Genomic DNA, 102,684 nt, shown 5'->3' with positions numbered 1-102,684 from the left:
CATCTCTGATACAAATGTTTGGATCGTTGATGATCGTATCGAATGGTTAAACTTAGTTCATCTCGCAGTGTTTCGAGTCAGAAGAATATTTCAGCTACGGAGGGTTATCATAGACTTCACAGAAAATAAAGATCAAATTCAGGAAACCAATGCTGGCAATGACGATGATATGGTAAGAAAAAAATTAGTTATAAACAGTATGACAAGGAAAATAAGCGCGACTTTGATCTCGATGCTGAATTTATCATGACATTGAAACAACGACAGAATAATAATTGTGCGAGGTGTAACACAGTAATGTTGTGGCAGTATTCAAATAATAATCCAAGACAATTTACCGTAGACAGAAATAATAGTAGTCTTGGTCATACACGCGAAAATGTGATGCTGACCTGTCTTGAATGTAATCGACTTCGAGGAGCTAGTTTACAAAAGTGAATGCGGTGGTAATTGTGTGTCTTTAGGAATTACTTGTAATATTTCACGTACAAATGCACGTTGAGGAGCAGCTGAATATCATCTGTAGATTGCAGGTCGACCCGTGGATCTTACCACGCTAGAAATTGTATGTGTCGTAGTACTCTAAATAGAATCAGTCGCTTTTTTTTACTGCCTTCAAGTTCACCAGGTTCATATAAATATCTTACAGTCATATTATCTAATACTGGTTGTTTTGAAAATATGCTTTTTTGTAATCAATTAATAGATTTCAGGGCAGTTGTTCGAGTAATTTCATTATTTAACGCAGCCATCACACTTGGTAATTTTGCAACCCATTCGCGAGATCTCATATCTTTCTGAATTATTTCCTTCGCATATTGATATCAAACTAACCGCTCAGCAAGTGTTCGATTAAGTCGTTCCACAATTGTCAGAGCACGATGAATTGCAGTTTTCCCTCGTCTGTTGACATAATGTTTTTTTTTTTGTTTTAATCAGAGATGATACTGCAAAAAAATTCCTTGCCAGGATCAACATGTAGCAACTGTAGCCATCGCAAGGGTCCTCATTGATAAATTCGTTCAAAAGCAGAATAAACTTCAGTTGCTGTTTTTGTTGATAACGGTTCTGCTTCCTTACATCTACTTGCAATATCAACGACTGTCAACGCGTATTTGTGGGTGCGTAATGTACGTCTACCAATTTTAATAGTATCGTGTGGTAAAAATAAAATATCTGCTCGATGAAATTCATCAGGAGTGCTGACATCAAAATGTGCATGATGAATACTTTTAGTCCGTGGTAGAAAAAATTGCCACACTGCCTCTCGTGCTAACCAATTTGCAGCAACAGAAAGTGTAACATTTACTGTATCAGTTAGTTTACTAATCGCTGCTCTACTCTCCAATATCCTCTTGGGCTATAATAAATCGATTCCATTATTTTATAATAATCAGTTGATTAATTAACCACCCTTAATGCTAGTTTACTTTTCATCGAGGATCTTACCAACCAATTAGCTTATAATTCTCTGAAAGATTTTTTAAAAATTGAATTTAAAGAGTGAATCAACTTCACATATGCAATATGTCGTTGTTGCAGATCTGGATTTGTATAACCTACATCATGAACGTGACGTGCTTGATCAATAGCATTTACTGGATATTCTCTAGGTCTTAGTTCATCTCGCTCGTCAAGTCGAATATTGTGTCTGGTTCCAGGACCAAAATAATTATATCCTGGAAGATGTTTTTCTCCTGGGTATTTAGCTCATGGAGTTCTGTTAATGTTTCTAATGAAGTAGCAATGTCTCCACCAATTTTATTATTAGAAATAGATTAATATTTATTTGTACCACATTTAACTCATTTAACTGTACCTGGACGCTTTTTATTTTTTGTTATTATTGTTGTTAATCCACTTGTGGGGGTGGATACTCTACACCGAACACAATATAAATCCATATTATCTGTTATATTTATATAACATGAATGTCATTTATTTCTCAGCGACACGAAAACAAGAACCAGTCAAACATATTTCAGCATTACCGTATTTGATCAGAATGATAATAATAGGTCCATCTGGATCTGGTAAAACACAAATACTGCTTAATTTGATAATAAGATGGCTCAAGTGGGATAAGTTATATTTAGTACCTCCGACAGTTGATGATCAGAGATGGTACGATGTACTAAAAGATTTTAATGAAAATGCAAAATTGTTGGACGAAGATGGTAATGATATTATTGATTTTGTCACCGATATTGATGAAGCCTCATCTGTAGATGACCTCGATGGACATATTAACAATTAAGTAGTATATGACGACGTAATGCTGGACAAACAATCAAATCCAGCTAGAATATTTCCTCGAGGCAGACATAAAAATACAGATGTTATTTATGTTACTCAACTATATACACAAACACCTAAAGTTATCAGTGATAACTGTAATATTTTAGTCGTGTTCAATGGAGTCGATACACATATTCTGCGAAATATTCATCAAATTTGGTGTAGTGGGGATATGGATATGATTAAGTTCAAAAACTTCTTTTGAAAAGCACAATCTACTCCACGCGGATTTATAATAATAAATTTACATGATCATCGATCACGATATCGTATAGGTCTTGATAAAATATTTGGTTGAGAGATTGATATAATAATGATTTAATTACTCATACACTTATAGGAGCAGAGGAGGTGCGACCTCAATGAAATGTCCGGCGGGTAAACAAAACGTGCATACAAATTTAGAAAAGCACGAGCAACAGCGGTAAAATAACCACAAAAACTAACTCAACTAGATAAACTGTCGGTAAGTTAGAGTTTAATTTTCGTTATTGACCTTATTTTGTTCATTTTTGTAGGAAGCTTCATTTTTCGAAAATGACGTTCTAGCAAAAGGTCTGTTCACCTTTTCTGCTGCTATGATATTAACCTGAAAATTATTCCTTTAGCTGACACAATTATTGGTCAGTGTTTTGATGAGGTTACTTTTGCTTCGGGTATTTTTCAATCAAGAGGTATTGATCACAGTGATGCTCATTTCACTACTCATTCTCTTTATTCTAATCAGGGTAGCAAACGAGTGATTGCACTCGTTGTCGAACAGGAACAAAACCCTGAGATCTCCTGTTTGTTTTAGGGGACTATTAGCGAAACGGAAGCCACACAAGTACATGTTTGCTGTTTTATTACAAATGAGATGCTAATGACAAAATGGCGAACACCTGAGGTACCCGCTGGTGACAAGTGGTCACTGAGGTATCATACTGTTGTTCCTAAGTTGCATGGGCAGGAAATTTGCAGTCTAACCCAATAAACTCTATTTCACAAACCTTTCACAAGATCTTCAATAATTTGTATTGGCGAAGAGTAAGAAGTGATCTTTGTAAATACGGTAGATCTTGTCACAGGTGTAAAATGGCAGGAAAACCCAACCAGAAGAGACCTAACGCTCATCTCCAGTCTATTTCTGCATTTCACGTACCACCGTTTCGTTCATTGCCTAAGACCAAGTCAAAAATAAAATAAGTATAAGACAGGAATGCAAAATATAGGACTTTGCTGCCTGGAGAAAAAGTTCTGGTCTCTCGCCCATAGCTTATCTTCTTCAGGCTACGTGCTATAGTCTCTTTTCTCAGCGATTAAGTATTATACATATCTGTATTTTGCAATCGACCTTTGTCGAAATCAAGATAATGGTCTACCGCACTTATGACATTTATGTTGTAAACAAATAATACATGGCTATTTATTCTCTATGAACATACATGAAATCTTCAGATCATTATTAATTGAAACATATTTACTTCAATTGATGTATAAATAAAGTCTTGATTCTTATTTCAGAATATTTCCATTGAGATGACAAATTATTTCCAGAAAATGGTAATTGCGAACTAGGTCGAGTGGATGGATATATGAAGTTGCTTACTATAGGATTTTATATTCGTACCTTGACATCATTGTTTTTTCAGTTTTTAAATATGGAAGAATTATTTATTGAAAATATCTACTTGAATTACAAAGTGCTCATTAAAACTTCTTGGACTAAATCATGAATGTGAACTCAGTGAAGGGATTTTTTGATTATATTTTTCTCATGAATCTTGTTAAAATTTTAACTTGTAGAGAAACAAATTATTTGTTGAATGTTTCAAAACTTGATAGTTTTTGCTGTTTTTTTTGTTGTTGCTTTTTATAAGATCATAGAGTCGTCACACATCACATTCCCAAAACAAATGTAGTTTTGTTTCTATTGTTACTAAAGTATATTTATCACTATCATACAAATTTATTTCATACATAAATGAAATCTTTGGTAAAATTCTATGAGTTACACAAGACTGAGATAAGTGTAAGTTTGATTTTCTTGTTAGTACAAAACCTTTGGCATATATGTCAGGCCACATAATTAATTTTGTAATTATTTTATTCACATAGTTTATGTTTTATAGATGGCAATAATATGATGTTGGCGTCTAGCCTTCTTCTATCCATTTTACTCTTGATCAAATGATACTTCCTCGAAGTTTTTCTTTTCTCATACTTTCAAATTCTTTCGACTCCAGTATTTCTAAATCGTACGATCGTATGAAACCATTATCTGAGGACTGCATTTGTTGCAGAAGCGCATTTTCCTGTTTTCATTTACATTTCATTTTATATGAAGCATACAAAATGGTTTTTGATCGGATTTACACCAACAATGTAACTAGAAATAATGAATCAGTTGCAGCATAATACGGTTGTATTTTCTTTACGCAGGTTTTGATACTATCAATGTTTTTAATCAAGCAGTAAACTGTTGTTATATGTCCACAAACCTTTACCTCTTATGAAATTATTTGAACTCAGATGCAATATTATCATGGAGTGGTGAGACACATAATTTGGTTCAATTGTAACCTTTTCCTACATTCGGCACAAAATATTCTGACATAATTGCGAATTTTTATTTTACGGCCAAATTTGTCTTTAACGAGAAACACACGATTATTACATGAGTGTTGTCCGTCTGAAATCTGGAGCGACTGGGCACTATGTATACTCTCCGCCCCTCTGGGAAACTCGGATGATTGCACAAGCATGCTCAATGGAGACAACCAATGTTCCCCGATCCGAGTGCTAGAATCGGGAACGTTATTATGTCGCACTCAGCAGCAGTGAATGCTGGGAACAATGTTGCCATTACGAACATAGAGGACCGCATTCCGGGAGGCAGGAAGAGACGAAAATGCACATAAAAGAAACAAGACAGCATACATTATCGTCATTCTGTAAGAGTTACAAAAATTAGCACAATGTATGAATGGAATGCCAGTCGACCTCGTACAAAGCAGCGATGTACCTACAATGAAAGATCGTCTAAAGCCAGCGTAATCAATGGAAAAGATGTACATATACAAATATTGTAAACATTCATAATAAAAGATGTAAATATAATAATAGTGTGAGGCTAGCTCAGTAATATGAAACAACTTATGTCAAAGATTTATGAGCCATAAGTTTAAGAGGAGTCTAAGATTGTACATACTATTTAATTACATATGCATTTTTAGTTTGTAATATTAGTAATAATTTTATGATAAAAGGTTGGGAAAGATTTTTATGGCAATACCAACATTTTGGTCTTTAGGCAGGGGTTAATACTTTTGCACAAAATTACTGTTGTATTTACTGAATGTTTTGCAGTAAATCCATACAGCCTTGAATTGCTCTACTTCACGATGAGGCAATATTTCATCCCATTATAAATGTCATGGATTATTTTCCATCTTGTTGCCAGTTACGACTTTCTAATCAGTAACTGGCCGTTGATTACCTCTTGTAAATCATTCGACGAACAAAGTTAACGTGCGTACTATTCCAAACCAGTTCCATTAAGTTCGAGTTCCTGGCAACAAAAACGAGCAAAACGTACACCTTGATACTGTTTATATGTCAATATTCTCGTGTAAAATTAAACTTCTCCACTCAAAGATAATGTGTAATTTGTCTTACAGTTTGTCTCAGCTATTCTTCATGTAGAACTCGCTCTACATTTCACAGGTTATAACCTACGATACGTAACACTCATTGTTGCGATCCATGTGGTGGCAGTTTTTTTCTTGAATTCTTTTATCAGTTTATCTATACTGATAAAATGAATTCTTCTGACGCAAAAAGATGTTAATTAATTTGGGATTTAATCTAAGTGCGTTCGATTAGTAATTCGGATAAGCTGAATAAACGCACTTAGTGGGCAGTAGAGTGAGGCACTTTTGGGCACGGTGGGAGAGGGTACATGCTAAATAGGGTCCTGAATTTTCCAGGCATATGGGGAAATTAACATGAGGCCACTATATTGAAAGATATATTTTGTAAACAGTGTAGCATGGTATGACTCTGCAATCGATGGAGAATGCAATATTACAGCTTACGTTGGTTCTGTTTATGTGGGAACTCTAACTAGCTCCACTCGGTCTGTTTGTAGCATGGTTGGTTTTATTTCGGAATATAATTTAATTAGTTAGGGTTTGTCGACCGGAAAAATCGGAGTTTGTCACAGTGACAGTTTCTGAAGTTCTGTTTTCGCTCACTTCATTCTGTTAAATGAACATCGTTTTCACCTCTTCTTCCTTTCTCTTTTTGTCTTCCTTGTTATGTACAAAGGTTTGATCTTCTATTTGGTGTTGCAAAAAGGTCTCTTTTCGTTTCTTTTTAAAATTATAATATTCTGGCAATGACGGAAGTGCAGGAGAAGAAGGAGGTGGTGGTACTGTACGGAATTCCTGCAATGATTAAGAGTGGGATGATTAAAAGCGAAATCCAGGTCATTCTTTTGAGTAGAAAATACTAACGGCAGAATAATAATTGATACAGCTGCAGTGTTCGTGCTGTCACTCCCGGTATCATTATACAATGCAGGCGAACCCCAACATACTTAAAGTGACTTCACAGTCCTCCTGCGTTTTAATCGGTGGATAAAAACAAACACGTCACCGATGAACTATGTGATATACGTTGTGATTGGTGGAGACTCAAGTTCAGTTTAGATCCTGACCTAGTCGTTAAATGGTGGTGCGTTAACCTATGGAGCTACCCATTCTCAAGACGACCAACAACGTTTGTGCAGAATAGTTTAACATTATTTCCTGGATGTTGTTGTTTTTCTTCAGCATCACCTTGTATATGTCAAGTCAATGTCAGCCATCAAACGCACAACAGTCAATGTCCTATGGAATACAATAATTAGTTCATTTTCCTTAAAATAGGAAATAAATGTCCACAGTATTGATTAAGAAACGAAAATGTTTTTGTTGTGACGATGTTTCAACACTCGCCATCACATGTGTTATTTTTATTCATATCTCTTACAAGTGACTTGTAGGCCAATTAATCACACGTAGTCACAATGCCTTTGACCTTTGACCACAAAATTTATAGGTTTCTTATTTAGCCCAGGTGCAAGCTATCTGCACATATTGGGGAGAACTCTAATTACTGTGCGTAAATGAAAGACAGATGGGCAGCCGTATAAACATCTCAATACCCTGCTTATAAATGGCTCATATAAAATGTCATGTCTCTGTACTTGTCGTGGGAATAGCAAAATAACAATATCACCATTTACAACTTGACCTTTGGTCTAGCAACCTATAAATCAGTATGATTTTGCCTTTACTCAGGATGCAATGCACCTTTTGAAGTTTCATTAAAGGGAAATGATGGATGGGTGTTACGTTACCACTACAATATCATCTCCTGCCAGAGGAATAAAATGTATTTATGAACAATCTTCACTGGTCAGAAAGTCTCACAATATTGCACACAGAACAAGGGGACCAAGTGGTCTTGACATCGATTACATTGCTTATCGTACATGATTTAACGGGGCCCCGAGTGGCCGAGTGGTCTAAAGCGCTCACCGTTCCGGATCACTGCCATCTCACCTCTGTCTGCGTGGGTTCGAGTCCAATGCTCGGCTAGCGTGGGTACGTGAGAAAGCCTGCCAGTAGCTTCTCGTGGGTAGGTGGTTCTTCCCTGGGTTTTCCAGGGTTCTTCCTCCACCAGTTATACTGGCCGCCATGTATAGCCTATCTTGTGCTGAAAAATGGCGTTAAACCATAGAATAACATCAACAACAACAACAACATGATTTAACAATTAACCATTTCTCTAAGCACGTTTATTTAGTATTCTAATAATACAACTTTGGTAAACTATTTTGCAAACTTTATATCATGCTGATTCTACCTGTTTTAGTATGTCCTGATAAAAGTTTGTCCTAAAGGTAAAGGCATGATTAACATGTACAGATCTTGCTCATTATCGAAGTCGTTCAAAATTTTGGATGACGTAGATCCATTTATCGATTTTTAAAGAAATTATATGAGAAATATAGTCTTTAGAACAAGAGAGATAACAAGATTAATATAATCTATGTTGGGGTTTGCACCGAGACAAGGAAATCTCAGTCTAGGGGTTACATTATTTGTCTCCCCTCGAGGCATGCCGAGGGGCAAGACATATAATGTAACCCTGGGATTTCCTTGTTTCGGTGCAAGCCCCAGCATAGATCCTTTTTTTCTCACCCAATAATTTTTTTTAAAGTAAAAAAGAACTTCTCACTATTGCAATATATTTCACGCGCAAAGGTTTACATGCAGTGCATTAATACAAATATGTTAACGAGGACTGTGGCGTGACCGTGTCATCCGAAGAAAACAATTTTTATGCGTGAGCCAAAATATAACAACATAAAACGTTGCATAGTATTGAGGTATTATTACATTTAATATATGGATGTTATATGAAATTAAGAATAAATAGTTAATATTTATTACAAGAAAATGTTTCATTTTCATCAGTTCCAATTTAGAAAATTATATTGTAAAGAATGAAACGATACTGGGCCCACACCTCTATTGTAGTGTATAGGCTGTTATTATAACGAAAAGTTACATATAGCGTGAGTGTCCGTGCTTGGGTTATTCACGGGTAATTAGAGATCTGTGTCTCTATCGTATATAACTCTCCTTCTCTTTGGAGGTGGCGAAACTGTTTGCGACATACTTGTGTTGTAATTAATATGGATTGTAAAATTACCACCCTGTATTAAAGACCCTCCAAATACACACCCTGGCGGATAACCATGTCATAAAGTTTCAAGTTCACGATCTTTTGGAAAATTTATATTTTCTGCCTTGGAAATATGGCAAGTGTTGCTATTAGTAGTGGAAGGATCTGCTCAGGTTAATTTGTTTGTGGAATAACGTGTGGACGAATAACGGATTCCCTCTGGCTGGTAAGTGTATTATTTATCATCAAAGAATGCATGCACATCTTTGATTCAACTGGGGCACAATGGGGATGTTTAACAAAATTATAAGAAAGGATGCTTGACGTAACACAGTTCTGGCTGTTACTAAGTTTTCTGTAGTTGTTGAGAGAGTTGGAATTTTTGTGGCCAGTGATATGTATAGCCTGAATGTCTGGAACATTGTTTTGTATTAGTTTCTGACATAGATATTTTCTCACGCTAGATTTTGTAATGCGTTTAGAAGCCAAATCGGGCAAGTTTACTTTAATAGTCTATCTTTATAGTTTTCTTTCTAAATCTTCTTTTTGTAAGTTATTTTTTCTCTCCTCCAAAACATTATTTTGTTAAATGTGGGCGTTTGTTTGATCGGAAAATAACTTCATCAGGCCAAGCATAATACAACAATGGTTGCGTCCCTTGATAAAGTAGTCCATAGCGCGTGGACACCTTGACTGAGACGACTGGTCTGGGATGACTAGACTGACACAAGAAAAGTAAGGTCAGCAAAACAGCTAGATTTCTGTCACATGGGTGAGAACATCCAATCAGATGTAAAGTATCTCATTAGTATGCACTCACCTTTTATATAGAAACTGTTTACGACAACGATAATAAAGGTTTAAGGTGGAGCAACTTTAAGATTAAAAATCATCGATGTATGTGGATCTCACTCATTCTTGAACCCATGATGAGGATGATGGGAGAATTTATGGGTCATGTGACATCGATGGTTCAGAACAAGAAATTTCACCCTCGTCCTCTTCCTCGTCTGACGTAAGTGAGAATGATTCCGGTGCATCAGGAACCGGTAGTTCTTATCCGTGAGGTACTGGGCGTATAGCTGATGGAATGTTTGGCTAATGCACAGACAACGTTTTCTTCTTTGAGACACCTTTTCCAACTGGAGGCACCATGCAGAAGTAACAATTGCTGATATGATCTGTTGGCTCTCTCCAAATCATTGGCACTGCAAAAGGAATATATTTCCTTTTCCTTTGCAACCACTGGCGAAAATTTTGTTGCAGCATATTGTGTAGCGCCTACCTCTTGTCCTGAGCTCCAAATCTGCAACTAAAATAAAGGTGATAGGTTGTCTTAACCACAGTGGGTATAGTGCGCTTTTTTGATGCAAAAGTCACTCACCACAAACATAGCAGAATTTATCTGCATTGTTCACACAAGTACGAGGCATCTCTGCTCACCCTGGCTAAACAGAAATTTGTCCCTTTGCAAAATCAAACATTCACAAATAAGAGAGCACGACACTATGATTTCTAGTGCTGATATAGGGTAAATTTGTTCAGCAGAGTGATGTAAGCTTAGTTATGATTGCATCCAGGGCTTGCGCCAGACCCGGCCAGACTATCTGGCGCCCTAGGCAAGGTTAGATTCTGGCGCCCCCCCGCCCGAAAAAATTAATTTTCAAATTTATAAACAATAAAATTTTTTACAAATGCGCCCCCTGAAATCAGCGCCCTAGGCGGCTGCCTAGTTTGCCTATATGGTAGCGCCGGCCCTGATTGCATCATATATGACTTCTAGGAATAACTTGATGCAATTCGTCTCATTTATGACGCAATACCAGCTTCAGATTGCATCATTCTTTGTTTTACCTAAAAAGCACGTACTGTCCAAACTCAGTCATATATTTATTCATAGATCAAGTCAAAGATATGTTTTTGTCATTTCTGGTTCAAATTGAGATCCCTTCCCTTTATAACTCATTTATTCTTCGCCATTCCCAATTTAAGGGTCGTATATACTGACCCAGTATCATATCTTTAAAACTAGAGCCAATCAGTAATTTTAAGCATCCTTTTCGTTCTCAGTGACCCAGAATCAGTAAGGTTTGGCTACATTTATTTCGAAAGCATTTTGGCTCTAGATCAGTGCAATCAATTATTCGTCTTTTCAACTCTCTATCACTCTTTCTCATATATGTATGTGTGTTGCTCTAGTCTATTCTTCCCTTTGTCCTTCTGTCATTTGATACTCCTTTTCTTTCTTTATTATTCATTCCTTATTGCTATGGCATTCTCCTGTAGACAGTTCTATCTTTCATCAATTATTTTACAAATAGTAAATATTAATTGTTTGTACCATCCGAAATGTATTATCTTCAAGATGTCTGCCTGAATCCAGTTTTTGCAGAACGATTTCTTTGTTTTAATCTCTTATATGTCTCTTCATGGTTAAGCGAGTGGTGAGTGGATTTCAGCTATCAAGATTATAAATTCACTCAAGTTGTGCCCAAACTGACGTCAATTATTTTTTAGTCCTAACCACCAGTTGTAAATGGATATTCTGCACGTTGCTATCTGCTTGATTTAAGAATAGCATCTGGATAAAAAATGTTTTACGTCGGTATGAAAAGTTGTTATGAATGCGTAACACACGCAAGGCACGAGGTGTATAGGTTCCCTCCTAGTGATTCAGAATTGTTGACGGGTTTTATGAATCTTTATGAATCTCTAGCGTGAATTTCAGGTGCGATTTCAAGATGTATCTGTGAAAATCTCTTAGCAAGGTAGGTGCCCGGTTTCACATTATAGCGAAGATTGCGTGATTATTGATAAGTATATTTTTCATATCATTCAAATTTATAGCTTAAAATTTGTCAATTTATAATCAGTATATATATATATATATATATATATATATATATATATATATATATATATATTCATTCATTCTAACTGAAAATTTTGGCGGACATGAATACACTAAAAATAGCGTTCAATATATGTAATTTGTGTATATTCAATAAGAAAACAGCTCTACTAACTGGCGATATAATTTCTAGTTGGTTTAATTCGTGTGCCCATATTTACTAATGTGGAAACTTGTGAATACAGTCAAACACAATTAGCGTGCAATTTTTGCTAATCAGAAAAGGTTCTTTTAACCTAAAAATGATAATACATACTCTCCATGATAATGTTTGATATCAAATCTCTGTAAAAAGGCAATTGTTTGTGATTAATAGAAATGAATAATTCATTCATAAAAAAATTAAGATGAAGAGAAAAACACAAGTGATCAAATTAAATATGAAATTGCCGCATTGAATCCAGACCGACGAAGTAAATTTCTTCGGATAATTAGCATCTATGAAAACGCGCGTGTGTGTGTACACGTGTGAGAGAGAGATGATTTTTCTCTCTAAACGTTTGGATCAATAAAGACTGTTTTGTACGTTTTAAAAGGGAAAGCAACTTAAATGGCTAAAATTTAACCTTTGTTTTTTTTTTTAAATTGCAGTTTTGAACTGAACTGAATGTGTATTTAAAAAAAACGATTTATGTAGGACACAATACCATACAAAACACGAAAATGTGACTTGCATAAACGCGAGGTGAGGTCCACCTATTTCGTATCGCTTTAATAATCTACTCACCATTTCCTCGCCAGGTTTATGCACTTTTTTAATTTTAAAATCTTTTATCTACTTCTAAAAAATGTTACTTGTAGGATAGTACTGGTAAGTTGGGACTGCTATCTCTCTTTCTGTCAGTTTACTGAGTAAAGTTCTTGTTGCCATTCCCAATGTATTGATGGGGCACTCTCGGATAGAACGAAAGAGAGAAGTATATCATACTGTCCTCCTTTAAGCGGCGGTGTCACTCTAGCAATGTACGTGTTACGTAGTTCGAACTGGAAAAATGATGTCAGAATCAAAAGTCTGCACGCAGCAATTCTTTTTTCTAATTAAACATCAATCGACATGGAAAAAATAAAGACAAATGATTTAAGATATATAATAAAATTTTATATTTCATTAAGGTTAACCAATTTTACACAATTCTATAAATTTTGTGTTATGGTATAAAATGCCGAATAAGTTACCAATAATCCAAACATTATTAAGACTATAATGTTACAACTAATACCAAGTTATTTTCGATCAAAGTATGTTAGCGAATATTTGTTCTAAAAGACTAAAATATTACTTTCTGTAATTACTTTCTGTAATGTAAAGAGTATTTTGTTTCTAAATAAATTCTTGTTTTTAGCATGAAGTTGGTAGCAAACCATTTTTACGAAATCCAATCTTAATATTTAAATTAAGATAAATTATACATAAATTTAAGCAATGCAAGACACACTATCTTTAAAAATTCGTATTGTATAATAATAACATATTACAGGATCCTTAGAAGTAGATGAAATAATTTCTAAATATGTTTCTTCTCAATGTATTAGACAACTAGTAGAAATCTCCAACTAAGACTAATTGCATATTTCTTACCTGGAAAAAGGAAGTCAGAATGTAAAGTGTGCACACAGGAAATCTGGTCGGGCTGTCGAAAGCGGAGTGTATATATAGTGGTTCCTGTTTTGTCAGACACTTACTTGGTCCTTAATAGGCCATGGCATATAACTATCAGCCTCAGCTTACGTGTTCATGGAGCCCTCCATTTTGCATTCCGCTTCCAAGAATAATTTTGCTGTAAGAAATTGCTTACAGTACACAACGCAAATTCTGACTAAACTAGTTTTAGACAATATTCGTTCTTACGCTAGTAGTGAATGGCGATACTCTACGGATAATGGAAATCCCAGTCAAAAAGGTCAGACCCCTAAACGTTTACGGACAATGGGAATTAAATTGGGGAATATTGGGACTTAACCACACCACAACATTCAGTTTCGACCACACATTGTTTGAACTAGTCCAAACCACACTACACTGGAGCAAAAGTCAGTCCATTTTTTCTGCCTATACCACCCTCCTCCTAGTAGAAAAAACAAGCTGACGGAATTTCTCTTTTTGGAGCAGTTTCCGAATCTCCTGGAGTATGGAAATTCGATAGGTGGCAACCTGATCATTCTTGGAGATTTCATCTTTTTCTTAGACTCTCCCGGAAACCCAAACACATCAAAACTCCTAGATTCCATTAATATTTTCAACCTCAAACAGTCAGTTAACCAACCCACCCATAAACATGGCCACATTTTAGACTGGATTCTTCATAGACCTGATGATAACATTATACGGTCCTCCCATGACCTTGCATCAGATCACCTCTGCATTATATGCCATCTTGATGTATCAGTCCCTAACTCTCCACTGTTATCTGCTACTAAGAGAATTCTCCATATGATAAATAGAACCAATTTAATGCATGACATCCAAGCAAACCTAACAACGTGCTTACCTCCTACAGCAGAACAACTCGATAACTGCCTGCGTTCATTGCTCGACAAACATGCCCCAGCTACCAAGCGCAGAATATCAATTCAAAAGTGTTCTCAATATTATAGCAGTGTTAGGGACCAGCTTCGCACTGCTAAAAGAAACCGCCGTAAAGCTGAGAGGCTTTGGCTTTCCACCAGACTCACTATTCATAAGCAAATCTATGAAGCCGCTAAGGTGAATGTCACAGATATAGTCCATGCAGCGAAGTCAGCCCACTACACTATTAAGATCATGGAATGTTCCAGCTGCAAAGAGCTTTTCGAGATTACTAACAAGCTAATGTCGAGGAACAAATGTACACCACTTCCAACTAACTCCTCTCCAGTCGACCTTCCGGACATGTTTGCAAATTTCTTCCGTGACAAAGTGCAAACCATTAGAGACACCACAATTTCAATTGACTCTTCGTCACCATACATTTGGGATACGGAATTTGAGCGGCAACCATTAGCAGCATTTGAACCTGTCTCTATAGATTTGTACGTACAATCGTGATGAAGAGTGCAACAAAGTCATGTGAACTTGATCCAATTCCAACTTCACTGCTGCTTGAGTGCTTAGATCCAGTATTGCCGTCACTAACTGATGTTATTAATACCTCTCTCTCATCTGGAGAATTCCATCATTTTTCAAAACTGCCATTGTAAAGCCTCTGCTGAAGAAACCAACACTAGACCATAACGATTTAAAGAACTACCGCCCAGTTTCTAATCTCCCATTCATATCAAAAATCTTAGAAAAGGTTGTACTATCCAAGCTCGTATCTCATCTGAATTCAAACAGTCTTTTTAGCAATGTACAATCTGCATATCGCCCTTGCCACAGTACTGAAACTGCTCTTCTAAAAGTAGTTAATAACATTCTCTCTGCTTTGGATAGCGGAAAGATTACAGTCCTCACCCTCCTTGATTTGTCTGCAGCATTTGACACAATAGACCATGATATATTACTTCACCGTCTCCAGCATGTATTTGGCATTCATGATACAGCCTTCCTGTGGTTCAAGTCCTACTTGGTCAAAACGACACAAATTGTATCTGCAAATGGAATACACTCCAGCCCAGTTGATCTATGGTGTGGTGTTCCACAGGGGTCTGTTGTTGGACCTGTTTTCTTCATTCTATACACTCATTCGCTCTCAAGTGTCATAGATCATCATCCAGTGTCTCACCAATTGTACGCTGATGACACCCAAATATACAAATCTAGCCACCCAACTGAAGTTGATGCTACCATCCAAGGTGTAGAGAGGCGCATTTCTGATGTGAAATCATGGATGACATGTAACAAGCTGAAGATGAATGATGATAAAACTGAGGCCATTCTGATCACAACACAAAGACTTTCTCATTCACATCCTTTACCTCAAACAATAAATATCAGCAACACCAACATTAAATTCACACAATCAGTACGAAACCTAGGTGTTACGCTGGACAGTACTCTCACATTGCACCAACATGTCATGAACATATGCAAGGCTGCATATCTTGAGCTGAGACACATCAGCTCAATTCGCAAATATCTTTAAGTTGATGCCACTAAAACACTTGTGTGTTCATTAGTACTTTCAAGACCTGACTAGTGTAACTCAATTCTGTCTAGTTCATCTCAATATCTGCTCCAGAAACTTCAAACAGTTCAAAACACAGCTGCTCGGATCATACTTAGAGTACCACGATCAAAGCACACATCCCCGCTGCTCTGTACCCTACACTGGCTATCCATTCGATCCAGAATCAAACACAAAATTTGTTCTCTGTGCTACGTTTCACTGTCGGACTCTAGTCCAACATACCTATCCGATCTCACCCATGTGTACACACCAGCAAGATACTTACGCTCCTCTTCGGACAATCGTATACTCATTATTCCCACTATGAAAACAAAGTCATATGGACAGCGTTCTTTTGTATACCAGGTCCCAGCAACGTGGAATGAATTGCACACTGAACTTAAACACAAAGACACAGTGATCACATTCAAGAGTGCTCTCAAAACTCACTTATTTCGACTGCAAGAACAAACTTAAAGACCTAATAATGTTTCCTACCTTAAATATTCTCAGCATGTTTTTTATGTTTTCTAATTTCATGGCTTTTGTTTTTATAATCATATCATTATATATGTTTTTTGTCTTATAGGTGTTGTCTAATGTTGTAAAGCGCTTAGAGCTTGTATAGATTAGGCGCTATACAAAGTACTCATTATTATTATTATCATTATTATTATTATTATACGTACAACAGGTTAGGTGACGTCACGATACTGAAGATTGGTAACTATGTTGCAACAATGTTGCAAGGGGCTGACTTCAATCGGGACCAAAGAGCGAGAAAAAAACCTAGAACGTTTGGCGGGACATAGACATATAAAATACATTCAACATACAACATAAGAAATATATTGATGAAAATCAATCTATCACACACAAACAACTATACAACCGACTAAAACATTATTTAGGCAAGAAAGAAAATCTTTTCGAGGCATTTGAGTGGCCCTATAAAGGGCCTTTGGGTTCTTCTAATATTTTCTCCAGTTCTTCCACCATCTCCTCACTTTCTCAATAACATTAATTAGTTTGTTAAAGTAACGTCGATTTCGCCCGTTAGGGCATGTTCGACAGTTTATTCAAGCAAAGCTGGATATTTAATTACTCCTGGGGGAAGGAAGTGGTGCCTCATCCCCCAGGCATTTATGTGTTCAAACAACACTGATTAATTTGGCAATCAGATCGTGGAACTAATTAGTCCATAAAGACCTAAATGTAGGGCCGTCATGAGTGGGAATGAACCCAACACGCACTCATGATTAAAAAGTGGGAATTCAGTTGCGATTGAACGCACCAGGTGTCAACCCAAGCAGTATGTAACGTCTGCTGCGATTGGTCGGCAGCGATGACATCACATTAGGACGCCTGGTTTTTGACGGGTGGAAATGGTTCTAAATCTACGTCAATGTACTATGTCCGAGAGAGGCAATTAAGCAAGGAACTCGGCAAACAAGCCATGGATGTCGTGTACTCCCAGAAACGCCAGCCCGTACCTATTTCAAAATAAGTCCAGTTGTTACTAATGGACGATAAAGAATCCCAATAATGTGCAAGCCACCTATGCAATTAGCCGAATCAGTTGAATTAAAATAATTTTTCTATAAACAATAAGAGTTGAAATTTTATGTACAAAGGGTACTTTTTTTCTCTAAATTTAAATAATACCAATCGGTGTAAGTCAAAATGACTCAATACATTTGATATCCCATATAAGGATTAAACAAAATGTACAGTATGTAAAATTTTGATTTTGATGGCGGTATCGAAGTAATCAAATTAGGATTAAGATAGAGTTGTTATCTAAAGAGTTTTTCTTAATTCCAAAATGAAAACCTCATGATAACAGGCAATATGGTAGCCCTTAAAAGGACTATTTAGTTGAATTCCACCTACTGCCTTATACTCTGATGGAGGTGAGTAGTGTCTCCGGGGGACGATCTTTTGGCGGGCCAAGTTCTATCAGATCCATCAGTATCCAGTCTTGCATTAGATGTGGCAAGCTAATTGACGGCACGTCCAGTCCATGATGTATTCTCAATAAAGTTGCAATCATGACAGACAGGTTGACTGGACATTCCTGTAGTATTTCCCCTCTCTTTTTGAATTTAGCCACTGCTTGTTTTAATTTGGAGTTACTGGGTCTGGTTATGTTCTTCGTGGATTCTTCCCATTTGCTGAGCATGAGGGTATTCAATTCTTCCATAAACGTTTGGGCCTCTGCTACATTGTGCCACAGGTTTTTCAAACCATAGTCTTCCGAATATCCCAAGGCGAAATGTCTGTTTGCCTGATACTTGTCATGTTTATGCGCACTCGGTCCTGCCGGCTTTGGTGGTGAAGTTAATGCAGGTTCCAGTAGGGGCCCCGAGTGGCCGAGTGGTCTAAAGCATTCTCTGTTACAGATCACTGTCATCTCATCTCTGCCTGCGTGGGTACGAGTCTCGGATTCAGCCAATGTGGGTATGTGAGAAAGCTTGCCAATAGCTTCTCGTGGGTCGGTGGTTCTTTCCGGGGATTTTCTCGGGTTCTTCCTCCACCATTAATACTGGCCGCCATGTATAATCTATCGTGTGCTGAAAAATGGCGTTAAACCCAACAACAACAACAACAACAACAACAACAGCAGGTTCCAGTTGATATGACGGGGATAAAGTTGGCAGTGGTGGTGAAGGTGGTGGTGGTGGTGGTGTTGGCGGTGATGGAGTAAAAGTCATCTTTCTTCTAGTCACCGCTTCTAGTTGTTTTGGTGTTGCAGTCCGTCGATCCGTGGTCCCTTTGTGTAGTTGAGTGGATTGTATCATTTGTTTTGGTGGTGGTGGTGGTAGTGGTGGTTTAACGGACATTTCCAAGTGCTGTTCGGCTCTTGTGTTTGCTTTGGCTACAATAGACGGTTTGCTCGCAAGTTGTTTTGCTGTCTGATCTCTAGGTTGCGGTACAGTCGTTCTACTATTTCGTACGTTGTTTACGCCATTATATCTTCTTGGTTTTTCCCATATCAGGAGTAAGGTTGTTCTTTTACCTGAGCTCTCAAGTATGTACCACTGTTTTATGCCTACACGGTAGACTGTTTAATTACTCCTAGGGGAAGGAATTCGAGCCACGTCCCCCAGGCATTTATGTGCTCACGGAGCACTGTTTGATTGAAGCCGTCAGGCAGTGGGACTAAGATTAGTCCCTATCTGTCTGAATGGAGGGCTTGACGGCGAGTGGGAATAGACCCAACACACACTCGAGCTATTCAGTCACTACTACTTAGCTGCATTTAGGCGTGTATCAGTGGGAATGGACCCATCACACACTCATATGTTGGTACTGAATTTCCAGTATTATTAAGGGCGTGCACTGCACGATATTTATTTTGGTGTCTGGCAGTGGCAAAGAGGGATACGGTGGAAAAGCGGCTCCAAGATCACAGGTCGGTGCTCCTAGACTTCAGGGTATCGGGTGTAAATTGTCGTCCTACACAATTTTGAAAAAACTATGTGCTGTTTTGAGTTTAGAATTTAGCTTAGGAGGGGTATCTTAGGTGACCGTTTTTAGTAAATTTTGCCACCTTGTGTGGCTGGTCCTCATGGTCATGGACTTTTGAGACCACCTTATATGAAGGTTTCTGTTTTTATTGTCTTACTTATCTAAATTGTCGATGTTTTATTTTGCAGCCTTGTGCTGCTGGGCCTGATGGTCGTTGGTGTTTAGACCACCTTATAGATTCTAATTTGGGGTCCTTCTTTACTAAGGTCTGTATAGCTTTGCTACTTTGTGCAGGGGGCCCTGATGGTCTTAGGTGTTAGACCACCTTATACGCTGTAATGTTGGGGGCCTAATTTTTTTCTCTCGTGGTATAGATATTACTGTCACCTTCGGCTAGAGTATTCTCAGAGGTATTAGTGGTGCTGCGTGCATACTAGGTTAGTCAAGTATTGTTTAGAGAAAGAGGGAAAGGAGTGGTTAGATTGAATATGTAAAAGAGAAATAAATACGAGAATTTTTAATAAAAAAAAATTTTAAAGAAAAAACGAAAATCTATATTTTTCTCCCTTTCTCTGAAGTAAAAGGGTGGAAACCAAAAATTCCCCTCTTTTTTCATCCCTTCATATTTCCGTTCCTAGTTGCCTTATTGTCAGGTGTTTTTTTTATGTGGTTAGATTTATTTGGTGTTATTTTTATTTTCAGGCTAAGTCTATTTGATTAATACATATATCTTTGCCGATTACTCGGGTAGCTAAAACGTGTCAAAGACATCTGATCTTACTTTTCGCCTAAATTTGTGTTTCTTAGCCTGAATACTATTTATGTGATGTTTATTTCCAGGCTAAGTCCATTTGGATAAGACAGATATCTTTGCCGATTAATCGGGTCGCTAAGACGTGTTAAAGACACCTGATCTTATTTGTTCCCTATGTTTAAGTTTGTTAGCCTGTACTAGTTGTGTGATGTTATTTTCTGGCTAAAACTATTAGCCTAAGATAGATTTCTTTGCCAAATACTCTGGTCGCTAAGACGTGTCAAATGCATCTATTCTTATTGGTCCTTAAGTTTGGTTTGTTAGCCAGTCTCCTAGTTGATAACAATTGAATTATGTAATTTTGGTTTTATATTTTGATTTGTAACCCAGATTCATGTATAAGTTAATTATATTTATATAGGTGAGATTGAGGTTAGGGTTTTTATTCATTAAAAATTCTGGGTATGTTCCTGGGATCCAATCTTATTTTGCACTATGTTTTATTTTGGTTCTTTCTTTTTCAGTTTGTGGCAGGTGTTGAATATATGTGTTAGGTCTTCTGGAACCTGACAGTAGTAGCAGTTTGGGTTGTAGGGTTGGGGTCCTATGTATTGCCCAAAGCTGCTGACCAATTTGGTTTTTCCTGTGTAAATTCTGTTTAAGATCCCTTGATCGTTATTGTTCACTTTTAGTGGTTTCTTAGATCTGGTGACGTTTTTCATGATGGAGTGTAGTTTACTGCCTGTAGTATTTCGGTTCCAGTATTCTTGCCATATCCTATTGATATAATGTTTGGTTATACTTATTAATTCACTGACTCTGCAATGGAGGTTAATATAAGTTGGGTCATGTAGTTTTTGCTTAGCTACTTGGTCAGCTAATTCATTTCCTTTGATGCCAATGTGGGATGGTATCCACATGAAGTCAACTATTTGGTGGTTATTATTAAGCTCTTTAATAGACAGATAAGTTTGTTTAAGAAAATTTTCTCTTGAGTCGGTGTTACTGTTGAGGATAGATGAGATGACGCTTAGCGAGTCACTTAATATTATTGCTTTTTTGATATTATTTTCTTTAATCCATCTTAGGGCTTCCATGATGACCCAGAATTTAGATGTGTATATGGAGCAATGATCCGGGAATCTATTTCTCATTTTAATGTTCAATTCAGGGATTACTACTGCTGCTGCTGTTCTGGGGGCTTCTGCTATTTTGGATCCATCAGGGTAAATTTTGACTGAATTAGGGTATTTAGTCATTATTTATATTGTGGAAATTGATTTTATATTAAGCTCCTGTTCATTGTTGTTGCCAAGCTTCGTTAATTGTGTGTTGATTGATGGTTTGATATTAGTCAATGGCATTCTGTCATAGTTTTTAGCGATTTCAGCCCCGAAGTTGGCTATTGGTAATCGTCCAATTAGTTGATGTGCGTGTTTCCTTGGAGTTACGTTGGGTACTAATTTATTGCTGAATGGTTTATTACATTTATTGATGGCTACCCGGGTGGGGGTGAATTCCGGTGGGTTGATAATCTTGCTGCGTATCTTAAGGTTAACTCCTGCCTTCTGAAGTGCAGTGGTAATTCTCCAGTTAAAATTTGGAGCTCAGCTAGGGATACAGACGGCAGAGTGCCGGTGGATATTATTAGTGCTTTTCTTTGAATCGAGTCTAGTTTCTTAAGTTATTTATGTGGTGGCCAGTTATATATTTGACACCCGTTGTCTAATTTAGATCTTATTAAGGCCTTGTATAGTGTTAATAAAATTTCCTGGTTGGATCCCCATTGGTCCCTTTTAAGTTTTTAAGTAACTTTAGATCCTTATTACAACTATTAACTAGTTGGTGTAAGTGATGTCCCCAGTTTAGATGTTCTTCATAGTACATACCCAGAAATCTAGCAACTTTAAGAAATGTAATGGTTTTATTTTGTATAGTAAGTTTAGGGTATTTTGTTTTGATTTGACGTGTGGAGGAAAATAGGACTGCAGTGGTTTTTTCGTGAGATAGTTTGAACCCCCATTTATGTGCCCATTTCCCTATTTTGTTTAGACTCCATTTTCGTCCGCAACTTGTGACATTTCAATTCGGTTAGGAGTTAGATTTAGATCGAGGTCATTTATCACGATGTTAAAGAGTGTAGGGCTGAGTACGCTCCCTTGCGGAGTACCGTTTTCTAGTGAGCATAGTTCAGAACAAGTGTCCCCCACTGTAGTTATTTTTTGCGGTTGATTAGAAAGTTTTCGATAAAGTTGAACACTCGTCCCGTGATTCCAAAACGATTTAGTTTGGCTATCAGTCCTTTAGTCCAACCGAGTTCTAAAGCTTTTTTCAAGATCTAGGAATATTGCTATTAAATTTCTGTCTGCTTTGCGGTGGGAGGTTAGTGCTTCTTTGATTGCCGCTTCTAATAGTATGAGTTGATCCGTAGTGGACCTTCTATTTATAAATCCACATTGATTTTCAGAGAGTAGATTGTTACTTTCCAAATCGTATTTAAGGCTATTTGTTATGATTGTCTCCAAAATTTTACAGATCTCGTTAATTGGGGAAATGGGTCTATAAGAATTAATATCATTTGGGTCTTTTCCTTGTTTATGGATTGGGTTTACTATGGCGTGTTTCCATTTATCCGTTAGTTTACCTACAGCCTTTGCTGTTGTTAAATAGCATTTAGTATAGAGTTGGTAATATTTTAAGGCAGGTGTTTGTATATAATATAACCTGTTTGATCTTCCCTGGCGATGTTTCCTTTTTAGATCCTAAGGCTATTTCCTACTCATATAAGGATATTTCACAATTTAGGTTGTATTCTTTTTAGGGTTTCTGAAAAACAGTCATTTTTAAAAACAGCTGTTTACTGTTCAAAAAACAGCTGTTAACTGTTTTTTTGTTACTGTTTTTTTCCCCATATTTTCACTAATTTTACAGTCAATAGATTATTTTTGTGATGAACACCGTTTTATTATATATCTTTCGTGATAAGTTCTAAATCAATACATTTTTACTTTTTATAATAATATTTCAAGAATACAAGTGCATTAAGCGACTTTTCTGAGAGACGCGATCTTAATTTTGTACAGAAATTCGTACAGACCGAAAAAACTCTTTCAACGTCCGTTGATGTCGGTTTAATGGATAAAATTGCGTTGTACAATTTCTGGAGATTTTCAGTGCGCTGGCCAGAGTTCCTGAAGAGCGTGAATTCGGACTTGAGCCATTTGAAACTGTCTTGCCCTCCGACTGCAATTGATGATCCATCTTTTTGAAGCAACAAATTGAATTCATCTTGAAGAGACAAGTTCACACTTTCATTTTCATTTGACGACTGTTCGACGACATATTCTACATCGTTGACTTCAAATAGACGAGACGCTAGATTTCCTGCGAAAGTAGATCTGCACACCTGCATTCTGCAGTATGCGCCAAGCCAATGACAGGTCCTGCACTCCACGTGCAGAATGCAGACCGCGATGACTAGCAAGCCGAGCAACCCGATGGCCAAGCCCGGCCACGACCACAGAACGTTGGAGCTTCAGTTGTAGTATATTTTTGTTTAAAAATTTCCGTTAGAAACAGTAATACAGTTAGAAAAAAAAAACAGCTGTTTACTGTTTTTTGATTTTGGACGAAAAACAGCTGTTTTACTGTTACTGTTAAACAGTTGCCAGAAACCCTAATTCCTTTGTCCCTAGGTCTTTAAAGAGGTGTGAGTGTTTTTTATATACTTTATCCATATGTTGTTGAAAGGCTGGGGTGTGGTTAAGGTTACTACTCATTGCAGTAAAGCGGTTGGCGAGTTTGACTGCCTTTTCCTTTTTTGTGGTGGTACCTGCTATTTTGGGGGTGGTTTTTACTCTGTTTCCTTTAATCGATCTTATTTTGTCCCATACTTGCTTGGAGCTAGTTTTGATATTAATTTTAGAGCAGAAAATTTGCCAAGATCTTTCCGTTTCCTTCTTAATTATTTGTTTTAGGTTTTTTCCCTATCTTTATATATTGAGAAATCTAAAGAGTTTCCTGATCGTTTGAATTTTTTAAGGGCCTTTCGTTTTTCCTTATGCGCCTGCTTGCATGGGTTATTCCACCATGGTACAGTTTGTTGGGTTTGTGTACCACTGGTGTTAGGGATGTTGAAGGTGCCTTGTGCTTGGATTGTGTAATTAAATTTTCATAGAATATATTTACGTCCTCATTTTCTAGACTTTTTTGTGTTAATTTTGGTTAATTGTATTCTAAAAGATTCCCAATCAGCTTAGTAATATTTCCATATAGGGTGTTTGTTGGTGGGGTTATTTTAAACCGCCATCTGCAGAGTGATGATGATTGGAAAGTGGTCATTTCCTAGCGAGTCAGTTTGTTCCACTCTCCAGTCTGTCATTTGTGCTAGTTTAGGTGAGCATATGGTTAGATCGATAGCAGACAGGGATCCATCCTCGGGGTTTAAGTGAGTCTTTGTCCCGTCATTAAGGATGGTCAGGTTGGATTCGGCAGCCCAACCTGCCTCTCTTGTCCGTCCTATCGCTCCCCCCACCCCCGAGCTCGTTATGTGCATTGAAATCTCTGCAGGTGACGATGTTATTTTCTACTTTATTGTTTGTTATGTGCCTAACGGTTGTCAAATTAGAGGCGTTGGTGTTTCCGCCCGGGTCGTGTATGTTAAAAATTTGAAGGCTTCCCCTCCCCGTATGGATTGTTAGGATTGTATTTGAAAGTTTTCATTACTACCTAGGGTGTGAGTTATATTAAGTGGTGTGATATTAGGTAGGTTTTCTAGGATAAAAATGACTAGATCCCCTCCCTGTCCCCTGTTACGATTTTTAAAGTGGCCTGGGGAGTAACCAGGGAGTTTGGGTAGATGCTTAGTCGAACGCTTTGACTTTATATTTATCAAGCATGGACGTGAAGGAAAACATTCCTTACACTCACGTCACATATTATCTACTATCCATACAGAAGGAAAGATAAAAACTATTATCAAAAAACCAAAATCTACTATCTACACACGGGAAGGAGAGAAAAAACTAATCACAAATTTACTATCCATACACGGGAGGTAGGAAAAACTAACCACAAATGTACTATCAGCACATATGTGAGGAGCAAAAACAGACCACAAATAAACTATCAACACAGAGGTGAGGAGCAAAGACAAATCACACATATACTATCCACACACGGGAAGAAGAAAAAACCACACAAATATATTATCAACACAGAGGTGAGGAGCAAAAAACAAACCTCATATATACTATTAACACAGAGGTGAGGAGCAAAAACAAACCATAAATATACTATCAACACAGAGGTGAGGAGCAAAAACAAACCACAAGTATACCATCTACACACGTGAATGACCAAAACAAACCACAATATCTACTATCCACACAAACGTACGCGAACGCATAAAACCACACACTCTACTATCCACACAGAAGGAATGGAAAACCACACTCTACTATCCACACAAAGGTACTCGAGGTCATACAAATACACACACATACACACACACTATCACATCAGTAACAGAATGAGTGATTATAATCACACTACTCCACATTTACACCAACTTAAATAGTCTCCTTTCTAGAGATTTGGTTAGCCCTTTGAAGGGCTGTTATTTTTTAAAATTCCAGATGCACCTGGCTAATGGTGATATCTCACAGGCCTGGCAGCACAGATACAACGGCGATCCAATCGTTATTCCAATTCACCGTTGTGGTAGGGAGCGCAGGGGGGCGGGGTTGACTGGCTTCACTCTCTCAATCTTCACTTTCAGGGATAGTGAAGACTTCCCTCTGTCTTCTCCTATTCTACACTCTTGGATGTTGTGGCATCCGTATATCCTGCGCACGCAGCTGTACTGGTACTGGGTGTGCTGCTTTTAGAGACTGCGGTACTGGTACTGGCTGTGGTACTGGTAGAGGCTGCGGTACTCGTAGTGGCTGTGGTGCTGCTATTGCCTTTGAGGTGTACTGACCATTGGCTTCACCTCACACACAGGTCTTAGCATCAGGTGAGGTAGGATAGGTTTTTTCCTTTCCTCCTCTTCTTTATTTTTTCTCTCCTCCTCCTCCTTCTCTATCCTAGCCTCTTCTTTTCTTAGCCTTTCTAGCTTTATGAGTGTGAGGTCTTTGGAAGGGTGTCCTCGTCGTCTTTGTCTGCTTGTCCTTGCTGTGGTGTCAGGGTGGAAGGAGTGCCTAATTCGGCAGCGTCTATGGCATTTGAAGGAGTTTCCGTCGGCCTAAAATGTCTTTACCCATTTGAGGCAAGACAGTTGTGCCTGCTCTCAAGAAAACTTTTTTAGGGTTTTGTTTGTCAATGTTAACATTTTCGAGAAATTCTTTGCCGTGCGTCAACGCGGCAGCTTTCAAGGCGTGCAATCCTCGTGTAATCATCGGGTTCAAAAAGGGGGCCACCTAACGAAAGGCTGATTTTAAAATATTTCCTAAACCATGTCCTCGCTGCCGAGCGAATCCTCGGTACACTAGATACATGACTTACAACTCGTTAGAGAATAGTTTTCGAAAATGGAGTTTCACCGTGACATTTCCTTTGGAGAATGGAATATTTTGTCCCAGATCTCCTTTTATAGTAATGTTGACAGTGTCGAAATACAATTTACTGACGGGAAAATAGTGAGGATGTACAAATTCGCGGTGAACGTGATAGGTATTTCCATCTTCGTGGGCATTAGCCGTGGTAGAATCCACTTTAAAAGGAACGACACGTAGTAACGGTACAGACGTGTGTCCCTCCACGTTGTGCTCCACCACATCGGAATACACAAAGATCAAATTGAATCCTTCGTTCAGTTCTACAGGGTATCCAAAAGCCGTGTAAAAATCCCTATTACTGTTGATCTTTTGGTTTCAGATTGTGTGCTACTATTTGTAGATGTCCACCCAAAATTTCAAACAAACTACCATTTAACCCAATGGACAACGTATCGATATCCTAAAAGTGTATCAGTAGGAGACGCGCCAATCTTAACACTTTTTTGGCTCTGTTCAGGGATTTGCCAAATGCTACCTCGAACCAGTCAGCAATTTTGTCCACCAAATATTCACCGCTAAAATAATAGCCTCATGGAATTTTCAACGTGTAGATGCTGAATGATGGATTGCTTGCTGACTTTGTGTCACCTGAAAACTCGATTTTATTCATCTGTTCTTGCAATTGGACGTTCAGGATTTAGACCTGAAAAGTGTTTTGCCTTTCAGTGAAGTTTTTAATTTGTGTAGAGTAAATCATTTCCACCAAAGCCACTTACCAATGAGCTTCGTGATCTATTTGGATGGCCTGAGGTAATTTGGAAGTGTAATAATACGAAGTGTTGTGGGGAAACACCTCCATGGAACTGTCACTGGGTAAGGTTAAGTAAAATTGGTTGTTGTTCATAATTTCAGAGTTCTACTGTCCGAGGGGTCGATGGAAGTCAGAGGAGTGTCTAAAAGTGGAATATATTGGTCAGTATTGCTGCAGTGGTTACTGACGTTAGAAGCAAGACTCCCGTTGTTTCCGTTCGAGGAGTATTTCAGGAAAGGATTGGGAAGAAGGTAACCGATGCAACTGCACAGTAAAATAGTCCACAATCGTTTGTCTCCTTGTTGCAAACTCAAAGTGGCAATGGCTGCACCGATGACACAATACCCTACAAAGATTTGGCAGAAAAGACGATTTGCGTTTTAAGAACACGTTCTCCACACTACAACCACTAGGGTTGGTTTTGTAGATCTTGCAGAGAAGAACCAGGCGAAGGAGTGGTCACTGCCGTAGCTGAGGCTGTGTTGAAGGGCATGATGGTCACTTCTTTTTATAGTCGATGACTTGCGACACGTCGATCCTAGAAGCAAAACTGGGAGGATATCCTTTCCAACGCACTTTGACTTCTTTGACACGACGTTTTCCCACTTTTCGGGTTCTTCTTTCCAGAATGCTTTCGATGTCGTACACTTCGTCTTTTGTTTTGGTTTCACGTTGTTACTCTGTCAAATAAAACGTTCCTTTTAAGACTTCCCCGTTCATGTCTTCCAATTTATAGACAACAGGGTGACAGCCACGCACTCGTCCAGTGACACGAAACAATTCGTTGGTCCAGTTGGATAAATACATTTGTCGAAATGCGTTTGGTTTTTTCAGAACGCACCCAATCTCCAGCTGCCATCACTCCATTTTTCTTGGGGACAGTCACTGTCAGGGATGTACCAAACAGACGCTCAAAAACGGTCACTTCGTTGTCGGGAGTCACATCTTGGCGGGTACGCCCGATGCTTCGATGGTAAGATTAGTTGTACGCGTAAAGCAAGTGCGGTGCGACGTCGATGTACTTGAGAGTGTGGGGATGCATACAATATTTACACACGCGTTCTTTCAAGGTGCGTTGAAAACGTTCCACTATTCTAGCTTTGGTTTCGGGATTCTCGGTGGTGAAAAAATGAATGTCACGTTTCATCAACTCATTTTGGAATGCTTGGTTCAGATATTCGGTGCCTTTGTCAGTTTGCCATCGAAATCGAAGAGGGTGACGACCGCTTTGTTTCAACACCAGTTGGAGGGCTCGCACTAACTCACTGCTCAATTTGGAAGTCAATGGCACGACCCAGGCAAATTTAGAAAAGACGTCGATGACACAAAAGAAATATTTGTAGCAACGATTGTAGGTGTCCAAATGAGAGACATCGGCTAAATCGGCTTGCCATTGATAATCGATGTCCTCCTCTCGGGTGTGACTTGTGGAAAATGTTCGTCGAATGGGTTTGTGTAAAGTGTACGTGGCTTGTTCTTGTAACCATCGTTGTACTTTAGATAAACGGAGACTTTTCAGAAGGGTTTTGGCAGCACCATATAATTTCTGAACTCCTCTGTAACCCAAAGGATGGGATGGATCGTAATAAATGCTGGCTATTACCTTCTCTATTTTTAATAAGTCACCCGCTCTTTGCTGATGATACTTTGGATGGGTCGAGATGGTGGTTTGGAAACGGATTTACGTGTCCGACGCGGCACGGGAGTAGAAGTCGAGGCAAGTGGTGGCGGTGGGGGTGGTAATGGGATGACTTTGGTCCTCTTTTCTTTTTTCACTTCTGATTTCTCCTTTTTATTTTTCACTTCTGTCGAAGGAGGAGTGGACAGCATCTTTTTACCCAAGCTTTCAGTTATTCTAGTTGGGGAGTTAGGGAAAGGGTCAGTGAGGACGCTGAAATTTTACTAGGAATGGGAGGTGTTGACGATGTTTGAAAGACTGCTCGTACCTCTTCTTCCTCAGGCATTCGTGGGGCTGCGTCTCTCTTGCCCGTTGGGGGCAGTGGTGGTGATGGTGATGGACTTTTCATCCAGACCCTAAAATCTTGCAGAGTGGGCACAGCTGTGTCGTATAAAGGTTTCTGGTGAAAGAGTTGCATTAGTTGCAAGAGTTGACCGTATTTTTGCGATTGTTCTGTCAGACAAATCGTTGCGATGCATCAACGATTGAAATTCGTGTTGTAGCTGGGACATCTCGGTCAAATGAAGATTGGGAGGCAAATGCGGGGTCCGTTGTTCTTGTCAATGATGGTATTCCATCCATCGTTTGTAAGGCACTGAAGACAGTTTTCGTCCTTCCATCTTATTTCAATGGTCATGTCTGAGATTTTTAGACTCCAGAGGCCCCTTTTAACTTCCTGGATTCCTTTTTATCTTGCTCCAGTGAGACCTCCCAGCATTGTTCCTAATACTCCTTTCATCAAGGGGCCTAGCAACAGGGACAAAATTCTTCCGCTTTGTACCAACATATTCTTCTTTTGACGGATGGGGATTTTCTTTTGAACCGTTTGGCGAAGAACGTGATGATGTTTGGATAAGCATTTTTGTCTGGTGTTTAGACAAAGGTATCGTACCTCTCGACGTTCAAACAACGTTCGCACACGGTATCGATAACGTCTTTGAAGGCTTTCGAATGAGTTTGTTCCGCATGGCTGGAGATGCTTTGGACAGGACGTACAACATGTCCCCATGTTTGATTAAAAAAGGAGGCAGTCCTTTCGTTTGGGGTTAGAAGAGGGATGACTCCTGAGGGATGGGTGACAACTTTGGGTGTTCAGGAGCACAAAAACACTGATTCCCATTCTTTGCCTCAGGTCTTTGTTATACTGGAATGCGTCGCCACTGATTGTCTTTGCATCGTATCAACTTGATGACAGGCATCACGCGTCGTGGAGGGGTTCGTAACGGACTAAATCGGGACAGTTCTGGCTTGGACAAATCCAATAAACTCTGTAACATGTCCGATCTCTCTTGGACGTTGATTTTGTGAGCAGCTGCCACTGGATCTAAAGAGGAGGAGCGTGTCACCGCTGGAGTAGAACTTCTTTTAGACGTGGGTTTCCGTTGCTTCATCAAATGAGGAATTACAGGTGTCAATTTGGGTTTGGCAGGCATTTCCAACAACGGTGAAGTGGAAGAACCTGAGGATACTGGAGACGCGGTCATCGCCGCTGCAGGTCGTGGTTTGCGAATGTAAGGTTGCGTCCTGGTCGATGTACCCCTCTTGTGGGTAGTAGCTGTTTTCTATAGTTTTTTTAGGGTCTTTTCTTTTTCTTTTTGTGTGGGTTTTCTTTTTCTGGGGCTGTTACCTGGTCTTGACACCGTTGCTTTTCTCTCGTCTTTGGGGCTCGTTTGTTTCTTTTGGGACTGGCTTCTTTCTTGGGGAGGACTTTGGGGGCATTACGATCCCATTTTAATAGGAAACGAATGATGACACCTCCTGGTGAGTCGCAACCTCTAGGTTTCAAAATTATTTGCTTTTTGGCTTGAGTGTCGATGGGAGGAACATCCAGTTGGGTCAAGGCTACTTTGTTTCTCTCAAAAAAGTGTTTGGTTTGATGAGGAATGTGAATGATGCCTTGCAGTAATTGACGTGCTGTCACCGTGAACTATCGTAAAGACTTCTTTGAGACTGACTTTTAAGACATGAGAACGCATTTGTGGATTTTTTTTCGCGACTGATGCCGTACAAGGCAAGAATCATTTGGACTGGAAGATGAGACTGAAGGGACGTCATACTGATGCTGTGTGAGACGGACCCAAAGTGTCTGAGGTTTTTATAGATTATTTGGTCAAGTCGACGACGAGAACGTATACACGACGTATGCTCAATCTTGGTACCAGTTGTGAAACAGATGGGTACGAAATCACAACTAATCTGGGATGGTGGGTTTTAAATCCTCGAGTAAATAGGCATGTGGGGTTTGAATGGCATCGTCGCATGCATGAGTCAGCCAAGGCGTTCCTAAATGTTTGGCTAAGACATGCACTTGCGATTTATCTCAGTGAGCGTTGAGACTAATGGTGCGATGGGATTTACTTTGTTCAAACAAATTTTGGGTAATGTGAATGACACTGGCATCACGGTGATGCCCTTTGCGCGTAAACCACAGTTTAATTTCTTCTTCGTCTTCTCCTAACATGTCGTCGAAAATGAACTGATGGGTTTGACTGGGGTCAGACACAAACACGATTGAAACACCGTGACTTTCTCGCAAGAGGCTTTACACCGATTGCCACTCTTTGTAACACGAGTTGGACGATCGATCAAATGATGTTTATGTTCGATCAAACGTTTGACAAATTCGGTTTTGCCTTAAGCGCTACGTCCGGTAATTAACATGTTAAAGGGATGGCGAAGATACAAGGCCTTTTAACTGACACGATGTAAGTGTTAGTCGATGACTTTGAAAATGGAAGAAGAAGAAACAGAAGCAGTAGAGGCAGCCATAGTGCAGGGAATGTCACTTTGGACACGAAGACAAACAAGAATTTTTATACGTTTTTCAGTACACGTTTATTGATTATTTAAAATGGAACAACACGAAAGACAAAAATACATGAAAGCCAAATGGATATGTACATCGATAAAATACACATAAAAACGATCAAAGTGGAATATAAACAAATCACTGTATAACATGATTTTTTAACCAATGTGTCCTAGGGATAGTGTGTAATGTTCTTACTGTCTCTACATTGGGTACAGTCACACAGAGGTCCTCCCGAATGTTTTTTCGGGAATGTCCATGACAGTCCTGTCCTGAAGGAAGTGGTTGTCCTCGGTGACGAGTTCTTCCATCACTGAATCTAACACAAGTTTAAAAGTTACTTTTTTCCCTGGACGGTTGAATTGAGGATCACAACTTTTTGGAATAATTGGCCACTTCTCTGGCCCAAGCCTCGAAACCCAATTTTCCAGTCAGATACATCTGTCCAGTGAGGTTATAAGTCACAAGCTACACACACATCGTCATACACATCTTCAGTACCTAAACATTGACGAATCTTTTTTCCCGTAGAGGTCGAGAAGTATCCAGATGAAAACGCAAACTCGTGAACATGTAAAGAGACTGGTTTCACGTTTTATTTGGTGGCAAGTACTGTTCGTAAAGAGTCCACAAGTATCGGCTGGTAATCGAAATCCCAGAAAGGAAGTCACTAAGACACACACCACAAGTCGACCCCAATTCAATGGAGACAGTTCTTGTAATAAGTGTTGGTAATCCTCCACTGTCTGTGTCATTGATTTCCTTCCACGGACTCTGTTGCATCACGAGTGATAGAGGTCGTGGCATCGTAGCAAGGTTTTATACCCTCTTTGGCGTAAGGTAATAAGTGTACTTTTTGAACAGCATCGATTTTATTTTAGTTCCGTACCAAAATATTTTTAGTCACTAACTCACACACCACACGTCGTTCAGAAGTTTCCTCTTGAACCAAGATTTCTTGGTGTAAAAGATTTGGGTTATCCTCTAACTCGTTCGTTGGAATTCGGTGTATTAAGATCACCTTGTAAGTATAATGAGTAGCATCCGAAACTTTATGAATCTCACGCGATTCATCAAAGTCTGGCCAATGGAACACTTTGAAATGAGTCAGTGCTCCTATACCCTTCATGTATCAGTGGTTCCAAAATCGGTGACGTGACGGATGCAATTGTTCTTTGCTCTCGGCAAATGTGTTCTGTCAACTCCACAGGCAAATCACAAATATACTCTTGTAAAGTATCCATCCAGAGCTTACTGTGGTCATCCCACTAAAGATAAGTAGTGACAATCCGGAGACTATCGGACATGTTTCAGATAAGCCGAATATTTCTGGTCCCACTGGTGTAGTGACACACCGCGACTGTAGCAATTGTCTTTATCCATTGCCCTGAAGTAAAAAAATCCGGCTCTGGCTAATTCTTTTAGGGTAGGTCCTCCTAGATATTTAGGCCATTTTTAATGGAAGTTTTCGATTCGACTTTCAATGTCGCAGTATTCAGGCAAACGCACATGGAACGAATATTCGTCTTTCGCGGGCCCATTTCCATGAGGGTACGGTGAAATCCGCAGGAGTTTGCCCATTTTTGGATGACATCCGTAGAGTGGTAGCTGCATGGTCTCGCGTGGAGGATAACATTGACCATGAAAGCCAGTAAAGATTTCACGATAACGATTGACATCGCTTTCGCATCCGTCAGGTTTTACACGCACCGCATCACTTTCTTCGGTAGATGTAGTGGATGTATTAGTAGTAGTCATAAAAATGTTTCCATGTTGTGGTATTGCATCGCTGTAGTCACAGCGTACGGCATCGCTCTCATCGCAAGGCACAGCATCACATTCCACTTAAGAATCTCCGAACTTGAATGATGTCTGTTTAAAAGCATTCACCTTTCTGGTTTGGTCTTGGTAGTTGCAATGAACTATCGGTCTTGGACGTTGTATCTTGTTATATGCTGACCAATAATCGACGTGTCCATTTGGTAAAGTGAAGTGGTTGGGAAGGGTCGACTGACAGCAAAACAGGTGGAATTCGTCCGTCCTCCGTACAAACTATCCCGTGGGTTCAAAGGGTCCACCAACTTGTAAATTTCCACGATTCGTTTAAATTCTGGATCGATTTTTAAACGGTGATCGTACTCGTATTCCCACTTTCCCACCACTTGATATCCTTGATGTTCTAACTTCATGCGCCGCTGACAAGTGGTCTCGTAGAAATGTTCCATGGTCTGTTGTAAAAACTGATTTTTAATGCCACGTTGAGGGTAGCAAAGGGGATATTCGCGAAATAAGCATCCGTTAAACTCGTACACGATCTTGGGGTTTTCTAAATGTCAGCCATCCACTGAATACGTTTCGATAGTCTTTTCGCCTCCTCCGTTGCGAGCGTGTTGGATCCATCTGTCTTCCTTGTCGCACAAGTAATGTAGCCAGCGTAGGGCTTTGACCGAGTGTTGACGTTTGACAAAATTGGTGGTTTGAGGGCTGATGACAGCCAGGGCTTTTCTGAGCATGAATTTTTTTCGGTACACTAAGGAACAGGCTTCGGTACTTTGTTCCGTATAGTATTTGAGAAGAAATTGCCCATCGTATCCCGAGAAATTGTGAGCCATCACTGTTGCATGGCGATGACAATCTCCGTAATATTCGATGTCCTCTTGGCTCCACGTCTCGTCGAGGGGTCTAAGATCGATTGGTCGAAATCGGTTAGCGTGTTCGGTCCTTGAAAGATTTTTTCCCATCCTCGAGGAATCTTGCTGCAGTGAGGGCAAAGACTAAAGATAGGCTCTTGGATGCACTTCTCGCAAACTCGATGAGCCACGCAGAAATTAGGAATGTCTCTTGCATGCATTCGAAATCGAAGAAGATGAAATTGCCTTTCTTTTTCTAATGGTCATCGTCTTCCTCTTGATGATTGGAATGGTATTTTTGAATGTAGCAGTTGTATTCCAAGTCTACGATTTGGTGACAAAGGTTTCTTTCCTGAACATACGTGTGCCTTGGCACTGTTGGTACGTATGCCTTGTCCACACGAAGGCACAATTTCAGGAGTTGACAAACACTTTTCTTCTGTGAACCTTGCGTCTTTAGATGTTGTTGGCAACAAGCAGGTCTGACAGAAGTGCGCTGACAAGCAGGGAATGCACTGGTTCTTGTCCTTCGTCAAGACAGGATTTTGTGTTGCGCTCGATTATTATAGCCATAATCACATTTCTCACCATAATAACCTTATCAGAGGAATGAAGTGATAGTGGTGATGGTATCGAAGTTCATCGTGATGATAGACGTGAATGTATTTTCCGTCTTTGAAATCTTTGCCTCGAAACAACACAGGTCCACGCACTTAACGAGGGTGTACTTTCAAGGTGTAGCGTGGCGCTAAGACGTCTTGCAATTTTTGCATTTCAGGAGTGCCACACGGTATGTCTTTGGATAACCCGCATGCTGTAACAGGAGTTCTACTTCTCTTCGTTGTTTGGCTCGGTTCGATTTTTGAACTGTTTGCCAAGCTCGTTTCCATTCTACCATGTCGTTCCTGTCAGTATACGTTCGTCCCACCACGATGGCACGGGTGAAACACATCTGGTCTTGAGGGTTGTTAATTCGGACGATACTCGTTTTGGTGTTGCGAAGTTCGTCCACCAATAACACATTTTTGCGTCCGGTCCCTTGGGGAAGACACACGTGGGTCATGAACAGTGTCGTTTTCCATCGGTGATATGAAACATGTCGTTGGATTGTAGCATGTGTTGAATCTCGTCAATGAATTTGGAAGGTGTCAGTTCTGTTGGGCTGCTAAACTCGATCCAAACGGGTGACTTCAAAATGTCGTGATGAATGAAAAGTCTCAAGCGAACGTCTTATTTGGCTTAACATTACCATTTCAGTGTGGTTAACAAAGAATCCCACACCTCGGTGATGAACCCCTCTGATTTCTCCAACGGTACTTCGGACTTGAAATCATTAAACTTAAGCCGTAGTTCTAATTTGTCTCGATGAGCGATTTGCCGTCTCTCGAATGTGGTATTAATTTTGAGGAGTTAATGGTGGAGTTTGGTTGAGTGTAGAGTCTCTGGGCTTGGATTCTGGCTCACTCATGTCATCTTTAAAATCACTGGCATGAATTGGAGCCAAGACTTCATCTACTGGCTATAAATCACGATTCTGCCTCTTACTTTCTTCTCCTTTATCCACGAAATGATGCGATCGTTTCATCTCGACTGCAAAAGTCAAATGACTACATTTTAATCGCCATGGGTCCCTTTATCAATGTCAGACTAGTGTCTTCCCTATACAAAGGGTCAGTATTTATTTCACTCTCAGACCGACCAGAACGATTTAAGAACCCAAACAGATCGATCTTCTGGTCAGAGCTTTGCGAGGTGTCGTAAGAAAGTTTTCTTCAGACATGCCGGCGGACTACTCACCTTCCATTTGAGATAAAAGTCAAGATACTTATTATATCTGTAAGAAGAAAGGACATTAGACTACAGAGTGTCCAGGACGTCAAAAAAGCAAAATGGTGACAGAAGAGACAAAAGTCAAGATACCTGTATTCATTCTAAAGAAAAAGGACATTGGGCTTCAGAATGATCTAAAAACAACAGGAGCAAGAGGAAGAGAGGGGTTCCAAACAGGACGAAGAAGAGATATCCTTCCCAAAAAAAGAACTCAGACACATCCAGAAAGAGAAAAAGAGAAGAAAAGAAGACAAGGAGAAAGTGAGGACCAAGAAGAGAAAAAACCTGTGAAAGTGAAGAAATTAAAAAAAACCCAGAGAGAGTGAGCAAAAGACACAGAAAAAGTCATTGAACTTTTTAAAGTGTTGTGTTGTGAATTGAAATTTTAAAATTTGTACCAGAATAGACCAGACAAAACATGTAAATGTCTTTTGGTTTTGATTTTTTATAATAAGAACCTACACTCACGTACTTACTCACACACGTACATTATGGGGAAAAAAGGGATTTTGAGTTTTATATAGTTTTGCAAGAGAAATACTCTTTTCGAGAAAATTGGGTGGCCCTGAAAAGGACCGTTTGGTGATTTTTTTTTTGTTTTAAAGAAACAAACTCACGAACAGGATGTGATCCACTTTAACTGCCTTAAGCCTTTGCCACGGCCAATGCCTACTTCTGGACTGGCTGCTGTCGATGATGATATGGAAGAAATCACTAGGCGTAGTAACAGGGTTGGGCTGTTTGGCTCGAGAAGGTTTTTTCTATTGGGTCGTATTAAAGAAATCTGATACATTTGTTTCAGACTCCTTAACTATGCTAAAATATCTAAGACTACCGTCATCGTTTGGCTTTCACTATCCTCCTGCTCTCCTAGATCTTGTTTCTTCTCTGCTTCTTGTTTCCTGTCGTTACCTTCTTCTTGCCTCTTCTTCTCGCTGTTGCTGTTGAAGGAGATTAGCTTGTTCTGCTTCTTCTGCTGTTGTAAAAATTTCTCCAATTCTTCGTTGTGTCTCTGTTTAAAATTCTCGACGTGTGGTAAACAAGGAACAGGTGGCGAAGGTGACGGTACCGGAACAAATTCTTGCAAAGAGAGAAAATCCACTAAATCCCAATTAAAATCAGTCTCTTCTGGAAGTAGGACTGTGTTGACTTTGGTAGTCGCTGTCATGCCATCGGTTCTCGTCTCCACAGCCGGAGCACCCCAATTCATTGTCTTCTTAGTTTCCGTCTTGTTTGATAACTTTGTCGCATTGATTCACTGCGCTCAGACGCTAGCGCATGTATATAGGGAATGTGACGTCACAGGTAACTCTCTTCGGATTGGAAGACAGACTCTGTACTGTGACTGAATTTTGTAACTCATATTCGGTTTGGTGAAAAAACTCAATCCGTTTCGATCCGCTCTTCCGCTATATATAACGCCGTTCATTTCATTCCCTTCACCTGTTCTCGTCACAAGATGTGTTCAGACGTAGAATCATCTACCCATGTATGTGAAATCATCATGGACAATTATCCCGGTCACCGATACGAGCATTTGGAATAGAAAAATTTATGTGGAAATACAAGGCTGTTTGAAGAGACTCTTTATCTACGGACCAGAAGTAAGAAGAAGTTTGAGGAAGAGAAGAAGACCTATGCGATGCCCTCTATGTTAGCGAAATGGTGTTAACGAAATGGTGTTAACAAAAACCCAAAGGCCCTTTTCAGGGCCACTCATATGCCTCGAAACAAATTGTTTTCTTACCGAATTTTTTTTAGACGGTTGTATAGTTCTTTGTGACTGCCTGTTGTATGTTTTAAGTGTTATATTCGTCTCTGTCCTGCCAAACGTTCTAAGTTTTTTTCCCGCTCTTTGGTCCCGATTGAGGGAAGCCCTTTGCAACATTGTTGCAACATTGTTACCAATCTTCAGTATCGTGACGTCACCTCACCTGTTGTCGGTATATAGTCCCAATACTCCCCATGTTAATTTCCATTGTCCGTAAACGTTCCTAGGTGTCTGAAAAACCTTGTGTGTAAACGTTCTTTTTGACTGGGATTTCCATTGTCCGTATGGTATCCCCATTCACTACCTCTGCTAGTATTTGAGAATGTAGGTGTGTATCTTTGCCTCCTTCGTGTATGTAGTGTATTTGCTACCTTTCTAAGTTGCACATGTAGTTCATAAGGGCAATAGTAATCTCTACGAATTTTTTTTTTTTTACATTGATATAGCTCTAACAATGATCGACGTTATTTAAAACATTCAATTTAAAATGACACAATACAAAACTTCTAACAATCAACATCCTTATAAAAATTATACGAATTTAAATTACAATTCCAGAAATTACTCGTGTTTAATTCCTCAAAACTTACATCGTAACAATTGGTCATATTTTAGAAAGTTATACATTAAAACCCCTTCCCTCCCACACACTCTCTCTCTCTCACACGCAAGTACCATCTTAATTTAAAAAAAAGAAACATATTGTATTTAATAATAGAACTTATTGCACAGTTTCAGGTAGTTACATGATTCAATTCCAGGAAGTTGTTTAATCTTCCCTACAGAATGGCGTATTTTAGTTCTGCTTGGGTGAGGACCTCAGTAGATTATAATACAGCCTAGGTCTAAGAAACATAAATAATCGTGTCCACGGGCGGTCTAAGTGTATAAACGAGATGAACATCACCTTAGTTTTGACAGATATGGGATATCAGATTACCTTAAACATCTTTGAGATGCAACATTTTCACTCATAGTTTTACCAGTTGGAGTTATAAGCACACCAATCCGCCCTTGTTATAACATTTTATTGCCACCGGTCTCTTGAGTGAGTGCAGGCTGGAGCAAGACAGCAAAGGTACTCTAATTGTTTGGTTTTCACAGCCCACATGGGAGGGGTAGGCAAAATATTCAACATTACCCATTATATATGTACCAATGAATGTAAAGCATGTTCAACAATATTTGAAGATGTTCACATTGGTTTCGGGATGAACAGCACACAGGTATCGGACCACTAATTACAGCCAGAGAACAAATTTAATTTTGGGGAAATAAATATAAGCAGTAAATATTTTGAGATGCACCCATTAGCTAGTAAATGGAATTATTTTTCATCCATTATACATTTAAAAAAATTCAATTTATTTGTTGTAGCTATCAACATTATTCCCTTCTGATATGCAAATGAGGTTTCCAATGGATGGTGGAGCTAGAAGATCAATTGCAGCAGGGTTGAACTTGCCGACCGTCTTGAAATGTAGATGTCCTATCTAGGTGAAAGGTCATTGTTACTATAATGATGTTCGATTGGAAGACAATTTATGTTCTCTACATTTATGTTTTCTAAATTAACACTTATATTTAGCTAAAAGGAAACAACAGCTCTTCTGTATCCATTCTGATATATTTTTTAAACTAATGACAGAGTGTGACAAAGGTAACGTCCGTGAAAAGATTACTATTTCAATATTAAGGTATACAAATGGGTAAATGAACATAATTTACAGTACCAACAGCATATTAAAACAAATTTGAGTAATGTATCTTGAATGCACTAATTGTAAAGCAATTTGCAAGAAACCATGGTACGAATTTTCTAAGCAGGCTGAAAATTCCTCTTTTATTACCTGTCATTTTTCCACATATTTTGTTTAAATGTCTAAATAAATGACACCAATGCACCCACGTATTTTGACGAGATACATTAAAACATCCATCTTATGATCCAACATTTAGATAATTGTCTATGTTACAGTGCATTGTGAACCTCATTTGAATAATAATTGAGAACGGGTAATATGTGGCAAGGTAGGAAAGAAGTTTCCGAATCCCCTGCGTAAACGATAATCTTTGGGTTGGGGAACACTATAAAGGATTTTCTTGATTTAACGTAAACATTTTGCAAAGATAGCAAACCAATGTATATGACTTTATTCCAACAAAAACACAGAAAATGCCTAGAAAATTAAAGAGTAAAGAAGCGAAAGAAAACATTTAATTAAGAATTATATCAAATTCTCTATGATAGTACTAACGTTATTACTGAGCGATCACTTGAGTTGCATAGGACCTAGTGTTATAGCTGAATTGATTTACCTGAACCAGAATTTACTATTGCTAAAATAGCAACTACTACTATTACCACGCAAGTAATATGTTATTATGGTGACATGATTTACACGAATGTTCCGACATGATTTACACGAATGTTCCGACTGTATAGTCATATATAAGTAAAAGAAAGAAGCAAAACCAACAAGTAATGTAATGCTTAGCAAATAATTTCAAAACTGAAAATGTTAGAGGTACTTGCAAAGTTATGAATTATATTCAAAATAATCCGAAAAGGTTCTACACCATCCCAAAAGAATTGATTGTTCCTAATGAATTCGAAGACCTCGAATGTGCTGATGTGTCAAGCATCATAATGGCATTGTTGAGAACTCCGTCGAATAAATTCACAATAATCACAGACTAATATTTTAGTCTAATGACCACTTTGTAATTCCAATGAATATTCCAAGCAAATGTTACCTCTCAAATTATATCTGAACACAGCATTACACACATCTGCAGAGTGGTGATAAAACAAGGACATAGGAAATAAGAACGAAATCATTATCCAGCTCTACCAGCTTATACACACCCATTTAGCCCTAAAACGCAATGTATTTCATACTAGATACCTGACATATACAATACTCCATGTCGTTAAAGAACCCCTCTGACCGATCCATCACATGGGAATGCAATTAATTCTTTTAGAAACCACCTGACCTCACTAGCCAATGAAAAGTTAATCCAATCTTGTCAGCAGATGCAACATATAGGTTGAATTTGACGTGTAAACATCCGTAGCTTACGTTGATTAAAAACTGAGTAATACTGTCATTTTACCACAAGCCGTTAACTCCTCCTCCTCTTCATTATTATTACTAATACATTACTAATAATGTTTCAGAATTTTAGAACTTAGCTTAAACTTCATGGCCCCTTACAGAGTTCAACATGAGAAATGTGAGCATTAAGATGAAAATAATGTAATCTATTACTGTCTACTGTTTAGTCTACATATCAGGATCAAAATACAAAGAGCACAAATCTCCCCTTTTCATGTTATCGGACGATATATTTAGCTTTCCGAAATATGTACCTCCAAGTGTTGCACTGATCTTAAAAGAAAAGGAGGTCATCATGTCATGTGCATCGAACAGCACGATGACGAAATAGGCCGAATTCGGGTACGTCACATCCTTTCCAATTTTTCCCGTGATGTCTATCCGAAGCCGTTGAGTCTGACGTAATAGCAGCGGTTGAGATTCACCTCCTTTGGGCTCCAGAGCATATCCCTGCTTAAAACGCTCGTCGATGACTTGCTGTACCTTCTCCACTGGTGTACACTCTATAAGGAGGACTTTGCGTTGCTTTAAGCCCCGGAAAGAGAGTACCTTGTAACATCGGGCAAGGCCAAGTTTTAGAAAGATTTCACTATGAAGATGCGGCACATCGACTGTCTTCTTAACAAGGGCATACAGCTGACTGGAAAAGTATAAAAGAAATATTTCTACGATGTATAAATAGCCCTTGGAAAAATGTCAATCAATTCCTGTGTAATACTGATTAACAAACCAAGTGTGAATAATTGCGTATTTACTGTAGTATCTTTTGGTGTAAGAATCTTCGGAAACGAAGGACTCAAATAGTTTATAATACAATACATACGTTGATACTATAAGAACCTTGCACATTTAAATAAATGGCATATCTCGTAAGAATATGAAACTACTAACGCGTGATATATGTAATTTTATCGGTCCCGTATAGTACAGCAAGAAGCTCTCGCTTTGCTCGTCTTCAATTGTGTTGGAGCTCCACCTCTGGCATGTACAACCGCAAGTAGGAGCACATCTTAAGTTAGTGGCATTTGTCATTGTCTCCCGTCTCACCATGCCAAACATCATCATGTCAACGATCACCATACCAATGATCACCATGCCAAAGATCACCACACTCACCCGGGTCGATGAGAGCATATTATTCGTACGATCAATGTAAAATGAATAAAACAAAATCAAACACAAGCACATAAAAGAGGAACTTACTTCTTGGGCGAATCAACTTTGGATGATATGGTACCTCTGTCACCGATTTCTACTTTGGTTCTCACTTGTGATACAATTTCTTCCTCCAGTGTTAGGAGCACCACCTCGTAGTCCTGAATGTTTGATGGCAGGTTCAGAGGTAGAGTCACAGTGACCTGCTTTATAAGCTGCCCCGGTTCCTTGTATTCCACACACAAGCATGGAGAAATGGCCATAAGATTGCAATTGTCCATGGTTTGTTGGACTTTTCTCTCTATCGCGCCGTCGGGGAGCAAAACCTTATACGAATAACATTACCATGACAGCTTTCTCTTCCACTGTTACCGATATAGACTTATAAGATATGCATATCATTTTAGAGTCACATTTAGTGTATATATGCGGCATTAGCGATTCAGTCTATGTAATAATTTATTTTATTAAGTCATTATTAAATCACCAAGAAAGATATTGAACATTCGTCCGATCATGTTGAGAACAAGTCCGAATCAATTATCTCACACACAGACGCACAACATATTTAAATGTTGCATTATCAACTGAATAAATCTCGTACTTTATTAGTCAGTGTCGCCTTGACTATTTTAAATATATAAGATAGTCAAATTCAGCTGTTGGCGTGAAGGGATCTTCAATCTGATAACAAGATTTTATATGAAAATCCTTGGACCTGAACTCAGAATCAGACATATGAAAAACAAGTGCTTTACCAGTGGAATGTATAGGCTTCAGTATTTGGCAACTTACCAGAGAGAGAGAGAGAGAGAGAGAGAGAGAGAGAGAGAGAGAGAGAGAGAGATTCTAACCCTGATCGATATGGTAGTAGTTTGGTCCACGGCATTTTCAGGGACGCTGATACCGATTCTGTCGTCTGCATCAGACGAAAACTCGTAACCATCCTCTGTCACATTGGCCTCCGTTGTTTTAGGAATGGTGACGATATACACGCAGTCCATGCTTCGGAGTTTGAAAACAGCGTTTTCATTCTGCCAACAAGTTGTACTGTGTGAGTAAGGTGTTGCTTGATGATATTCTTGTTCTTATTCTAGCTGGTAGCGTGTTACGTTCTAAAGGTTTCGTTGTTGTCACCTGTCCTTCAATGTCGTCAGAGTCTGGTTCTGCGATGTTTTTCAAAACTCGTAATTCTTAAATGTTGCCATGATCTTTATTCAAAGTCACCGTCCTTTAGAAAATGTGCTTTCCTATTGGATGTGTACGGAAATACTTTTTTTAAAAACAGGACTGTTTTCTTTATGACGGTTTGAATTATGTTGAAATAATAAGAGTTAATTGTTCGAGATTGTACTGAGTCAGGTATGTTTCTTGAAACGTAAACGGACACAGTACAATGAAGATACACGCACTACGTCCATTCTTTCAGTTATAGACAGCGTATGTAAGACTATTACATACGACTCGTTGGGAGAAAAACATATTATTTGTTGATTTGTTGGGTATAGCAGAGTGAATAAACAGTGATTTAAACAGTCAGTACTTTGGGATTGTGTGATTATTATTTAAGGATCTGAATGTATATATTCTATCAGATTATAAGAAATCATATATACGACTGAAGCAAACCATCTGGATTAATAATTATGTTGAATTCATTAGCAATGTCAAACTAACACAGAAGCTTTATTCAAGCAATGCTCGGATTACCAGATCAGTTTCCGGATAAGTGAAAACTTGATTGAGCACTGTAAGACTATTGTATTGCTCACTAGGAATTCATGCGCTGTACGTTATTTTTAATTCTTTCACTTTGTTTCATGATTTTATTTCATTTAAATAAATTTATATTTTGGGTGCTTGTTGGGTTACCTTGTCTTGTTACTTCAGTTTAAACCCCTAGACGTAACGACCGCTTCGGTGGCCTAGTGGTTAGAGCGTCCGCCTCGGATGCGGGAGGTCGCGGGTTCGAACCCCGGCCGAGCATACCAAAGACTTACAAAAATGGTACTAACAGCTGCATCGCTTGACACTCAGCTTTAAGAGGTTAGTGTTAGGACTGGTCGGCCTGGTGTCAGGATAATGTGACTGGGTGGGACATCATGCTACATGTCTGCGGCATGATGCCCCAGTGCTAGGCATCACTATAAACTGTCACACTGCAGCGATCGCGGTATGACTGAAACATTGTTACAACTACGTAAAAAATCCAAATCACACACACACACACGCATACAGAGACACACATACACACACAACGTAACAGTATCATATTTCGAATATATAAATGACAGCAGTATTTACTTGCGATTTGGGGACATTTACGAATGGCGACAGTAAGGGCTGAGGCGATAGTTTATATTAACGACCTAATTAGCTGATTCTACCTCTATCGTACATTTAATACAATCAGATAGCTTGATTAAAGACTTAAGGTTAAGTCCAGCCTTAGGTTCTGTTGATGAAATTCAGTCCTGAACCTAAATGGATGATATATAGCAATAATATATGAAACATAAAAACACAGCTACAATTTTAGTAACGTTCGGTAAACAGATTTTAGAGACCTTTAAGGAAGGTGACAAATAAACTCCACCGACATTTAAAAATTTAACACGGTCGTTGTTTGTGTAACAACGATCAATAATAGCTGCAGATTCGAGTGAAGGTGTACACTTTTCACATGTTAATAGTCTAGCAGCTGCAACAAAAACTCGAATGGCGATCTGTAAACCAGAACAACAGTATTAATGATCGACTGGATCAACCGTTAAATATTCTTTAACATGAGAAGTTCCCGGTGCATTTGTTCATCGTGGCACTTGCAAATGGATGAGAACCGACGTTGTTTACTTAGTACCGATGGTCCGATATTAATCTAAAGTCACATATATAATCCACCTAAAGTCTGAAACAGAAGAGAGTGACCTATATTTTTTGTACTTAGTTATTTTCTTGAACTCTCTAATGACAGTTTTATGCCATCGACGCCTTTTCCCAATGTATATGCCCCTTTGATTATATACCACCAAAGACACCGACGCTAGTCATTTTGCAAAGATGTCGTATACTAATTAAACAAAATTAAAATAAACTTGTTTTAGACATCCAAGTAACTGTAACTGACCTGGCTCGGCTTTAACAACGTTGGGCGTTGAGAAGATGTTCAGCTTAAACATTTAAAAGACTCTTTGGAAACTTTCTTTGAAAAACATTAAAAATTTACACATTGAATGAAAATTAAATTTATTTAAAAGTTTACGCAGGGACACACTTTTGAATTGTGTATGTCATGCTGGTCAAACATTTTTAGGTCTAAAAGTCGAAGTAAATTACTTATACACATAAAGTGAACAGCTAGATTTTATCATGAATTGGGCCACGTAAGATATTAAATTGGCAATAACCTTTAAATAAATTATTTATAATCTTACAGCACGTGTTTTAACATGATAAACATATTTTTAGAGGACGGATATGTTTAATAACAGTTTTATTCACATGAACCAACGATGCTGGTGATTTTAAGTACACCAACATTTACTACCTTCCTGTTACCAAAATTTGGAGACATTTAAGGACCGTCGACAAATAAGCACCACTGACATTTAAGAACGTAACACATGGCAATTGTTCAACTTGTCATTTTGTTAAGGTTTTTGTGTGTAACAATAAAAAACAAATCGTTGAAGTGTAACTCTAAGTTCATCCATTACGACTGCTAATTCAGTTGAAGGCGTTCACTTCTTTCATGTTGATATTAATACTTACAACAAAATCTCTTATTGCAAATATCTAAACCGTAACGGTAGCATTGATTTTAGACAAAATCAACTGTTAAATAATCACTAACATTACAAGGTCCTAGTGTTTTCGTTTATTGCGATTCTTACGAGATAAAAGAAACTCCTATTCTAATCTAAAGTAATACATATAATCGACCTGTCTGAAACAGACACGAGTCACCTATGCTTTTATACTTAGTTATTTTCTTGAAATCAATGACAGCGGTTTTATGTCCGCGCATCGTCCATACACATCTATGTGTATTTCCTAGACATGTGTCGCCAACGTTACTACTGCTGGATATACAGCAAAGAATACGTATACTAATTCATTAAAGATTTCCAAATGACTTTAATTGACATTTCTCGGCTGTAATATCGTTTAGCACATACTCAGCTACAACATATTCAAGCATTTAAAGCAACAAAATCCCATTAGTACGCGTGATCATGGTATTGTTATATATAATAAAATAACGTAATCATGTTTATTGTGCATCGGCAATTTAGTAGTGAAATATTTTTTTTTAAATTCTCGTTCAACTTTAATTAGTTTTTTTTTTGAGAAATAATAAAATTACGAACACTGGCAAAAAAGAAGAAATAAACTAAATGATGGGCGTAGTACATGATAGCTTTTATAAAACGTCGGGAATTATGTGCATTAGCCATAATGTTGAACTCAATAGCGACGGGATTTCCTGAGTAGTCGTCTATGGTGCTTTTTATCGAGTTCGCGCATCATTCGTCAATGGTTAGCAAATCTCAATGAAAAATCAGATTAAGTTATTCAGTTAGAGAGATAATACTCTAACCCTTTGGATTATTGACGGTCAGCAAGAATTCAGTCGATTTCGGGTTATAGAGGTTATAGAGGTCCATGCCATAAAGTCGTCTCAGGATGACTTTAGTTATTAGGTTGAAGCCCTTTCATGCATAAAACTGCAGATGCCACATCATGCTTACACCCGCTCTATTTTTCCAATTAAAATGCATTTAATGATTTGAAGAGCAGAGCAACAGGGATAGATACCACTTCTTTTTCGTTAAATACTGAAGCGGAGTTAATCAAATGGAAAAGTTGAAACGTTGCAAATTTAATAGATTTAATAAGTTATTTAGTTGAAGAAAAACAACAATAAATAAAGCCTTAGCAACCACGTGGCGACATCTCACAATTAGTATATATGATCCTTGGGGCGACTTCTCCTAACACCTGAGATGAGATTTCCCAGGGCGAGTTCTCCATAATTCATTATCAACAATGCCAGTGTGTACAAAGTGTCTCAAATGACGTCACACCCGCTATTTTTACAGGGAGAGGGAAGCGCGTTGTTCTATTCAAGACGGATCGGGAGAGATGATCGGTTTTTCAAAAATTTCTTCGTAACGAGTAAGAATAAAAGGTACAAATTTTGAGAAAATGAACCTTATACATATAGCAAATTATATATGAAGTTTGCGCGAATTTCAGTTTTGCATGTTGGTCCCCTTTAAAGTTTTATTTTACAACTAGGAAATTTGAAATATTTTTTTGATTTTATTACACTAGTTGGTTTGCTTTTATTTGTTACTAAATTTAGGGGTACAATTTAGAGCTGTGAACGTTGTCGTGTTGAAAAGGTTGGAGGTTTTGAATGCAAAAGGACAGGACCCTGGCTAAGTATATTTGAAGAAAAGTAAATGAACTGTAAGATTTTCTTATTAATTTGTATACATATTATGTGTTACAGGTATGATATTAGTTTGGCCCCTGCATCAATTAAAATGAGGAAAATTAATTTTAGCACGTAATCTACAAATTACTGTTGTAGCTAACGTTAGAGACCTACACAGCGAAACATGACCTCATTTTGCGTTTACATTTGATAACATGTCTCAAAAATATGAATTTAAACACTACCTGCTGAAAGTAATTTTTAAGAATTCAGATATAAAACGTTTCTTCCTTCTCCGGGCAGAGTGCTGAAACCATATATGATATCCTTGAGCAATAACAAGTTTTCCGCCGTGGCGGCTGTATTACCTTTAAGACCGACACCATTTTCTTTTAATACCGACATTATATTATAAGAAATCTTTTGGTGAAAGCCCTATGTCGATATGACACCCATTCAGAAGCAGTAAGAATAACAACTATATTAGATCTAAGATCTCTATCGTTTCCATCTGGAACAACTAGTCTAGAGACAATACGGACGTCGTTTTGTTAAAACTCCATGCAGATATGACCACTCTATTAAAACGCGTAGTCATGACAAGACGCTGGTGATGGGCGAACTGTTGGCCACATTGGATGTCATATTGGAGTCATTTATTATTAAGGACGAAGTTGACACTATGCAATGTTTTTTGAGGATAATCCCACGTTTATATAACTTTCCGTTTAGAATTTGAGAATGACTCTCGTGACGGTCATATTGTTTTCATATTGGCATCATTCTCATTCAGAGTTAGAAGTAGCGATAAAGTTGTTTCAAAATATCCGATGCGGCGGCCATATGGGAAGTCTGAGCGACACCATTTTCATTATGGACCAATTAAACCTTAAGATGACCGTGCTTGTGTTTCCTGACAATCTCCCAAGGAGCTCAGGGGAAGCAACGATAACAAAACTGGTGCCAACGGAGACACACGGTCGACTGAGGACAAGCCAGACTTTATTACAGGGCTCTATATTTTCCACTGCCTCTACATCTGAATTTTACATAAAGGTTGTCATATGTGTTTGGAAAAACATCCGGGTTCTTATGCAGAAGAATTAACATAAAGTAAGAAATTCCTTTCGGAATGTCTGAATCGAGTTATATTGTTTTAACTCGTATGACGTTGTAATGGAATATTTCAAACGTGAGTAAGATATTGATGCCATGTAACGTCGATGAAGTCAGGTGTTCATACACCGTGTTAAGACTATTTTACAAGGTTGGTTACTTTAAAAGATTTGAGTACAGCAAATATATCGTAATCAAGACAGATGAATGATAGTTTACTAATTAGAGATGCTACCGCCACTCCATAAATTTGTCTTGCCATTTTCGGACTGACCAGTCTCATGTCCGCAGTGATTGCTGATGAGACCTAATTACGTTCATACACAAACGACGAATTATATATTAACTTTCATCATCAATATTTCAAACACGTCAAGGGCCGAACATTGTGCAATTTACAGGTTACAATCAATATCCTACACACGCTGACACTTGAAAATTTCATTAACAGTTTTTAGTAAATGTAGAAATAATATAATGAAGTAGGATGAGATACTAGTCTTGCAATGAAGAGTCAGTTGTACGAAACAATTACCTCTAGAGTGGCAGGAATTTCAGTCCATTTGCCATTGTCTCTTACCACTGCCTTCAGATCATTCGTTGTCTCATTGTATTTTGTTTTCAGCTGTATGCTCACGTAGCAGGGAACGACAAAGTTGAAACCACCTTTGATCCGGTAGATGTCGCTAATGTATTGCATTCCAGACAATGATGAGGGTGACGTGTTAAATAGTAGCTCAGTTCTATCCCCGTTTGACAACGGCTCTGCTTTGATACTGTCTAGTTTTTTGTCCACTTCGAAAATCGGAACTAGTGCTGTGATTCTGGGGTCAGCATACAAGACAATTTCACTGAAATTGTGGGAATTATATTCTGAGAAGCATTAAATACATCATAATCTTCCTAATAACTCTCCCGTTATACCAATGAATTCGATTTATTGCAGACCAAATTTTTATGTAACAGTCAACATTTTATTTTAAAAAAATAAGAAACAATTTGCACATGATCTTAGTTTACCATGTTTGTTTTACAGGCACTTGTAAAACATTATTGGCAATATTATGCCAGGGAAATGTGAGCTATTAGTCAAATAGCATATTCCATAAAATAACGTCCAGTAGGAACTGTGTGATGATGCAAGCCATTAGTAGAGACATCTCAGTGGAATAAAATGTTCTAAAATGTATTGGTCATGGTGTCGAGAAACACATAATTTATGCATTTTCGCATAGTCTTTATACCAACTTGACCTGATAAGTTCATCAGTGTTCTCTGTATGTATTTTATCCAGTTTCAGCTCGGTGACGCTCGGTTACGCTGAATATATATATATATATATATATATATATATATATATATATATATATATATATATATATATACATACATACATACATACATACATACATACATAAGCATGTTATGGAATAAACAAAAATGTTCAAGAAGACGATAAAACGCTGTTGTTGAATGGCGCTGTTCCAACAGCACGAGGGACTTCCAGCATCACTATTTACTCAACAGAGATTTAAGTCTTTCTGCAGAATTGGGCAAGGACACCAACTTTGTAACCTAAAGAGACCCGATTATGAAGCCTTTGGACCAAGTAAAGTTGCCACCAGTCGAGGATTCCTGACCATCAGTATTACTGACAATACATGTAGTTTTGTTGGAAATAGAAATATAGCTTTCTGGAAGGGTTTCCAAGATGGTTACGATGGCTGCATAACTGCATCTACTAATCTGTTCACAATCACACTGCCTACTGATAGGTTTGCTGCTTTGGAGCAGTTCATCTGTAAAGGTGTAGCTACTGTGAATCCAGATCGCAAATGTTAAGAAATTGAGGTGGTAGCTGTTAATGAAGAAACAGGCGCAATACAAAAGACTACCACCTGCACAAGAGACCTTACATGAAACACTTGTATTGGCTCACAAAATTCCATTATCTGAAACAATGACACTATGGCAGCTTTGAGATCCTCTCCTGTCACCACAAGTATATAGCTGGAAATTAGGAAAGCGTGGGTTCCAGTTATGACCACGCAACATTCAGCACAAACGTATGTACTACACTTGACTTGGCGAAGTGTGTCTGTACCATTACGAAATGTTAAACTACAAGGTGCAACTGTAGGAATGCAGGGTTCAGTTGCACTGATATATGTGGCTGTCCTGACAATCTGGAGGACTGTGATAACATGGATACAGAAAACATATTGTAGGAGGAGGAGAGAAGGAGGGAGACATGATATGATGATATATTCGTGTGAGTTCTTTGGTGTACTTTTAAATGTGGACAATGTGTATGACAACGTACACTCTTAATTATTAAGTCCGCAGTGCAGTAAATCTATGTTTTACTATGACAATTTGGCATCTTTAAACAAAGACTCAGGCGTGTCATTGGTCACCAATCAGCATCCAATACACAATATTTATGAGTGATAGCAGTACTTCGAAAATGTTCTTACGAGACCGTTCTTATCCCCAGGTCAGCTTAACATATCTGATAAAAGGTAAGAACTCGATGATTGTTTGACAATTTGGTTTTTCATAAACCTATGTTACGAATGAATAATCAGTGTCTACGACCACTCAGGTATTTCATTTTGCATACATACTAACTTAGTTAAGATATGAACTGGTCCACCTTTTACACTTACAAATGTGTTTATCTCTTTGACCGAAATGGCGTCAGACCGATATTTTAGATTTGTTTTCAATAATTCACAGCCGACACCAGAACAAATTCTCAGAATGCCAAAATGTCTTTAATTGTTATTTTGGGGTCCCCTTTAAGACATATCAACTAGTTGCTGGCTTTCAACGCATAGTGCCTACTTGACGGCACATGACCCCTGATAATAAGTACATTGCCCAAGGATACACTCGGCTAACCGATCCGAGCAGTCATAGTGGGTTATGGCAATCTCAACCTTTAGATTAAGATTTCGAATCTCTACCAACTGATCTACAGCGGCTTCACTGCATGGGCTAAACGAAAATTTACTTATGTGGTATCTCACGAACGACGTGGCCGCTTTCGTAATGTAAGGACTTCACAGATGGCGTCATTGTAATCATAATGTTTCACTTCTGTCAGCATGCATCTATAGTACAATATCGCAATTACAGACTATATATATATATATATATATATATATATATATATATATATATATATATATATATATATATATATATATATATATATATATATATATATATATATTAATTTGAGTATAAATCAGAGCTTTATTTGATGAAAACAGAAAGTGGATGTCGGTCCTGCTCTCCACAGACAAAAGTATTCCTGGTAGAAGGTTTGACATCTGGGAACCACTTGCAATATTTTCTATGTGCCCGTTCTATAATGTTTGCTTAAATATCTCCAAATTTACTACAAAAACATAAATTGGAGATACAAATGAATCAGATAAATAACATATTCACTGGTGAATGTTGATTTCATACTTTCATATCTTTTACATCTTTTCCAGCAATAGGCTTTATAGTTCATAGAACCGAGCCTGTATTGGTAAAAACAATTCGTAAATAATTGAAATTAGTCAACAATGTCTGCAATTACATCTCCGTACCTAAATGAAACGTCTAGTTTTGAAAATCTTTGTTAAAATACATAAACTTTATTTTATCAATATTTACAATTATATTTAATCTTATTCAGTAAGCATGTAACTTACCTGCCTGTAGGCCATCTGCTGTCTCTGAAAATATCACCGTATCATCAGCAATCGTCAAGAAATATAAGGACACTTATTCTAAAATGATACCCGCCATATGTTTGATTGTAATACAATTTACATATCAAATATATAAAGAGGAGAAAAGATCTAGAGAGCCTGTTTTGTATATATAAAGAAACCCGATTGGTTGTTTAATTACTTGACACATGACTGTACTGACTTTTTAATTACTTTTTCTTAATTATGTAATTCCTTCTATTGCTGTGGTGTTGTGTATATCTATAGTTTTGGTACACATATGTTGTGTGTCATTTTTGTACATGACTACATTATTGTCATCTATCAACAAAATAATAGTACTTAATTTTTGTCCATTGGTATAGATTCTATATTTTTTTCAAATATATTAAGCTACATATTGGTGTTGACAAGTGAAATTCAATACATTTGTTGAGTCTGTTCACAAAATTACGGTGATTTCCCATTGGCTGATGGGGTCACGTGGGTTCTTAGAAGAATTACGTTATTTCCCATTTCTGGGTTCCATCCATTCGGATCTTAGAAATATTATAGATATTTCCCTTTGTATGGGTGAGATCCCATGAATAGGTATTTTTGAAATGTTAGATCGATTAGTAAGATCTGTCACATGGGGTATATCACAATATTTAGTCGTAATAGACTCTGGAAGGTGGATATGAGAGGAAAACTGAACTATCAGATTCATTCCTAGTTCGGATTAATACCTATTTCGGATTCTTATTTCTTATGTTAAAATCAGTCTGCAGATGTATCTAATATTGTGTCTAATAATTTGAGAAGATACATTTGTTGGGATTATTTCTTGGAATTGCAAAATGCTCATTTGACTAGAACATTATCGTGCGACAAATGGTGAATTATTCAAATAAATACTGGACAATTTTATTGTGATGTGTACATTCGATGATCTGAAATTCATTCTTAACGTTTGATTCTTTGGAACTCGATTATAACATTTTTGTAGGATTAACTTGAATTCAATTTATAATGCTGTCATTTCCTCTTAAACTTTCATTTTATAACTGTGATAATTAAATTATATGTTAAGTTGTACAAAACAGGTCGATTTTGCTTCTTTCTGGTACATAGTTTATGACCACGAAGTTGTAACACTTTCTACACTGGATATTATGGAAACGTAATTAATCAAAGTACTTTCATACAGTTTTCTTTTTTCTCTCATTTTCCATTAAACCTAACAGCGTTAGTTTTAATACAAACCCTGAAAATGCATCGTTGTTTCAATCTCGTTTTCTAATCTCGTGTGCGTAAGATGTGAATTTGAGTAAATAGTCAGTACAGTTTAGAAATCCACGAGTTTGTCAGTGAGGACGATTCTTTATGGCCATTATTTACAGCCAGACTAATTTGGTCTCATGTGGACACTCCAACTTTAATTTTAGAGTGTACATGATGAATCTTTCATTTTTCGAAAATATTTTATGTATATAATATCATACCTGATACTGATGTCTCGGACGAATATCCTAAGTAGTATTTTCGATAAACATTTATTCTTTAACATGTTGCGTTTATAAGATTTTATATTTAAAAAACAAATATACATCGAAAAGAAATGTAGGAAATGGATCACCTACTATAGAATGTAAACATATTTTCTTTTATTTATAAACCCCAAATATGTAATGTACATACGAATCCAAGTCCTCGTTTCCTTCCTCTTCTTCTTCTTCTGATGCGACTCTAAAAGAAAATATTTGCGATTAAAAAATGATTAGCATGTAAAAAGAAACCACCAAATGTCAAATTATATAAACATTGGTTGTGATGCGCAGAAAATGTAGCAGACAAGAAGGTCCTTTCATTATGAAAAAGAAATAAAAAAGAGGAAACTAAGGCAATTATTGCTATAACAAGGAATTCACTCGGTTCTATCAGGAGCAAATTGCAATGTAAGCAAAAAGCTGCTATGGACAATTTGTTTTCCTAAAGAAAAACATACATGAAGCGAATCGACAGTGTTGTTCCAAGTTCCAAACAAAGATTCACGTGACAAGTTTCTGTAGAGTCCTTGACAATGAGGCCATGAAATTGTGTCAGACAGTTTGATTTAATAGCAGTATTGATCCGGTTGGTTGCGAACATATTCGTCGTTCATATCAATTTAATTTGTTACATTTCCTATTGCATAGTCATCAGAGTTTCATCATCTTGGAGTTGAAAATCCGAATATCTATATAAGAGAAAGATTTTTGTTTCATCTGCGGTGGATAAAGTTTTGAGACATTATAAAGAATCTTTAAGATATTATATGATCCCGGAACTATATGACTTAAAATGGCGTATGTAAACATTAATTCAAATAGAACAAATGGTGAAAATACATACGATTCCATATAATGGTATTCTTCTTCTCTTTCCGGAGGCAGGACTCTTAAGGGAAAATAATCGATAAGTTCCATTATTTAATTTCAACAAAACCTCAAAATGACACAGACACATCTTCAGTTGGTCAGAAAAATCCGTATATATCGCGATCAAAATTGATGTAATAATGATGATGATAACTAAATGCGTTGGGCTAAATGAACCTTATGTCTGGAATATCAACTTTTAATATTGACAGGATGTATTGGTGGTCAAAGATCAGAGGAGTTAAAAGTCGTATAAATCAAGCAAAATCAACAGTTCTGATGCTCAATTCTAATTATAGATTTAAAACAACGATCCACTTTATATATGTATGTGCTTGGCAATTAATGTTATTGTTTACTCGCTAATTATTTTGTTTATGTTCGAATTAATTTGAGATGACATGTCATTTTAATTAGATGGAAAATCATTGATCGCTCAACAAAAGACCAGATTTACATATTTGGAATAAAATCGATTACAGATTGACATGCTTGTATTTACCAGAAAATGTGAGCTGCATGATATCTACTGTTTCTTCTTGAAAGGTTGAATCTCAAGAAAAGTATGACTTGTTTCGAGTAGGGTAGGTTGGATTGGGTTGACCGTTTTCCCAATTTGTATGACATTTAATGGGTTTCTACCCTTGTTCTTTAAAACAAATTTCAAAATTTGAAACAATGAAGAGTTTATTATTGTTCATTCTGAGTTTATTGTGGTATATATTGCGCGACATATACATGTTCATCAATATACAACACTTGTAGACAAGAACACATAATATTAAGATTGACCAAACTATTAAACACACTTAATGTGATCGAGACCACGGAAGAAAAGAAAAAAACTTGAACAGAAATGCACCCCATATTCACTCACTTCTGACTAATAATTTGCAAGATTTATCCTAGGATAAACGAAAACTCTGCCATTCCGTGTCTACCGGTAAGAGGAATAAAATTCTCATAAATCAAGCGATCTCAACAGTATTGATGCTTATGTTTAATCTATGATTCCAAACAATATCAATTTGGTGTATTTATTTGTGTGGCAAGTACTCTTACTTGTTTATGCACTAAAACTGTTTCCATGTTTGATTTGATTTAACACGTCTGCTTAAAGTGATAGAAAAAGTCAATGAACGTTTCTTAAAAATCCAGCTTTTCATATTTTGAAGGACAATGCAGAGAATATAATGTACCATTCAAGATGTACGTGCTTTTATTTTTAAGAAAATATGTACTGTGTGAAATCTAAAATTTTTCGTTGAAACGATGAATCTCAAGAAAGAAAAGTCCAGTTCTGAGCGGGGTGGAATGGGTTGGGTTGATTCTTTCACCAGTGTGTCTGAAATATATTAATCTTTCGTCCTTTGTTCTTTAGAGCAAAGTAAAAAATTATTGAACGAGTCTATGTTTTGCTGAATAATCTGTAATGGACGAGAAGCCTGATGAGGTTATTGGCATTATAGTTTGATTTTATTTTATCTGCCTAGCTAATAACACCTGATGATACTTTGAATAAATAAAGCATAACCTATTCTACGATAAACGCTTTACGTTTACATTATGACATCGTTATCTACAGTCACACCATCTGAATATATGTATTACAATAATATAATTCAGAATATCGATGAACGAATTTCCCAAAAGATTCTTTAATTCCGAAAAGTCAATTTGTCATTCCAACGAATAATTTAAATAAACCATTCCTCGGTTTATATCTGAAAACATCTAAAACATAATGGCATTAAGACATAAATGAATAAAAAAAATTTCTTACTACAAACTTATATAAAAACTTAAGACACGATAAAATGACTGGAAGGTTTCCTCCAGAATATCATATGTTTGTAAACAAGTCTAGATCTATAACTCAGATGTCAATATATAAATTGTAATAGCCAGTGACAGACGCACACACATGCACGCACACGCACACGCATACACACATAAATATGTTATATATAAGATGTAATATAATGTATGCTCTTTAGGTAGGTTGATTATGCTTTCAAAGTATTTTTGTAAAGAAATAATTTCGTGTCATTGTTATATTGCTTTTAGGTCACAATATCAACATATTCACGTATATATACACTTTCGCGCAATAACACGCAATACTATGATTGACTACACTATTTAACACCCTTTACAATCCGAGACTAAACAGAAGAAGAAGAAGAAAAACCTGGAGAGAAATACACTCTATAATCACCCATTTCTGTCTGATTGTTTGCAGGATTCATCCTAGGATAAACAAATTCAAAACAAAACATGATCTGGCAATACAAACTTAGCCTATGCAATTCTGCTCTCTACACATGTTGATTTTAGTTTCCAGATGTTGAGTGCTGTTTTAAATATTGTCTTGTGTGGACAGTATCAACAAGTGGCAACTGTAAAGACCGCGTACCTTCAAGTGCACTCAGAGAAAAAGTCGATTTTTGCTGTTTGAGTCCACAGAGGAGATTCCCTACACATTATTTCAGGCTATATGTGCAACTTTTCAACAGAATATTACAAATCACGTGCTTCTATTATATTTTATTATGTCTAATCAATGCTTAGTGAAAATTTAAAGAGACTCACAAGTAAAGAGACACAATTAGATTTTCTTTGTTCTGTTAATTTAGTATATCTTTTAATAATAGAAACGGGATATTCTATTAAAATGATTGCGATATTCAAACTAATTTCAAACAATTGCATATAATTTGCATTAGTAACTTTCATGTCGTCATTAAATGTTTCCTATGATTAAACCTTTTGCCACTGATTTTCCCAACTGGAAGGGAAAATCGTCCCTCCCAGATATTCTAATTTCGAATAAACTTGGCACAATTTATGTTTGTTTTGCAAAGATGGACTCGTACATTTTATCAGATTATGTATATAAGAGATTCTGTAGATAAACGAATTGTGTGGGGTAATTATAGCAATACATATCAAGAAACAATTGATGGCGATTATAATCACTATTGTTAAAGTATGTGGAACTGATATGTTTCTTCCTTAACCCCTATGTGACCTTGAACTTTGATATTGGTAACAGACAGATTGCAAAACGGACGAACATCACAAGATAATGCAAATTGACTCCTGCGCGCTTATTTAAAGGGGTGGGGGACTGAATGATTCGTTTGTGTTTGAAACTGCTTCCTGGTCAGATGTAGGTGATCTTGATTTGGGCTTTCGAAGACAACGACGGATATTTGTGAGAGAAATGCACATTTACAAGCATGAGCGAGAAGATGCATGCAGTAGAATGAAATATACAGAAATAGTCTTTACAGTTGATCATAGATTGACTGTTCGTCTCTTCTTTTCCTTTTTCAAGTGTTGGAATTCGGACAGGAAACTTACTATTAAACACATTTGGTTCTCCGAATTCAAACTCTGACGGTCATTCCAGGTAAAACAGGTATTAAACAACAACTGAAAATTTCGGATTGGATTTCTTGCAATTTATGTGACTGTGAGGTCCAAAGCTGAAATGCTTGAATTTACATATGTTATGATGAGAGACCCTGGTTTTCCAGTTTTAATGCCATTTAACCTGATTTCAAAATTATTTAAATTATCTTTCTTATTTCAAAATTATTTAAATTATCTTTCTCATTTCAATGAAATTATAACGTTCACACCCTTGAACAAATAACAAATAACACACACACATACATACACACACACACACACACACACACACACACACACACATATATATATATATATATATATATATATATATATATATATATATATATATATATATATATATATATATATATATGGACTCCATAATGATTGTTTTTGTTTTTATTTTCACAAGTTCGACCAACCACAACATTTAATCAATGGACTTATTTTAGAAGAAATATGCTTAGAATAGTTATTATGCAACACGAAGTTTTATATTTTAGTAAATGTGATCTGCACACGTCAGTTGTATTCTCTTACTCAACGTCTTGATTGGCCGAGTGGTCTAAAGCGTTCCCCGTTACGGATCACTGCCATCTCACCTCTGTCTGGGTGGGTTCGAATCTCGGATTCAGCCAATGTGGGTATGTGAGAAACCTTGCCAGTAGCTTCTCGTGGGTCGGTGGTTCTTTCCGGGGGTCGTCCCTGGTTCTTACGCCAACATTAATACTGGCCGCCATGTATCGCCTATCGTATGCTGAAAAATGGCGTTAAACCCTGCAACAACAACAACAACAACTCTTACTCAACGTGCAAAACATTCACCTTCTTTCGTAAACGTGTACGATCAAGCAGTAATAATCGTTTGTATTGAAAACATCCTGTCTTTAAATGACAGTGACCTTGCCATTTCCCTGTTAGGACCGTAAATCTATAAACTTCTTCTATACCATCCCCTCAGCAAAAGGCATCCAAACATGTCTGGCCAGGTATGAGATGTAGATATAATGTTATTGTACTCTTTTATCCTTTGACCTTTTGACTGCAAAATCAGAAGCCTTTTCCCTTGCAATATGCGCAAGCTATGTTCAAAATTTAGCTTGAGAATGTGCTGTTTTATTGTACTGCAATCTTTCTTCTTTCATTCACTGTGCTTTTGATTTTTTACGTTTTGATGTCAAACTTGGTTCTACATTATCACGTTTGCAATCCATCTGTACGACGGAAATCTGAAGTTATCGTGCAGAAGAGGAAACGTTAATGGACATATTAAATTACAGAAGGAAACTAGGGTCAAAGCTCATTCGCCAAGAAGAGCCGAATAAAAGTTAGTGTGTACTTTCCCACTACTTTATATTTCTCCTACGTACTTGGTCCAGGAGTAGGGTGATGTCGAGGGTGGGTGGGTGGGTACAAAGTGGGTTTGAGTTGATAATTGTTGTCCTCGACATGATGCGCTAATTTGTTTTAATATGTTGTTCATTGGATATATTTTCATCATTCATTTTTTTCATTAAATGGCAATAATAATATTTCAGCCAAACTATTAATAAAACACATTTTTTAAAAAAATGACACAAGTGTTAAAATTTTAAATATTGATATAGTTCATATTCCAATCCGATATAAAGATTGTGACCTTCAGAAAAAATAATACATAATGTGCTTATATTTTCAAACTGTAAAAGTATTGATTAAAGTTTTTATTTCCTAATTTATTCTGTTGATATGTAAACGAGACGAATTCAGATCAAAATATATGATCACATTGTATCTATTGATAGTACAAACATTTAAAGGTATAATGAGAATAGATGCATGATTCTTTTCATACTGAATACCTAAATTAGCTGGCTAAATGACAGTCGCTGAATAAACGTTTGTCTCTTCAAGCGGTGCGTTCTAAGTGATTGCTTCCACATAACAGGTAGACATGTGTACAACGGTAGAACAATTTTTGAATAGATGGTTGCTTGCAGAACATCCGATTGAAAAATCTGAATGCTCATTAGAGAGATTTGCTTCTTTGGTTAGCATTAGTGAAACATTAAGTCCACCGATGCTTGAATTAGTTTCAGTGTCTACTGCTTAAATATGACCATTTGTCAATTTATTTTGATTTTGATTGTGACCAAACATATTCTAATACATCATAAAATCTTTCCGATTGCTCTAGCGAACGTGTGAGTTCATATGAATGGAGAAGAACGCATTAGTTTATATGAAATAGTTTTCTGGTCTAATACATCTACTCTACCACAGGCTAACATACATTTCACAAAAAAAATCACACATGTCATAATTTAAAATATTGATGTTGTTTCAGGCTTGACCTAATTTATAAACTGTGACCTCATCAATGACAATATAAAGTTCTTACACTTTCAATGTAAAGATGTATTGACCATAGTAATCATTTCCTAACTTCCTCTTTTAATGTGCTAACGAGACGAATTCAAAACAATATATTTGATCACCTTCCAGCGTTTGATCACTTATACATGAAGGTAAAATTTTACGGTAGTTGGACGTAACATGGCCGTACAATAAAGAAGCATTTATTATGTTAGGTCCATGTTTTCCACACATATAGATGGCAATATTCCTACCAAAAAGCGGTTCTGTAGTCACTATACCATATATGCTTGCGAATAATGAACATCCAATTCCGTTTAATTAAAATCACAAACATAGCATTGTGCTACGGCGGCATTGAGTTTACTTTGTTCGCTGATTGTTACGTGTTATGTATGAAGCAGCTACATACTATGTCATTGTAGGAAACACATAATCAAATGAACACATATTAAAAGAGACTTTTATCAGACTTGGATTTCTTCTGAATGATGAATAAATTAAAATTCATACATACTCTAACATAAACCCACCAGGTCTGAAATGATACAGAAAAATGAAAGTCATGAAAAAGTTAATCTGCGTTATAAGGCGTACTTTATTTTTTCTAAGACAAAAAGTCTAAGTTAACGAAGGAATATTGATGAAACTATTCGGTTTCAGTCATTTAATTATAAATGATCTAATCAATATTGGTGCATAACACATTCTAGATTTCGCGACGTGATTTGTATCCAGGACGATTTTAAAAATATAGAAATAAAGATTGAGAAATACTGATTGAACATTCATCTTTTGGCATGATATCTTTGTAAATTTCTTGGTTCTTGTACACATTCGTTGTGAGACACATTACTGAGGGTATCCATGGCTGTATATCTAATGGACCACACTCGTATCATATCATATCATATATTCGGATGACTACAGCTACTATCTGTAGTCATAATTATATTATGACAAGTGGGTCTAATTTGATATTTTATTGCTAATTATAAATTAACAGAAAATTATTTGTCGCAAAATATCTAAATAAATAAGACATGAAAGTGAGCATTTAGCGACAAGTCTTTGAGTTGAAATGGTATAACGCACACAGAGCACCAATGTACGGTAGATAACGTAAACATATTCTTTATTATAGACTCGGGGGATTAAGTGGAGAGTTTGATTTGAATGGCACTGTCGCATTAATGAAGACTTGCATACCTTTCCAGATGAGCCACAAACCTATTTACCCTTGCAGAATGCAAAAGACTTGGACCATGCCAAATAATAATAAAAACGAAACAATCAATAAGCATCAAAATCATGAACGATATATACATAGAACTCAAAGTTTATCCATACAGAACATGCATCTTACTGCACAAAACCCCAGCAAAAAGACCCCAAATCCCCGTAATACAAAAATACCCCCCACACAAGAAATTAAGATCTGTATTTAAAATTGCATAGTGCGTGGGCAGCTATAGATCAATGCTGTTCACTTGAAGTGGCAAGGAGAAATACAAGCACATACCCTGATTTGTTGTCACGTCATGAGACTGCAGTTTTGAGTTTGCGTAGCATCCAATAGATTGAACTTTATACATAAATCAACGTAATGACGGAAAGATTATTTAAATGTGTTTAAAACTGAACAAAATAGCAATGAAAAAACACAGTAACATTTAAATGAATAAAACTAATTTTTATATGGGAAGATGATCCACCCACCGCTGTCCTCGAATCGGTGTTCCAGGTGAACAATGTCTGAAAAGAGAGATTGTATGCACATAAATTTATTCACATTGAACTTATTTGTCATATATTAAGTGTAATAACGGAGAAGTGGTTTCTTGAGAAACAAAAGTAGTTAGTACTGGAAGTGGCTCGAAAGGTTATAAACTGGGATACAATTCTAAGAGTATGCTATAAATAATACTGAAAGACTACGATCTTTAAATTTGTAAGGAATTAAAGGTATTTTGTAAATCAGAATGTTAAATAAATGTGTATGAGATAATTGTTTAACCTAACGTAATATACAGCAGAAGTTAAGAAACACAAAACAGAATACAGATAAATATAATTTTTAAAAAAAATCTGATTCATTTTGCCGTAACATTTGATCATTTTTTTTATACAAGATTTCAAATATTCACGTTTCCCCCTGAGAAAGAAGAACAAAAACTAGAAACGATTATTTTCCTCAGATTGTCTTCAGGCCATCATTTTAATAAAAACATTGTTTGAAATGGAAATTCACCGGATTTATCTCCTATTTGATATTATTATCAATTTGAGTGAAAATTTGGAGAAAATTATTATCACCACGATGGCGATATATTTTTTGAACTTCATTATTTTTCCATTAGTGAATTAGATCTGCTTTCATGTATGTTATTCAAACTTGTGTTGATTATTGATGTATATACATCATTCTTCTTCTCCTTCTTCTACTATTTCTTTCGCTGTCTCTCTCCCTCTCTCTCTCTCAGTATTAACATTTCTTGAAACATGTACATGGTATAGATCCTGATGCATACATTCTTGTAATCAATAAGAAATTTTCATGAAAAATGCCTAAATCTAACTGGAAACGACAAAATCAAATATTAACTTGTTAAACAATAGTTTTCATCATGAATCGTGCAACTAGTCATTGACCTAACTCACGTGACCATTTCTGTTCGATATACAGTGTTACCCATACAATAAATATAAGTGTCTATGTTTACCTCATTACAATCATAATAATGTTTGAAAACGATGGCAGAATAGGGGATAGATGTTTATTGATTGCAAACCGAAATTTGAGTGACAATGGATATTTAGGTGACATTATTTAGGTGAAATTATTACAGGGGCAGACCCACGGTTTCTTACTTGTACAATGTACATGTAACGCAGCATCACCGTCTTTTCAAATCAGTTTTGCGTGATCATCTTCAGGGTTCATGTAATCTGACACAGTATCCTTCTCTGTGAAGGTTTATTCCACGTACTTTTTGGATGCTTGTATCATTAATAATCGGGATACGACGATTGTATGTAATTTGTCTCACTAAAGAGTTGCACGGATTTAAAAATTTAAGTGGATGTACTGACTATTCGACAGGAATGTGACTTGATTTATTCCCAGCGAAGGCAAATGGGAACGTTTGGGTCAGAGCATATTGATAAGGTAAATATCAATTGGAGTTCACTCAGAATAGTGCTTGGTTTTACTTCTTGTTCTGATATATGTTACGAGATATCAGGCTGATTACTTTGTTGCTTTTATTTTGTTGCTGTTGTTGTTGGGTTGCTGGGTTGTTGTTGCTGGGTATATTAGCGATCGTCGAAAGCCAAAAGGCGAGAATCCGCTACGCTCGTGTATCACCCGTGGCTGCCTATACGGATTCATTTCGTTGTTCGGAATAACAAAATACATCATTAGAGTCTTCCATAATATCCTTAATTTGTCACGGATATTGACTGGTTGTGGTTATTATTGACATATAAAATGAATACATGGTCGATAAGAGCAGACACACGGTTTCTTTACAAAATTTCACTTCATGTAGTCTTTGTGTTGAATATAAATCCTAAAAAGTCCATATATATATATATATATATATATATATATATATATATATATATATATATATATATATATATATATATATTTCTCTTGTATTCTATTGACGAGGAATTTATTAAGCTGTAAAAATAAGTATAGGGTTACAATGTCTATTAAACAAAAAAAAAACATGTGATTTGAACTTATTGAAACGACAAATACATGCCATAGGAATTAGGGAACTGTTCAGTCTTAACGAATATAGCGGGTGATGAAAAAGCTTTTGATAGATCACAAAATTCAACACAAGAATTTTGAGATTGTTCAAGTGATTTTCATATATTATGTTACATATCAATATGTTGATAAACAGTGCAATGACCAGGAAGGAATCCTGATTGATACTTATAGTTTATGAAAATAAAAATAAACTTGTTTACAAATCTATTTTTCAAAAATTTGTGCCAGGCAGCTAAGTTGAGAGATTGGACTATAATTGATAATCTCGTGTAGATCACCTTTTCCTAGGAAGAGGAAGAATGTGTACAAGTTTCCATTTATCGGCAAATGAAAGCTTTAATTATTCTATGACTCGCAACATCAGGCCCAGTTGCTTTCTTGACAGAAAAAGAATGATATTTTCTTTTCGGAGATAGTAATTTTGTTTAAGATATGAGAGCATGTTCTGAAGAAAAAAACACAAAGAGGGTAAGATTACTATCATCAATAATTGAAATCGAAGTAAAATACTAATTGAATAAGTTAGCTTTTCTTTTTCATTATAAATGCAACTTTAACAGGTGGAATCAAATTTGATGAATTTATCTCATTCAAAAGTGACTTTGTAATTTTCCAAAATGATTAAGATGAATATTTCTCAGAAACTTGACGATGTGCATCAATATTATCCATATATTGCCCTTTAGCATACGTGTTCATGTTGTTTACTTTATTCCTGATAAGTTGGAATGTATTCCAGTCTATTGGCTCACACCGACTGAATGCAAATTTGCGTGCCCTCTCCCAATTTGTTATTATGTTTCTTGATTGGAAATCAGACAACATTTTATTAGAAGAATTGTAACTGTTTTAGAAGGAATACACAAAATTGTGACTGCTAATAATCTGTTGTCTGCTACAGATATGCCCTATTGGTTTGTGTTACCAGAATCTTGAATTTGTTACAATCAGCTTTCCGGTAAATTGAAAGACGGCGCATGTCGGCCGGTTGGATGTAGATATTAACACCAATTGCTATATTAGGATTATCATTGTCACTAAATTCTCTACAAAGTTTTAAAATGGCAGTCAGCTGTGTAGTTGTATCACTACTTACATAGATTTGATCAAGCAATGTTTTGGTAGGAGAAATAATTCGCGTAGGGTTCATTAGGACATTTTGTGGACTATACCTTGCCATTAAATTAACTAAGTTTGCAGAAGTAGATGATACAAGTAAATCAGCGTTATTGTCCCCCGTAATACTAATGTTTATAATTGTCACTGAAGGTTCAACACTTTCCCAGAAATTAGCAGGAGAATAGTTGGATCTGTAATCTACCTATAATGCTCATTTACACACTTACTAGGGTAACCTCATTAATACAATGTCTTGACAGCCAAAGTTCAAATCATTCAGACGTTTGCAAATTTGCTTATCAGTAAAGAATGCCATAATGTCTGATAATGTCCGAATAAACATTCTATGTTACATTTTCCACAAATATATCTGCTTAATATTGGGTGCGTTGATAATAGTTTATACGTAATAAATAATATTCAAGGCAATGAAATTCAGGAACAGGCCGACCTAATATAAGCAGTTGCTTCTATAAATTACAAACAACAAATATTTCGTGTACATACGAATCCATGTCAGAGTTTCCTTCCTCTTCTTATAATGACACGACTCTGAAAGAAAACATATAGTGCTGAACAATGATCGCTAAGATTTATGAAATGAATCCACCAGCTTTATTCATCAATTAAAAAACATCGTTACTAGGGCAATCTATCTGAGGTTAGTTTAAATATGTTGTATAGTCACAATATGATACAAAAAATGGCGATATCTCTACATAATACAAGTATTCCAATATAATTGAACGTGACAGTGATGAATAATAAATGATGACTGGAGAGAGAGAGAGAGAGAGAGAGAGAGAGAGAATACATTATCACGATTTGAGCATGTTATTGAGCATGTTATTGAAATCGTCCGGTATAGGTTAGATATTTGCATAAATGGTAGAGAATTATATATTTTCGTTTTTATCGCCTTTCCCACAAAACACTAAATCTAAGATAACAGCTGGATATGGCACTGAGAGAAATTCTCTCATCAGGTCTGTTCCTTGAGGACTATCCATGGACATAACATGAATAAATGCATGGTGGTTGCGCACGAACAAGAGCAGGTGTAAGCAAGTTGAATACAGTAAAGATCATCTGTTAATGACGTCACATTATGTCGAAATATGTTAGGGTTAATAGTTAAAGTTCGATGACTGAAATAAGCATTAAACATAAACAATAAAACAGACTGCCTGTGTCAGTCACAAAATCATTCATTGCTATTGTGACATATACAAAATTTTCGTTACATCTCTGTACAATACAACCATGCTTCCTTTTTCCAGAATCCAATATCCGTTGATACAATCTACGATCTATTTTAAATTCTAATCGTTATCTGCCTGAATTCAAAACGACTCTGAACAAAACATCTTTAAAGTATTGCACATCAGTGTTGTGGAATATCGTTCCTAAAGATATTAAACAAAAACAACCATTCTCTTCGCGAAAAAATGGGTTTTACAAATATTTTTTCCCTGATTATGAGAAAGCGCAAACAAAATGAGGGCGATAACATTGATACTACAACTACTTATAAATATCCCAAACACAAATATGAAGCTCATGTTGTTTGTTTTCGTCTTTATGCATGTGTGTAGTAATGTTATAAGAATTGTATTTGTATATATACGTTGAATTTATTGTTTAATTTTTTATTATTTGATGACTGCATGCAACATTGGTTGATTCTGAACCGAAAATATTATCCCCAGAAGATAAAGGCATTATTATAAGTGTTACTCAACTGAGTAAGGGTATTCTGCACTTATGTTGACGGCCCACGTGACTGTTCCCATGGAGACAAGTTATACTATAACATTCAAAACAAGGTCATAAAATATAAACAAAATTTCGAATCAGAAAAGACGAGTTGTCCAACTCCGTAAACGATAACGTGTTACATCTGTGCTAAAATATTGTTTGTGATAAAGATTTCACGGGAAATAAAGAATCCAAATAGAAATAACATTATTTGTATTGTTCTGATGATAATGCCTTGAGGTGTCATGAATAATATGGAGAAAAAAAATGGGAATTAGATAACCTATAATATCTCGTGTGAATAATTTAACTTAAAATGAGCAACTATCGAATATACATACTGTTCCATATATCAGATATGGTTGTTCGTTCTCTATTTCTAGACGAAGGGTTCTAAAAGGAAAAGACGCGACATCTTTCTCGTGTAGGTCTGATATCAGACATTAATATGATGCTAACTGTATACCGGAAATATTTTGAGTGTCTTAAATACATGCATGGTTCACCATGTTCAGCTTGAACGAAGCCATGTGGTGTTTGTTCAGCTAAGAACAATATCAGCAGCTGAACATCTGTAGCAAACAGAAATCCACGTAACGATCAATAAAGCTTTGTTTTCAATTTTTTGTATCAATAGTATGCACAATAAGATCATATCCTGCATCATTTGTGTAAAGTCTGCATTAAGGTATGCAATATTTATAGGTTACTGCATTTGTATGGGGAAATATGAAAGTTATGCAATAGTCTTCGTTATTGGGAGCTTTGACGCGTTTCAGTTATCATTTTAGCAACTGATATTTGTTTCTTTTTGCAGATTTGTTTCAGTTTTAACAATTGTTTTTGTTAGATAAAAAAATCTTAATCTCTTGCGTAAGTTCTTTATTAATCTATGACAGTTTAATTCATTTTGAAGATCTTTAGATATGTACCCTTCTGCTGGTTTTAAGAGAATGTTACCCATTGACATTTTATTGGTACAGTTTCTGAATTTTTTTCTGTATTGTCTAGGGTAATTCGGAAGTCAATGTTAACATCCTTTATTCAAGATATCTTTTTTGCGTTAGGTCTATTGAATTTATATTTCGGCGTATACAGTATCATGGTCAGCTGAGCCTTTGTCCGTTGTAGTTAGTAAAGATGGTTTGTTAGTTGCCATGAAGAGTATTTCATTCTCGGTGGATTTTGTTACAATTTGCTGGAGGGTAATATTATTAAAGATATAGATCTAGCAGTTGGTAATGACGTAAGCTGTTTTGTTTAGGATGACACTTGGTAGGGACCATCCCATGTCATCTGGATTGAAATCTATGTCAATAATTATGGTAGAAATACTCTTTTTGTTTCTTCTCGAAAGAGATAATTCAAACGGTTCGAGAGAGGTATCTGCATCATCATCATCGTCAGGCTTGGGTCTATAGTGCGAATAAGGTGAATACAGTTCATTAAAGAAATGATACCGTCTACACGAGGTGGCAGATCACTGAGTCTTACAAACAATGGCAGAGGGATTAGAATATGGGATCGTATGATTCAATAAAGCAGCCCCTAACTTATACTAATATTAATCCTCGTTTTGAGGGATGCTCTCGGCTATTTTTCAAAATGTGAAACTGTATGCAGATACTCTTGTGTGCACATATTGGTGTAAATTTTAGAAATTAACTGTATTGTTCGCTGCTCTTGAGTTATGGTGGACGGTCATTGTAAATGCAAGTGGAATAACTAAGTTCTGTTGACTGTGGCTATTTCAAATTTCGTGACCCTAATGAACCTTTTCATATACTGCCGTTATATTGCCCTTTTTCGAGAAATAGCAAGCGCGTGTGAACGAATATAAATACCGGTTCTCCAGGGTTCATTTGTAAAAACGTTGACGAAGTAAAATGTTAAGAACGAGAATTGTTCAATTTGGTTTCACATTTTGAAGTGACAAATATATTTACAATTAAATACGTTCAATATATTGACAATTAAAGCGCAACTAACTCTATTATAATTATTCGGAAAATTATGTGAACAGTGTATTTAATAAGCTTGATGCAAGGAAAAATATTAAAGCATATGATATTTACATTAGTTTGTGTGAAATAAAACTTGATTATGATATAATTGAATCTTGGAAAAATTATTTACAGTATGTAAAATTTATAATTTTATAATCCGTAATTTTCAGTATTTTTCATGACATTGATGAAATGTTTTCTAAAAGCATGCGCAATATGCTAAATAAACAATATGACGATGACTTATGAAGTCAAAGGTTTTATACACCTATTCTATTTAAACATACTACGAATGTTGGTAGGTGAATCTAGCAAAACAATATTAAGTAACATAGTAATGATCAAAACTTTTGAAACGTTTTTAATATTTATAGTTTAAAACAAATTTGTTTCAAATTAATTTTGTTTTTCTCCAAAAAAGTGCCAGTGTTTGTAATCATTTTGAATTCTATTAGGAACATATAAACAGTCATGGTGGGAATGATATGAGATAGATTGCGCGCTGTTGCGATGTAATGTAATTAGCATTAAATATGACTCTATTGGAATCTATGGGAATTTAACATTTAATACGACACATTGCCGTATGCGATTTATGGAATAAATAACTTTAACAATCTTTAGGTAAATGGACCTTATTTGAAATTAACTTTGTGGAATCCCTGGGGTCAATATCTACCTTGGCTGACTTTGACGTATCCTAACTCGCCAACACCTACACATACACACTTCAGAACAACAAACAGCAGTGTAGGGGATGAGAGAGACAAAGTTAGAGGTACAATGATGAAGAGTATCTCTTATTGACCAATCAAGCCTATCTTCACTATCCAACATTTACCCATTGCAAACCAAAAGCAGGAGGCAAGGTATGGATAGGAAATGCTCACTCCCACACTTGAGCATTATCCAACATCTCATGGCACAACAATACATTATATATAACTAGCATATTATCTATATTTGCTGAGCCACGATGACATACCAAGAAACATACTGATTAATTTTTCGGAAATCAATGCCCTCCTCCCTCTCGAGGTGAAACAGAATAAAATAGTAGTAATCGTAAACCCAAGGATACTTCTAAATCTAGTCTAAATCCAAGACAATATGACGCAGTAACTGAACCAATACGACATATTTACAAAAGCCTTATTTTCATTTTAAAAAATTGAGACCTTCCAGGGCTTACAAATCCAATTGCTCGACGCTTGGGACAAGGACTCATTCGCCTTGGGCACGTTCTAGTTTGCAAAGCACGTTTTGGCTTGGGAAGTTATAAATTATAGACATAGGCAGTGTGAGCAAGAAAAAGAGACGTCGTGTTCAGTTTGAAAAGCTTTATGTATTGCCGGTTTTGTTATCTGATATCTTGCCACAGTACACATATCAGCATCTTTTAAGTGTTTAAATGTACAACATTCTTCTATTGCATTATTCGCTCCAGTTTCATCAACTTTTGTTTGTTTATTTCATAATATGTACGTTAAGGTCTTTCTTGTCCTTTTTGAAGTCTTGCCAAGGTCTGTTTTTCTTTATTTCTCGTAGAAAGATAGTGTTAATTGTTTGAATCATATTTATTTATTAAATAACAAGGGATTGGACACGTGTTGTGTAGTCAATATAGGTCCTTTCCCGAAACATACAAAATGATCCAAAGATGACATACATTTTGCACAGATTCAGGCACATCCGAAGAACAAAGTAAATAATTTCGTATATTGAAGGGCACGAACAATTTCAATGGCAAATATAATAAAATATATAGGTTTGTAGTTAAGTAAATAAACAAAAACAGAGAGAGAGAGAGAGAGAGAGAGAGAGAGAGAGAGGGAGGGAGGTAGAAGACATTGCACTAGTTACATTCACATTGTCGTTTGTAGTTCGACCTCACCTTTTAATACTAAATCCAGAGTTAAATAAAGTGTCTAGAGATAGAGCTAATGATTTCTGATTACTTAATTAGGGGCAATTGAAAAACAATGCTAGGCATCTCTATCGTCATAACCACATGCACACCAGTGTCATTCAATATACGCAATTGTTTACTTTGATTTAACTAAATCCACTCAGTGAAGAAGTGATTTGGTGGTATTATCTGAGTGATGAGTTTATATTGTTCGATATTAGGATGATATTTGATAATATAATACTCCGACGCTACTTAGTTGGATTAGAAAAATGATTTTCAAAGGTAGGAAGAGTTTGAGCTATCATATATCTCATGGGAGAATGTTCCAAAGACGGGGTTATTTTGGAAAAGGGACATGGGAAAATAACAATTCAGGTAGAGTTGGGTGTGATGTATTGAGAGTTACTTAGATGTTTCGCATTTGTAGAAGAAGGTCGTTCAATCAGTTAGCTACTTCAGTACTTATAATCAAATACAATATGCATAATCTCTTTTTATACCTTGTGCAAGAGTTTCCGAACCAGTTTCCTATTAAAAAGAATCTCTCGAGCAATAACTAGGTGCAGATTCGAATTGAATATGTTTGTCTCCAAATTTTCAATGGAAGAATTAATATTCTAAATTGGACGTATAAATAGTGTGTGTAGTTTAGCAAACGCTTTTCTGCGAAAAGGGTTTTCAGTCATAGATATTTACACGCGTTCTTAATAATCATACTAATATGAATAGTCAATATAGAATCAGAGAATAATGGTAGTCCTTAGTACATATTTCGTTATGTAATAAGCAAATGCTTATTATTAGAAGAAAACTTCGGATAAGAACAGTCGGTCTGCATATTTGTGATTAATATATTAATTGTTTGCGAAGTGTTAAAAGCAAAAAGCATATCTTTTGTCTAAGTACTACATGTTCAAAAGTCATTGATTATAATTCTTTGTACTCGTAAATTATCTTTGGAAGAAGTCGCAAGAGATGTATCTTCAATAAATAGCCGCTCAAGTGAGCTGAAGTTGTCTGCTATATCGCTGACATATACAGCAGTAGTGAAAGGCATAACACGGAACCTTGTGAATTCCATTTTGTTACTTGACATTTTGATGATGCAGAAGTTCGATAGAATACTCTCTAATAGTAGTTTGCTTAGTAGCGTTCTAGCCATAATTTAAGTGTATGTGACGACTAGTTATTACAGTTATAGTGTCTTCTTTTTCTATAATGATATCAGAAATAATAGTTTGATTTATTGAGCACTTCGTAATTCCAGAAAAAAATAATTTTGAATAAAAAATTATATTCGAAATCAAATACTGAATACAACAATAAGACTGCATCTGCCCAGATATATTAAAGCAAGAATGACTAATCTTTAGATAAAATTGATTGTAAAGCCCCCACCCCCTTGACCTAGATCACAATTAGCATTTTCTGAAAATATTATGACTTAATTGAATTTTTCATTCTATAACAATCTGTTACTAACATTTAAAATAGAGAATGATGCAAACATCAGGCAGGGTGTGTATTTGAATGGGGGAATTCCAAAAACTATGACAGAGACCCTAATAAATGTTTACTGCTATTGATAATAATCCTAATATTAAACCCACAATACTGTACTAATATTAGCTATGTAGTATTTGTTGAGCAGAATGAGAAAGATCATCCGTTCATCAGTGTTTAAATTCAGGAAAACAGTGAACTTGATTTTGGACAAGGTCAAGTACAAAATATAATTATAACTTATATATGCATTACTACGTATATCAATATTGTCCTTTTACTTTTGGTGCATGCCTGTTGTTTGCATAGGAGCTATAAATAGGTGTTTGAGATCCTCAATGCTAATAGGGATAGTAAGCCTGTTTATGAGTTTGGAGAACATTCTGGTTGGATGGTTGGGTCATGCGCAGAATACTGTGACGCGGAGACATCTGGGTTTTCAGGGAGAAAGTATTTGACATAAGTGACGTATTGAGTAGGAACATATTGGATATAGAGCCGCATGGGTGTATATTAGGACCAATAATCGGACAATTAATTCAGTCATATGCGATATAGAGCCGCACAGGTGTATATTAGGACCAATAATCGGACAATTAATTCATTCCTATTTCCTGTGTTCTCGTTTTTAATATGGACTAAAATATTATTCTGGGTGTATTGTGAATTTATTCAAAGGATTTCTGGACAATGCTACCTTGGTACATTAAGACTGTCGGCATATCTGCACATGCGAGGACCTTGAATTCATTCTGAACACTTGATTCATTTTGGACTTGTGTAGAACATTTTTGGATTATTTTAGATTTAATCCATAAAACTGTAAGTTCATCTTAAATTTTCTTTTTATAACTTTGAGAATTAAATTAGTTGTTAAGTTTAACAAAACTTGTTGGTTTTGCTTATTTCTGTTACTTAATTTAGGACCATAGAGTCGTAACAGTATATCATAATGTTTAGGACTAAGCATTGTGTCACAATTATTACTATTACGAAAATACATGGATAATTGTGTTATTGTCATCAATATAAAATGCTGCTTATGGCTAAAACAAGCCTTTCTCTTTTAGAAACTATTATCAAGGTTTTTCAGGTCTGACTAAAGTCCATTTTATTTGCAAACAGAATGTACAGAAAAACAGTGTATGATTTCTCTCTATTTTTTCACAAAATCCAATTCTCTTTGCCATTAAATTAACAATGAATAAATACCAGTGCTATTTAATTTTCGTTGGTCAGACTGCACCGTTGGCCTATTCATTTAAGCGTCCGCCTTGGGTGAGAGAGGTCCCGGGTTCGAAACCCGGCCGAGTCATACAAAAGGCTTATTAAAATGGCAGAAGCAGCTGTCTCGCTTGACGCTCGGCATTAAAAGGTTAGTGTTAAGTCTGGCTGGCTTGGTGTAAGGATAATGTGACTGGGTGGGACATGATGCTACATTTCTGCGGTATGATGTCCCAGTGCTGGACGTCACGATAAACTGTCATACTGCAGACATCGTAGTGCTATGAGTGGCAACTTTTTAAAGTTACGTTAAAAATCCAAAACACACACACTCATGCGGCCTACGATCAGGGTCGGAGCAACGGCACGGGTATGTGATCTCACTAGGTCAGGGGTCTCAAACACGCGCCCCCCGGGCTGCATGCGGCCCACCAAGGCGTAATATGTGACCCGCAAAATGATTGGCGTCACAAGGTGTCATGAGAGACACCAATGGTGATCCGGCCCATGGGTCTCGAAAATTCCCTTATACGGTTCTCGGGTTGGTTTGAATTTGAGACTCCAGCCTTAGGCCAGCCATCCACCGTGCTCCCTCCCCCTGTTAGTTTTATTACATGTTCGGCTTCATGATTTATCAATTTAAATATTTAGTCTACATATTTAATGACAACAAATGGATAACCTGACAGAGTACGTCTTCTTTTCTGGCGGCCCCATCCCCAACAATCTTTGCGCCCTAGGCGGCCACCTAGTTTGCCTACATTGGGTTTAACCGGCCCTGGTTGTCATATTGATATTTACCAGTCAATTCGGTCGTCTGACTTACGTTATATTAGAGGCTTACATGTAAACTGATCGCTATCAAACTGTCCATATAAAATTACAATTTTGTTGGTACTGAAACATAATAAATTTAAAGGTTTATTTATAATTACGACTCTTCGGTCTTCAACTCAATAAAATAAAAGAACAACACCAACACGTCTTGCAAAAGTTCAAAAACTGATTTTTTTCCTTGGATAAAAAGTGAAAATTTAAAAAGAACGTAAAGTAATGCGAATTAAATCAAATATAGTCCAAAACGTTTTGTCACCAGATCCGACGCTGAAGGTGTTGATGTGCCTGTAATCTCCAATATACTAATGTACCAATGGCATGAAGTGTGATGATATGCCAACAGTCCTTTGATGAATCATAACAAATATAATCCAAGATAGCCTTGTATGAATTCACTATAACTCCAAGTTACTGTCTCTGTCCGAGAATAATGTAAAGTAAAATGTATGAATCTTGAAACAACTAGGAAAGGGACTACAGACCTGTGAAATATGGCCCACGTGTTAATCACAATAGTCCATATACGTGTTTCCTAGCTTCGTATGATCATTGTTTGGCCCAGTACATACACTGTTTCTTGAAAACATTTTTGAGACCACATTCCAAGCACGCAGGCATCCGGAAAATATTTCACCACGCTGAAGATATTGTAACAGGCCACATTTTGAAAACTTTCATTCATTGTAATAAAATTAAGGTGGATAAAGACCGATAAAAATATCTTCTATAAACGATACATCTTAAGAATATTTACAGGAACTTGTTTGCTTCTGTCTTTTAATAAAACATCGGTTGCTATGTTGATACAATCTAAGCTGCATTTTTTGTATAGATCCCTGTGCATCACGTGTTGGGTTTATAGTGCTAGGTATCTGTGGGACCTTTCTATAAATGATTTCTGTTCTTTGAAATAAATAATTGATATTCATTCGAAATGACTGTCTACATGTTTCGCAATGTTTTGTGAGGTGCGCATCTGAAGCAAGACGAAAGTAAGACTATATTTGCAATAACTCAAATTTCACACGTCAATGAAAGACCAAAGTAAAGGAACTAAAAGTCGTATTAAAATACCTAAGATATACAAGGTCTCTTTAATTAACCAGGGAACTCAGTGAGGAAATCTGGTAAATTCTTATTCTTTTTAAAAATCCAACCCAATGCGTAGTGCGAAACTGTAGAGGGGAACCTAATATCTGGATCTCAATTCTATCGTTCAGTCTTGTGATGACAGTGAATAAATATTCACTGGCTTGTGTACGCATTAGGATTGTCAGTGTCTTAGACACGAGCGCACCCGGACAAACAAAATATCAGGATCAACCGTTTTAAATATTTCTGTATTTGTTGTTGTTGTTGTGGGGTTTAACGCCATTTTTCAGCACACGATAGGCTATGCATGGCGGCCAGTATTAATGGTGGAGGAAGAACCCGGGAAAACCCCGCGAAGAACCACCGACCCACGAGAAGCTACTGGCAAGCTTTCTCACATATACCCACATTAGCCGAATCCTGGACCCGAACCCACGCAGACTGAGGTGAGACGGCAGTGATCCGTAACGGAGAGCGCTTTAGACCACTCGGCCACTCTGTATTTGTTGTTCTTACAGGCAATAATATCTTCACATACCACATATCACGTCTCATTCTAAAACAATAAATAGGGGAATAGATGAATCATTCTTTTCATATCGAATACCTAAATTAGCTGGCTAATTGACAGTCGCTGATAAAACATGTCTCCACAAGCGGTACGTTCTATGTGACTGCTTCCAAATAACCTATTGATTCTTTTTTACAGACACACTTGCAAATAAACAGACAGGCAAATATACATAAGTACATAGGTAGAAATATGTTCAGAAAGCATGGTTGGTAGCATTTTTTAAATTGCATTTCTGAATCTACTTTGTTCGCAGATTGGTGCCTATTATGTATCAGCTACACACGGTGTCATTGTATGAAACTCATAATTTAAAGAAAACACATCTTAAAGGAGACATTTTTGCGAAACTTCATTTAACATTTAAATGATGTGGAAATCGAATTCATACTAACTCTAACTGAAACCCACCAGGCCTCAAACAATGTTGAACAAAGTAAGTTATCTCAAAATTACTGTGCATAACAAAGCCTCCGTTAGAACGAAAAGTGTGTCAAATTAACGAAGGAATAATAATGAAAATATTCCATTTTAGTCATTAAAAATTAGTAACATATAAGTTCAGTCAGATTGATACATAACACATTACTTACATTCAGAGATTGTTTATTCAGGAGAATTTGAAATATATTCAAGGAAACAAACAGATATTGAGAAATTTCTTGCATTACGCTTTTTAATTGGAAATCAGGCATTAGTTTGTCACAATACTCACTTCAAAGCATTATATATGTAAGAGATAAATATTTAAAAAGTCGCAGTCATAAAATGTGTGCAAAATTTTTAAAACTAGTTGCTGCTGATGTAGTAGTGTAGGAATTCATTACATAGACAAACAATGGAGAAATAAAGTCCTTGAAAGTTTTTGCCTGAAACAAGATATTATGAAAAGAAAATCAGCATTATTTATTTAAAGGTATATATAAGAAAATAGTTCACTAGTGAAGTCGAATTATTTTGTATTTGCACTCGTTGCTTCGCCAGTCATGAAAAGTAACATTTTCAATTCAATCGTGAAATATTTCTTGATGTGTACTGTAAAAACGTAGATATCCCCTGTTTATTGCCAGACGTTGTGTGAGAAAATTTGCTAACAGTTCCTGCCTCATGTTACACGTCTTATGATAGAATTCGTAATTGAAACTACGTTGGGGAATGTCAATACTTGTTACATAATATTATGACTTTCCACCGATCCTGAAAAAAAGAAACTACCTGTCCGCGACTTAGCGATTGCATCACAATCAAGTTCGCGGTTAAATCAAGGAGAACCTTGCCGCGGTGGTAAGAAAATCTGTTTGTTTTGCAATCAGTCAGTGATGTCACAGGTCCACTAAGTCGTAGAGATCGGAAAAACCCGACATTATAACATGTCAGTGCTACAACCCCAGGCAGTTTTCAAGGAGACCAAAAGAACTAAGATAACCAAACTTTGGGTGGGTTTCTCACGCAGCCAGACATTCATTATCCTGTTACTTTCATTTTTAAGAATAAATGCAGGTTTTGACGTGACTAAATAAACGTCACTGTATTCCAAGAGCAAATTGTGCACTCCATAAAAGGAGAGGGAAAAAAGAGTTCTAAGAAATTCGGACGAGATTTGGAAGAAAGTCCTCTGCGGAAGCTTTCCGGGTGGGATAGGGCGCCACCCGAAGATTTGAGAGAGGAGGCGAAATGTGTAGCACGTTAGAATAGGTAGTTGTGCGAAGGCGCAGGGCCGGGAAAACGGAAACAAGGGTACCAGAAGTTCCGAACCGGGATACAAGGTGGAAGTTGCAGATGATTAAGATGCAAGAGGAACGGGAAGGAAACACTCATTTTTTATTTCGCGTGATGAAATAACTGGCAATTTGAATTAGTCTTTTATTGATTGAATGAACTTGCATTGAAAAATTGTCATGTAATTGTTGAATACCGTGATATAGTTTATTAAATTGTTTTACCTTTCGCCTTATTATTTTTATATTTGATACACCTAGACCGTCAGAACTGCTGACTGGGGGCTAAAAAGAGCTATTTAACATTTTAATTGTCCGTCCTTCTCCGGTGTTAGTAATAACACCATAGTGGGCCCGTGACAAAGGGATACAACTTTATTGAATTTTTTTGGGAAATTTTGAAATAGTGAGATGATCTACTTGGCTGACGTGTAGAGGTTGACAAGGAGACCAGAATATGGCCGGGCGATTGAACCTTTTTATTACAGTATTAATAAGAGTCTGATCGACGCCAAAAAATTGCATTACAGTGCATGAACCTTGCATGCTCAAGACGTGGATGTGTTGTGTTATTCACATCCTGAATATATGCTGTATGAATACAATTAGTGAGATTTCTCGGATGGACTTGACTGCAATAACTATGGTAATGAAGAGTCAGTCGATCTATAAGTTGTTTGCTTTCTATCGATTCGTCTAGCTTGTGCAGCGATGATTTATGGTATCGCTAGCTGAAAAACCGGCCTTGGTCTAAAGTATGGAGACGAGTTTAAGTTATATTTAGGAATATTAACAAGCACCCTCCACCTTTACTGTTGATGGAAACAATTATACATTACAATTCCATGAGATTATTTTGTCAGTATAATCACCTTATGAATACCTGGAGGTATAAAGTGTAGAACGTAAAACGTATTTCGTTCGTTTTATATCAGTTGAAATGACATTACTATACAAAATGATAGGAAAGAAAACTGTAAGCAATAGTAAACTCAAATAATCGGAAGCCACTGTTGAAAGGTCTGAATATATTATCATATACAGACGTTGATCAATTTCTTATTTAACACGAGCAAAATGTTAATGTTGTTTTGAAATTTGTAAATGCTTCTAAATATATGCAGCATAATTTTCTCTATATGAAATATGGTATATCATTAGAGACAGGAATAATATTATCCTGTCCAAGCAAAGTCGAGAATCTAAATTAAAAATATAATTGAAATTATCATCACTCTCGGTATCAACTGACATTTGTATTTTAATCGAGAACAGGAGAAGGAATTCTTATAATTGAATGTATGTATTTAGGTAGATATAAACACTAATGCACGGAAAGACGTTTTATTATATAAATATTGGATCACTTGATTCGTTACATCTATGCTGTGTGGATTATGTAGGTGTGACAATAAAGCTTGAACTTATGTTACATCTTAAAGATCCAGTCATTTTCTTACTAATAACTAATGCAACTGTTTTGATAGCTCGTAAACCTGATCTTCATTTCTTCAAATTTGATTTGAAGTGCCATTCTATGATACATGTTTGGAAGAAAGCTAAAATACACCAACACAATTAGATTATAAAGATTCATCTGAAATAAAGTAATTTGAAGAAAGAAAACATGGATCCTGAGAGTCGGAGTACATATGTACAACTGTCAGATGTAGAAGGGAATTTGATGATCTGCGCTATTTCTTATAAAAAACAGTCATAAAGCATATATTTATGCAATGAATTATCGAGACAGTGCAGAAAATACTTACATTCTATGGCTTATTCCTATTGAAGATTATGAATACAACACTGCAGGCTGAGAAATTTAAAACCAAGCAATGCAAAACAGCTGTAGGAGGTTTTGTTAAGCGTATTTCCTTATTGTTTATCGTCCGTGATAATTCGGATCATGACCCTCTATGTGCATAATAGAAAATTTATATAATGCCTGAAATGATGAAATGAGATAATATTTATCGTCGTCAAGGTTCCGCTCTATACAAAAGGAAATACCCTTTAACAGCATTATTGAAGCTAAAACAATAGGAGACGATGTCAAAAACATTTCATGGGAAATTTGAAACAACCACTATATATGTAGAACAGAAGACATTCATCCAACAAAGAACATTCATAGATGTCTTAGATGTTTGGGATGACACTTGGGGTTAAATATAGTTGGGGATATGTGGGAAGAACCATTAAAACAGTCGTTTTGAAATATGACACTTTGAGATCAATGGGAACCCAACATTAAGCCATATATATATATATATATATATATATATATATATATATATATATATATATATATATATATATATATATATATATGTTAGACGCATATGGGATTAACATTAGCTGACACATGGGGGTCACTGGAAAATGTAACGGTAAAGGATAATTTGATTCGTACGTGAATTGTATTTGTATACATTTTGATGCGACAAATATATTCACAATTAAATGCATTCAATACATTGACAATTAAACGGCAACTAACTCTAAGCTCGGAAATGTTACGTGAATAGTGCATTTAATACACTTGATGGAAAACAAAGAAGCTTTTATGTGCGATTATGTAAGCAAATGTTATAAAGCACATGGTAATAGGAGTTATTTCAATTTGCATTAGTTTATGTGAATTAAAACAGTTGGTTGTGAAATTGGATCCTGAAAATTTATTTAGATAAGTAGAATTTATAATTTTATAATCAATATTTTTCCTGACATTGATCAAATGTTTTACTAAAAAGCATGCGCGATATATTAATTAAATAATATGGAGATTAATTATGAAGACAAAGGTTTTATACTTTTATTCTATATAAACATTCTACGAATGTTGGTATTTGAATCTTGTGAAATAATGTTAGGTACCTTAGATATGATCAATAGTTTGAAGAAATTTGGTTTCCAATTCATTCTGCTTTGTCAGATACAAAATCCAATGTTTGAAATCAGTTGGAAAGGGAATATTCATTAAATATGACTCTATGGGAATGTGTGCGATTTGAACATTTATTATTAGATGCTCCTTCCCCCCCCCCGTTAACTTTACATTGTCAGAATCGTGCAGTATTACCCGATATTGCACCCGCGCGCAACTGCACATGTAACATTCACGTGCATAAAGGAACAACTTGTTATTGTAAACAAGCACTGGACGCAGACGCCAGCACTTTGATTTGTAAACAAATCACGTACACTCGCGTGAGAGGGACCTTACGTTGTGGTTGTTTAAATTTGTTTCTGAATGAACTAAAACAGATATTTCGTGGACTGCCACATGCCAGCTGCTTTGGCACATTCTGCATTGATACAATGTTTCGGATTTAGGCTAGCTACAGTATACAACAGACGCAAGAAAATGTCCTTACAAATAACATACAAGTGACAAGTCATATACTGTCTTCTTTAGCTGATGATAAGAATATCCAATTTTTTTTATACAGTTTTTCATCCTGAATTTCATCAAAATTTACTTTCCTAGTTCTGCCACCACCATCACCAATTAACATAGTAGAAAGGAACAGGAAAACAAGAGCAAAGAAATAGTACTAATAAGAGGAAACGATTAGCAACCCGCCAAGCCGTGAACAAAGGAAGTGCACAGAACACAGGAACAAAGAAGAGACTTGGAGCGGAGGAGCAGACTGGGCGTTAAGAAAAAAAAAACAAGTAGGAAAATGCAAACTAGGTCCAAACAAATGACTCTATTCTATCCAAACACGCAAACACACAAGCCACCAAACAACCCTATCAACAAATCAGTAAAAATAATGGATGGATCACAACTCCAAACAGTACCAATAAAGCATGTAAAACAAGCAAGATTAACGCAAGTCATACCAACCACAGCAAACTCCGATTCAACCAACATCACACTGGGACCCCAAATTCTGGTCACAAACACAGACCAAACTAACCACAAACCAGTAGACATAACTAACATCCCCATCCACAAGCAGAAACTACTAGAATACAAAACTACACTCCAGGGAACAATATAAATACAATGCCAATACTATCGCCAATCCTCTTCAAGGAAGCGGAAAAACCACACACTAATGAAGATATATACATCACCATTCCAAACCTCACAAATGAATTTGACAGTAACATACTTAACTTAAACTTCCCACAATTAGATCACATAACCATAACCAGCGCCCCAAAATTCACCAAAAATGATATAACCAATCCTAGAAACATGCAAACAAACCAACAACAGGAACTCATGCAAAAAACAATAAATCAAAACATTAGGAAAGAAACTATACACTTAAGCCAAACTCCTGGACCATCTGGAATAATAACACCAAGGGAACCACCAACCTATGGGAACAACTCCAATGAATTAGACACTACCAAACTACCCAGCAGCATCCCTAATAAGGCCACCCAAAGATCCCAAACAACCCAAAACCCCCAAAACACATACCTAGGTACAGGCGAGGCCCGCAAAACCCCAAAACAACCAAAACCCACCCATAAGTAAGGTTAACTCAAAACAGGAAATAAAACAACAACAGAACCCCCAAAACAAAATTCACAATTATCATTCCATCGAACACACCATATACATAATCAGCAGGTGCAACAGAATTACTAGTCTAAGTACCAATAATATTATGACAGCACTGGCTAAAATTTATACTGGACAATTCAAACTGATAAGACCAGGGCGAAACTACCTGACTGTTCAATGCAGCACAATTCAAAAGGTGGAAAAATTCGTCCGAATTGAAACTATAGGCCCAATAAAGGTCAAAGTAGAGAGACACCATAGCACTCAAAGGAAAACACGAGTCACTTCGAACACCAAACACAGTGAAACCACAACTATTCTGGCTGAACCCACTAAAACCACTATGTTTAAAAAAATAATAGCACTAACCGGATACAAGGACATAAGCAATGAACTCCTACTTCATAAACTTATAGCAAATGAAACACAGACCACCAAAGTCTATCGTCTTAAAAATCACAAGGGACAAGAAACAAACAAAGCTGTTATAGAGGCTACCGAGCCAATGCCCTCAATAATAAAACTAGGACAGTCAGGAGTGTACCATAAGCTGGAAAACTACCTCAATAGGCCAATATTTTGCACCAAATGCCTGCGCTGGGGGCACTGTGCCCTCAGATGTAGATTCAAACCAAGATGTAAGTACTGCGGAGGTCCACACAAAGCAGAATGCCACACAACTAAACAAAAATGTGCTACCTGTAAAGGAAACCATTATCCTAGATCGGCAGAATGCAGATTTGCAATAAAAGAGAAACAAACAGTGGACTTAATGAACTAAAAACACCCCACCTACCATTCTGCCATAAACATTATCAGTAAAAACAACCACAACACATCAAAATCTACCTCTGAAACAATCAGTGAGCACCAAAACTCTCCACAAAGAATCAGAAGGGAAACCATTGCACCACAAAACATACCCTCGAATCAGGAAACAAAAGTACCGAAAACTACAACCCACATTGTAACAAACCATGACCACCATGATACCACTCCATATACAAACAAAACTGTCACCCAAAACAACCCCAAACCTAACACACACCCCAACACAGAATTAATACAGGACGTAATGAACCTATAAAAGGAACCCTAATACAAGATCTCAATTGCATAATGAGAACACTCAAAACCAATTTCACCATACTAGCCGATTGGACCACAAGACTAACAGATAAAGACAACGTCAAAAATGGATAGTACAAAAAATAATAAAATCACCATCTGGCAATGGAACTGCAGAGGAATCTTTATAAACCTATCAGAACAGCAGAACAAACTGAATAATACGGCCGTAAAACCATACGTAACCTGCCTACAGGAAACCATCATAACACAAGAACACAAACGCCTGCCCAAACTACAAGGTTACACCCATGGATTCTTTTAAAACAGACACAAGGGTCAGAAAGGGGGTAGACTAACAATTGTTTTGATAGATACACTAATCTACTATGAAATAATAGAAGTACCCCCTAACCTAAACATCAGTAATAGCATCGAAATAATGTCAGTAATGATAAATAAAGGAACCACAAACATTCAAATAATAAATGCATACGACCCAGGGGGTACCTTCTGCCCTACCAACCTAATCTCACTAAGGGCAATTGTTAATAACAACAACAACAATCTAATTATCTGTGGCGACTTCAACACACACAGTGAATTATGGGGAGGTAAAAAGAAAGATCAAAGAGGGAAAATGGTTGAAAAATGGATACCTGAGAACAATCTGGTCATCTTAAATGACGGATCGAACACTAGATTAAACCCTGACCTAACCATCACTACCCCAAAATTGGTTCAAATCACAGATTGGTGGGTGGATCAAGAAGATACGTTAGGAAGTGACCATTTCCCTATCACAATCAATATTCAAACAAAAACTCAAAACATTCCAAACTAAACCCCACCTAAATGGAGGTACCAACAGGCAGACTGTAACCAATTCCAATTATTACTAGCCAGAGTAAATCTAGATAACTTAGAAAGCCCAAATATTGACATGTATTATGATAACATAACAGACACAATTATAGATGCAGCTAACCGATGTATCCCAAAGACAACTAATATCCAATAAAAACCCTGTACCATGGTGGACTAACCAGCCTTAAATAAATATAAACGCACCAAATAATCTATCTACTTCCTGCAATATAAAGTAAAAGCACTAAAACAAACTATAAACACTGCTAAAATTAATCTATGGCAAATCTTTTGCTCTAAACTGAGTCTAAAATCAAACTGAAAACAAATATGAGACAACATATAAGCCATAAAAGATAGAGCAACTACTTCAGCCCCAAATATTAAAAATACCATAACAAAAAAAGACAAGGCAGACCTCCTAGCGAAGCATTTTTTGAATATGAGTAGCAACAATAACCAAACCAGAAACTTTCAAGAACACAAAAAACTAATGGAGGAAACCCAACCTCAAATGTTTCAAGACCAAGGAACAAAATAATCTCACCTAAATAGCGACATCACAGTACATGAATGGGAGATAGCCCTACGATCCAAAAACGAAACATCCCTTGGTAAGGATCAGTTAGGTTACATCATCTATAAAAAGAACTACCTATCAATATAACAATAGCCATAATCAAATTCTTTAATAGGATATGGGATAAAGGCCAACTACCCACCAAATGGAAACAGACCATAGTAATACCAATCCCCAAGCAAGGTAAAGATCCCAACAACATAAATTCTTACCGACCCATCTCCCTTACAAACAATATTTGCAAACTAATGAAGAGAATAATCGCGAATAGGTTAAAACACCACCTAGAAATCAATAACCTACTCTCCATAAATCAATGTGGCTTTCAGAACAAACGGTCCACCACTGACCAACTTCTCAGATTCAAACAGATATCAAACTCGCTTTTAACGCTCATAGGAAAATCGATCGCAACCTCATAGCGGTTTTTCTGCACCTAGAAAAAGCGTTCGACCTAGTATGGACCGATTGACTAATGGCCAAATTAAACCAATTTGGAATAACTGGACGCTTGTTCAACTGGATTAGCAATTTCCTCACAGGCCGGAAAATTATCACAAGAATAGGCAACACCCATTCGGAAGAATTTTCACTTGAAAATGGAACACCTCAAGGCAGTGTAATAAGTCCCTTACTATTTAACCTAATGATAAACGACCTTGATCTCAATGCAGCCTCCACAAAAATAAACGTGTCACAATTTGCAGATGATAGTGGCATATGGTGGAATGGAAATCCTGCTAATAAAACGGTAGTTAATGACATCCAGCAGAGCCTATACAATATAGGGAGATGGGAAAAAAAATGGGGTTTCAAAATATCTCATGAAAAAACTGTGGCAATCATATTCACCCCCAAACGAAATAACAACCAAGTCTATCCAAACTTCTATATACAAAATCAATTAATCAAATACTAACAGTAGTAAAATTCCTTGGAATATTCTATGACAACCACCTCACATGGAAACAGGACATTCAACAACTCATCCAGAATTGTAAAAAAGAACTCAATTTACTCAGGAACATCACAGGGACTGACTGGGGATCCAACCAGGAAACCCTCCTCACGATATATAAAACCTTAATTAGATCAAATCTGGATTACGGTTGCCAAGCATATAACTCGGCTAAGCAACCTTCCTACAAAAACTTGACACTATCCAGAGAAAAGCCTTACTAGTATGCACATAAACTCTCCCCTCAACATCATTAGAAGAACTACAAACACTAACAGGAGAACTACCCTTAAAATTACGTAGGCAAGAACTGCTCCTCCTATACTCCATTCGATTAGATACCCACCTAGACAACCATCCCAGCAAAATAGTTATAAACAAGTGTAAAGTTGTCTTCAAACCCAAAATCATACCCACCACCACAGCAAGTGGCAAAGTAATCCTTGAACCAAGAGAAAAGATACCTCTACTAAAAAAACAGGTAACAAACAATACATACCAGAACAAATCACTATAGTTACATAAACCACCAAGGATTAACATTGAAGCTATCAAATTAGGCAATAAAGAAGGACAAGAAAACTTACTAAAACCTGTACTGGTAAACGAAATCAACCAAAAATACACGGACTATGTTAACAAATAAAAAACAAACAACCCACCAAGAACAGCAGCAGCAATAGTCATCCCTGAATTCAACATACAAATGGGATCCAGATTAACTGACTATTGCTCCATTTACGCCACTGAATTATGGGCTATACTTGAATCACTGCAATTGATCAAAGGCAACCAAATACCAAAATTAGTCATTATAAGCGATTCCTTAAGCGTTATCAAATCGACCCAAAATCACAATACACACTCTAGGGAACAATTCCTCGGCAGAGCATGCCAGTTAATCGACGATATCACCACAGCACATCAATTAGTCAAGTTCATGTGGATACCGTCGCACATTGGAATCCCTGGCAACGAAACAGCAGACAAAGTTGCACAAACTAAACTAGGAGATAACAACTCTATCAAGCTTAACTATAGCTCTACAGAAGCACTAAGCTTCGCACAAACATATATAGACCAAAAATGGCAACTCCTCCACAAAAGGTAAAAAGCACCATGAAACCCAAAAAACCGTAGATAGGAACATACAGCTACCAAAGGGTACCTATTTAGAACAGAAAACCATAAACAGGATAATAACTGGAAAAACTAAACTAGCAAGCAGTTTTGGAACGTTTATAGGACCCAAACCAGCAACCATCTACTGCTTTAACTGCCACACCACCGAAGATCTGCACCACGTATTCAATATATGCCATAAAAATATCAACCCGCTAGGAAAATATTTATCAAACACCAAAAAGAGATTGGATCACCACACACATACCCAGAGTTACTTATGGACTCTAATAAAAATAAACAATCAGCATATAAAAATATAAATCAATTCATAGACTCAGCAGGACTTAGGAAAAAATATAATTTCTATCCCCACAAAACCAAAAGACCCAGTAAGTAGCTAAATAAATTTAGAAGACCCCACATAAAGACCCATCACATATAATTCGATTTTATAAAAATATTAATAAATAATTCACTTACGAAGCACCTAAGGAAACCGCAAAATCGGATGTCCTAGATGTCGTAGCTACTACGTTGCAGATGGATAATCCCTCTTCTATAAATAGCTACGTAGCAAACGCCTCATACGTTTAAACATGCTCTAAAACTGATAGAAAATATCTTTTAAAAACAAGAGCAAGATAACAAAAAAGAATACATCAAATTATAAATAATTGCAATTATTAGAGTTTAACGTTCTTTTGTCAGAATTTATCGTTGTATGTGCTGTGCGATTCGGCAACTTAAAGTTTATCTCGCGATAAACTCAGAGAAAAGCAATATTAAACATTTAATTACATGCGTTCTTAATAATTATATTAATATGATTAGCCAATACAGAATCAGAGAATAATAGTAACTCTCAGTGTATATGCCTTTAAACAAGAAGCAAATGCTTATTATCAAAAGAGAACTTCGGATAAGAAAAGGCGGTCTTCCTGTTTGTGATTAATAAATTATCTGTTTGCGAAGTGTTAAAAGTAAAAAGCATGTAGTTTGTTGATGTACTGCATGTTCTAAGATCATTGATTATAATTCTTTGTACTCGTAAATTGTCTTTGGAAGAAGTCGGAAGAGATGTATCTTCAATAAATAGCCGCTCAAGTGAGCTGAAGTTGTCTGCAATATCGCTGACATATACAGCAGAAGCGAAAGGCATAACACGGAACCTTGGGAATTCCATTTGTTACTTGACATTTTGATGATGCTGAAGTTCGATAGAATACTCTCTAATAGTAGTTTGCTAAGTAGTGTTTTAGTCATAATTTAAGTTTATATGACGACTAGTTATTGCAGTTATAATGTCTTCTTTTTCCATAATGATATCAGAAATAATAGTTTGATTTCGATATATAACTTGCTAAAAGTAAAATGTATGAATCATGCAACAACTAGGAAAGGGGCTACAGACCTGTGAACTATGGCTCGACCTGTTAATAACAACAGTCCCTATACGTATTGCGACCGTCATACGATCGCTGTTTCTTGAAAACATTCATTTTAGGTCCACATTCCATGCATGCAGACATCCGGAAATTATTTAATCACGCTGCAGATGTTGTAACAGACACATTTTGAATCCTTTCATTCATTATAATAAAATCAAGATGGATATAGATCGATACAACTAACTTCAGCATACTAAACATCTTATTTGTGGGAAGTTGTTTGCTTCTGTCTTTTAAAATAACATCGGTTGCTATATTGGTAAAATCTAAGCTGCATTTTTACATAGCTCCTTTTGCTTCACGTGTGGGTATTGTGCTATGCATCTGGGATATTTATATTAACGAATAATGTTCTTTGAAAGAAATAAATTATAATTATTCAAAATGACTGTCTACATGTTTGCGACCTAAATGTTGCATTCATACAACCACACTGAACTCATACAATAATAACAACACATACGTACTCGTTATGGCTCTTTAGTCAATTTGTACGTATAAGAGAGGGACCGGTAGAAAGTGAAGTTGTTTGCATTGGCAATCATGCACATATAAGATAATTTTGTCATGCCTCAATGCTTGTTTTCGTGTTTTGGGACAAAAATGTCTTTGCACGTTGTAATTATGGGAAATATGCACTAACCAAGCCAACAGCTCCCATGTGCTCAGAAAAGGAGCATGAACTAGCAGTTATTAAAATAGGGAAAATGTGATTGCAAATTCCAGTTTCTTAAAGAGCAAAAACATCAGTTATAAAATATACAAAATGTTACAAGTAGTATCGTCGTCTTTTTGTGGTACAAATTATCAAGCGGATTTCGCAATGCTCTGAGAGGTTCACATCTGAAGTAAGACCAATGTAAAACTATATACGCAATAACTAAAACATCAGACATCAATGAAAGACCAACGTAAAGGGAATTAAAAGTCGTGTTAAAATACCTAAGATATACAAAGTCTTTGTAAATAACCAGAATAACCAGGGAGGAAAATCTGGGAAATTATTCTTCTTTAAAAATCCAAACCCTATATATGTGCGAAACTGTATATCCGAACCTAGTATCTGGTTCTCAGTTCTATCGTTCAGTCTTTTGATGACAGTGAATAAATATTCACTGACTTGTACGCATTGGGATTTTCAACGTCTTTGGAACGCTGACACCCGAACAAACAGATTCGACAGATACGAACATCACGATCAACCATTTTGAAAATTGCCATATTTGTTGTTCTTACAGGTAATACTATCTTTTCACATCATATATCATTCTCGAACAATGTACTGCAGTGTTCAGGATAATATTGTAGTGTTCAGGATAATATTGTAGTGTTCAGGATAATATTGTAGTGTTCAGGATAATATTGTAGTGTTCAGGATAATATTGTAGTGTTCAGGATAATAGATGCATAATTATTTTCTTGTTTAATACCTAAATTAGCTGGCTAAATGACAGTCGGTGAATAAACATTTGTCTCTTCAAGCGGTGAGTTCTAAGCCATTGCTTCCAAATAGCATATTGTTTCTTATTTACAGACACATGCAAATAGACAGACAGGCAAATATAAATATGTACATAGGTAGGAACATTTTCAGAAAGCATGGTAGTTCGCCGAACAGCCCGACTGAAAAACAATCTGACATCTGGTTGTTTAGTTAACATAAATGTCTATGTCTATTACTCTAATTTGACCATTGGTTGCATTTGTTTTGATTATAAAACGACCCTACATAATTTTCAGTGGCCAAATATATTATAATACAGCATGGTTGAAAATGTTACCGATTGCTCAAGCGAGCGTGTGAGTTCATATGAATGATGAAGAACGTATTAGTTTATATAAAACAGTTATCTGGTCTAATACATCTACTCTACTACAATGCAATGAAATTATTTGAGCCAAGCTAAAATACGTTTCACACAAAATATCACCCATATCAGGGTTTGACTCATTATATAAATTGTGACATGCAGCAATAATAGTAAGCAAAGTTATTATATTTTCAAATTAAAAATGTATTGACTAGAGCAATTATGTCCTATATTTCTCTGTTGATATGTATAGAGACGAAATATGAAGGAAATATATGATCACACTGCATCGATTGATGACTCACATAATGTATAACGGTAACATTTGCGCTAGTAGGACGTATCTTGTCAATGCAATACAGTAGCATGTTTAAGGTAAGGTCATGTCTTCTGCTCGAATAGACGAAACTCTTCTTAAAAAGTATTCGCTATGCCATTTTTGTTTGTGAATAAAATGAGCACCTAATTACGTTCAGATAAATTCAAAACTGAACAAAAACAGTATGGACCCTGAAGTATTTTTTGCGACAATTCTGAGTCTACTTTTTCGCAAGTTGGTACTACGCAGCAGCTACACACGGTTCCGTTTGTCTCAAACACATAATCAGATGAACGCATCTTAAAAGAGAATTTTTTAAAAATGAAACTTTATTGAACATTTAAATAATGAGTAAATCGAATTCATACTACCTCTAACTGAAACCCACCAGGCCTGAAACAATGCCGAACAAAGCAAGTTATCGAAAAATTACTCTACATAACAAAGCATGACAAGGCAAACGTCTTCTAGAATGAAAAGTTTGTGAAGTTAACAAAGGAATTATGATGACATTATTCTATTTTACCCCATAAAAACGATATACAAATTTAATCACATGGGTGAATGAGACATTATCTAATTGATTATGCACCTAAGAGATTATTTTGTCAGGGTAATTTTAAATATATTTAAGGAAGCAAACAAATATTGAACATTTTCTTACTATAAGTTGATCAAACACTCGCATTGTGGTGCAGTGGCGATGTAAATTTAATTGCGTACTCTTTTCATGAATTTCCCGAATAGAAAATATGCCTAAATTAAATAAGACACAAACGAGAAAACTGAGTATTTAGCAACGACAATGTCTCTAAAATCACAAAAACAACGTATAGTGCATCAATGTCAAATTCCTAAAGACCGAGGACTCCTGAAGGACACTGCGATTTGAATTGTTTCGTCCTATTCATGAAAACGTGAATATTGTTCGAGATAGGCCAGGAAGCCGATTACCTTACATTATACAAAATACTTGGCCTAAACTCATGTAAAAATATACGATGTGTACTGATGTACTGATATGATGAATGATTTATGAATGGGGATCAAAATTATAACCTTCTTAAAGCAAACACACTAGATCTGTATATGAAATTGTATAATGTTTCATTCCGATATAGATCCTTGCTGTTCACTTGAAATGACAAAGAGAAAGAAAAGCGGCGTATTCCCTGATCTGTCATTGCATTATGCTACTGTAAGTCAGGTTCTTCGCTGTTACCAGTTGAATGCGTTATACACAATAATGCAGTTCCATACGATTACAATTTAAATAAATGACAGTCTAAATGAGAATAAAATATAAATAAACAAAATAAAATCTTGGTCTCATTGAAAAGACGATCTAGTTATTGATGGCAACGTTCCTCCAATATAACATCTGAAAAAAGTAATTTTATGTGCATAAATTAACTATGATTTAAACTATTTAACCTATGTGACATATATTAGGTATAATATCGGAAAACAGATTTCTTTTTAAATGTAGAGAATACCATATATCGACTGAAATGAGCGCTAAAGATTATAAATTAAGTTAAACGATAAGGTTACAATCGATATAAAAAATGCTGAAATTTCCGATTTTTAATCCTTAGGCCAATTATATGTATTTCATAAAGTCACATTAAAAACAATATTCATTGTGTTATCTTATAACCTAACTTAATATAAAGCTTAAATAAGTAAACAAATAAAAAATTACATATTTTAAGAACACCGAATTTAAAAAGGTATTATTTGTATTCTATGCTCCAACATTTCATACCTTTTATCCACAGACGAATATCAAATATTGCTTCTACTTAGTCAAAGAAGTAACAAGGAAAAATGATCATTTTCCACAACGGTTGAGATGGTAGATATTTTACTTTTTATTTTTAGAAACGTTTTGAAATGCATATTCTGCAGACTTACCTAATATCTGACGTTATTATATTCCTAATGGTTAGATATTTTAAGAAAATATGCACATATTTTCAGGAAAGAAAGTTTGCAAATGGGTAAATTTAACCCATTTTGTAATTTTCTGTTCATTGGGCATATAGTTCTGACACCAAGTCCCAATTTGTTGATGGAACGACTCTCAGAGAGAGAGAGAGAGAGAGAGAGAGAGAGAGAGAGAGAGAGAGAGAGAGAGAGAGAAGTCATTCTTTTCTTCTTTTAGGCGTCGGTGTCACACTTTCGATGTAGATGTTACATCGCCATTATTAGCGAAGAGGTGCTGGGATCAAACTGGAAAGAAGGAAGTCAGGAATATAAGTATTGGGACAGAGCTTTTAATTAAAAGTATTAAGATTGAAATTTATTCTAAATTGTATTAAAAATAATTTTTCATTAATTTATATTGAAAATAATTTTCCACTAAAATATATTGAGATAAAATTTATATATTTGTGTAATATAACTGTATGCTATTTTATAAAGATCGCACCTTACAAGCAGGTGCAGAAACCCATACCATACATTTTGCTCGTAACTAAATATCAACAATTGTCAGCACAAAATACATTTCGCTCGTATCTAAATGTCAACAACTGTCAGCACAAAATTTCGCTCGTATCTAAATGTCAACAATTTAGATATGGGGGGAAGATGCTGAACAGACAAATTATTATATCAATATTTGATGCGTTGCGCTGATGGTTCACATGATCGCCCTGGGAAAGGTTCAAGGGTCATGTTCTCACTAGACTGAGCGAACGAAAAAACTGTATAAATAGAGAAGCAGGCTTATAAAGAATTAGTTCGTTCCTCGAGTCAGAACAGCTATGTCGTTTCTATACAGGCAAGAATCGTCTGTGTTCGCAAACTTCTTTTAATATTTGTGACTTTAACGGTAAAGTTCATATTTTCCAACATTTTTGTGAGTTCTTTATAATTTTTATTATAATATAATGGAATGTTTAATTGTATTTGTGGTATGTATTATTGGAAATTATGAATTCGCTACCAACTTCATGTTTAGATTTAATTTGGAAATAAAAGATTCTTTAAGTAATATTGAGTAATGTTTGGTAACCTATTCCAAATTAGTATCCTATTCTAAATTTAGCACGATACATTTCTTCAAAATGGTTGTTGCATTAATTACAATTACAACTATCGAATTTTATACTCATTGGATATCATGAAATTAATTGAGATTTAACTATCTGTATTACATTCTAAAAGGCAGAAATTATACAATGAAGTTAGTAAGCACAATGGGAAAGTGTAAGTTTATATGTATTACTCGTATTCTTAAAATAAAGGCTTTATAAATGTATCATTAGAATTTATCATTATATATATAAATAAAAGTTCGTTCCTCGAGTCAGAACAGCTCTGTCTTTTCCTTACAGCGATTCCGTACCTCATTCCCCAAGATGTAGCCGTATCTCCACGGTTATGGGTTACACCCTTGTTAGAGATCCTGAATTCCTTCTTCTTCTTCTCTCTCTCTAACCATGGGCAAAGACATTTCTTAACTTATAGGATACAAAACTCTTTATCATATCAGTCTATGGAAAATTATGATACAAACGGATATCATAACATAAGTATGCAGCACGGCAATTCTTTATTAAAATTAAACAACACTACACTAGATATAGAAGACAAATTAGACACAAATAATTTAAAATATACAATAAAAATGTTATATAATTATAGCTAAACAACTTCACACAGTTTTATAGTTTCTATATTTTAGAATTAAATGCCGAATAAATGAACAATATTGCAAACTTGCTTAAGAATAAAATATTATAGACTAATACTTAATTTAATTTCAATCAAAGCATTGTATTAAATGTTTATTCTGACGACTAAAATATTACTTCTTGTAATTTCAAAGGTGTTGAGTTTCTAAATAAAATATTTTTTATAGTATGAAGTTGCTTCAGTGCGCAACTCACGACGTAGTTGTAGTCGGTGTCTGAAAATTGCTTGCGTGAGGAATCCTCTACTGAAGATTCGTTTTACAAGATACATTGAATGACAGCCTCTTCTGAAATTTTGTTTAACAAGATAAGCTAATATGTTTCAATGTTACAGTAGTAACACTGACAGACTTTGTTAAGGCACCATAGTAGCATGAAATAATACAAAAATTCTAACAACCATTTTCTTTATTTGAATCACATAAAAAATTATAACAATCATTTTCCTTATTACACAAATTATATTTTTTGCAAAAATTTAAATTTAATTTCCGAAAATTAGTTTCTAAATGCTCCTATAAAGAAAGACAATTTCGAGAAATTACATCATACCAGATACTTAATGTATCATTGGTATGTCACCTTTGGAACTACTTTCTTTTCCCATTCAGGGAATATATGTGCCCTGATGTATGTTGGTCAAACTTGTATTTCGATATCATTGTATTCTTCTGCTTCTTCTCCTTCTTCTTCTCATTATTAATCACTATCATCACGTTCAATTATGTTGGAATACATTGTACCATTTCTCTCTCCCCCCCCCCGCAAACATTTCTCCAACGATGCAAATTTTCGTAGTGATGGTAGAGTTGTATTAGAAACATTAACATTGCAGATGCCTCTGTTAACCACTTCATGTTTTACAAAATCACGTATGTTGCCATTTATTCTGTCTGGAACCACTTCAACGTTGTTGTTTCTCGCGCATACCACAGACGCTATTTTAGGACAATTTGCTTGGCAAATAAGTACCCAACACGGTCTTACCGCATCAAAACATATTCGGCTTAACTTTGGAACCAATCATACGGCATCTGCGTATCGCAATCTGACACTGGTTTGCAGGTTTCCCAGCATGACTTCAAGACACTACCCTATTTATTACTTTGCACTGTAACACCTTGAGTTGCTCAGGCATTGACATGTATTTTCATGCACATGTAGGTGTCTCTAGTGGTGGCTATCGATGCTATGCTGTTATGACAAGACTGTTGTTGGAGGGTGCTGATGGAGGAATGAGAGTGATCGATACACTTGACGAAAATTCATAACTGAACTTGTTAAGTATTTTGTTTTATTACTAAAGTCCTATCGCGATCTGAGGGTCTACTTTACTGAAAATCAGCTTGCAAAAAAAAAACAAAACAAAAAAAAAACAACAACAAAAAAAAAAATAACCCCACACGCAATAAAAAATGATTGTGGGGTCACACTTAAACTTTCTCCGGCAAAATTAAGTGGAAATATGCCCACGTGGTTGACCGAAATACAACTCGCTGAGCTTAATGCAGCGAAGCACAAAAACACCATAGTGATATTAAAATTATCCTAGTCAGAGGCAACACAAATGCAAAAGACCAGTTGCATATTTCCATACATCACAGCCATTTCAGCTTTGTTCTCATCAGCGGTTGTAAAGGCTGCATCATTGGGGGATGTCGGAAATGCGTCAAGAATGGCTTTGAGAGAGGCCGTTGGTAGCCGTATAAAACATGTAAGAGGATTTTGATTACCAGGACGAGTCGTCGAGTACCCTCAAGCAAAGGTCTTCTATTACCCTGTCGTAGAAGATCTCACCGTTGATAGAAGAGAAGCTTCTCAAGCGTCATTGTCCGATCTTGATTTGCTGCCAGTTGTAAAATCATCAAACATTTTGATGATGCGTTTATGCGATATGAGATTGCAGCAAAGGTGCCACGCACGCGAGAAACTGGCATCGTCAATCCGGATTCATCAACAGGCCCTGGCACTCACTGGGTCGCATACGTGTAACAGCTCACATAGTTTGTATTTTGACTCGTATAGACTTGCACCGCCAGTTGAAGTTGTTAATTATTAATCCAAGTACGGTAAACAACCGTTGTTTCCTTCGACTATTCCAGCACAAGCATGGTTGAATGGTGCTGTATGCGGTAATCTTGTTATTGAAGCGTTTCGTGTACTGGAGCGTTCACTGATCCCGCAAAAACTAAAAAATGTTAAATTACGATACGTGTAATATTACACAAGAAGGTATATTATCATGCATGGTCTGTACTCAGCTCGAAGACACGATCTGCCACCCAAGTGGATCTGTCTGAAGTTACTTGTCGTGTTGTTGCTGATGTTGATCCAGGTGAGCTTGTAATTTTTGAAGATCGAACTGGTAAACTTAAAACATCGAATGTAGACATAGAGTTTGTTGTAAAGAATCTGATTGAGCTCACTGATAACAATGGAATCAGAGACAGCGGGATGTCGGTTGGGTTAAAGAACACTATGTTGATACAAATTATATATCAATAAGACAATGCTTGCAAGACACAGTCGCTCACATACCGGTATCACCACGCATAGTAAGTTGATTTGCAACATATCTGAAACTTTTGGGCAAATTATTCTTGATCATGTAATTTTATTTTGATAAACCCAAATTCCTACATCTGAACGGCATGCGAGTCTGGATCCATATTTATTTATTATACTTAGCTATTAGAGCGGATGGAGTAAAATAAACTCAGCAATTGTAAATAGGCAACTTGGTCATCGAACAATACGTAAATAACCCGATATTGATCTTTCAAAAGCTTATATATATTGTTGTGTGGTTGGGTGTTAAAACTACAGGTTTCTAAACACAATATATCATCTGTAAAATTATAACTTTTTACATGTGACTATTTAAAAAAAAATAAAGTGGCAAGTTTCCATCAGCTATCTAGATCGTAATGTAAATAATTTATCCATGTGCTAAGCTTTGTTGAAATTTAAAGTTTTAATACTAGAGGCATGCATTAAAATCAACCAAATTACATTCCATTGATTTGGAATGTAATACTTGCCAATTGTTTGTGTCAGCCTCAACAAATGCTACATACAAGTGAAATTTTAGTGAGGTTGGACATTTTGTTTGTATACGGTCATATCACTTCTAATTCATATGCAGTAATAAAAACAAATGACAATATCCCAATACCATTATTAAGATTTATTTTTAACTGTTTTTTTGTAATCCTTTTAACACAGTGTAGCCAACAGGAAATAAGATGGAACAAAACACTTGGTAGTAACTGCGTAGCTACATTGACAATATTTGCTGAAAGTACTGTCATACACCCATTCATATTATCATGACACCAGGCCTACCAATCCTAACACTAACCTCTTAATGCTGAGCGCCAAGCGAGGCAGCTGTTAGTACCATTTATTTATAAGCCTTTGGTATGACTCGGCCGGGGATCGAACCCACGACCTCAGGCTTCCGAGGCGGACGCTCTAATCACTAGGCCACTAGAGCGGTTGGTAAGCTCTAAATTGCAGCGTATAGTTAAAAAGTCAGGTAAACGAGTAATTTGGTAGAACGTTTCATGTAAATATTCAGGATGCATCATTTTAAAAAAAGATGATTTACTTCATGTCATGAGATTTATTAGTAAGCACATTCAAGTACCATGTGTCATTTTACCAATGATGCAACAAACTATGCATATGTATTATGAAATGCAAAAAACAAAATCTGTTACTGAGCATCTAAATTCTTGTTCAGTGTCAAATAATAGATTCGGAATCGGGTTTTGAGCATGACTTGCTTCAAATGGTCAACGTTTACACTTTATCAGTGACAAGTTTATTATTTTAGAAAAGAATAGAAAGGGTAATGATTTAGAAAGCTGATAGCATTATATAACTTTGATGGATGTAAAACAAGTTTAAATTTAGCTGGGTGAAGGTCACCATGATTTATTTTGGCTTAAACGGTATATAACATGGGGATTTGGAAAACCAGATAGCTATCAGATATCACCTATGTCACTTTTGATATGCTAATGATGTTCCCATTGGTCGGTTGAGGTTTAAGAGCCAATCACAGCATTGGTGAATTAATCATCAGGCTAGATACCTGCATGTTCTTTCCTATGTGACAGTTCAAAGATAGATGTAACAGTGTTATTACGAAAAACTAATTATGTTCTATACCTTTCCAGATTTTAATATTTCGATAACATCAGTAGCACATAAAAAAACTTTCATACCATGCTAATATATTTTGTCTAATTTGATGACATATAGTGACAAAGATAACGTCAATGAAAAGCCTCGCATTGCTCATCAGTATTAAAGTATTAAAATGAAATAAAAGGAAGAAATATTTTAGTTATAATTAACAGCAATATATTGACAGTTTATAAATGTAAATTTTATTAATATATGTTGCATACATATATTTTGTAAAGAGATTTACAAGAAGCTATTATACATAGCTTGTAAGCAAGGTCAAATTCATTTTTATTACGTCGTATCTTTTCAAATATTTTGCTTCAGTGTCTAAATATATTACACCAATCCATTTCATGATTATTTGACAATACAAGGATTGGTTTATTTTTTATTCGTAATGACGAAACTTAGGAACATTGTGGCTTTACAAAGATTAACATGAATTAGATTATCTGGTCCATTGAAGACCAGCCATCTAATGATCTTAGAGTCAAATACTTATCTATATTGCAGTGCAACCTCATTCAGATAACAACAGGGATTTGGTTAGATAGGGGGTTTGCAATCCCATTGGCTGCATGTAATGACCATGGCAAACTGAATGGTACGTAAACGTCTCCTTACGAATTATATTAAATTCTCTTGGACACTAAAATGCTTTTACCAAATCCGTCCTTTGACCCAAACTGCCGCCCCCCACAGTGATATGTCTGAATCATATATATATATATATATATATATATATATATATATATATATATATATATATATATATATATATATATATCAGAATTTACTGTTACTAATACAAAATATCCACAAAACAACAACTACTGCTATTATGTTTACTCCGCTGCCTACAACTATTTGTCTTTAAATCAGTAAATAAACATTCATTAAGGTGTCATTATTTAAACGAAGCTATCCAAGATGTTATTTAATAAACTACTAACATGAAATGTATAATAAGTGTCCGGTCCAATGCACCTATAAGCACTTTTAATTAAATAAACAAGTAAGCATTGAAACGACATAACAGGTAGGATAATAGTACGGAAGAATGCAATAAGTAGGCTAGATATAAATACTTTGTTATGTTCTAGAGAGCCATCAAAGGTGTATTGTATTAAAAAGAATCTCACGTTTTAACGAGCTATTTTTAAAAGCAATGTTGTGACCCTATGCGGTTTTGCTGCAAAGCCAAACACAAAACGAGTATAGTATATCTAAATCGTAATAACGAATTGTTCGCTTAATAGAAAAGATAAAACATAATGACAGGTAGATAATAAACAACTGTATTTAGGTAATTGAATTGGCTACAAGACCATGCATGTATGGGCTATATTAATTAAGCCAATGGAGCTAGTTCAAGTCGCTAAATTAATAATCAGCGATATCTGAAATATCACTAAATGGTACATATGATATCTGAAATATCACTAAATGGTACATATGGAATTAAATGGGCTAAATGGCAATACTCAAATGGGCTTTAGACGTTAAGTAAATGGATGTCATTCGATTCGCTGAATTAATATTCATTGATATCACATAGTCGGTAGACATTATATATGGATGTTTCGTTTCAAGCTTCATGCTTTTGACATGACAAAATGTTAAAATATCGCATTGGTCCAAATAAGCCCATGACTTTCTAATGCAGTACTGTCTTTACAGACTGGCTGGGATCGTCATGATTTTTCCTTACAGTCCCTTCTGTAACTGTTTGTATTTACTATTCCTATAAAAATATTGGTGTCCATTTTTTATTCCATTGACAAACAGGAATTGGAGAACAAAGATCACTTCTGTCTAAATATGGCCAGTTTACCCCCACAGGGGTTCGTTACGTGATGCATAACCTATCACGCGCTGCAAAATTGGCGTTAAACTACAAAAAGGAAGAAGAATTACAAATACAACTAAGGTTTATATTTATTGGAGCAAATATACTCACCTCTGTTCACGGGAAAATGTGTGTGTGTGTGTGTACCAAATCGAATAATCAAATATCTGGTCACAAATGCATTACAGTAAATCTTGAATTTCGCATTCATTAATCGTCCTTACACATGAATATCACAAGAAATGGAAAGGTTTACTGATGCATATTGATATCTCACCGGGGGCCCCGTAATACGAGGCAAACTGTTGCAACACATTGGATATTCAGTGCTGAAAAATTATTCTGTCTGTATCCGTGTCGAATGTTCTATTTATTACGAAGACTTTTGGTCTTTGATTTATAATTTGTAACCAAAATAATTTGTTTTTAATAATGTTAATTGTTATAAAACTGTGCATGTTGCTATTTGTAACGCGCAACAAATGAAATGTACATCGTATGAGCCAGAATAAACGAAATTCTTTGTCCTCCTTTCTCTCTAAACTACTTCTATTTAAATAAAAAAGATGTCTTCAAAAGGATATCCAAACGGGTAATGATTTAATATTAAATTTATGAAACTCGTTGAATAATGTCAGCATTTATTCGCCAGGGCTCGTAAAAACTGGACATTATTCAACTAATTTAATAACTTCAGTATTAAATCATCGGAGATCCCCTATGGATCGTTGATATCACTAAACTATATTTAGGTAATTTTAATGGGCTATGTGACAATATCCATACAGTGTATAGCAGTCAAATATATGGAATTCATTCAATTAGTAAAATAAATTTAGAAATATCTGAGATATCACTGAACAATATTTAGCCACTTTAATGGGCTTTATGACCATATCCATGTGGACGATATAATTTAAGGAGATGGTATCCATTCAATTAAGAGATAGATGAAATATCGCTGAATATCACTGACCCAATCGAATGGTCTATATAACGATATCCATGTGGGCTATATGGAGAAGGAACACATTCGATTCGCTAAATAACGTTGAGGGATCGTTGAGATATCACTGAACGTTATTAAGCTAATGAATGGACCACAAAACCATACCAATCCTATGAAAAGGGACATATTTTCAACATATATTTTTGTAAAAGACCACCGAATGCCTGTTAACATGTTAAAACTTAAAATGGTTATGAACATCTGAAATTATGTCATACGCATAAATTCATTTGCTTCATGCTTTGTTTATAAAATGTACTGTTTTCGTTACGTGTATATATCTAGTGACTGATATTCCTAAACTGACAACATGCAATTCTGAGCAACCTCTTTATGCATCAATTATTCCATTACTATCACACACATTTTTCAATACATAATCTACCCATTTGAGGAATAAGGTATTTTCATAGAAACTTCAAAGCAAAATTTGATGTTTTTGCATGTCCCCATTAACGTTCACTATATACTTTCAAACTTGATATGGAAACAAAAGAAAATGGCAAGGATTTTGAGATTCTGGATTAACTACCATCATACAAGTTATGGTATCTACTGTACCGGTTGAAAGAAAAAACATTGATCTTGGCAATGAAGCCCGTTGGGACCGTTAGCAACAATATATCACAATCTTGCTTCTTGAACAACATGTATTCATATGGTCATATTAAATGCTTTTGACCTTTTG

At 36.2% G+C, this 102,684-nt stretch overlaps 1 protein-coding gene across 1 annotated transcript; it reads right to left on the bottom strand.

The window, feature by feature from the left end:
- Nucleotides 1-40,401: 40,401 nt before the first annotated feature.
- LOC149775648 (uncharacterized) lies at nt 40,402-80,405 on the bottom strand. The gene is made up of 11 exons (XM_089943028.1): nt 80,300-80,405; nt 66,417-66,461; nt 62,723-62,758; nt 61,521-61,541; nt 55,203-55,247; nt 54,510-54,557; nt 52,809-52,832; nt 49,634-49,949; nt 43,394-43,573; nt 42,588-42,865; nt 40,402-42,024 (listed from the first exon to the last, which is right to left on the bottom strand). The coding sequence occupies exons 2-11, from the start codon at nt 66,422-66,424 to the stop codon at nt 41,553-41,555; spliced, it is 1,428 nt and encodes a 475-aa protein (XP_089799154.1). The 5' UTR covers nt 66,425-66,461; nt 80,300-80,405; the 3' UTR covers nt 40,402-41,552.
- Nucleotides 80,406-102,684: the final 22,279 nt, after the last annotated feature.

Source organism: Sinohyriopsis cumingii, chromosome 19 (assembly GCF_028554795.1).
Source record: "Sinohyriopsis cumingii isolate HCF-2022 chromosome 19, ASM2855479v2, whole genome shotgun sequence".
NCBI lineage: Eukaryota > Metazoa > Mollusca > Bivalvia > Unionida > Unionidae > Sinohyriopsis > Sinohyriopsis cumingii.
This window is presented reverse-complemented; position numbering and strand designations above follow the sequence as displayed.

Coding starts and splice junctions, on each gene's coding strand:
- LOC149775648 (XM_089943028.1), bottom strand. Junction 52,833..54,509: donor GGAAACGAGGACTTGGATTC/GTATGTACATTA, acceptor TGATATTTTCAG/AGACAGCAGATGGCCTACAG. Junction 49,950..52,808: donor AGCAGATGGCCTACAGGCAG/GTAAGTTACATG, acceptor CCACAATTTCAG/TGAAATTGTCTTGTATGCTG.